We start from the raw sequence: 144,179 nt of genomic DNA on the forward strand, positions 1-144,179 counted from the left end.
TATAGTAATTGTGCAAGATATGCCCTGGAGTGAAAGGGTCACACTGACTCTACAGGCAGTGAACTCTGGCTAGGGAATGGTATTTAAAAGAGAGGGTGGAGGACTTTACCTTGGTAATCAGATGTGCTATTCCAGAGAGTAGGGACTCTGTCCAAGGACCCTGTTTTGCTCTGAGTTCCCTATATGAGATTCTGAAAATCTTATGTGGAGTGATTCTGCAGGACTCCAAGTGGTGGCAGTGCACACAGCTGACTTCACAAGGCCCCACCTGGCAGCAGCAGCACAGAGCAAATTTCATGGTGCTCTGACAGGCAGCACAGAACTGACTTCATAGTGAGGCCCAACCAGACCAGCAATGGCAGAACTGACATCACAGAAATGGATCAGGTTGCTGCACATAGGAGCAGGTGCTGTGGACTTCTCTGGACTGGAGTAGACAGTAGGAGGAGAGCCAACACCTGATGCCCTTGGCTACTCCTGAGTCAAATTGGACCTGTGAGTGGGTTTTAGGTGGGCACAGCAAGCCAGACAATTAATGTATTGGAACTGTGGGGTTGGCTAAATTCTTGACACACGGGTTGGGTTTTGTTCCTTTTATTGTATGTGTGTAAATATAGAAAGGGGGGTGGGGTTGTTTGGGGTTTCCCCGCCTTTTCCCTAAATAAAGGACACTTATGGTTCCATGTTCTGAGTGCTGGTGTGGGGGGAAGAGCTGTAGTAACCCACATCCTGGCATTGCACCTGCTGCAGTTGTGATGCAGCAGTACCGAATGTTGTCCTGGGGAGAGAGACAGACAGTGAGAGGGCAGCTCGAGCTGGGGAGGGGGCTCAGAATCCACCTGAAGCGGGCAGTTGGACAAAGCTGTTAGAGAAGGAGAAGACTGGAGATGATGAGCTAGCAGATGAACTGGAGCTGGGGTAGAAGGTGAGGAGATAAAATACAAGAAGAACAGGAGAATTAAAGTAGAGGACTGGAAAGTGAGGAGGAGGAAAAAATAAAAATAGGGAAGGAAAATAGAAGCAGGAAAAAAGTAGATCTGGGTATGTGAGCAGATGTATTAGAGAAAGGAAGTAGAGATAAATAAAATCTACAGACTTCCCAGAGAGAAAGTGTGTCAAAGGAAGAAAACTGAGAGGAAATCTAACTGATGAAGAAAGGAATTGATCAAAAAGCTGTGTTGGATGCAAACAGAGCCTGAAAATGGTAAACGAGAAGCCCACTCAGGGGACCTAAAGTACATGAACAGAGAGAGTGACTGAACATCGATTGATGGCATAAAGTTCAAAGGTGCCTAATGGACAAGGGAGGGCTCACTAGATGAAGAAACTCCTCTTGTGGATAAACTCGATGAAAAGAGGAACAGCTGCAGGAATGTCAAATCTAAGGAGTGCTTCACTCCAAAGAGAAGCAACGAACAAGACAGCAAGAGCAAAGCCAAGGAGAGGAAAAGTTTAGTCTTCTCCGAAGTGTCACTGCATTTTGTTAAGCAATCTCTTTTGTTCTTGTCAAAAACAAGGTTCAGTACTAACTGCACAATCTGTACTAGCTCACAAAGGTTAGTGAGTTACTAAGCTATAGTTTATGATGTTCTATATTATTTATGCTCCTTGTATAATTTGGGGTTTTTCCCCTTATAAAGTTCTAAAAATGTAAAAGTATCCCTTTTGTCTTGGTTTTCCTCAGCCTTTTCTCACAGTTAGCAAAGCCTATCCTAGCCAGGTCACCACAGAGTCACCTGCAAAAGTCACTAGAGAGGTTAAATTTTAACTTCCCAGAGCCAGAAGTCGAAGCTTGGCTCCATGTGTGGGCTCAAGCCATTGTGTTATTTATTTTAGCAAAAGAGCCCTAGACAAACTGACTCATTTCTTGTTGCTACTGTTGGTATCTGGCAGAAGGGTTGCACTATCATTAATAACAAGGGATGACATCCTAGTCCAACTGAAGACAATGGGAGTTTAGCTATTGATTTCAATACGGCCAGAACTTCATCCCAAGAACTCTATCATGGAGTCCACTCACTACTGGGGTGCCTCCTTGTGGCTGCTCTCTCTCACTCTCTGTGACTAAGGATGCTCTCCTGGCTTGTTCCTCTGGCCAGGTCACTGTGTGTTTTCCCCCTTCCAGGGTATCGATGTCTCTGCATCCCAGATGGCAGTCCTCCCTTCACTTCCCAAACCAGGCCACTTTTCCAGTGGCTGGTAGGGGAACCCAGGCCTGCCCTCTATTCTGGGTTCCAACTCAGGGACCCCCTAAATCAACAGTCAAGGTCTGAACCTTCTTAAACCTTGCTGCCTCTCTCTATGTCCTCTTCACCTAATCTTCCTTTCTACTGTCCAGAGAGTAACTACAGGCTCCCTCACTGCAGCCCCCTTCTACTACAAGCTTCCTGGCTTTATTCTAGCTCCACCAGTTCCTTCCCCAGTTGCGTTCTATCATTATTCATGGATTACTTCGGCTAACTAATTGCACCAGCTGTAGCCTATCTGGTTAATTGGCCTCTCCTCAACCTCATCAACTTCTTCTAGGCTGGTGGGGAGAGGGTGAGCTCCCCATTACAGAAGCAAAACCTGAAGTCCTTACTCAGATTTTGCTCTATTTTTACTTAGATCTGCTACAAACTGATGTGAGTGGGAGTTTTCCTGAGTAAGTAAAAACTCAGTCAGAACCTCAGGCATGACAGTAACAACCTTACAGCTTTCATAGTACTCTACTTCTTTTTAATGTGGTGCCATCTTTATTCAACCTGTTGTGTGTGTGGATGCTGCTTGATGGGAAAATGAGATGTCTGAGCAATTCTCTCTATCTAAGCACACAACTGAGCAAGTCAGAAATGGACAGGCAGCCCTAACTCCGATTTTCCCCCCTCCCTCGGCTAGATCATCAGAACTTGACATTATTGTAATAGTGTGCTGGGGGCAGAGAAGTGGTTGCATTTAATCATACAGCATACATGTAAACTACACGGGTGGCAGCTACTAAAGGCTTGTTAACATCTCTACATTTGGAGACAATCAAACAGCTTTTTGAATTGAACTGATGAAATGCCGACTCAGAGAAGCACGGCAACACAAAAGATGCATGGGTCTTTGGAAGTGCGCTGAAGACAACCATGGCTGCAAGTCAAGGAGACTGATAATGTGGAACATAGCAAGGGAATTATCATGTAGCTCAGATTATTGGAACAATGTGGTTCTTGTCTAGTAGAGGATTTTAAGGAGATGTGTCATTCAGAGACTTTAACTTCACATACAACTATGAAACAAAGGCTCCTCATAGACTCATAGACTCATAGACTCATAGGTCAGAAGGGACCAATCTGATCATCTAGTCTGACCTCCTGCACAAGGCAGGCCACAGAACCCCACCCATCCAATTTTATAACAACCCCTATCCCAGGACCGAGTTATTGAAATCCTCAAAAATGGTTTGAAGACCTCAAGCTGCAGGGAAACCACCAGCAAGCGACCCGTGCCCCATGCTGCAGGGGAAGGCGAAAAACCTCCAGGGCACCTGCCAATCCGCCCTGGAGGAAAATTCCTTCCCGACCCCAAATATGGCGATCAGCTAAACCCTGAGCATGTGGGCAAGAGTCACCAGCCAGCACCCAAGAAGGAATTCTCCGCAGCAACTCAGTACCCATCGCATCCAACATCTCCCCGCAGACCATTGAGCAGACCTGTCTGGTGGTAATTCAAGATCAATTGCCCAAATTAGTGATCCTATCATAACATCCTCTCCATATACTTATCAAGCTTTGTCTTAAAGCCAGGAAAGTCTTTTGCCCCTACTACTTCCCTCGGAAGGCTATTCCAGAACTTCACTCCCCTAATGGTCAGAAACCTTCGTCTAATTTCAAGTCTAAACTTCCTAATATCCAGTTTATACCCATTCGTCCTCGTGCCTACATTAGCACTAAACTTAAATAATTCCTCTCCCTCCCTAACGTTAACCCCCTTGATATATTTATATAGAGCGAGCATATCCCCCCTCAGCCTTCTTTTGGCCAGGCTAAACAAGCCAAGCTCTTTGAGTCTCCTTTCATAAGGCAGTTTTTCCATTCCTCGGATCATCCTCGTAGCCCGTCTCTGAACCTGTTCCAGTTTGAATTCATCCTTCTTGAACATGGGACACCAGAACTGCACACAGTATTCCAGATGGGGTCTCACCAACGCCTTATATAACGGTACTAACACCTCCTTGTCCTTGCAGGAAATACCCCGCCTGATGCATCCCAAAATCACATTTGCTTTTTTAACAGCCGTATCACATTGGCGACTCATAGTCATCCTGCTATCAACCAGTACCCCAAGGTCCTTCTCCTCCTCCGTCGCTTCCAACTGATGCGCCCCCAACGTATATCCAAAATTCTTATTATTAATTCCTAAATGCATGACCTTGCACTTTTCACTGTTGTATTTCATCCTATTTCTATTACTCCAGTTTACAAGGTGGTTCAGATCTTCCTGAATAGTATCCCTGTCCTTCTCCGTGTTAGCAATACCTCCCAGCTTCGTGTCATCCGCAAACTTTAGTAGCACATTCCCGCTCTTTGTGCCAAGGTCAGTAATAAAAAGGTTAAATAAGATCGGTCCCAAAACCGATCCTTGAGGGACTCCACTGGTGACCTCCTTCCAGCCCGACAGTTCACCTTTCAATACGACCCTCTGGAGTCTCCCCTTTAACCAGTTCCTTATCCACCTTACAACTTTCATATTCACTCCCATTTTTTCTAATTTAACTAACAGCTCCCCGTGCGGAACCGTGTCGAACGCCTTACTGAAATCTAGGTAAATTATATCTACCGCATTTCCTTTATCTAAGTAATCCGTCACCTTCTCAAAGAAGGAGATCAGATTGGTTTGGCACGATCTACCTTTAGTAAATCCGTGTTGCAATTCGTCACAATTACCATTGACCTCTATGTCCTTAACTACTTTCTCCCTTAAAATTTTTTCCAAGACCTTACATACTACAGACGTCAAGCTAACAGGCCTATAATTACCCGGATCGCTCTTATTCCCTTTCTTAAAAATAGGAACTACATTAGCAATCCTCCAGTCATACGGCACAACCCCCGAGTTTATCGATTGCTGAAAAATTATCGCTAACGGGCTCGCAATTTCACGCGCCAGTTCCTTTAATATCCTCGGATGGAGATTGTCCGGGCCCTCCGACTTCGTCCCATCGAGCTGTTCAAGTACGGCCTCTGCCTCAGTTGCCGTAATATCCACTTCCATATCCACATTCCCGTTTATCATCCCTTCATCATCGCAAGGTTCCTCACTAGTCTTATTAAAAACTGAGGCAAAGTACTTGTTTAGATGTTGGGCCATGCCTAGGTTATCCTTAACCTCCATTCCATCCTCAGTGTATAGCGGCCCCACTTCTTCTTTCTTTGTTTTCTTCTTATTTATGTGGCTGTAGAACCTTTTACTATTGGTTTTGATTCCCTTTGCAAGTTCCAGTTCAATGTGGCTTTTAGCCCTCCTCACTTTATCCCTACATGTTCTGACCTCAGCAAGGTAGCTTTCCTTACTGATCCTGCCTTCCTTCCACTCCCTGTAAGCTTTCTGCTTTTGTCTAATCCCCTCTCTGAGTTGTTTGCTCATCCAGTTTGGCCTACAACTCTTGCCCATGGTTTTTTCCCCTTTCTCGGGATGCAGGCTTCCGACAGTCTCCGCAGCTGTGACTTAAAGTAATTCCAGGCCTCCTCCACATTTAAATCCACTAATTCCTCCATCCAATCCACTTCCCTAACTAATTTCCTTAACTCTTTAAAATTAGCCCTCGAGAAGTCAAAAACCCTAATCCCAGATCTACATTTGTTTATCCTTCCATCTAGTTTGAACTGAATCAGCTCATGATCACTCGAACCAAGGTTGTCCCCTACCACCATTTCTTCTACGAGGTCCTCACTGCTCACCAACACCAAATCTAAAATGGCATCCCCTCTGGTAGGTGCTTCAACTACTTGATGAAGACATCCATCCGCTATCACATCCAGAAAAATCTGACCTCTATTATTCTTGCAAGAACTCGTCCTCCAGTCTATATCCGGGAAGTTGAAGTCCCCCATAATCACACATTTCCCCTTTGTGTTTACTTCATTAAAGACATTAAAGAGGTCTCTATCCATATCCCATTCCGATCCCGGCGGTCTGTAGCACACCCCAAGCACTATCTCAGGGGAAGCTCTAGTTGCTTTTTTACCCAGTGTGATTTTTGCCCAGACAGACTCTGTCTTGTCCATTCCATCGCTTCTTATTTCGCTACATTTAATTTCATCATTGATGTACAAGGCTACTCCACCACCTTTGCCTTTCTTCCTGTCTTTTCTAAACAGCACATAGCCTTCAATACCTGTGCTCCAGTCATGAGTACTATTCCACCAGGTTTCGGTAATCCCTATAATATCCGGCTTCACGTCCTGCACTAGTAACTCCAGTTCCTCCATCTTGTTACCTAGGCTCCTCGCATTAGTGTACAGACCTTTTAATTTTCGGCGTTTGGCGTCAGTGACATTCTTTCCCCCGTCGTGCGCAAACTTTCTACCACCAGCATCACCCGTTACTCTGGTTTCTACTCCACTATTCCTCCTTGGATCAAATCTTGGGGTCGCAAGGGTATCCCCGCTCACTTTGTTTACTTCCCTCTCCAGGTTATATTCTGGTGTGGAGATCTCCCGAACATCTCCCAACCATCTCCCCCAACTTCCTAGTTTAAAGCCCTCTTGATGAGGTCGGCGAGCCTCCATCCTAGAATTCTATTTCCCTCCTTGCTGAGATGAAGTCCATCCTGAGCGAACAGTCGTCTATCCGTAAATGCTTCCCAGTGACTGTACATCCCAAAGCCTTCCTTATAACACCACTCCCTGAGCCATCTGTTGATCGCCATAATCTTGTCACTCCTTCGTCGCCCCGCTTTAGGAACCGGCAGAATCCCACTGAAGATCACCTGAGCCTCGATGTCTTTCCTCCTTTCCTCTCTTTCCTCAGACGTTTCTCCGCATCTCACAAAATTTCCCTTCATCTTCCCCCTAGCATACAGCCTTATAGCCATAATTTGTTGCCACTATTTTCCAGAGGAGGAGGACTGGACAGGACTCCTATCAGAGCCAGCTGCATCAATCAAGGGATGCTTAAAAGTTCTGACAATGAGGCACCAATTGTCTCTTCAGTGATTACTTTACTTTTATACAATTGGCCAGTCTCAGACAAATCCCAAGCTGGAGTTTCTTTCCTAGTCCACCTAGAACTTACTTATCAAATACTGCAGTATTTGTAAAAACAGGATCTTTCCTTTCACATAAACCCAGGATCCTTTCCAAAATATTAACTAAAACTTTTTAAAATATATATCTTAAGGACTTTCATCACATTTTCAAAATTTTCAAGTAGAGAGAGGCCAAATCGAATCAACCTGTTTTCAAACACCCCCAAACTCTGGGATGGTCTATCTCCAGCCTTTTTTCCCCACAGCTTTTCCCTTGCTCTATAATGGCCCAAACAGGAATTCCAGACCCAAACACCTCCATGCTTTTAGGGAAGTTCATATCCAGGTTTTGCAGCTCTGTCCCATTAATACTTTTAAGCTGGCTTTCATTTTATTCACAGACACAAACAGAAATGAAGTAGAGGTCCCTCCCTCTGCCCCACAGCACATTGCTAGAGTCCTTGTTTTTTCCTCATCCTCCTCCAGAGCCTTGAACGAGAATCCATTTTTAGGATCAGGTACATTTATCCCCCATTATTTCCTGTGATTACAGGGGCCTCATCACTGATAGACCATGGTCCTTCCTTTAATATATTTCTATGGCTATCAGCTGAGCTCTGATCTCAAAAGAAACACTGTTACATAGGAAACAGCTTCTCTGCCTTTAGCAACTTTGCCCGGTGGGCAAAAAAGCAGAAATATCCCAACATGCCCACAGCCAAGGCAAGTATTCAGACTTTGCTACATCAATCTGAGGCATTATAATTCTATTCCCCTGCTACCTACAGCTGACTCCATTGCTAACGTTGGAGAAAGGGGGAGGAGTCTGTACTGTGACATAGTCTTTAATAGCTAATCAAAACACTGAGGGGAAAGAATGAGGAAGGAGAACAGTTTATTAATAGGAGGAGGTTTGTGGATGTGCCAGAATGATTTGCCCTATTTTTAAATTTTTTTAAACCCAAGAAGAATAAAGGTTTTTTAAATGTTCCCTGGGCCTGTCCATCTCTTTGGAAGATAATTTCCTTGTATAGTCCAGATGGAATGGATTTCATGTGCTATTAAATGTCTGTCCTCCCTTCTATCAAAGACATGGCTTCCCGATAAGTTTTCCCCATGAAAACTCCTGAGCAAGTGCTAGATCATAAGTCACTGACAATTCCATTAGGAAGATGAAGAAATGGAATATTGGCCCCCATCTGTTCCCCACTTCTTCTTTTCCCCTATAACAGGGATCGGCAACCTTTCAGAAGTGCTGTGCCAAGTCTTCATTTATTCACTCTAATTTAAAGTTTTGCATGCCAGTAATACATTATAATGTTTTTAGAAGGTCTCTTTCTATAAGTCTATAATATATAACTAAATTATTGTTGTATGTATAAGGTTTTTAAAATGTTTAAGAAACTTCCTTTAAAATTAAATTAAAATGCAGAGCCCCACAGACCAGTGGCCAAGACCTGGGCAGTGTGAGTGCCACTGAAAATCAGCCCACATGCTGCCTTCGGCACGTGTGCCATAGGTTGCCTACCCCTGCCCTACAAGAACAACGTGACAAATTACATCTCTGTAAGATATTCACAATTGCCATATGACAACAAGGGACCACAAAAGGCTGTCTTTCATTGTACTTTTACATCAAGCCATGCTGGTGGCTCAGACAAGTTTAGTAGTTCAAGACTAGCTATGTAGAGTATTTCTGCACCATTTCCCCCTTCTTAGTTGGAACCTCTGTGCCCTATATACTGCAAGATCTCACCATTTCCCTGCAATCTTTAGCTACTATTTATCATTAAGACTTGCACTACTGCCCTCAACCTTCTGTTGGATAGCCAGACTCACAGTAGTCCTGAGTTGTCATGTGATGATCACATGTTTCCTCTAGCAACAATGTGTTGAAGGCTAGCAACAGACCTTAGCCACAGAATTCAGTTCCAGGTTTGGTCCTTGTACCAGGGGGTGGTTACCCGCTGCAGCCCTGGCAGGGTAGAAGCCAGGCCTGAGAGAGGGCTGAGAGAAAAGCTGAGCTGATTGGGAGGCAGTCTCAGCCGGAGGACATGCCCAAAACAGACCCAGCTGGCCCTATAAAGGTCAGGACAGCCAGGAGTTCATAAACTTTCTCCGGTCTTGGAGGGACCAGGGCCTGGCTGTTGGTAGCAAAGGTACCGGGAGTGAAGCAGGGCTGGGGAAAGGCCAGCGGAGCAGGGGAGCTCCTGCTTGGTGACTCCCCAGGCTGCAGGGCCTGGTCCTAGGCCCACCTCTGAGGTACTGGGTGGTAGATGAAGACAGCGGGTCCTACCCCCTTGCCTATGATGACTGGCTTTTATACTGCAGTCTGCCTCAGGGAGCGTGGGCTCATTGCTGACTGGCAGTAGCCACCATCTGAGGCAAGGTGGGATTAGAGGGTTTGGGTCCCTGGGGAGGGGAGACCCTGAGAGTAAGGGGTTGCTGTCAGGGGGCAGTACCCCAGATAATGGGACACCAGAGTCTGGGAGGGACATGGGGGCCAAGCTGTGGCAGATCACCGGCCTGCCGAGGGCGCTCCAGGCTAGAAATCAAGTTAATTCTCTGGAAGACCAGCTGGAGGAGCCGAAGGGGTGAGTCTGCACACTTGCAGTCCTCTTTCCCCAACCTTCTAAAATTCAGGGTTGTTCAGATTTGGAATTCCAGTTAGGCCACTTATAGAGATAGGACTAAATTAGGAAACGATCCAAATTTAGAAACAGCAAATAAATAAATAACTAAAGGTGGAGTTTTGACAGCCCTGTTTCTATTTCAGATGGAGTGGAGGTGAGTTAAGAATTGAATGGCTTGTGGGAGTTTGTGTGACAACTACTGAATCATAATATTTAAATATAATCATTTTGGTTGTGATTTAAAGATGAACTGTTATACTGGGGAAGATGAGCAATTACTGAATGTTTTTCCCGTATGGTATTTTGTATGTCCTTTGTAAGTTTTCCCAGTTCCCCTTGGCATTATTACTATCCACTGAAAATATCTAGAACTTCTCTTTCTTCTTGACCCTGAGGTGAAGTTATAATCCTATACTGATAATCACTTTGTTGCTATAGAAATTATTATTGGTTGTGTGGTAGTACCGAGAGGCCCCAACCAAAAATTGGGCTAGGCACTGTACAAACACCTAGTAAGAGAAAGTCATAGTTACAACATCACCAGTTGAAGATTATACTTCAGTGCAAGACCAAGTAGCCTAAATTCACATAGGCACACAATGAAAGTAGTGAAAGAGGGGACTTCCTCGCTTCTAAGACTAAATACTTGCAGTCATTTTAAGCCCTGCTTTATGGAGAAGGAACTTAGGATTTGATACTTCTGACTAACCCTTTCAAGCAGGAGAACGGGATGGGAGAGAGAACTTAGGTTTAACTGCTTCAGTACTAGTACTCTCTACCCTGCACATATGTGCTGCCTACTGTATTCTATTGACTCTTAATTACAGACATAGGGAAGGTTCATCATGACATTACTAGAACAACCAGTAGCACTTGAAGTGTTTTTGTTCCACATACTTGGTCTGTTAATTACTAATTATTTTATGAAATATATACAACTCAATGAAAGGTAAATAGCTTCGTATTTAGATGAAATAAGGGTGGGATTTTCACCCACAGTGTCGGTCTAACTCTGCTGCCACTGGGATCAATAGTAAAGCTCCCATTGAGTTGAACTAGAGCAGAACTTACACTAACTCTGAGTTCTTCTGAAAATGCCAACCTGCTGTTCTACCCAACATGAAAGAGATCATAAAAGCTACGTCATTACAGTTTTTGGCACACCTTTTGATGGCCATAGTAGAGAGGTCATGAATAGATTCAACATGCAGAATGAGCTTTAAAAAATCTATTATTGTCAAAAAAGTTGGGTTTTGTTTTTTCTAATGAAAACCAACAAAATTCTAAAGAAAAGGGAAAAAATTTTCATGAAAATTTGTTTAGCCGATAGCCATTTTCCACTGAAAAAAAATGTTGATGGAGAATTTTGCACCCACTCTAGTATCTGTTTACACACACAGCAAAAGAGTAAACCCATAATATGTGATTTTAAAGTCTTCATATATTTACTTATAAGTCAGATTGCGGGGAGACAGGATAATTGTAAATATATAAAGGAATGGTATTAAGAGAACAAGGACTGATTATTCTAATTAGCCAGTGAGGATGGAACAAGATGTAATGAGCTTAAAAAGAAACTGTCAAATTGAATTTTTGAACCTGATAAATTTAAAAAAAATTCCAGTTTTGGACAATGCACCCTTTAAATAGCATGTCCTGATTATTTTTTTAAAATAAGTTGGTTAATAAGGATTTTTTCACCTCTCTGTGTAAATCTTTTAAGCAAGGGAGGAACTGACTGAGTAAATATCTATACCTAGGCTTATGCAGTGTTTGTAGCCAGGATATTAGACACACAAGGTGAATGAGAAGTTGGTCCAATCAAAAGATATTACCTCGCCCACTCTGTCTCTCTAATATACCTCGGCTTGGCAGAATTTGATTTCTTTGCTTATAATTTCAACAGATAACATCAATGTTTATTGTTAAGCTTATTTCTACCAATTTCTTTTCACAATTGCACCAAATTTTGTGTTTTAATCCATTTTTAATTTTTTATTTAAAGGTTCACAGTTTGGGAATTGTGGGGGAGGAAACAATTGTTTAATGACAATCCCTAAGACTCAAGCAGTATTTTGCTTATTTTGCCTATATAAATTTTGATTAACAATGGAAATACTTTTTCATCAGTGTGTGTACTGTGAAATCAATGTTTACTGATATTTGCCAATAAAAATCTGATCTTTCCAAGCCTAAATATACACAAAGTGTGGTAAAATACCCAAACTACTAAAAAAAAAAAAAGGGGGAGAAATTCTTTCTTCTTTTAATGTATGTTAGCTATAGCTAATCTTAGGTGTTATTTCTAACTATGTCATTTACAACATTTTTAGACAGAAATGGAATTTTTCAACTTGACAATGTCCCTTTAAGTCCTAGCAGTGAAAAATCCTGGACAACACTTACATGATGCACTTTATGTGCAATATCATTATGTGTGATCTAGAAATACAATTAGGCCATGGTTTCAAAGGTGACTGGTAATTTTGGATGCCTCCATTTTTGAGTGTTGTAAGGCTGGATGTGCCGTACTTCCTAAAATCAGGCTCCTTTAAGATGTCTCCGGTTAGGTGCCTATAAACTGTGGCACCCAAAGTCACTAGTCATTTTTGAAAAAGCTTGATCTTAGCTTTTAAATTTTTACAAACTGTTGCTGAGGTGACCAGTTGGAAAGTTAAGGAGAAAAATTCTGACTATATACTATAAAATTCTGACCAAAACAAGTTAGCTGATCATGATTAATGATTAATCTAACTGGGGAAAGAAGCGGTGATGATCAGCTCACACAATAGTAAACACGCTTTGTCCTGTCTTCCCTATATGCAAATCCTGTTTAATATTGTATTTGCTACCAGTTTTAAAACATAACTGTTTTCCAGAGCATGTCAACATTTTTTCACACACTTTTTTTTTCAAAAAATAATCTTTTTGTGGAAAATTTGTTTCTGAACATTCTGTTTTTTCACCAACATTTATATTTCACTAACATTTCACAAGACTTACAAAATTCCAATATTTTTTCCAGAATTTTTCATGGACAATACTTACCATTTTCCAACCAGTTCTATTTTCCTAGTCTAGACATGCCCCAAAGGACAGTACCTGAAATACTGTGTTCATTACCGGAAAGATATTGAAAAATTGGAGAGAGATAAGAGAAAAGCAACAGAATTTTTTTATACCAAGCTATCATGGTGAAAGAGAAAATAAAGATCAGATGATTAAGGGACTGGAGGAACTGACTTGTGGAAAAAGATTAAGAGCTAAATATGTCTAGCTTGTCTATGTGAAAATGAATTGGGGACAGCATAACAAATTATATATTTCTAGGTAAGGTGTAAACACCAACAAGGGAATGGAGTTGTTTAGGGCAGCACAACAGGTTGTTATGAGAACTAATGTGATATCTTAAATTGTCTATTTCTTAATGTTAAGTGCCAAGGATCATAATTCAAGATATTTAGACTGTATAAACTCGTATGGTACATGGTGCAAACCCAATTGTTCAAGATGTTTGAATTAGACTGGACAATAACCTTAAACTCTGATGATATGTTCACTGTTTCTTTAAATCTGTAGCAGGAAACTAGAGAAGGGGGTGTTGGGGAAGGTTTAAGATGGACATTCTACTATGAAACAGAATTAGACACAGAGACTTTTTAGAGAGAATACTGTTTTCCTTATTCTAATGTTCTTTGTTTATTATTATAAGAAAGTGACTTTCTGTGGTTCCTAACCATTGTCATAAGACATATATTGTAGGGAACAATCCTTTAGCATGGGGTGAACTAGATGATGTAATAAATCTTTTCCATCTCTAATTTTTATGAGAATGCAAACAAATATCCACACCTGGGAACATTAATCACACTTGAGAAGCAGCTTAAATCAGAGAAGGAAATAATGTATTGTGCATGCTCAGCACACAATTTTCTAATGCTTATCACAATGTAATTTCCAAACCAAATTTCTTCAAACAAGGCAGTGTATCATTCAACAGTATATGCACTCCAAGGATGAATTTTCAAAATAATGTTGGTTTGGGGATGAAAAGCATATGCAAAATGTCTTAACTATTGAAAAATCACTCCCCAACCACCTCCCCCGAGTGGATTACTCAAAAAGGCAGTTGAATTGATGTTTATCAAATTTTCCAAAACAAATTCACTTCTGAACTGAGACCAAGCATGCAAAAAGTCAGTCCCAAAGGTAATATATGTTTGAGGAAAGTTACAAATGACTGTGATTTAGAATGGAAGTGCAATCTCGACCTCAGCAGTGGCATCACAACCACAAGTCTGAATGAAGCAATGGGGCTATATAAGAGAGAATTCTCTTGATTTCAATTGAACAATGCCAATTGAACAATGCCAATCAGCGAATGTGTTCCAATAAAACAAAACAGGTCATCAGCCAAGAGAGAGAACAGGACTGGAGAGGAAGAGAGAACAAACAAATGGGGAAAGGAAAAATCACTTTCACCTTGCTTTTCAGTTACTGAACAAGACAATCTTCTCTCCCAGGTGCCATATTGTCCTCCCACAGGATGGGAGTGATTCCCATTGTCTTTAGTGTGAGTTCCCGATATACTGTGGTGGGTAGAACAGGACATCCAGAAGGTAAGAAAAGGACCAAATGGAGGTAAGAATCCACAAAACTTAAAACAAGAGGATTGAAAATGGAATGATACAGGACACTAAACTTACAGACTTTGCAGTTTGTCTAAACATCCTGGGCTAGATTCTTAGCTGAGGTAGATCTGTGTAGTTCTACTGACTTCAGTGGAGCTACACCAGTTTATGCCAGCTGCAGATCTGATCTTTTTCTATGGTTCTAAAAATGGCAGGAAGAAGATAGTCGAATGTTTTTGGAATGTACATGGGGCGGCGGAAATTAACTATGATGAAGAGAAATTGTTTGGAGGAAACCATGTTACCTTAATGATTCTCACACAGTGAGACACAGAGGTGAGAGAGACGCTTGATTGAGAGAAGAGTCTATCCTCTGCACACAGAAAAAAGTTTGAAGACCAATGTACTAAAATATTCAAAATTAGGGCTGGTCAAAAAAATTCCATCTAAACTCTTTTTTTAAAATGGGTAATTTGATTTATGATTTTTTTAGCAGGAAGTGTCTGTCTTTCTCTCTCTCACACACACGCACAAAAACAATACATCAGATGCCCCAAAACTGAAAAGCTTCAGACAAAACGCCAAATATTTTGATTTTTGAAGTCTCATCGTGGGGATTCATGTGAGTTAGTTTGGGTGCCTCATGTTCCCATTCCTCTCTGTGAGCCAGGTTTCCCTGTTAACTACATTTTTCTTAATGCACTGCAGTGGCTGAGGTGTGCGTTATATGGTGCATCATAGGAGAGGAAGTCCAGCCAGGGAGCCTAGCCCTTAAAGGAAATTGGGGGCCTCAGGCATCTGAACTATAACTCAAAGCACAAGTTAAAACATTGCCAGTCTCCCTTTCCTCAGGTGTGAGCAGCTGGCAGGCCAGGTTGATCTGCATTGACTTGACTTGTGGAGCAGGACCCAATAGCAGTGAGCACAGCTCTGATGCCACCTATCTTCTTACCATTCACACAGCTGATTGTTGGTACTGATAACAAGATTGATAAAGGCAACCGGATTCATCAGGGTCTCTACTCTAGCCATCTCATCTCTGATTTCATCCTGCAGGCCCTACCAGAACTGGATCAGCTGGGCTGTCTCATTTCACTCTGTATCTGATGTGAGACGGTGGAAGTGTGCTGCATAGGAGGTGGCTAGGCCTGACCCCTCCCAGAGCTTCTGCAAGGTGGCCTCAGTAGAGCAAACACATCTGGGGTCACCAACGATGGTTAGTACTACCTGCTGGAAAGTGTCCCCACTAAACAGCACCAGACCGCTGCCCTCCAGCAGCAGGAAGGCCCAGTCCAGTGCATCCCCACTCAGCCTGCTGACTACCTTAGCTTGGTTGGACAAGTATGTTTGAGGGTGAAACAAGAAGAAGAGTTCCCAAAACCTGGAAATTTGGAACGATCACCATTGAAGGGCTCCAGGAGGAGGATGACAGGTCCTGGCTCAGGGGTGATGTGGCCAGTAGGACCCAGAGCACTTTGTTTGCTGCTCAGAGTTGATGGACTTGCCCTGCAGTGCCTGATTCTCAGCATCCAGCTGTGTGATTTGCACCTGCATAGCTTGGTTGCCCATCTGGAGGTGGGTCACCTCTTCATGGAGTGCCAGTCCTCCTGCGAGTAGGGGGAGCTCTGCTTGGTCCATACCTGGCTGGAACCCACTCCATTGGTGCTGGAACTAGGAGTGCTGGGGGTGCTGCCACACCCCCTGGGTTGAAGTGATTTCCATCATATACATGGTTTACAGTTTGATTCAATGGCTTTCAGCACCCCTACTACAGAAACTGTTCCAGTGCCCCTGCCCCACTCAGAAGGTTTGGTGGTCCAAGTAAACTATCATAGTCCAGGATGTAGGTGGTCATGCCTAGTGGTCAGAGCAGGAGCCAGAAAACTGAGGTCTGCGACGGAGTTGGGAGTCAAGCCAAGGGTCTGAGCCAGAGTCAGGAATTGACCCAAGGATCAGAGTTGGAGTCAGTAGCCAGGGGTGGGACATAGAAGTAGGGAGCTGGAACAAGGCAGAAGGGCAGGAACAATGCAGGGCTCACAAGTCAGGCAAAAAGGCAGGGTCTGATGTAGTAGCCAGCCAGGGATTCATCTAGTTGCTCAGACAACTTCCTATGCCTCTTTCTGGCTTAAATAGCAAGTCTGATCCAATGGGAGAGGCTGGACATTGCCTCCAATTGGGAGTTTCATGGCCGGTGCCTATGGTGAGCTAGGGTTAACCAGCCTATACTCCCTAACGGTACCAGTGAGCTGCTGGGTGGTGGCTGCAGTCTGAGGATGGCCTGCAGACCTAGGTACAAGACCCACAGTCCCTCACAGAGTCCCAGGGAAGGAGAGTCAGGGTCCCACTACGGAAAACAATGTCCCTGTATGGCAAAGTCTGGTAATCATTGCTATAGTGGGATGGCTTATTAAAGTAAGATAATGCAATATTTTAATAGTTCAAGAAAAGCAAGCATTTCTGTGAATTCACCTTCATGGAAGTTATGAAAGGCTGGGCTGGCCATCCATCTGGGAGGGATAGTTTAGGAGTAATTAAATCATCTGTCATTATTTAGGGGGATTGACCAGCTAAGCAATTAGAAAGGTATTCTATTCCCAATTGTTCTATGAAGAACAACTATAGGCTAGAGACACAGTTTCACCTGCTTTTTCCATACTAAGGGTTATACCGGAGTTTAAGACTATTAAAAAGACCAAAATGTTCACAAAGCTTAAGGCAACAATTGCATTTCTCACCTGGATTCTGGAAGACAGTCTACCATATTAAGAAGCACAATTAATATGGCAATGGGGTTGCAATCAGATCTGAATGGGCAGACCCTGGCAGCTACACAGAGCTCATGCTCAAGGGCCCATCAGCGCAGATCTGGCTGCAGAATCAGGGCTTACTACAGTACCTCTAACTTAAAAGATTTAAAAGATGAGGAATCAAAAGGTGGAATGTTTATGCACACAAAATTGGGCCAGAAATCACTTGAAAACAGGCTCTGTCATGAAATCTAGCACTTCCTATTTCCAGCAAGACTAGAAATACCACCAGTCCAGCCTTTCTTACAGCATTTCACTCTTTTGCTGCTGGTAACAAATAGAACTAAGAAAAGTGTGAAATACAGTTTGTTTGTTTAAAAGTTCAATTATTTTTCAAATCTCAAGTCAAGTTTGGTTTGAATTATGGGCAACTTATGAATTGGTTCTTATTAGCCAAACTTACTCATTATCTTCAGGTATTTATAAATCTAGTTGAAATACCTTTTCGCAGGAGTAGTCCAAAGGATATAGGAGAATCTGTGTAGTTTTCTGAACCTAACATGAGGTATTTACCAAGACAAGAAAATGTTTATTGTGAAATCAGGAAAATTGAAAATGTTCTATAATCCTGGAAATAATCACTATACTGCTTAAAAAATAAATTGCCAATTTCCAGGATTACACAAAATGTGCATATTTAAACACAACTAGGGCAGCTTTTGCAAAGTTGTGCAGTTTTATTTTTCCACCAAAAGTGTGAAGCAAAAACATGAAGTTACTTTCCCCCTACTAGCCTATCACAACTCTTCATGTAACTCCTCCTTGGTCCACAGGTTACTGATATGGTTAAGTGTATGAGGATCCATTGTGTACACTTGGTTGCTGTGTAACAGCCACTAAAACCAAGCAGTAACATCTTGAATCATTCCTTTGAACGCTACTGTGTTAGGTCCTGATCCAGTTTCCACTGAAGCCACTGAAAAGATTCTTATTGACTTCAATGGGAGGTAGAACAGGCCCTTAAAGAGGAATTACAGCTATTTCTCTCTTTCTACATTAGAAGAATCTAAAGAGATACTTCCAGATTTTGGACCTTCAGCTCTGTAGTTTAATAAACAAAGCAAAATTTGGAATTGGGGCAATAGAAAAGTGCCTAAAAATGCAAACCATCTATTTCTTTTGGGATATGGTATGATAAAAAAATGTGGGGTCCCTCCACCCACTTATCAGTGGGAAGCACATTCATACAGCATGGATAGAAAGCTCACAAATAGGCTTTCTTCTCTCTTTATGAAATTGGTAATTAAGGCCAAACAGAGGAAAAAAACATCCTTTTGTTCTGTGTTTGCACAGCACCTAACACATAAACAGGGCTCCTATGCACTATGGTAATACAAATAAATAATATATTCTGGACTAGACCAAAGTAACCTTGAAAGGAATAATGTCCCCTCTTATCATGGGGATAAGAGGACGTAATAAATTATAAAACAAGCCAGAAAAGCTATTTCTAATCTCTAACACCTGGCTCATATAATCTCATTTAAGAACTGAAAATGGCATTTCAGCAGCATAGGGATGGAGTGGCAGATGTGTACACAGAGCGTGAGAAGAAAGAATGGAGGGAAAAGTGACAGCAAGTGAGATGAGATAGGGAAGAAAGAGAGGGGAAGGAAAAGCAAAGACAAGACAGAATGAGAGAGAAGGACTATGACCCATCACTGAATATATTAAACTAGTGGTACTGGTCCAACCAGGAAGTTCTTAATCAGGGAAGTAACCCACTGAAGACAGTGTTTGCATTTACCTAGGGCGTTTGTTCAGGTGAGGAGGAAAGTTTAGTTTTACTGGTCAGGACATGCCAGAAAGACTTGTTGACTCTCTTATTTCATCTAGGCCTTTTAAATCAGCCCTGAGTAATTAAAGGCCCTCCCAACATGGCAGCCACTGTTGGCAGTTTAAGGAAAAGCTGCTGGCTTCCTGCAGCAAGGAGCTATTCCACTGATCAGGCAGGAGGTCTGTCATAAACAGATAGCTAAGGGTTAATGTCTCTTTCACCTGAAGCACCTGACCAGAGGACCAATCAGAAAACCGGATTTTTTCAACTCTGGGTGGAGGGAAGTGTGTCTGAGTCTTTTGTCTGTCTGCCTGCTTTCTCTGAGCTTTGGAGAAGCAGTTTCTACTTTCTAGTCTTCTGTTTCTAAGTGTAAGGACAAAGAGATCAGATAGTAAGTTATATGGTTTCTTTTCTTTGGTATTTGCATGAATATAAGTGCTGGAGTGCTTTGATTTGTATTCTTTTTGAATAAGGCTGTTTATTCAATATTCTTTTAAGCAATTGACCCTGTATTGTATCATCTTAATACAGAGAGAACATTTGTATGTATTTTTCTTTCTTTTTATATAAAGCTTTCTTTTAAGACCTGTTGGAGTTTTTCTTTACTTCAGGGAAATTGAGTCTGTACTCACCAGGGAATTGGTGGGAGGAAGAAATCGGGGAGATCTGTGTGTTGGATTTGCTAGCCTGATTTTGCATTCCCTCTGGGGGAATAGGAAAGTACTTTTTTTTGTTTCCAGGACTGGAAACAGAGAGGGGGAGTCACTCTGTGTAGTTTCACAGAGCTTGTGTCTGTGTATCTCTCCAGGAGCACCTGGAGGGGGGAAGGGAAAAAGGATTATTTCCCTTTGTTGTGAGACTCAAGGGATTTGGGTCTTGGGGTCCCCAGGGAAGGTTTTTTCAGAGGGACCAGAGTGCCCCAAAACACTCTAATTTTTTGGGTGGTGGCAGCAAGTACCAGGTCCAAGCTGGTAACTAAGCTTGGAGGTTTTCATGCTAACCCCCATATTTTGGACGCTAAGGTCCAAATCTGGGACTAAGGTTATGATATGGTGTGCAGCGGTTAAGGGATAGACAGAATCCAGAAGCCAGTAGGAATATTATATTTTTCTCTTCTCTGCTAAGGGCTTTTTAGCAGAGAGAAACAGTTGGTTTTAAAAGGGAACCAGAGAGAATTTTTTTTTCTGCTCTCTCTGGCAGTTTGTGGCTTGCATGTTAAGCAAGAAGCCATTACCAGACTGTTAAGGGTCTTTTGTCATGCAATAGCCCTCCCATTAGGAGGCAAGTTCCAGCACTATATGCATGCAAATAAAGTGGTTTTTCAGGTTTACTTAACATTGAAGATTAGCTAAAGGCACTGTTGCTAGGCAGACTTCAGGAGGCAAGAGAACCTGCAGTTCAGAAGATAAACACCGGAGGGCACCCCAACACAAGAAAACAGGAACCATGACTTCTAAGGCAAAAATTGAGGCCGAAGAACAAATCAAAGAAGCTGAACACCGGCGAGAGATGGAAAAACACAAACAGGAACTGGAAATAAAACAAAAAGAGATGGAGATGAAAGAAAGAGAAGAACAAATCAAACAGGCAGCACACAAAAGAAAACTAGAGGAAGAAGAGTTCGCCCACCGAAGGAAACAAGAAGAAGAAGAGTTGGCCCACCGCCGAGAAATGGAAAAGCACCAAAAAGAAATGGAAAAACAACAAAAAGAGAATGAAGAGAAGGAAAAACAGAGAAAACATGAACTGGAGTTGGCAAAAGCTGGGCTGCATGTGCCAGCCAACCCTAACAACCCGGCACCCATTATTGCTCCACAGCACAGGAAATTTCCCACCTACAAGGCAGGTGATGACACCGAGGCCTTCTTGGAAAATTTTGAAAGAGCCTGTCTTGGGTACAGCATTCCCGAAGACCAGTACATGGTAGAATTGAGGTCACAGCTCAGTGGACCTTTAGCAGAGGTGGCAGCTGAAATGCCTAAGCAGCAAATGAATGACTATAAACTTTTTCAAACCAAGGCCAGATACAGAATGGGGATAACCCCAGATCATGCCCGTCGGCGTTTCAGAACCCAAAAGTGGAAACCAGAGGTGTCATTTCCCAAACACGCCTACTACATTGCAGAGGCAGATTGTCCCCCAGATCCTTGCCTCAGCTACTCTCCTCCTCTCCTGCTGGTGGGTATTTGAGTACAGAGAAGAGTACAGAGCAGCTGAAGCAGAGAGAAGAGTCATGTATCTACCAGCTGCCACCCAACCACCCATGCTAGCGTCAGAAAAAAAAAGGATAAGTGACTGGAGGGAACTGTACTCTCTCAGCCTTTAGGGCAAACCCATTCACTCTCCCAGTGGAGTCCAGTCATTACCCAAGTCCACCTGATCCCCAGCTGAGTCTGACTCCCCATAAAGGGCCAGCTGGCCTGTCATGCCGCCCCAAATAGCTTACAAGAAATAAGCCCCAAAAGTGTCAGGTGGTGAATGAGGCTTACTGTCAGCACACTGAAAATATCAGTAGGGTAGAGCTGGCCCCTGGCATGCCACAGTTTGAAGAGGGATACATACAGTAATGGTGGATTGTGCCACTTCTAGAGGGTTCCTGCCTAGGTTTCAATAAGCATCCGAATTCCTGGAGATGTAACTGACCCCTGTGAAGACCTAGTAGTTAAAATACCCACATTAAAAGTAATTGCAGATGTCCCAGATTGTGCACAAAGCCCTCTGGCAGATGAGGCCCCAGCAGGCAAAAATATCCCTCAAGATCATCCCTCAAAAAATATTTTCATAGGTTGGCAATAAAGCAAGAGAGAAGAAAATGAGTTAACATAGGAGACGGAGAATGAGATTTAACCAGCATGGAAATATACCAGCCCGGCAAAGGCCAGGCCACCTGATTCCCTCAGAGTGATCAGAGCATAAAAGATTCAAAAACACATGTTCATTTTCAGCCTTTTGTCTCCCCATCTTTGGCACATTCCCTTTCATCTTTGCTTGCCTCTATGTCTTCCTCACCAGAGAATGTGTGCACAGCTGCTTGGGAGAGGCCTCCTTCAGTTGGATGCCAGCTTTAGGAGTTGAAGGTAGGAGACTGGAGATTGCCTACATCTGCACATGGGTCACATCACAGGCTGCACTTGTGCTCCCTCCAAATAGCCAGTCAAAGCTCAGCTCCATTCTGCTGATCCTCTGAAAAATTAATGCAATGCTGGCTCACTGTAATTTTTAAGTGTCTTTCCAGGAACACCTGCCTCTTACAAGCTAACACATTGACCTGACAAGATGCAGGAAATCTCTGACTTGTCAATGATGGATTGGATAGGGTAGGCATGCTTAACTTTGAATTTGTTATCTTGTTGGTCAAGTGATCTTCATTTCCCCAATGAAGGGAAAATAAGAGTTTGCTGTTAATGGGGAAAAAACAGATGGGCACATTATAGGATATATATGGATATTAAACCTCTCCATAGCAACATTAATATGGCTATATTACAGGCAGATTAGGTAGTGAGGCATATAGTTAAGGTTGCCTAACATGTTATATTGCAAGCCCCTGTTTTCAACTGCTTGTATAATATTACCAAATATTAACAACTTGGGATAAACTTTTCCATGCAAGGTATCTGCCTCAGGCTGAAGTTTTTGACATTTCAGCAAAAAAAGGTTTAGCTGTTGTAGAGAACAAAATTAGGGGAAAACAGTTTAACTTTTTTTCTTTTAATTTCCACCTTTTCTTTAAAGAGCTCTAATACCATCATACTTGGAACAATGATTTGAAATTTGACAGAGGGATAGTTTTGAGTGAGAGAAATGCCTTTCCTGTCTCCAAGAATATCCACCTAAATTTGGTTGAGACACAAACTTCTGAAAATTGCCACCTGCACATGTCCAGTAGAACTTCCTAAGACCATAAGAATGGCCATACTGGGTCAGACCAGAGGTCCTCTAGCCCAGTATCCTCTCTTCCAACAGTGGCCAATGCCATGTGCTTCAGAGAGAATGAACAGAACAGGTAATCATCAAGTGATCCATCCCCTGTCACCCATTACCAGCTTCTGTCAGCTTTTGTTCTTAGAGGCTTGCTAAACATCTGTCCTTATTTCTTTTAATTTAAATTTGATTTTTTTATTTAAATTATATAGGGATTTTTTTAAAAAATAAACCTTTTTAAAATTAAACTATAAATTGACAACCATATTAAACTTAAATTTACTATAATCTATTAATATAAATTAAATAATAATATTAAACAGTCCATGTTTGCTGCCAAGTTTTAAAGAAAGTTAAACATGTGTACTGGAGAAGTCACTGGCTAAGGATCTGGAACCTGAGTTTGTTGAAGTACTAAACCAACTTTTTACAGCGGTAGCCTCTGCTGAAAGTGCAGAGAATATTTTCTTCGTTTCAGTTTATTCAGCTAGTTCAGTTCAATGACAAGTTTATGCAAAGTTAAAATCCAATTGGGAGATGAAAAAGCAGGACAGTATGTTTTCCTCTCCCATTCTATACATAAAAACTAGGTGTGAGAGGATGAGATCTACTAGTTCTAAAATCTTGAAGGACATGGTGATCAGTTCCAATCATTTACTACACCTAATACTTCCTTTGTTTAAACAAAGGATTATCAAAAATTGTTTAGCCTATAATACTAAACTAATTTATTAAAGTTTTTTCTTATGAATCCTGCGCATTTAAGATAGCATTTAAAAAATCAAAATGATTTTTGTTCATTTTTAATTGAGCTCAAATTTTCATCCAAATGCACAGCAAGATAGACATGTTCAAAATTAATTATCTCATAATAAGAAATACATTGTTTACTGTTTTCTAACATAATAAAAATGTAAAAATTAAGAATCTGAATAAATATTGATTAAGTTTTATAATTGCTTAAATAAATGTATATAGATGTAGTATATCCTTCTGGTTAGCAAAAAGAATTCCCAGGTTGGCAGAGTTCTGTGCCACTCACATTCACAGCCCCTGCACAGAAGGAAGGAAGTATGGCCAGAGTGTATTTGGGCACCAGCTCTTTCTGCCTGCTCGCAGTGTTATTTGGAGCTGTGCACAGACAGTCATAAATTAAAACAGACTTTGGGATGCTCTGAGGAGTTGAATCTGCTTGAGGCTGGCTCCAGAACTGAAAAATCACAAAGGCAGCATAAACAAGCATCATCCTCTATTTGGGACCTGTTCTAAGCATCATTTGGCCAAACCAGAGAACTGAGACCAGGATATGTAGTATAAAATCTACATGCTCATGCCAGGCACTTTGTCAAATAAATCATAAGAAATATATACTGGAATTGACTTTATTTATCTTGCTGTGTAACTGCTTAGCTAGGGTTAAAACTGCTCTCTTAAAAATACCATTTTTCTAATTTGCTTTTCTCTCTCAGAGTTGAGGGGAACTCTAAAGATCTTCCATTGATCTGTGCCTGATGGGAACCACTAACCAAAAATCTATGACTGAAGTGAGTGACCTTTGCCTATACCAACTGCCTATTGCAGAAGCCAACGGACAGAGAAATAGAGAGCGAGAGACAGCTACGACAGTAATGGGCTGTAATTGAGTTATCAGCCTTGCTCTAACTGCCTCAACGCAATTGCCTGTGAAAATTGTTCTGTTTTATGTTCTTTGTTACGTTCTGTCAAGCCCCATTTAAAATAATGAGGCCCCTTTGCTCACTTTTCCTCCACAGAGTTTGGAGCAGTCAAGAGAACTTTCAAAGGAAGAACGAAAACTGTCATGTGTGGAGAAGAGGGGGCTGTGCTAAATTACTGATGCCCAGGATCTTTAGAGCGGCTGTTAGTCAGACATGACCTTGACGGAGGACAAATCAAACAGATATTATCCCGCTCTCTCTGCCAATCAGCTTCAGCTCCCAGGAGGTGCAAATTCACGCTGGATGCCCAATAAAACTGCTATTCTCTAAGCAGCTGTTCCATCTCTTTCATCAAGTGAACTAAGTCACAATGCACATTGCAGTGGCAGGACAGATATATGGCTAATGTGTCTCAAAAGATCTCCTGTCAAAGTCATATTTGGATTGACCCTAGGCCATGTCCTGAGGGGTGCAGAGCACTTGCAACTTTTCCTGTTTCCAGTAGGCATTGGAGATGCTGAGGGTTCCCTTTGCGTGTGGGAAAGCTCCATCATCAAATCATTCATCTTAACATCGGGTATGTGCCATAACTCACACCATCTGCTGAAAATGCATAAAACCCCCCTCTTGTGTAATATCAGGCAGTAGAACCCATCACAGCAGGGACTAATAGGTACTTTGCCCTTATAGAGCACCTTCCATCACAGACTTTTAAAGACCTTTCATACATTCGGAACTGTCTCCCACAAACATCCTGTGGTAGGGGAGTTTTAGTAGCCTCATTTTCCAGAAAGGCAAACAGGCATAGTAGGGTTAAGTGACAGGCCTAAAGTCATGAAAGTAGTCTGGCAGAGGCAGAAATAAAACCCAGATCTCCTCATTCCTAGGTCTACGTGTTAACCACAAAACCATCTTTCCTCACATATATTAATACAGCCAGAAGCATTTGTTTGGGCATGAGTTAGGTGGTCTGGATCTCACTTCTGAGTCAGGAAGGGTAATATGCTCAAGGCTCAGAATAAAATTTAGGCAGCTACACAATAAATGCACTGTAGTGGGAGACCACTGAACCACTAGAGTGCTGGGATTTGGATGAAATGTTAAACTGAGTATTTTTCTTCTAGTCTGTTGTGAAGGTTAAAGGACCCATAGCAAATCCCATTCTTTCTACATCTGAATATCTGTTTTTTCTAACATCTGGAAGAAATCTAGTGCATTGTGGATTTTCCAGTGGTAGGGAGAGCTGATTGAAAAATCAAAAATAGTTTTGCATGAAGTAATGAACTTGTTTTTATTTCAAAGTATTTAAAACAAAACCAGATTTGATTTTTCAATTTTTTCACAATTTTGTTTTATTCAAAAACTCAAAATCAAACACATTATAAAAAGTTATCAAAAAATCTGTTCAGTGAAAATTGTTTTTTCAGTCAAATATTTTCTATCACATTTGATATTTTGAGTAAACATTCCCACATAAAATAATTGCAAAAGTCTAAAATTTCTCAGTAAAAAAGTAGATTTGGGGGCAAAGAGATTTTTTTTTTCCAAAAAAGGCATTTTTTGGATGAAAAAGACTGTTTAAAAAAATCAGCTAATTGTAGTGTTGAACTGAGCATTGAGGCAATCAGTGAGGGGCATCATTCATTTCCCTGCTGAATGTAGTCTTTCCATAGTTTCACAGATGGTGAGATGCTGTGGAAAACGACCATGCAATTTACAGTAAAGGCAATTACTCATCCCAGCAACCAGGTGGGGTGAGCTGTGAGGGAACCAGACTTTTTCAGAATCTGTAATGGCGTTGGAGCCTTTCCCCAACATGGCCCCTCAGGGGAGAGGGAGAGCTAGAGAATCCACACTGTATGACCACATAAATATATCTGAGTATTTATTGGATTTGAAGCCTGTGCTGGGATCCCGGATTCAAAGAGGCTGCAATTTGCCAAAGATTAAGATATTTTCTTCAAAATCTATTGCAACACACTCTGTAGCACAGAATAATTTACAAGCTCTTGGTTTCCTTGTATACTAAATATCTACTGGTGCCATACAGGGATGGCATGAGGATTAGGTGGCATTTATTTATATAAATGAACAGAGGCTTGATGTACCACGTACAGGATTGGCACAATATAATTTTTATTTTATAACTTCAATGCATCTCAGTTTATTTTTAAGCATTTTTTCTATTTCTATTGATTTAAATTTTCAAAGTTGTAAAAAAGTTATGAGTGCTAAGCACTTTTTAAAAATCAATTTAAATGTTCAGAATTGCAGAAAATTGTATGTGGGATGTGTGTGAGAGACAATAGGGGGTTCAGACAATAATTATTTAATGACCATATATATTGAGATCCAAAAAGTTAAAAGTTTATAATGATTAAAACACAAATTGTCAACATCACATGTCAAAATATATGAAGTAATTATCGTTAAATCAAACTCTCATAAGTTTTCAAGCAGCATTTTTCTGACTTTGCTTATCTGTAAATTTTGATTATCATTGATGGAAATATTTTTCGTTTGTTTGTGTCTGTGCAGTGAAATCAATGTTTTGCCTACATTCATCAATAAAATCTAATCCTTTCAAGTTTAATCAAACACTAGGTTTGTAAGTAGCCATGTAATCTCATTATCAAGTTTTGTCTTATTTTCCTGATATGTGTTTTGCTGGGGCTCAACACCATAATACTGAGAGAAAGGTAATTCAGAGCTCTCATTTCCTTTCTCCACCAGAGTTAGGAGGGTGGAGGATTCCCAGCTTTAGTGGGAATAAGCCAGACAGCAGATCCCAATATAAATGAATAGCCTCTTACTTAAATTTGGGAGATTAGGCCTTGTGGAACAGAGTGAGCTAGTACTTCAGAGCTATGGGTGGAGGAGGAGGCCACTTAAGGTTTGCCTCAGTTACTCTGGCTATATCTACACTGCAATCAAATTCCCACAGGCCAAGTCTCAAAGCCCAGGTCAACTGACTCAGGGCTTGTAGGGCTTGGGCTGCATAGCTAAAAATTGCAATGTTGACATTTGGGCTTGGGCTGAAACTTGGGATCCAAGGCCACCCCCCTCATGGGGTTTCAGAGTCCAGGTTCCAGCCCAAATATCTACACTGAATTTTTAGCCCTGCAGCCCAAGTTCTGCGAGCTCAAGTCAGCTGACCTGGGCCAGCTACAACTGTGCCATGTGTCGTTTATTGCATTATAGGCCTACCCTCTGAAGCTAGAATGAAGGAGAGAAGAGGCCTGGCTTTCTCTCATCTTATAACAGCTGCTGAGCATGATGGTAAAAAGGGGAGGAATCTAGGACCCTTAAACACAGATTCTCCTCACTCCCTGGAATGAATAAAGAAGACAGCAGACAAGAAGCAAGTGATTTGGCAGCAACCCTATGTAAGAGAATCAAGAGAAGGGTAAGAAGGGGCCCTGAAGGATTCATCACTCTGGTAACAGGTAACAATCTCCAACTGTAGTGCCATGTTTGCTTGGAACATATTAGTCAGCCATACGTTTTCTCTCCATGCCATGGAGATCTTCAGACTGGGTGAAGTCCCTGGAAAACAAGTGAGAAAAAACTAGAACCCTACCTGTGTGGAAACCTCTTTGTTTGTCTGCACTGGTAGCTCTATTCATTATTAAATGCGTCCTGTGTAAGAATGACTGCTATTCTACATATCATGAGTCCAACAAATTGTCATATTAGGGTGCAGGAGGGAAGAAAAATCCTGTGTTTTAGGAGTATAGTTTTTGGGTCTGTCATGGTATAACCCCTACTCTGAACCTTAGCGTCCAAAAGATGGGGTACCAGCATGAATCCCCCTAAGCTTAATTACCAGCTTAGATCTTGTAGTGCTGCCACCAACCAGGATTTGCAGTGCCTGGTACACTCTGGTCCCCCCAAAACCTTCCCAGAGGACCCCAAGACTCAGACCCCCTGGATCTTACACAAGGAAAGTAAACCCTTTCCCCCACTGTTGCCTCTCCCAGGCTTTCCCTCCCTGGGTTACCCTGGAAGATCACTGTGATTCAAACTCCTTGAATCTAAAAACAGAGAGGAGTGCACCTTGCCCCCTCCTCTTTCCCCCTCCCTTTTCTCTCCCTGTCTCCCACCAATTCCCTGGTGAGTACAGACTCAATTCCCTTGAGCCTCAACAAGGGGAAAAAATCAATCAGGTCTTAAAAAAGAAAAACTTTTAATAAAAAAAGGAAAAAAGGAAAAATTGTCTCTGTAATTTAGATGGTAAATGTTACAGGGTCTTTTAGCTTATATACACTAGAGAGAAGCCTTCCCCCCAGCACAAATACAAATTAAAGTCCTTCCAGCAAAATACACATTTGCAAATAAAGAAAACAATCAAAAAGACTAAACCACCTTTCTACTTGTACTCACTATTTGAACAGAAAATTAGAGAGCCTGTAGGTATGTCTGGTTACTCTCAGAATCCAGAGAGAACAACCGACAAACAAACAACACAAAACAAAGACTTCCCTCCACCGAGATTTGAAAGTATCTTGTCTTCTGATTGGTCCTCTGGTCAGGTCCAGGTTCACTGCTTGTAACCCTTTACAGGTAAAAGAGACATTAACCCTTAACTATCTGTTTATGACAGGGTATATGTTCACAATTGTTACACTTTGTTGCTTGAAATGGTTGTGGTGAAGTTAGCAAGCTGTGTTGTCATTTTAAAACTAAAAATTGTATCTCTTGGATGGCCTTTATCTCGCCACTTCTGTGATGGGCGGGGGTATCCTGATTCACAGTCCAACCGCAATACACTAGACTACCAGGAGCAGGACACAAACCATTATCCAGGGGAGGGTGAGGAAAAAGGTGCTTAGTGTCATTCTGGTCAGAAGGAGCAGCTCTCTTCAAGACTGTAAACATCCCTTCTCCCCTGCACTGAAGGCCCAGGACGTGAGAGGCTGAGTTCTCAGTGTTCTGCATGTTTGCCTCTTAAGCCATCTTCCCTTGTGTAAGCAGCAATTTACCCCATTCAGCAATTCCCTCAGGCAGCACAGAAAGAAATGCAGTTTATTATTTAGTCATAAGCATGGTTTTATGATCCCATAATTGGCAAGGAGATGAGCAATGTTTGATATTCCATATCCAACCACATGCCGAGCCGCAGAAAGAGAGACAGGGCTGAGTCTGCAAGAAGGCTTACGATAACTCATTGCTAACAATCCCCAGGGCAGCCACTTTCTCTCCAACCCTTCACATCTCTGTAGTCATTATTTTTCCCATCTTCATTTGTTCTGCAGACCTTCCTCTTCCATTTCAGAAAGACACCATTTCCACTTCTCCCTGTGTGTATCGCAGAGTCTGGTTGTATACTTTTACTGTCTCTCTCCCCTTCTGTGCATGACCCAGTTCTTCTGTGTACGGTGTACAAAAAGGAGGCAATGAGACCCCCAGTGCTTATTGTGTGGCATTAATTTGCCTTTTGCACAAATGTTATCCTTGCAGCTATTTATTATTGGCTATTTTCCTTACTAGACTTTTCAGAGTGCTGACATTGGGCTTCTTTTATTACACACACCAGTCTGTGAAATGTATACTTGCTGTCCTCCCGTAATAAAAAGGGAGGGATCTTATTATGCTGTTTGTCTTGTATATTTATTAGCAACCTGGAAGGTCTATTTGGCAGTGGTGCTGTTCATACAGTCCTGAAGTCATCAGCCTTGAGGCACAGAATAGCATTTACCTCACAATGACAAAGAGTTTTTACATTCCACATCTTGCTGACTAGGTTATTGCCTGTTGCTTGGTTGGTTTTTATTAAGACAATGTTTTGTGCTCTTATTTTTTATTTCTTTTATATAAATCATGGACAAAGGCAACATAGTTCTGTGCATTTAAGATGGTTGTTTCTCTTGCTGCTTGAGACTTTTTGTCCATACGAAAACACAAGAACTAGGGGTCACCAAATGAAATTAATAGGCAGCAGGCTTAAAACAAACAGGAAATATTTCTTCGCACAATGCACAGTCAATATGTGGAACTCTTTGCCAGGGGATGTTGTGAAGGCCAACAGTATAACAGGATTAAAAAAGAACTAGATAAAACCATGGAGGACAGGTCCATCAATGACTATTAGCCAAGATGGGAAGGGATGGTATCCCTAGCCTGTTTGCCAGAAGCTGGGAATGGGCAACATGGGATGGATCACTTGATGATTACCTGTTCTGTTCATTCCCTCTGAATCACCTGGCATTGGCCACTGTCGAAAGACAGAATGCTGGGTTAGATGGTCCTTTGGTCTGACCCAGTATGGCCATTCCTATATTCTTATATATAAAACATCCGTTAGCTCTGAATTAAGAGGATATTTTATGGAAGAGCTGGGCAGATGGAAGTTTGACGTTGCACTAGCCATCAAACACAATAAACTTGGATTCAAAGGAGGTTTAGGTCACAAGTAGAAATTAATCTGATGGCTTTAACTAAATCCCACCTGGACATTTGTCCACATCACAGAACAACCACACAGACCAACCTGACTGGGAGTATTGATAAGGCAGAGACCTAAAGCTGAACTACCAAAGACAGTGTCAAGTCACAATTGAAGTGCATTAGTAGAGGAAATAGGACAGCACCCTGGAGATTATATGGGTTTCTTTTAAAACTTCTCTGAGGTGATGGAGAAGGGATGATATAGTCTTTTTCTGTGGGATGTTTTACACATACGTGGAACAGTGAGAACACACATGGAGCTGTGCACTGCTCTGAAACATCCACAGACCATGACCATAAAATAGCTGCTCTTCTCCCAATCCTATTCTGCTGATATTCCTTTCTCCTTGTTCCAAACTCTGGTAAAATATACCAGTGTGACAGCTTAAATATCTAACATGAGCCCTAGCAAGCTCACCCTGCAATAAAATCTATATGACTCCTATGAACCAGGCATCAAGACATACGATGGAGCCTGTGGAATTCCCTGAGAAAGACACTTGCTAAATTTGTGAGAGTTTGCATAGAATCAAAGACATGTGAAGGGACAACATTTCTGTTCATATAATTCCCCGAGGAGAGAAAACACTGCAATTTTCTACATTTGGCACTGGAATAACCTTTGGGAGATTATGGACATAGAGAAATTAGAGATGGAATATACATATTAGGCCATCTAATCCCACCACTGCTAATGCTGGAATATTTTTCACAGTACATTTTCTAGTGCTTTGTCCAGTCTTAAATGACTTGAGCAATGAGACTTTCACCACCTTCTTTGGGAGACTATTCCACAACTGCATAGACCCCACAGTTAGGCAGTATTTTCAATCACTCTTCCTTATTCAGTTTTATCTTATTATGCCTACTAATATCCCCTGGGTATAAAGTATATAATGCATGTCATGTTAAGCATGTGCAGTATCTGGATGGTGACCTAGGAGACACAATCTAATGGTTAAACCTCCAAAGAACAAACAAATTTCCATTGGAGCCTCACAATAATTTTCCATCATACATGCACACATACACAAATGTGCATGCCCATTCCAGCTCAGCTGCCACACCATCCCTATTCTAGCATAGCCCCGCCATCCAAAGGTTACTGCAGCTGGCGGAGGGCATATCGTACCATGTGTTAGTCACATTGCAGAATGATTAACATAGCTGGGAACACTCGGCACAATGTCCTGGGGGATTTTAAGTGCCAGAGAGTCTAATACCTGCACATATATTTATCTTCCTTTTAATATTTCATCGAGTTAGAATTCATGAACTGGATCTAGTATAGAGAAGTTTTATGAATTATGCACCGGAATCAATGAGTTTTTACTTTTCCCATAATTTAGTATGTCTCAGAGCCACAGTAGGGATCAGTGTCCATCAAAAGCACTGTATATATTAGAGATCAAGTGGTACCAGAGAAGGCAGATGTACAAGATCTATGGCATTCTGTCTATTCATGGTGCAAAGAAAAATGCTGCTTAGCTGTATATTTAAATAACCCTTTTCATTCTGTTATATTTAAGTCTTACTTTGTGCGTGTGTCATTCTCATCTGAAACATTGGATTCTTGGGAACATTTCTATCATTGCTCTGTTGCTTATCGAGTATATTTGCCTAGACTTTACCTTTCACTTGACTATACAGCTACCACTGCCAGCTCCTCAGATGATGTTATCAGGAAGCGACTCCTGTGTCTTCCCTGAATCCAAACACTCCACTAGTAGCTTTCTCTATTTTCTACATAGTAAAAAAGTACTAAGAGTTACATCAGAATGTCAACTTCCAGCTGACCACCAGCACCTGGCATCTTCAGTACCAAGTACTTCATCTTTGCTAATACAAGCATATAGCACTGTGTGCATATGATGTATTCAGTCAAAAACAAAATCCCCTCAGAACTTCCACCTCTGAAGAGGGAAGAATAGAGAAAGAAGCACTCTTGACAGATGCTAGTCGTTGCTTATTGCACTACTAGAAAGCTCTTAGGTCCAGATCCACAAAGCTACTTGGGTACCTGAGTCTGCAATTTAGGCACCCAAGTCCAGCTTTGGCTCCACTGTGATCCACAGAACTTCCACTGAACTCTGTAGGTGTCTAAACTCAGTTAGTGTCTAAGCATCTGCCTCTTGGCATGCACACTGCTGCCTCTCCTAAACATCCAGATGCCTATCTCCCACTTGAGCCCCAGAGCGATTTGCACATTGAGAGAAGATAGGTGTTCGGCTGCCCAAAGGCTAGCCTAAACTACAAAATTAAGTCAACCTACGTTATGTCAATGACAGCCACCACAGTAATTACATCACTTTTGCACATCCAAACTAAGTTCCTTGTGTCGGCAGTGCGCGCCCTCATCAGGAACACTTGCACCGATTTAACTGTCATTGTGGGGCATTGTGGGATGGCTTCTAAAAGGCAGTAACGTTGATGTAAGCAATGCAGTGTCTACACTGATGCTACATCAACCTAACTACATCGACCTAAGTGCTATGCCTCTTATGGAGGTGACATTATTAAATCTGTGTAGTGGGAGAATTACATTGATGGGAGCTACATTTTAATATAGATGCTTACAGAGTTAGGTTGATGTAAGCTGCCTTACGTCGACCTTACTCTGTAGTGTAGACCAGGCCTCAGTCATGTATGGGACCTTATGAAGTAGGCATGCTCAGAGGCTGCCTACCAGGTCAGATCCCATTCAAAATCTGCATGTCAGGGAAGGTGGTAGCAATAACCACCTCAACTTTTAGCCCAGTGGTTACTACTTACCTAGGATGTGGGAGACCCAGGTTCAATTCCCCACTCTGCCAGAGGAGAAAGGAGAGTGCTCTAATCATTGGGCTCCAGGATAGTCTGATGTGGGGCTCTATCTCCATCTTTCCTGTGGCCTCCTTTGAGAACCAGATGGATTACTGAGCTAAGAGGTGTTGCCAGCTGAAATCCACAGAAGGTCATGCCAGTACAGCTCTCATAAAAGGAAAAAAAAACCCTCCTTGGGGAGTTTCATTCTCCCAGTGTTGCACTGGGAACTCGGATGTCCCCCTTCCCCCGAGGTACGGCAATCAGAATCCAAGGCAAACAAAGTCCTGGGCTCTCTCTGAGGATTTCTCTCCTCCATATGTTCTCAGTGGGGATTCACATACTCCACAGAGGTCCTGCAGTCATAATCCAAACAACCAAGCAGGTATAGTTCTTCCTGGTTCTGGGAGAGAGTGCCAACAACTCCAACTCCCTCTGCAGTCTCCCCTGAGATAAAAGAGACAGCTCCTTATAGCCTTGCCACCATGCTCTACAAATTCCAGCCCCCATGAACTTCCCAGAATTCTTTCTGGCTGAAAGAACTGGGCACTTTTCACCTGATCACAGATGAAGGTTCTAACAGCAACAGAGGTCCAGTCTGTCTGCAGCTTAAGTGCTAATGAGTTTTATATGGATTGGTCTCTCACATGATCAAAGTCAAGCCACCTCTGTGAAATAACTACTATTGAGAGGACAAAGTGTCTTTTCAGTTCAGTCCAACAGCAATACAATTGTATTGAACCTCACCTTTAGGAGATGATACGGTAAACAGATATGGCATATCATTTAGATAGGAGTTATTTGGGGGAAGTTCTGTGGCCTGTGTTATACACTTGGTCAGATGCGATGACAACAGTGGTCCCTTTAGCCATTGGAAACTATATCTGAATCTATGTACTGTGCTGCCACATTTGGCCTGCAACACACACAGTAAAGAACACCCCGTAGAAGAGTACATTAAGTTCTTGGTGACACAGTAAATTCCTTTACTAGCCTTTAGAATAAATCCAGAGTTGCAGTCTGATGCAGATCAAAAGTGAAGCGAGTATGGTGGGCCTCATTTCAGTCTCAAGAAAGCATTTTGTACAGGTAATTATGTTGCTTATGGGGCAGTGCTTATGCTAGTAGGATGATGTGGTGTTAGTTGTATGGGGCTAGTTAGTTGGGACTGGATGTGCTAATACCAGTATTAATAATCAACGTGTATCCAGTGTGAACTGGATGATTATAGAAGCCTGAACATACGTAGTCTGGATTGAGTGTGTGTCTTCTCTCCAAGCAACTTGCTCCTTAAGTGTTTAATAAACATTACACCTTTGTTCACATCACAACCACCATCACAAAGGGCCTGATCCAAATGCCAACTGAAATCGGAGAGAATCTTTCTACTAATTTCACGGGCTTTGGCTCAGGCCCCAAATGTCGCACAATTCTGCATGGCTTATCTCTTCTCACAAGAGGCACAGGACTGGAAGAGCAAGGAGTGCTGCAGGCCAGGGTTGAGCTGAAACAGCAGTTCTGTGTGAATGGGTATCTAACACTGGAATAAGAAGTAGCAATGTTGAGCAAGTTTGGGGTATATTAACCATGGCAGTGACAGAGCACATTTGTGAGTATCATGAACAGTGGCAGGTTAAGCCTGCTCCACTACAACTGGAACTTAATTTGATGTAAAGATGTTTGCCTGCTCAGACTAGAGTACTGCTTGATTGCTATAACAGATAACATATATTACCATCTCTTAATCACCGTGGGCTAGATTATGTCATCATCTCATTCAGTGAGCGGAGGGGCAAGGCCTACCCTGACACTCTTCAGCTCAGTAAGATCTCCTGGGCCTGGTATGTACATTCTAGTTCACCAAAAAGGGTCTTGTGAGGTCTCAAATAATTTCATAATGGCCATCCATATGTAACCTTTCTGCCAGGCCGAATTGATAGCAGCAAGGGCCGGGTTCAATACGTAGGGGTCCCTTCCCTACAACGTAATGCAAAACCAGCTTGAGCCCCCACCCAGTGACCTGGGAAAATCTTACACACACCCCTGGGCGCCTTGAAGAGGCAATACTTCCCCTCTTGCAAGCACAGAGTCTCGGTGTAGCAGAAAAAGTTTAATTACATGAGATAAACAACAAGCATTAAATTGGAAGAACACCTCAACTAGAGTTCATAGACCAAACCGTGAGCAAAGACCCACCCCAGAAAATTGGGCCGTACCCTTTTCCCTGGGTTCTTGAGTCCAGCAATCCCCAAATCACCCCAGGACTCCAAAGTCCATTACCCCAAATGTCCCTAAAGTCCAATAACCCAAAGATCACCCACAGTCCCAAAAGTCCCACAATCCAAAAATCTCTGTCCCGGGTCAGTGCAGCCCCAGAGTTCGAGAGTCTATCTGCAGAGGTCCCCCGCCCCCCAGCCTGGGTAGAAAGGGGCACCTTACATGGTCCGAGGCCAACTGCCCTGCCTCTCCATGGGGTTCTGCTTCCGCCTTCTCCATTAATTTCTCTGCTCTACCAGCCACTCCACTCTGCTCCCCCAGCTGTCCTCACAAACTGCTTCGCTCCACTCTGCTCTGCCAGCTGATCTGCTCCACCAGCCGTCCCGTGATCCGCTCCAGCCATCCCCGCAAACTGCTCGGCTCCGCTCGCTCTGTGGGCCGCTTCACCTGTCCCACAGCTGCTCCACTCTGCCAGCTGCTCTGCTCCACTAGCTGTCCCATGATCTGTTCTAGCCGTCCTCACAAACTGCTCAGCTCCACTCATTCTGTGGCTCCACAAACTGCTCCACTCTGCTCTGCCAGCTGCTCTGCAGTACAGTTTCAGGCTCCCCCACTAGTTAGCACAGTACTCAATGCTCTCAGCTCAGCAATTCCAGCTCTTCAGTAATTTCAGCTCTTAGTGATTTCAGCTCACAGTAGGGGAGCCCCAGTGCTAGTGCACCATTAGCTCATAGTGAGTTCAGCTTTGATTCTTAAGGGAATCAAAAATCAACTCTGATATTCCACAGCAGAGAGAGGAGTAGATGGAGCTGAGGCTTCTGACTCACACAAGACACCTACACCACCAGATACAAATACCTATCCCAACCTCTCTCAATTCACTGGGTTTTGGAACCCATGTCCCTTGTCTAGCAAGTGCTATTTAGTTGATAGTGAAACCCCTTATCATAAAACAGTTTCATAATTCCTTATTTACTTAATCAGGGTGACAACACTTTATTCCTCCTGCCCCAATAACAAAGAAATTGGGGATCCCACAGCTGTGAAAGTAACCGTTTTAGGCTGCTGTAGGCTATGCTAGGCGGAGTGGGTATGCCTATGCAAACACGATCAGCCTCTGAAATTCTTCTCCACACTCGCCAAAATTCACCACCAGATGTCAGGGTAGAGCTCATCCTGACTCTGCTTACACATATACTTGTGAAATGCATGTATGGATGTTGTGTAGGGAGTTATTCAGTGTATATGCATATTATGTTGTTAAGGTCTGTGACTAGGGACTGGTCACCAGCAGAGACAAAAACAGGTTTCCTGTCAGACAAGAAATGTTTAATCCATCTAACTATTCAATGTAAATTAAGTATTGTGTGGTTCATGCTGAATCCCATCTCATCAGTCTGAGCCAAACACCAATGAAGGATTCTGAAAACTTCAAAGAGAAAATTAACAGGAAGAAGGATATGGAGTGTGGGGGAGGGGGATCCATATCTTGAGTTGCACATCAAAGGTTTGATCTAGTATATTTGAGGATCAAAGGAGACTTTCTATCATCCCTCACCTAGGAAGTAAATGGACAGCACATTTGCTTCATGACAGAGGAGTGTTAACTAGGCTTGGTTGAAAACACTGCAGAAAACTTTGGGTGAGATAAGCTTCTAAAGACAGGATGGTAATTTGTTAGTTAAGTTTAGTCTCTAGAGAGCATATTATGACTTTGTGTTATATTTAACATTTGTTTCCAATCTCCTCACTCGCTATCACTTGAATCTTTATTCTTTGGTAGTAAGCTTATTCTTGTTTTCACTATAAATATATCTAAGTGCTGTGCAAGGTATTAAGCAAGGCGCTGGTCCTGAGTTGAATCTTACAAACTGGCATGTATTGTTCCTTTGGGAACAGTGGGCCTGGTAATTCTGTGGATATCCAGTGGACTCAGGGGTTGGTGTGTGCCTGTTACTGCCTGTTCAGAGAAGGAAAGGTCTGAAGAGGCCTGGAAGGCAGCGCTTGTGTTGCCAGAGGTGAATGATTTCAGGGATCTGATCCACAGCAAGCACAGACAAGACTTCCTCACTCTAAGGAGAAATGGTGGTGAAGTGCCTCACAATCCTGCGTACCCTGGGGACGGTCACATTGCATCAGAAACACAATGTTCCAGGGTTATTCATGAGGCAACAAAATTCATGCACCACCCTTTGCTCAGATCTGTGCCTAAAGGATCTAGCCACTAACGTGCCCAGAAGAAAGATCCCTCTGCCCAAAGATGTTTTTTTTTTAAACTGGTAGGTCAGCCTCTCAAGATTGGTTGGCAGAGAAAGAGAGATGCACACTCTTCTCAGATGTGAGCCTTGAAGGGCCTGAGGACACAACTGATAAAGGAAAATAATGTTTACCCAAGTAACTAGACGAGTTCAGGACTCTAAGTGCCATTGACAAAAATAACAGAGATAAGAGAGGCCAATATTCAAGGGCTAGACCCGTGAGTGATAAATGCAGACTTCTGACTCAGGATACAAAGTTATTATAACCGCCAAGATGACAGATAACACTGTTCTTAAGAGCTAAGTGGATGATTGTGAGAACAAGTTTCATGTAAGAAACCAAAGGGGACTCAGCATCCCTAGGGGAAAACAGTTGAAGAAGCTTACCCTGAAGAACTGTTTCAGGGACTCAACTAAGTAGCCTGTGCTAACTGATCTTTCCCCTAGAAACTCCTTTCCAAGGAAACCACCTCTTCATCCAGCGTCTGTGGAGTCCTGGTGGTCTTGAAAATAGTCCTTAGTGGAGACAGTATCCAAAAAGCTAGCTTAGTGTTAGAGACTAACACACTACCAAGGAACAACGGCAAGGTATCAGTCCAGAACATACAGCTTCCTTTTTGTAAAGGAGGGAAGGATATGCATCAGACAAGCAACAACTACTCAGAAAAGGTCAGAATCTGCTTAGAATGAGTCAGGTTGGATACATATTTATTAGAGTTGGTGGGAGGGGGAGGGGGAAGTAAGAGTTTAAGAAAATTTCCAGAAATGTAGACAAAATGTCAACCATTTGTATAGCTGATTAAAAAAAATTGAAACATTTCTAGGAATGTTTTTGTCACAAATTTTCATGTAGGTTTTTTTGGTTAAAATTATAGTTAAAAAAAAATTTCAGCCAGCTCTGTTCTTCATATTCCAATGGCCAGCAAAGGAAAAAGCTTTTATAAAGGTAGGGATAAAATGAAGTAGATGATCAATGGCTAGAGGAATAGACAAAGAATGACTAAGTTGCTATTTTCCCCTCCTGACTGCATTATTAATGCAGCTGAGGGGCACTGGGTAAAAAAAGAGTAGAAAATACTGTCAAACATCTTAAAAGGTATTTATATGGATCATGAAAAGTTATTTGACTTCTGGGGAGTGTGTAATAGTTCATGGATGCCTTGGGTAGTTTTGCTGTTTGATTTAGGACAGTAGCACATTTACATTGATATTTGTATTACAGCACTCCCTAAAGACTCCAGCTGAGACCCCATTGGACTGGGCACTGTTTGTACACAGAGTAATTGACAGTTCTGCCCTGAAAAGCAGAGCTATAACTAGGCATTTTAGCACCCAGGGTGAGCAAGCATATTGCGCCCCACAGTTTGGAAACCATCACCTCCAGCCAGGAGCTGGCAGATCGGAAGCTGGGGGAAGCTCCACAACATGCTCAGACCCCTGGCTCTTCGCGATAGGGGAGCTTGGGCATTGTCTGGCAGCCCTCCCTGCCCTGCTCCCCAAGCCAGGCTGCCTCTGCACAGCCAGGCGCTCCCCAGGCAGTGTGGGTGGCACAGCTACAAACTGCACCCTGACATACTCTTGCCTCTCCCCTGAAGGAACCTGGTGCCAGCCAGTGATGCCCTCTGGAGCTAGACACTCCCCACATAGCCCAGCTGCAAGCAGCAGAGCCAGGAGCACCAGGGCAATAGCAAGCAAGCACCAAAGGGAGCATCTCATGGCAGCCAGGCTGCATGGTCTTTAATAAAATAGAGAGTAGCACAGGGTGCTACGGGACAGGACGGGATAGCACAGGAGGGCACTGTCAGAGCTATGGGTGGAAGGAACCTTGGACAGTAATAGCAGGAGTTTCTGCAGGCCAGATCTGAGGTATATTAGCAGAGCTATGGGAGAGAAAGGGTTTTCAGGACTAGAACAGGCAGTAAACTTCAGGTCAAGCCAGAAATGCATTGCTAGAACTGTGTAGAGCAACCATGCGCACACGGTGTCTGACCCTACTAATGGCTCAGCTTTTTCAGAAGTGTTTGGTATTCGGGATAGAGCATTGAGATGCGTAATACAATATCCATAGAAGCACAGTTGTTCATCTTATTCACTCATTGAAAACTCTGGACATCCATTTTAAATTTTAGAATCATTCTGCTCTAAAAGAAATTGATTCAGGAGGCTATCATTGAAAGGTAAAAATTCTTCCCTATGAATACTGCAGGTACTTCTTGATCAGCAGAATATTTTATAAGGATATGATGTAAAAAATTGTGCTAGTAAAACAATACTGTCTGCCAGACCAGCGGGATTTTTTAGAACAGATTCATCTGTGAGACTCCAGCAGCACGTCCATCTTCTTGCTGAATGAAGAGGTATCACACAGAGGAAACTTTTATAAAGTGAGTCCAGGGTTCATGCAACTGGGGAACCCACATCAGTACTTATGCCCTCTGTTCAAGCTTCTCATACACTGATGCATTAGTGCAAATCAGATGTGAGTTGCACTACCTCCTGCTACTCCAGCACTGGACGTCTCCCGATAAGAGAAGCTCAATTTTACCAAACTCCTGACTACTGTTCAGGGTGCCTGTGTACGGCTTCATGAGCCATGGCATTAAGGGGTAAGCTGAGTCCCCAAGGATAACTATAGGTATTTCAACATCCCCCAACAGTTATTTTCTGGTCTGGAAAATAAGTCCCTTTCTCCAGCTATTCAAACAGACCAGAGTCCTGAAGATGCGAGCATCATGTACTTTTCCCGGCCATCCCACATTGATGTTGGTGAAATGTCCCTTGTGATCCACCAGTGCTTGCAGCACCACTGAAAAGTACCCCTTTCGGTTCATGTACAGGCTGCCTTGGTGGTCTGGTCCCAAGATAGGGATATACGTTCCATCTATCATCCCACCACAGTTAGGGAATTCCGTTGCAGCAAAGCCATCCACTATGACCTGCACATTTCCCAGAGTCACTATCTTTGATAGCAGCAGCTCAGTGATCTTGTTGACTACTTGGATCACAGCAGTCCCCACAGTAGATTTGCCCACTCCAAATTGATGCCTGACTGACCAGTAGCTGTCTGGCATTGCAAGCTTCCAGAGGGCTATATCACCACTCGCTTGTGAACGGTGAGGGCTCCTCTCATCTTGGTATTCAGGGCAAGGGAAAGCAAGTCACAAAGTTCCATGAAAGTGCCCTTATGCAAGCAAAAGTTTTGCAGCCACTGAGAATCATTCCAGACCTGCAATACTGTGGTCCCACCAATCTGTGCTTGTTTCCCAGGCCTAGAATCAGCGTTCCATGGCACGAACCTGCCCCATTACTACCCTGATGTCCATATTTCCAGGGCCTGTACTTTGAGATAAGTCTGTGTCCATGTCCTCATCACTCTCATCACCATGCTGCTGTCACCTCCTCGCCTGCTTTTGCAGGTTCTGGTGCTGCATATACTGCAGGATAATGCGTGGGGTGTTTACAGTGCTCATAATTGCCATGGTGATCTGAGTGGGCTCCATGCTTGCCATGGTATGACATCTGCACGAAAAAAAGGCGTGAAACGATTGTCTGCCGTTGCTGTCACGGAAGGAGGGGCAACTCATGACATGGCTTAGAGGGTTGGCTTACCAGGAATTAAAATCAACAAAGGGAGCGGGTTTGCATCAAGGAAAAACACACACAACTGTCACACCGAATTTATGAAATTGGTTGTCAAAGTCTCTGTGGTGCGCAGCGCACCTTGCTATGCTCTTCTAATCACGAACAGCCTAGTCAGCAAACAAGACCAGCAAGATTTTAAACATCCAAATGCACATTCTACCACCATTCTGCACTTGCTCAGCCTTTAGTTGAACTGCTCCTTACTACTGTCCAGGTTCATGAGCCATGGAAGCAAGGGGTAGGCTGGGATAGGTGCAACCACATGGTGCTGCTGGCTGGGAGAGCAGGCTGAGGCAAAAGCCTCCAGCTCACATGATATTTCAGGCAGGCCTGAAATATAGGGATAGCTACCACAGTGCAACACTCCAGAAGTCAATGCTAGCGTTCGTACTGTGGATGCACAGCGCCAACTTAATGCACTTAGTGAGGACACACAAAATCGACTGTATCAAATCGGTTTCTAAAAAAATCGACTTCTATTAAATCAACCTAATTTCGTAGTGTAGACATACCCTCAGAAGCCTGAGCAGACCATCACAAAACCAAAATAAACAGCAGAAATTGGGATAGATGCCCAATGCACCTGAGGGTGCAGGAGGATAGAGAAAGAAGAAGATGGGCAAAATCTACTGTTCACCAACATAAAGCCCAATTAAATGGGCTCTATGCAAGTGGAGTGAGGAGACATTGGAGCAGTTAAATCCATACACTGTCCCACTCTGGACCAGTGAGTGAGCCTCCTGCATTGGCCCCACTCCTCTCCCACATATCTGCTAGTCAAGCTTCTAGGCTGGAATACCCCCTGGAGCCAGCTGGGAGTGGTCCATAGTATCCTCATAAATATGAATTTTGTGGTCCCTCTCCTGACATGCCTCCAGCCAACCCCCTTCTGGTGTGGCATTCCTCACTAGTCCCCAGCCTCTCTCATACCAGCTAGGGGTAAGCAGGCATCCCAGCAGAGCTGGCTACCCATGGCTCCCCTGTGCCATGCCTGAGGCCTGGTCCACACTACAGTGTTAAATCGATTTAAACAGCATTAAATCGATTTAACGCTGTACCCGTCCACACTACAAGGCACTTAAAATCGATTTTAAGGGGTCTTAAAATCGATTTCTGTACTCCTGCTCAACGACAGGAGTAACCCTAAAATCGATATTACTATATCGATTCAGGGTTAGTGTGGACGGAAATCGAAGTTATTGGTCCCATTCTTTTACTGAGCTACCCAGAGTGCACCACTCCGGAAATCAATGGTAGCCTGGGACCATGGACGCACACCACCGAAGTAATGTGCCCTAGTGTGGACGCGTAAAATCGATTTTATAAAACCTGTTTTATAAAATCGATTTTATTAATTTCGATTTTACTCTGTAGTGTGGACGTGGCCTTAGTGCTATGACAGCCCTCTGCAGCAGGCCTGAATATCACCCCTAGTGCTTGCTACTGGGAGTTGTCCCATTGTCTCCAGTGACGTCACAGGTGGTGTTAAGCATTAAATTCAGTAGGGACTGTAGGATCAGTCCTTAGTTTACAGCAGGGGTGGGCAAACTTTTTGGGCCAAGGACCACATCTGGGTGGGGAAATTGTATGCATGGCCAGGGCAGGGGGTTGGGGTGCAGGAGGGAATGTGGGGTGTGTGAGGGCGTGCAGTGTGCAGGACGGGGCTCAGGACAAGGGATTGGGGCAGAGGAGGGATGCAGGGTTTATGAGAGAGCTCAGGGAAGGGGCTTGGTGTGCAGGAGGGGCTCAGGGCAGGGGTGCAAGACTACATTGAACAAGTGGTGGACTGAAACCCACCACCTCATTTTACAAAGGTCAAACAAGCAGCATTGAATTGGTATGGAAAGCTTCTATATGTCATTCCCAATCCCTAGAGTCTTCCACTGCCTGTCACAAGCACTCACAATGATGATTAGTAGTAGCCGCCATTTATATTAAAGTAGCACCTAACGATGCTAATTGAGATCAGGGCCATGTTGCACTACATGCTGTACACACATGTAGGAAGAGACCACTCCTGCCCTGAAAAGAGCTAACGAACTACACAGATAAGACAGACCAAGGGTGGGAGAAAGAGTAACGACCTGTCCAAAGTCATGTAGGGAGACTGTAGCAGTCAGGAACTGAATCCAGACTTCCTGAGTCCCAGTCCAGGGCCTTAACCACCAGACCTACCTTCCTTTCATAGTGAGCTACATGGGATCAAAGAAGCATCCACAGGGACATTCACAGAGCTTCACACCTTAGTATATAAGGAACCTAGAAAACCACTGTCCAAAGGACACGGGGGAGGAGGGATGAGGAGGGAGTGTCTGCAAAATATAAGAACTGAATTAAGACAAAAATCAGCGCACAACAGCAATTATCCCTTTCTCGCCTGTGAAATCTCTTTCCTCTCCCCTGCCTCTTCCTTTCCTCATTTCATGCCACTTGTGGCAAGATTTATTTTCAAGCAAAAACACTGAATTATGACAACACTGTTGTGGCCTCTCAGACCCTATATATCATGGAACCTGAGCTACTTCACTCCCCAGAAAGCTCTTTACCCAGAACATATTACTACCAGGATTTTTGCAAACACTTCAGCCGCTCCATAGGGATTTATTTACACCATCACAGTACATCAGGCAGCTCATTGTTATGGATGAGTTTTCTGTGTGCATGGAGTGCCTCTCTTTGTACAGTCTCTGCGTCCGTTCACACAGGTGCACATCTTCTGAGCCTGACTATGGGGGAAATGACAATCGCTTTTAACCTTAGTAAGTGGCATTTTCAGATGTTGGGGTAGGAAGAATTTCCTCACTGAGGGCCACAAAGGAAGGAATTTAGCCCTAAATCTCAAAGAACTGGGGACTCTCTCTCTTGAGTACCTAAATGACTCTGTAATGGTGCATACTCACCATTACTGGCACCCCATTGTGCCTGGAGAAAGTATTACAGAAATTTGCCTCTTGCACCCCCTTTGAGCATTTTTTGGCCCTGTGATGGCCTATCTCTCTTGGGGTCTTCCATGGCCTGGCCCTCTGGCTAGGTCACATAAAATTCAGCCCTCTTCCAGATAACAAGAGGCCTAACTGAAAGTCTAAAACAAATATTCAAACTAATTAATTCTCCTGCCCCTCAGGCTCCACTGAAGTCCTCTGATTCCTGACTCCTTCAAAGCTTCTTTTATCTTTATTCCTCCTCAGTAGGATTCTCCCACTGCCTCCCTTCCCCAGTGATTCTGGCAGCTTCCTTTAGGGATCTTGCTGCTCCTTGTACGCCCTGTCTCAGGGCTCCCTCACAGAAGCCTGCATGGCTCCCTGTGGGTCTCTTATTCCTTGTTCTCCTTCCAGAACACCAGTCCCAGGACTGTTGCCTTGAACACCTGGCAACTGGTTTCAGGGGCCCACCACAGGAGTTAACTCTACTCCTGTAGGTCAGCTCCTCACACACAGTTAGCCCCAAACTGCAGCTCTTTCCCCCATAGTCAGTCAGCATGCATGACATGCATAATGCAGCCTCAGCTTTATTTAAATAGTACTGCCTGATTCCCTGCAGCTGGGGTCAGTCATCACAATTAAATCTCCATAGCAGGTTCAGCCATGATTGCTAATTAGTCCCATGTTGCTAGTTCACCAGTGATGCACAGGAATAGCTGCTAAGTCACCGGCAGTGCTGAGCCCAACTTTCCTCAGAGGGCCTGACAGGCCAGCCCATGCCAGGCCCCATTACCATAGTATCTGAGTGCCTCACAGTGGTTAATGTATTATCCTCACAGCACATCTGTGTGATAGGAAAGCATTATTATTCTCATTTTACTGATGAGGATCTGAGGAACAGAAAGACTAAGGGCTTGTCTACACTACCATTTAAGTACCTGTTACTTACATCGCTCAGGGGTGTGAAAAAACCACACCCCCCCAAGTGACACAAGTGACATCAACTTGAGCTCTGTCCACACCAGCACTAAGTCAGCAGGAAACGCTTTCCCACCAACATAGCATCCATCTCTCACTGAGGTGGAGTAATTATGCTTACAGGAAAGCGCTCTCCCATCAGCGTAGTGCTTCTTCACCAGAGATGCTACAGCGGTGCAGCTGCATCGATGCAGCTGTGCTGATGTAACGCGGTACTGTACTCTAGCCCTAAGTCTCACTGAAAGCAGAGGGAGCTAGGTGCTGAGGTACCTTTGAGGAGCTAGGCCTAAGTGACTTGCCCAAAGTCTCATGGGACATCTGTGGCAGAGCAGGCAATTGAACCCAGGTTTCTTGAGTCCCTGGCTAGTATCCTAACCACTGCATTGCAACTATCAAATCACATGATACGATGTCTTAAGAGCTATTTTTTCTTTTCTTTTTTATTTTTTTTTAAGAGTAGAAGGTGGCAAGGGATAGCTCAGGGACTGGCAATAAACTACAGGGCCTTTCACCTCTAAGTCATTGGTTCAGTTCCAACCCCATATAGCGATGACTGAAAGTCAATACCATCTGTAGGTGATCAGTGGTTTATGTGGAAATGGGTTGATGGTCTCAGCCCAGTTTTTAATGGACAGATGGCCACATCACAAACATGCACCGTCAGAACTAGCACCATTGTCAGAACCTCAGCAGAGAGGCCAAAGACTATATAAGACTATTTCGATCCTATACTTCTGTCTCATTCTTAGAGCTGGTCCAGTGAATGAGACATTGATAGGGAGCTGTGAGTAGAGGATTCTTGCACTGTTTCTGCTCTCTTGTTCCATGGTGAGCTCAGCAGAAGATCAGCCTAGATCATAATTATACTGAGACATTCACCCGTCCTTAACTCCTTAATGGCCAGCTTTTCAAATGAGCTGAGCTCCAAGAGTACTGAGAATTTTGAAAATCTGGGCATTTATTGTGGGGCCTAAGTGATAAATGAGATTCTTTTGAAAATCTGTCCCTAGAGCTATCCTTTTGTAGTCACTGGCACACCTGTTTCTGATACTCAGGGGAGAAAATGCCTGTCTGACCGAATGATATGTTGATCTATCTGTCAAATGCCCAGCAGTGAGACATGGAGAAACAGATGGAAATAAAGGTTCAAAATAATAATGACAACCCCAAAAGATATTAATAAATGCAACCCAACCCTGAAAAGATTAATTGAAAAATCAACCAACAGCAAAGCAATGACATACCAATGAATAAAGCAGCGTGAGAAAGATGCCGGTTGGCTGGCTGGTTTGTTTTGCCTTACTGTCTCCCATAGCAGTGGATATGACATGCACATTAGCCCCAAATGAATTCGTAATGATCAAGAAAGTCATTACATAATATGCCAAATGAATTATTAATGACAGAACACAGAGAGAAAAGCATCCCCTGAGCTAGCACTGTGGGCGAGGGGCTTAGCGCTCCGCACTACCATATGGGCATGTCAGGTTCAATTACAGGTCCCAGGCTCTTGCTCCCCAGAGGGCTGGAGAAAGGCTGAATCAATATTACCTGCTTAGTTCCTGCAAGGAAAGGAACTCCTCTGAGCAGCAGCCTTTCTGGCTGATGGAGGGGCAGCATTAAAAGGCTTTGATTAGCATTTGTTTCTTCTGGGCTGGACTGATGCTTCTTGTATCCCCTTTTGGGACATGTAAAATAGAGAACAATGCAGGTGGTGGGGGCTCATAGAGGGAGGTGGTGGGGAGAAAAAGTGCTTTCCAGTGGCTTATCTGGTGAGGACGTTCCTGCTGGAGCATTTCAGCTGCTTCCAACACAGAGGGGCATGATACAGGTATGGAGAGTTGCTTGTGGACTTTGTGGAACTCCCCCTCCCTCAGGCATGTTTGATCTCACAGATCTGTGTCAGTGTGGGGTCAGTTACTTCATTAATATCTAAACTCCTGATTCTGTAAGGGTCCATGCATAGGCCTAGACTTCACTCAGGGTGGAGGCAAATGACGCTTTATGTTTTCTTTCCCCTGTTCCATTAGAAAAATAAATCCAGGGTAAAACTCAATAAATCTGTAGGGTTTTAGGGCCAGGAAGTTCAATGAGTAACAGAGGCAGTTGGTGTTTTCAGTTGCTTTGTGATTTGTTTTTTTCCACTTCCTCTTGATAACATTATTATAGCCCTGGGAGCTGACTATGACTCAAGTGGACTGGGACGATGCTATAGAGGGAAAACAATGGTTAAAGATCACGGGGACATGAAGGAATGCTCATAAAGAGGGGGTAGAGTGTGAGAGGCTATGGATGGACAGTAACGTGTGCCTGACTAGGAACAGTACAGTGGAGGCAGTACATAGTGAAAATAACCTAGGCATGACCAGGAACAGTGCTGGCATTTGTGCATGGGGAAGGGAATGATCTGTGTATTGAGGTGGGGGAGGAGAGCACAGTGGAGCCTATGCATCGCAAGAGTGATGTGGATGTGACATGGATCAATGCAGGGGTCAATGCATGTGGAAGGGGAATGAACTGGATTGTGGGGGGGGAGAGTGAGAGGAGGGGAGAGCCCTATGGCTGGTCAAGTACTGTGCCCATAGGTGGGGATGGGGTGAGGATGGGGGGGGGAGGAATTGAGGCCTTTGCAGGGGGATGCAAGGAGAACATAAGAACGGCCGTACCAGGTCAGACCAAAGGTCCATCTAGCCCAGTATCTGTCTACCAACAGTGGCCAATGCCAGGTGCCCCAGAGGGAGTAAAGCTAACAGGCAATGATCAAGTGATCTCTCTCCTGCCATCTATCTCCATCCTCTGATGAACAGAGGCTACGGACACCATTCTTTACCCTTCCTGGCTAATAGCCATTTATGGACTTAGCCACCATGAATTTATCCAGTTCCCTTTTAAACATTGTTATAGTCCCAGCCTTCACAACCTCCTCAGGTAAGGAGTTCCACAAGTTGACTGTGTATTGAGTGAAGAAGAACTTCCTTTTATTTGTTTTAAACTTGCTATTTATTAATTTCATTTGGTGATCCCTAGTTCTTGTATTATGGGAATAAGTAAATAACTTTTCCTTATCCACTTTCTCCACATCACTCAAGATTTTATATACCTCTATCATATCCCCCCTTAGTCTCCTCTTTTCCAAGCTGAAGAGGCCTAGCCTCTTTAATCTTTCTTCGTATGGGAACCTCTCCAAACCCCTAATAATTTTAGTTACCCTTTTCTGAACCTTTTCTAGTGCTAGAATATCTTTTTTGAGGTGAGGATACCACATCTGTACACAGTATTCGAGATCTGGGCGTACCATGGATTTATATAAGGGCAATAATATATTCTCAGTCTTATTCTCTATCCCCTTTTTAATGATTCCTAACATCCTGTTTACTTTTTTGACCGCCTCTGCACACTGCGTGGACATCTTCAGAGAACTATCCACGATGACGCCAAGATCTTTTTCCTGACTCATTATAGCTAAATTAGCCCCCATCATATTGTATGTATAGTTGGGGTTATTTTTTCCAATGTGTGTTACTTTACGTTTATACACATTAAATTTCATTTGCCATTTTGTTGCCCAATCACTTAGTTATGTGAGATCTTTTTGAAGTTCTTCACAATCTGCTTTGGTCTTAACTATCTTGAGTAGTTTAGAATCATCTGCAAACTTTGCCACCTCACTGTTTACCCCTTTCTCCAGATCATTTATGAATAAATTGAATAGAATTGGTCCTAGGACCTTGACGCAAGAATGTCTGTGCAATATCCTCAATGAAGGGAGTTACATAATTCATGTGAACTGAAGAGGACGGCAGTTGTATTGCCTGTTAGCTAAACACAAACAGATTTCGTAAAAAGAGTTTTTGTAGAGGTTTGAAGGCTCCAATGCTAACTGCAGCTAGATTGCGAACCAGGCTCCATTCCAGCACAGTTAAAACTCAGCAAAGGGGGTTTTCAGTAACTGGTGTGTAATTTGCACAGAACAGTAGCCTCATTGACTTCAAAGCTGTGTCTGTAGCTGCCACACACAATGTGCATTAGGAATCATGTCTCCTCACCCTGTCAGCACGGGAAATGCAATCCGTTTGCACTGCAGCCTGGTGAAGTGTAAAGGTGGTGGTTGGCACCTGAGTGGGGTATTTTTTATGGGTTGGCACAGCCTACAACCAAGCTAAACTCCTTGTATGAACTACCACTGCTCAGTCCTTTTTTTATATCTATCTGTAGCTAGGCTTGATAGGTTAGAGCCCAGGTGTATGTACACTATACTCCTTAACCCTTTCCTGTCTGATGCTACACCCCTACACAGCTGACAGGGAAAACTGGGCTGGGGCTGGCCAGGTTGATCGGAGGCCCAAATGCCCAACCATTCAGGCATTATATATTTTCAGAGAACTCATATGCAAGGCCTTTATGGTGGCCGGTCACACACCTAGATGTTCCTGGCTTCCTAAGCACTAGAGCAGGGCTCCAGTTGTGAGCAGTCAACATGAGGGCTGTAGAGTATTGGCTGACTCAGGCCATCTCTACAGAGCTTTGCCTATCCAGGTCTTGAGCTCCAATCCAGCACCACAGCCACAATTGCATGGTATCACACATCACTAATGAGTTGTGGGGAGGGGGGGGGGCGTATCAGCTCACTTCCTAATAGACTACAGTCCAGTTAAGAAAAACCACCACAGCAGCTGGCACTAATTGGCCCCTGTGGCCCATGGAGGGGACAAGGAATGAAGGGGGCAGGGAGACTGATTTCCCTCTTGCCTCCAGAGGTGGTCTTTGAAGGGAAGGGCTGATTCTCACAGGTTAGGGTCAATGTGTGGGATGAGCTTACACTGCCTCTCCCCTGTTTTTATTTAACTACAAGGAGATATGCAGGTCTTCACTTAAAACCTAACGCATTGATGTCAGAAATGGCATCAAGAGAAATAAAGATAAAGTGCTTCCTAGCACTAAACTTAAGAAACTAGACTTGATTCAAGGTGAAGTCCCCTTTCCATATTTCCAATAACATTGTGGACCAAACTCTCAGGCCAGGATCTGCTCCCGCAGTTCAACCATTGTTTCTTTTGTCTTCTTAGGTGAAACTGAGAGAGATGGACAAGGAGTGAGAACTTGGAGCATGTTAGCCCCTCATTTTTATAGTTCGGTCACCCTTTGAAATGCATTTTCCTGAGAGTTATGCCTAGACATAGGTCATGCCCACTGTGAGGACACAGGCAAGAAGTCTGGTGGTGAAAGAAGTTCCATGCTCTTGTTTGCTAAGATGCAGGTCTGTTTGTTCCTGCTCCCTCTTTCTTGCCAAAAAGTAGCCACTTGATAGGTGATGGCCCGTCAATTCTGATGGCACGTGACATGGGGCATCAGCTCATCCTTTGTCTTTCTGAAACTGCTTGACCCCCCTCCTCAGACTTATCTGGTAAAGTCATGATTTCAGTGTATGTTCTTAACTTTACATATAATACTGCTGCATACAAGTCACCCATGATATTATTGACCAGCAAGTTATTAGTTTTCAGATGAGACCTCTCAAGGCATATTTTGTACAAATATTATTACAATGGTTTATAGGGCGTGAACACAGGGCTGCATTCTGTCACAACTCCTCTGTGACAGAGTGCTGAGGCCTGACTGGTTGGTCAGCACTCTGATCATTGTAGCCACAATTATTTTCCCCGTGGGGGCTGATTAATTAATTGCTCAATCAGCAAGAGAGGCTGGGGGAGGTAAGGAACCAATTAGGCCTCCCCTGGCTATCCTGATAAAAGCCGGGAAGGAAGTGTTACAGTGGAGGGAGGGGGACCATGAGTGTGACTGGCCGGAGGGAAAGAGCACCCAAGGTGGGGAGAGCACCTTTCCTCCTAGGGCTGTGGTAAAGCAGGACTGGTAAATGCAAGGATTAAAAATGAAGATGTTGCTGTACAGGTGTTGGTGGAAGGGTTTAGAATAAAATACAGACCGAACACTAAAAGAAAGTGGGTCTGAGCAGTTTAGGGGGCATCAGAGAGTGGGGACAGGGTATTGCCCTGTCACACCCTATCCAACTTGACTCTCATTGTGGAAGTCTTTAAAAGCTTACCTTAGTGCTAGACTTGTGTGGCTTGAGCCCATGGAGCCGTAGGGCACATGTAAGTCCTCTATGGGAATACCCCCAGTGCAGGAGGCCCCTAGGCTAGGCACAGAGCCAGCTCTACCATCTCTACACAACCTAGGAGCTGGAGGAGTTCACAGCAGGGTGATGGCAAGCCCAAGGCAGGGAGGAAATGGATGGGGGTGGTGTGACAAGGGTGGACCTGTGCTCTTGCAATGATTCATAGGGGCACAGAAGCCCCTCAATAAAAATAAGGTGCGAAACACTTCCCCTCCATCTCTGTCCACTTTGGGCCAGCTGCTCAGAGGTATTTAGGTGCCTATCTCCCATTGATTTCAATGGGCACCTGAATGCCTTTGAGGTTCTGGGCCTGTGTCTTCAAGGCCCCTTGAAGTCCTGTTGCCTTTTCTTCTGTTTCCTTGCTGGGACAGGAGGAGTTAAACAAATTGTGCAGAGCACATGGAGAAGTCCCAGATTACCGGACGAAGCCAGGCTACATACTCCAGTGCAGTATAAAAGAGGGAAAGATACTGCCAGTCAGTGGAAGAGGCCATAGACCGTCTCTCTGCTGCCTTACTTCTGGAGCTGCTTAGGTATTGATATTTATTTCCTCTCTTTGTTTATGTCTTTTCCTTTATAAAAAAATTTTTTTTTAAAAAAGGAAGGCCGCCCTTGAGCTCCATTCAATTGGAAGTTAGGGGACTCAGGAGGCAAATTAGCAATAACACATTAAAATAGAAATGATGATAACATCTAGTTAAAACTGTGAAATTGCTCCTCCGGCTCTGGTGGGAAGAGCCGGTGTATGGGAGCTTAGGAGGCTGTAGAGGAGCAAAGATTAGTATTTAGAATACAAGTAAACAGCAGCAGAAATAAATATTCGAGAGGCGCTTAACTGCACCAGTGTAGATAAATAAATTAGGAGCTAGAGTTCAGGAGGCCACAGGAGGGGCTGGATTTGAAATGGCTGCGGTCTCCTTTTCCAATGGCAGGAAAACAGAAATGAAGCTGTTCAAAAGTGGGGAAGCCTCATAAATCTAGCCAGGGTATTTCACTCCATTGTGAATTCCAATTAAGGCTCCTTTCTATCATTTCACTTGTCAAGCCTGTGCAGCATTCCATTGATCTGGGCTTCTGGTGTTGAGAAATGATGGCCTGGCCTTTCCTGGTTCCAGCCAGCTGCCACTGTGAGGGCACCTCATTACTGTACTCTCCTTCTCAGCGCTCCATGACGGCTGTGTTGCCTAGTACGCATTTATGAAAGCCACAGATCATGAAAAATGATTGTACTGGGCTAGCTTTGTGCTGGGCTAACTTCGTTTTTCCTTTTAAGATCTATTTGACTCTTATTTTCTTTCTCATTTACTTTAGCACACACTGAGTTGCCATCACATCATCATCTCTGCCCCATTGGTGATTATCAACATTCTTATTAAACTCTATGCTTTACCTGTCTAATGCATACTTTCACTCCTTGCACTTACATGGCTAGCAAGAGAGATTCTGCTGCCCCTTGATTCTAGAAAGTCCTGGATCCCCTTCCAACCCCCTATGCTTCACAAGCTCTCTCCCACCCATTCCTCTCTATTTTCACCTACTTCTGTCTCTTGCCTCTCCCATACCTACCAAAATTCAACTCCTCTTTTCCATTTTCATCCTCACAATTAGAGAGAAACTCTGAAACTCACCTTGCTTTGCTAGTGAGAGTCTCTCCCCGCTGCCTGAGCTTGGGTCTTCCACTGATTCTAATAATAGTCAAACATGCTCATACTCAGCACCTTCCATCTTGAAGCCCAGGACACATTCAGCACTACTGAAATGGGCAGCAACTCACCAGCACACCACACAACAGTGGAGTAAGGGGAACACTTTGGCTAGGAATGCCAGGGTAAACCCCTGCCTTTATGGTAAGAGCCATAGGACTTTAAATAGGGGGCCTGATTCTGACACCAGTGTAAATCAGGAGTAACTCCAGTGAAGTCCACAGAGTGACACTGGTGTGATGAAAGGAGAATCTGCCCATTTTTAAGGATTCATTTGAAAGATTCTGATGTGTTACATTCACTGAGCTCAGTCTACCTACCTTGGAAAGAGGAAGGGCTGATTGTGACTTTTTGTGCTTTCAACATGTAAAACCAGTGAGTATGGTACGCTAACAATGCAGTATTGCCAACTCCAGCCATTCAAAATTGTGACTCAGTGTCCCGAAACTATGATTGGCTTAAAAATCATGCTACCTAAAAACAATTTGGGGAGTACATTTTCTTTGGCAGATTGTACTGTTGCAGCAGTGGAGCGCCAACAGGGAGGGGCCCCTTACAAATCACACTATGGACTCATCCTGAGCAGGAAACCTACAGTTCACCTAATTACCAGAGAGAAACAGACTAGGGGCCAACCTAGGAATTTCTCTGTTTCACCTTCAAGTGTAACAACTTAAGCCACTACACCTAGGACATTTGCAACCTTTCCTTTTCTGCCAGCCCTAGTAAGTTGGGTTATGGGTTACATCCCAGCCTTGCCCCTGCTTCAGCTGTCCTTAGACAACATGCAGATAATTTTTGGACTGATTCTGCCACCTTGTCATGAGGCAGTACCTGACTTCAAGAGCATTCCTGTTCATTTTAATGGGGCTAATCATGAAGTCAGGTATTATTCAATATAAAAAAAGGATACACTGCATACCCTTAGCCTTCAGTCATGAAAATGGACCCATGTGGCTGTTATGTTATGTTAAAAAAATAGTCACACCTCAAACTAATAGTTATAACGGTTCTAAAACCTGTGTGTAGACTAGGCTTCACACTGTAACAAATAAAATAGCTTTTACTTACAATTTTTAAAACACATCTCACTTCTTTCTCCATTTAATATAATTACCCACGCATGCCCATAAAGTTAATAGAGTTTCATGTAATCTGAATCTTCCAAATCATTCTCAACTGTGCCAGGGTTAAAAGGGCCAACCATTTTACTAAGCCATCAAATTCCAACCTGTTTTGAAGTAATTAGAATTAGACAGGGGGAAACCTGGGGATTTTAGAGATCTTTAAATTTAAAGAGTCACTACATTATCAGTAAACAATTAAAAATAAATAAAAATCCAAGCAACAGCTATTCCCCAGTATTAATGGGAGGAATTTTGTGAGCTGCTGCTACAGAGAGAACCAAATAGACGCTAGAGGGAGCTCCAATTAACAAGCAAACTTTTCCCCGGCATTGTACTGACATCACTGAGGACATCTCAGTCACATATAGCAAGAAATAACCAAAACAAGGGCTACATTCTGCTCTCAGCTCTACAGGTGCAAATTCAGTGTAATGCCATTGTCATCACTGGGTTCATTGCAGATTTACATCAGTGAGAGAGCTGAATTTGGCCCTCTGAGCCATTTAATTTAATGGCTATTAGCAACACAGGTGAGGATGTTTAAATCAGGGTTTTACCAAATAGGAAAATATAACTCTTATACCTCCAGACATAAAGCCCATTGCGTTCCTAGGGATCTGTCATTATCACACCCTTGTGGGTTTCACTTCTGGTTGCACATGGGATGAGTTTCCTTTCCAGTGTACCACTGGCCCAAAATGTTCTGTTAAAGTAACTCCATTGAAGTGAATAGAGTTACACCAATAGAGAATTTGGTCCATTATATCCATGGCTAGGAGCATAGCAGTAACAAAAAGGTGACGTCCAGGTCCTATCAGAAACCTATGTGTTTAGCTTTCCCAAGGAATAATAAGATTGTAGTATGATGAGTGGAATTGAAGAAGAATTAGCAGGAGAGAAACTAGAGAAATAGGAGCTCAGTGATTCAAGCTGGAACACGGGCTGCTTGCACTCAAACTCTGGAGCCTTGTCATGTACCATTGGTCACTCAGCAGGCCTAATAAAGGTCACTTTCCTACAACTGTGCCTGCCTGCTATATCGCTTACTGATATGCATCTAATACTATCAATGATGCATTTTCTAAGGCACCCATCCCATACTAACTGGGTGCAATTTACGAAGTCACATCTCCACAAATAGCTCTTCCCTCATTGGGTTCAATGACACCTCTTACTTAGAGTCAGACTAAGTGGGGATAACCCTGTTATTAAAGCTGCTTGGGAATTCTCCATTGGAACGTTGCAAGTTGCTGAAATCTAAACATTCCACTGAGACCATTTGCTCTCAATGACATTGCTGTGGAAAACATGTGGGTTTCAAAATCTGCCTTGTTGCCACAGGAAACTGGTCTGTTTTCTTGCTAGCTTGCCCATCTGGCTCCTCGGTAGCTTGTGCTCCCAGGCTTCTGGCTCCCGGAGCTAACTGAAAGCCAAGAGCCTGGCAGCCCTGAGAGTCTCCAGTCCCAGGCTCTTAAGCTCTTGGCTTTGCAAAGTGTTGTAGGACACTTGAGATGGATGAACAGAATACATTCAGTTAACATAACTTCCCAACACTTTCTATTAATACTATACACATAACACCCATTAACATAGTATATACTATGCCTAATGTGTGTATTAGCTAACAGCACAGCTCTACCTATTATGATACAATGTAACCAAACAATTGAAAAACACTAACTCCCCAATTCTCCATTTAGGGGCAGACTAAGATGTCGATGTTTTCAGGAACATAAAATTCTCACAATTTTATATATAAATAAATAAAACCACCAACGTACAAACACATCCACCAGAAAAGGCAGCAACTCCTTTCAGACCCTTTGTTTTCCCCAAAACTATCATTCCTTGTACTCTGCCATAACATTATTCCAAATTCCGTTTATCAGTGAACAATACTATTTGGTGAAGTTGCACAAATTGAGAAAGGAACCATGGGCTCTCTATTCAGGTGCAGGTCTATATACACCTCTACCCCAATATAACGCGACCCGATATAACATGAATTTGGATATAAGGCAGTAAAGCAGTGCTCGAGGGAGGCAGGCTGCACACTCTGGTGAATCAAAGCAAGTTCGATATAACACAGTTTCATCTATAATGCAGTAAGATTTTTTGGCTCCTGAGGACAGCGTTATATCAAGGTAGTGATTAAGATATGGGTATCTATTACTGTCACCCTGCTGTTAATATAAATGTTCTATTAATATAGCTTAATCATGGCTCCTCTATACAAGTTCAGTTAACAATAGCAACAGTTTCAGTGTGTCCAGAGAATGTTTTACATCAATTACTGAAAAGCTACCTTTGTATGTAAAGCAGGAGGATCGATATGTGCAACCCAAATAGAGCCTAGAGATTTGTTTTGCTTGAAAGATATTAGGTTATCAACTGTATTATGCAAAAGTGTGTTTGGTAATGAGAATACCATTAGCCAGTCTCTAATATATCCAGCAAAGATGTCATTTTGCATTACTCCATTCAAAACAATGTGAATATAGAACTCCAATAAAAAGACATCTGAAACAAAAACCACTCTATTATTTTTATAATTCAGCCCATTGTGCTAACCATGAGAAAACTGCTTCCACAGATTACTAAAGAATTCTAGCCTGGTCAGAATTGCTTCTTACATGAAGCTGATCTCACCAAATCCCCTCAGAGGCAGCAGCCACGAATACCAATCATTTAGCAACAGCCCAAGTTACATCTCTCACAATGAATATTTCAATAATACAAAGACTGAGACATAGTGAAGTGTTTGAGGAGACTGGGTTTTAACACAGGGCTGAAGGTAAAAGTCTATATGGAATTAACGTGCTAATCAGACTCAACACAATTGAAATATTAGAGGTGTGGGGATAGGAAAAAAACTCAGAAATATCCTTCATACATTTGGCCTATGAACAGTGTTCCATTTGCTTTCACATCCTGAAAAAGAAAATTTCTCTACCTTCAGATTTCACAGCATGCTTCTCTGGAACAGCTTTTCATTCCATTTCTTTATTCATTTTGGTTTATCTAAGGGTTTTTCTATAGTACCCACCATAGTATTTAAGGAAAGTACTTAAGTACATTATTAAGTCCTATTGACTTCAGTATGATTTGAGCACATGCTTAAAATGTTAGACCTATGCTTCAGCACTTGCCCTGAAGCTAGGCCTAAACATGCAGTATTTTTGCCTCTTCAGATATCCTCTGCTAAAGAAAAAAATATATTGTACATTTAGGCCCAGGTTCAGGAAAGGTGCTTAAGCATATGCCTAACTTTAAGCACATGCTTAGGTCTTCCTGAAATCAATAGGACTTGAGAATCCACTATCCTGGAAGCCAACGCCGAAAACAATCCCAGTCACAGTCCGAGTGGGAAGTGTAGTGACTCCATTACTTGGCAAAGCCCACTCAGAGAATTTGGCAGACACAAACCAAAGTTTTGGCCATGTCCCCTGGTGTCACCCTGAGACTCTTGATGCATGCCATGGTACATGCCAATCCTGAACCTTCATCCGAGATCCAATGAGAACTGTGTGAGCTTCCTTTGCAGTGGTTCTAAACCTGTGGCCAAATCAGCATGCAGCTGTGGCCCATGTGACATTCTCAGGGCTGTAACTAGAGTAGGGTGGGAGGGACACCTGCCCCAGGCAGAGTTGGTGCACAAATGGAGTTGTGCAGGATCAGGCCCAGCATCACGGCCCCCCCGCACTACCCTGGGCATGATCGGGCCCAGTGGCGTCAGCCCCCTACCCTCCAGCAGGATTGGATCCAGCAGCGTCGGCAGGAGGCCAGAGTGATCATCACCCACCCACCCTGCAGAATTGTGGGTCCAGTGACCCCAGCTGGAACATGCTCTCCGGCAGTAGGACCACAGCCACTGATGGTCAGGGCAGGCTGTAGAGCTCAGCTACGGGCAGCCAAGGTAGGAGACCAGCGAGCATGGGGAGGGGGTGCAGGGGGCTAGGGCCACAGGGAGGGGAGTGCAGCTGGTGGATGGGGGAAACTCTAGATGGGGGGGACTGGTGGCTGGAGGCAATCCCTGGATGCGAGCTAGACACTAGGGCACAGTCCCTGGATGGAAGACTGGTGCTGGGGGAGGGGGCAGTCCCTTGGTAGGTGCCAGAGTGCTGGAGTGGGCAGTCCCTGGGTTGATGACTGGATGCTGGAGGGGACAGTCCCTTGGGGGAACTGTGCTGCCCTGGACAGGACACCCCGTTTCTGCAGGGCAGGCACATGTGCCAGCCCAGTGGTGAAGGCTCTAGATACAGGGGGGATAGTCCCAGGGGGGTGCAGTGATGGAGGGGCAGTCTGGGAGGGACTGGGAGGGGTGCCCCACACTAGGCCAGGCTTCCAAACCTTGCAGGCAGGCTCCTCAGCTGCACTCTCCAGGTGCTCAACCCAGCTGCAGCAGCAGCACACAAGTGAAGGTGGCAATACACCATCCCATGCCACCCTTACAACAAATTAATTTCTATTCGTTAATGTATTGACTTAATTTGCTAAAATAAAATTCTCTTGGTAGACATTTACCTGTGTTGAAATGAAAGGTACTATCTCAAGCTGAATTGTATTGCTGTCATATAATAAATACTAAATCTTATTTTTTCTGTAGATGTACAGGTAGTGTATATATTGTGTGATTGTGGCCCACACTGATAAACAAGTTGAGAACCACTTATCCATTGTGTTGGAACAAGCACTACAACTGCCATCTCCCTGTATGGCTGGCTGGCTCCCACAAGAGTGATTGATGCCCTCATCTCCTCCCCACCTGATAAACTTCATTCCCTTTGCCATCTCATACTCATCAGTCTTTCCTTCCTTTAACATTTAACAGTAGCAATTAGGCTACTGGAGGCTTTTGTACTTGGACAATGTACTAAAAACTTGGACAATGTTATTAAAAATATTAAAACTTCCTCGTGCTTGTTACTATCCATGCATAACAGAGTTTGGCCCTCAAATTGGGAGTCCTCTACATTGGCACCGACATTAACCTGCTGAATTTCAGTCTCTGGCTGCTGGCAAGAATGCTTTGTTCAGATGGGCCTATTTCTTCCCCCCCTTGTCGTGGGGTAGGTACACCCCATTCCAGGGTGTAGGGTCACGAGTGGTCAAAAAGAAGGGAAAAGGCTGTACCACAGACAGTTAGTTTTTATGCTGATGCACCTTAATATAAACATGGTCGTATGGCCTAGTGGCCAGCATCAATAAGGTCACCCTTCCACCCAGGGCAGCATGGTCTAATGGTCAGAGTCAATAAAGTCTTCCACTCTGTGGAATTGAGTGGTCTATTAGCCTGTTGGGGAAGTGGGGCACCACTCAGGGGTGTGTGGCACCCAGGGTAGGGGGACTCAGGCCCTTTCTTCTCCTCCAAGTCCCAGCCCAGGGCTCTGGCAGTGGTGGGTGTGCTCACCCTGGGTCAGTGGGGATCCTCCCAAAACACAGTGACTGGTTCCCCGGTTCACTCACCAGAGAAGAGTCTAAGTCCCCTGGGTTGCTTCCTATCCTTTCTCCCTCTGCAAGGCTCCATATTTCCCCCAGGTCTCTGGGGTCCTCAGGTGGCATAGCTCCTGCTGGCATGGTCTCTTCTCCAGGCTCATGAGTCTGTCTGGAACTCTGTGTGCTCTGGCTCTGTAGTCGGCACTTGTAGCAGCTCCCTGAAGAGAGCCAAGAGTCTGCATCCTCCCCCTTCAGCAGCCTGCCTGAAGCGAGTTGGGCTGCTTCCTTTTATACTCTGCCTCCAGGCTGAGCATGCCCAGCAGAGTTGGATGAGTGGGGCTTCCTCAGCCTGCAAAGCACAGCTAACCCTTTCGGGGCTAGTGCAAGGTTGGTACACCCCGTCACATCCCTTAATGTGTATGGGCTTTGTCTTCATAAACCATAGGAGTAAAATGTGTCCAGAGCTCCAGAAAGGGTTTAAATGACACATTCATGAAATCTTGCTTGCTAGTCTTCATGTACTGCACAAAGGAAGGATGACTCTGTTGCAGGTTATTACGGTGGGTACCAGCTCCCCTCTCCATAGCAGAGCTACCTATGGGCTAACCAGAATTATTCACATTCACCTTCATTCAGCTGCTGACAGCAAGGAAGCAGGTAGACATGTCTGCAGGCTGCGGTTCTCTCACCTATAAACTAGGGAGCTGAGCTAAAGCACCTCTTTTTTCTCTCCATTTCCTCTAACAGCTACTTATGTTTATAGGTCTCCTTGCTTTTCTGCACTAAATCTAGTTCCCTTGAAACGTAAACCTGCCCTCTTGTAGCCCAGCAAATACTTCTGATGATGTTTGCATTTAGTGCCTAGGTATGGGAATGAATGGGGTAAACAGTAGGAGAAAAATCCTCTGCAGGCGTATGTTGGAATAGTCTGAAGAAGAAAATGAAAACTTCATGCATGTTGCCTTATAAGCTGAAAAACCCTGTAGCCCTCTCTATCATTTTTTAAATTCATATATTAATAAATAGATTTTAAATTGCATACACATTATGTAATTTATAAATCTAAATCACTGTATTCAGCATGGGATCTGGGTAACATAATACACAAGACACTCATATCCTATAAATACTAATTTCATGTGTTAAACCAGGTAGCGGCTAAGTATTTATATGGAGCTACATTTTGCCAAGAGAAGTAGATCTGGCCATGTTGTGAAAAACGTCACTGTTTCAAATTTTGTTCCACATAAGAATGAAACCAAGATCTTTTGAAACGTTTCATGAAAACAGGAGAGCAAAAGAGCTTTCCCGGAATAGCCAGTAGCCCAGTGGTTAGGGTACTCTCCTTGGATGGGGAAGAGCCAGGATCAAGTCCCTACTTACTCATAGGTTTCCCAAATCACAGGTGTGCAACCTCACCAATTGGCAACACTGGGGTGGGTGTCTCTCTGTCTCTAGAACAGTGGTTTTCAAACTGCATGTCGTGACCCAGTATTGGGTTGTGGAATGTAAGGCACTGGGTTGCAGCGGCTCTGGTCGGCACCGCTGACCAGGCCATTAAAAGTCCCGTCGGCAGTGCTGCCTGGCTAAGTCAGGCTAGTCCCTACTTGTTCTGACATTGTGCTGCGCCCTGGAAGCAGCCAGAAGCAGGTCCAGCTCCTAGGTGGAGTGGCCCCAGGGCTCCACGCTCTGCTCCTGCCCCAAGCACCGGCTCCGCACTCCCATCATCTAGGAAACAGCCAATGGGAGCTGGGAGGAAGGTGCCCGCGCGCGAGAGCCGTGTGGAGCCACTTGCACACCTCCACCTAGAAGCTGGGCCTGCTTCTGGCAACTTCCAGGACGCAGCATGGTCTGCGGTGGCAGGACAGGCAGGAAGTCTGCCTTAGTACCCCCACTGTGCCACTGACTGGGAGCCACCCAAGGCAAGCCTGCACCCCAAACCCATGATCCAATCCCCTGCCACATCCCTGAGCCCCTCCAAACCCAGAGCCTCCTCCTGCACCCCAAACCCTTCATCCTTGTCCCCACCCCAGAGCCTGCACCCTCACCCCAGAGCCCTGACCCCTCCCATACCCCCACCACCTGCCCCAGCCCTGAGCCCCCCCAAACCCAGAGCCCCCTCCTGCACCCCAAACCCCACATCCCTGGCCCAACCCCATAGCTTTCACCCCCAGCCCTGACCACCTCCCACATCCCAATCTCCTGCCCCAGCCCTGAGCCCCCCAAACCCTGAACCCCTCATTCCAGTCCCCCCACCCCACAACCCTCACCCTTGCACTCCAACCCTCTGCCCCAGCCCTGAGCCCCACCCACACCCCAAACCTCTCATCCCCAGCTCCGTTGGGTCGCAGGCATCAGCAATTTTCTTCTACTCAGTCACCAGAAAAAAATGTTTGAAAACCACTACTCTAGAAGTTCCAGCCTAGACCTGAGAAAACTTTCCAATGAAAGTCTCATCAAAATCATTACGTTTCTGCCAAAAGTTTTTGTTTCATCGAAAAATTCCAGACCAGTTCTACTTGGAAGCCTTTATATAGCAGTTTCCATTAATGTCAGTGCAAGCCTGCACATGCATTCATGGGCTTGAGTTGGCATTAGGTAAGTACTGCATCATCACATGGTAAATTACTTCTGTCTTCTAAGGCATAGTGCAAATTGCAGGTAAATTATTAATAATACTTGGATCTTGCTTTCAAAGCATTTTACTAATATTAATTAATTCTTACATGCCTCTGAGATAGGTGGCTGCGTTACTACCTATGGTCTTTACAAAAGGGGAAATGAAGATAAAGAAGTGATGTAACTTGCCTAAGGCTGTGGATTGAGTCTCAAAGGCAAAGGCAGACATGTAGAATTCAAGAGCACTCACTTCCTATGGTGCTGAGCAGCACTAGGCCGCTAGACCTAAGCAGAAGCTTCTTTTTACTAGATTTATTATAACTACACAGCACTGGATCACCTCCTCCCACAATAAAACCCATGAGAGGGGGTTCTGGGGAAGGAAATCTCCCCAAGAATCCCTTCATGCCCACGAATCTGGATGATCCCCAGCGATTAGCAGGGACCTGGATCATCCACACGGAAGCCCTCTGCCTCTGGATCGGCCCTGGTCTCCCACACCGTCCACCACAGTGCAGCTCCATTGGAACTGTGCTACTAAGGACTCCCCTTGGCTGTAGTATTTTCTTTGGCCCATGTTGGGCTGAGGACAGCCTCCATGGAAAATATAACTGAGGCTCAGACTGGGTAATTTCCACAGGGCTGGAAGGGAAATGTTACGCCACCCACTAGTTCACCCATTCCTGCCCCTAGCCTGTCCAGTCTCCACCCTTCCTCCAGTGTGGCTGCCAGATCTCTAAAGCACTCACAGTGATCTGCAAAAGTTTGTGATTACTATATAACTATCCAGTTAATTTGCTAATTAGTTAATGTTTCAGACTGGCTGCAGACTCAGGGGATTGGTCCTGCTTTGAGCAGGGGGTTGGACTAGATGACCTCCTGAGGTCCCTTCCAACCCTGATAGCTTATGATTAGATTACTATGATTAGATCACTGCATTGGGTTCACAGAATGAAGGTGCTTTTTGCAAACTCAATGGTTAAATGTATAGGAATGTAATGAGCCAGTTTTTCCTATTAGATCAAACACTGAATAGTAGATATCAGCATTCAGGCTCCAATTCCTGGATTTGAGGCAGCAGAGAGAAAAAGCTGCTCTCCTCCCTACAGGAGAAACAATCAAATTTACTTCTGCTTGTGGAAAGGCTGGCAACCAGAAGCCAGCATAGAAAGTCAACGTCCCGTGAGGGGGACAAGGAAATGTATATCTTTCGAGTTGTGAGTTTGGTTTTTTGCTTAAGAGAACTACTCCAGTCCACCCTGATTCTCACTTTGTAAATACTGTAAAAATAAACTAAAGCAAAAGAACTAAAATCTTCTGGAGAAAGACTGATTAACTCCAGGCCCCCACCACCAGAAGAAGAAATGCTGAGACAGCAAATAAATTGCCTTGCCACAATAATACATGCACACACATGCTAAAACTTAAATTCAACCACCAACTCACTCTCTTCTACCCTTGGTTCACAAAGGGATCCACAGGTACAACCAGACACCATACAGCCCTTACTTTTGTAAATAATGCCATTGAGATCAGCTGGACTGCTCAGCCAAATAAGACCTACAGGACTAGGTCCCTGGTGGGCCAGTGAAGGTTGTTCTAAATGCAGGCAAAGTACAAAGTTGCAAAATGGCTGTGGGACCTGCTCTGAAAGCCCCCACACACACCCACCCATACCACCCTATTACCATTGTCCATTGCAACAGCACAGGGAAATATATTGCACCATCTGTCCAGGTCCCTTATAGGCTTAGTCCTTTCCTGGACATAACGGATGTCAGGGCTTCCAGTTCCTCTGAATATGAAACAGCTTTTGTTAACAGCTGTTACATAAAAAAGGGCTTAAACATTTAAGCAACATAGCCAGGGTATTAGGATGTGGCTTCCTCTTCAAGCCAAGCTAGTTCTCATCCCAGTGTACCCCATTAAAGGCTAGGACTTGAGGGCAGGGAAGTCAGTGGAAGTTAGGCACCTAAATACTTTCCAGATTCGGTGCCTGTGTGCTCCTAGTTCATGTGCCTCAATCTCTTACTTCTTTTTGCAGTGCAGTACAAGCCCACATGCTGGGTAGCAAATGAAGATTATACTGATTCACATCTCAGCAATTTATCTTCCGCTAGTTTGTTTGAGACTGAGGGACAAAATCGCTGTCTGGCTTTTCATACATCTGGTGTTATTAAATTGGAGGTGATTCTGAGGGGTGGCTATACTGATTCAGAAAGATTTTTACATAGCCTCAGTTTCAATTCAGAATGAGAGCTCTCTTTCTCTTCCATCCCTTCTGTGAGAACCAGACTAATCAGGGGGGAGCTGATCAGGCTTTTAGGTTGACCTGTTGATATCCAGCTAGGTCCTCAGAGAGTCTGGACCCACATAGCTTATTGAAAGGAATGTGACTTAGTATCAGTTTTGTAAGTTTTAGTATACCTATCATACAAACAAAAATAACATCAAGAAAACAACATAAAAGCTAAGATTCTAGCAATAGTACTAAACGATGAACAAAGCAATACAACACAGATGGTGGACAAAGGCACCTGGAAGACAAGGGAATTAGCAACCTGAGTTCACCAGTGGAGGGAAGCAGGGAGGTCAGGTTGTGATTTGGTCTTTGGTTCTTTTGTTTCCTTAATTTACAGGTACTCTACAAGGAGGAACCCACCCTGGGAGGAAAAGGTTAGCTCTTCCTCTGCCTGCACCTGTAGGGGCCCCCACCAGACAGGCACCCTGATCCTTGTGGCTTCAACCCAGGCCCTACTCTTGACTTGCCAGGAATGTGGCCTGCATATCCCTGCCAATGAAAGCCAAGTAGGGGGAATCACCAGGTGTAGAGGTGTCTGTCAGTGGATTCCCTCCGGAAGCAGGTAAAAGAGATGCAGGAGGCGGTGACTCATCTGTGTAGCAACTGGGAACTTGAGGACGTCATTGACCAGATTCACATGGAGACATATGGGATGGAGGATGCTAGCTGACTACAGATAATTACAGCAGCACCAGAGAAGGAAGGATAACTGGCTGCTCAGTGAGGAGGCAACTAGCTAACTGGGCACCTCAGACAGTACACAGTGCTCTACTCTCCACTCAGGCCACCTGTCCATTGAAGTGAAGAATTGATATGCTGTACGAGTGAGAAGCAGATGCCAGTAGCTGAGGAGGGGGAGCCATTTGCCCCCAAGGCCCGCTACACCCAAGAGGAGGAGTCAGAGTGAGGGTTGTCAGGGACTCCTTTCTGAGGGAAATGGAGGCTTCCATCTGCCAACCTGACATGATGTCCTGGGAGGTGTGCTCCCTGCCTGGAGTCTGTGTCTGAGACATTACAGCAAGGTTGCTGAGGTTCATCTGTCCCTCTGATCACTACCCTGTACTGGTCTTCCATGTGGGCACTAATGATAATGCCAGGTCTGACCTTGAGCAGATGAGCAGTGACTAAAGTGCTCGGGGAGCTAAGGCAAAAGGGGTCAGGGTACAGGTTGTGTTCCTGTCCATCCTTCCAATTGAAGGTAAGGACCCAGGCAGGGACGTGCACCTCCTGGAGATGAATGCATGGTTGTACTGACAGTGTTAGCAAGAGGGCTTCATCTTCCTCAGCCATGGAGTGCTGTTCTGGGATGGTCTTCTGAGAAGAGATGGAGGCCACCTGACCAAGAAAGGGAAGAGCATCTTCACTCACCGATTTGCCAATCTAGTGTCAAAAGCTTTATGCTAGGTTCAATGGCGGCAGCTGTCAAAAGCCCGCTGATACATATACAAAAGTGAAATTAATAGAGGGTTAGAACTTGGGAAAATTACAGTAGGGTCATAGGACCAACAAGAGGGAAGTCAGTGAGGGAATCTGCTCAGCACCTTTGATGTCTATGTACAAATGCAATGAGTACAGGGAATAAACAGGAAGAACTGGAAGTATTGGAACGTAAGCTAAATTATTACTTAACTGGCATCACAGAGACTTGGTGGGACAAGTTTCATGCCTGGAATATTAGTATACAAGGGTATATTTTGTTCAAGAAAGACAGGAAGGGTAAAAAGGGAGGAGGTGTTACGTTATACATCAAGAATATATGCATGTGTTCTGCAGTCCAGAAGAAGGTGGGAGGCAGACCAATTGAGAGTCTCTGAGTAAAAAATAAGAGTGATATCATGGTAGGAGTCTACTAGAGACTACCAAATCAGAAAGAGGTTTTGGACGAGGCATTTCTAGAACAAATAACAGAAACATCCAAGTATCAGGGAGGTAGCCATGTTAGTCTGTATCCATGAAAACAACGAGGAGTCTGTTGGCACCTTAAAGCCTAACAGATTTATTTGGGCATAAGGTTTTGTGGGTAAAAAACCCACTTCTTCAGATGCATACATCTGAAGAAGTGGGTTTTTTACCCGTGAAATCTTGTGCCCAAATAAATCTGTTAGGCTTTAAGGTGCCAACGAACTCCTCATTGTTTTTTTCAGAAATACCCAAAACGCAAGACCTGATAGTAATGGGAGACTAACTATCCATACATCTTTTGGAAAAGTAATACAGCAAAACACAAAGTTCTTGGAATGTAGTGGGTCATTTTTTTTTGTTTCAGAAAGTGGAGGAAGTAACTAGGAGGACAGCCATTTTAGACTTGAACCTGACCAACAGGAAGGAATTGCAAATCTGAAGGTGGAAGACAATTTGGGTGAAAGTGATCGTGAAATGATAGATTTCATGATTCCAAGGAAAGGAGGGAGGGAGAACAGCAGCAGCAGGTAGGGTGACCAGACAGCAAGTGAAAAATCAGGACAAGGTAGGGTGTAATATAAGAAAAAGACCCCAAAATAGGGACTGTCCCTATAAAATCAGGACATCTGGGCATCCAAGCAGCAGATCAATGGACTTAAAAAAAATAAATTTTAACAAATGCATAGAATTGGTAGGCAAGGTCTAACAGGAAAAAGATCTAAGGAAAAAGGAGTTCAGGAGACCTAGCAGATTCTCAAGGAGACAATATTCAAGGCACAACTGCAAAGTATCCTAAGAGATCTGGATGACCTTGTAAACTGGAGTAATAGTCATAGGATGAAATTTAATAGTGAAAAGTGCAAGGTCATGCTTTTAGGGATTAATAACAAGAATTTTGTATATAAACTGGGGAGCATCAGTTGGAAGTAACAGAGGAGGAGAAGGACCTCGGAGTATTGGTTGATCACAAGATGACTATGAGCTGCCAATGTGATATGGCTGAGAAGAAAGCTAATGTAGTCTTGGGATGCACCAGGCTAGGTATTTCCAGTAGAGATAAGGAGGTGTTAGCACTGTTATACAAGGCACTGGTGAGACCTCCTCTGTAATACTGTGTGCAGTTCTGGTCTCCCATGTTTAAGAAGGATGAATTCAAACTGGAACAGGTTCAGAGAAAGGCTACAAGGATGAGCTGAGGAATAGAAAACCTGTCATATGAAAGGAGACTCCAAGAGGTTGTCTTGTTTAGCCTAACCAAAAGAAGGCTGAGGGGAGATATGATTGCTCTTTATAAATATATCAGAGGAATAAGTACCAGGGAGGGAGAGGAATTATTTAAGCTCAGTATCAATGTGGATACGAGAACAAATGGATATAAACTGGCTATTAGGAAGTTTAGACTTGAAATTAGATGAAAGTTTCTAACCATCAGAGGAGTGAAGTTCTGGAACAGCCTTCCAGGAGGAGTAGTGGGGGCAAAAGACATATCTGGCTTCAAGACTAAGCTTGATAAGTTTATGGAGGGGATGGTATAATGGGATAGCCCAATTTTGGCAATTAATTGGTCTTTGACTACTAGCTGTAAATATGTCCAATGGCTTGTGATGGGATGTTAGATGGGGTGGGATCTGAGTTACTACAGAGAATTCTTTCCTGGGTGCTGGCTAGTGAGTCTTGCCCACATGCTCAGGGTTTAGCTGATCGCCATATTTGGGGTCAGGAAGGAATTTTCCTCCAGGGCAGATTGGCAGAAGCCCTGGGGGATTTTGCAGTGTGGGGCATGGATCACTTGCTGGAAGGTTCTCTGCACCTTGAGGTCTTTAAACCATGATTTGAGGACTTCAGTGTCTCAGACACAGGTTGGATACAAGTGTGGGTGGGTGTGACCTGCATTGTGCAGGAGGTCAGACTAGATGATAATAATGGTCCCTTCTCACCTTAAAGTCTATGATTCTATGAAAGCTAGGAAGAATAGTAATAGGCCAATATGGCTCTATCAGGAGCTATTTAATGCAGCTATGGAAAAAGCTAATATTCTGGGATGTATTTACAGGAAGAGGACATATGTAAGGCAAGAGAGGTCACTCCGCTTGGCACTGGAATACTAAGTCCAATTCTGGGCACTACACTTTAGGAAAGATGTGGACAAATTGCAGAGCAATAAAAAAGGTTTAGAAAACTTGATCTATGAAGAAAGGTTCCAAAGACATCTGATAACAGTCTTCAAATTTGTTAAGGGATGTTATAAAAAGGATGGTGATCAATAGTTCTCCACCTCCACTGAAGGGAAGACAAGAAGTAATGGACTTAATCTGCCGCAAGTGAGATTTAGGTTAAATAACAGGAAAAACTTTCCAACTACGTGGGTAGTTAAACTCTGGAGCAAACTTCTAAAAGATGTTGTGGACTCCCTCTCACTGGAGGTTTTTAAGAACAGGTTGAACAAACACATGTCAGGGATCATCTGGGTCTACTTGGTCATGCCACAGTACAGGGGACTGGACTTGATTACTTCTCAAAGTCTCTTCTAGCCCTACTTTTTTGTGATTCTATGATCTAATCAAAATCAAGTCAACAAATTAGCATCAATATTGTATTGGAATGAATGAATTAGTTAAATCATCATATTAACACAACAAATAATTAATCCTTGTAATTCCTAAAGTATCTAAGAGCGTGACTGTCCATTTGGGTATAAACCCCAACTAATGTGTTTTATCCAAGTCAGTCTGATTTGTAACTTGAAGCTGGTTAAATATTTTGAAACCAAAACCAAATTACTATTATTTCTGAACCACAACTCAGAGTCAATTATAAAGCTTCCTTCTTAGATTTCAATTCTTGTGTAGTGGCTACCAAACCTTTCCTCCCCTCGCCCAATAGCAATATTATGACATAGGCATTGAAATCCTAAGCAGAAGTTTGACAACTCTGTGTAGCAGTTTACAGCTGACAGCTTTACATTTCTTAGGATCTGAAACACAGAACACACTTTAATGAGTATGTTTATGAGAAATATTCAGGGCTGTTTAAATCTGGAAATCTTCCTTTCCTGGAACCTTCCCCATGAGGACTCTACTGCTATATCTACACTGCAGCTAGGAGATATGATTCCTATCAAGTTAGCATGCTAAAAATAGCAGTGTGGGCTTTGTAACACAGGCAACGGCTTGGGCTAGCCACTCAAGCTTGGAGTCAGGTGGCTAACCTGAGTCACTGCCTTTGCTGCAATATCCATGCTACTATTTTTAGTGCTCTAGCTCATTGGTTCCCAAACTGGGGTTTGCGAACCCCTGGAGGTTCATGAAATGTTACAGGGGGTTCTCGGGGAAAAATTCCCTAATGGTGGACAGAGCTGTCCCTAGGGACCCTGGGCAGCACGAGGCCAGCAGCATGGAGCCCCTAGACTTCCAAGAGCTAAGCAGATCAAAGCAAGCATATCTATCACATTGAGGAGATTTAAACTTCAAGACTCCTTATAAGAAATGGAAAGAGACGTGGATATTTTTTCTGTTTTTAAAATTAAATAGGCAGCTAGTGCTGTTTTTAAAATTAAATAGGCAGCTAGTGCTGTTTTTAAAATTATTATGAAGAACAACTTTAAGCTTTGTTGTAACATGCGTTGTTTGCCTGGACTGCTCAAGACCTGAATGCTTGTATTGAAGGAATTCTTTGAGTTGGCTTTTAAAATACCTTTATGCTGTTTCATATCTGATACTCCTTGATGAAACATAGGAGCCTTGTCTTATAAAAGGCTTATTCAAAGTGATACAAGCTATGAAAGTGAGATCTTGGAAGAGTGTTGCCATTTTCATAATGTAATAAAAATACTGTGATGATAAATAATAATAAACAATAAATAGTGTGTAATAAGCATGTCATAAAAACAAATTTTATATTTCCAAGATCACTGCTTTTTACAGTTTATTCTCAAGTAAAGGAGAAAATCCCTGGAAATATTCATTTTTAGGAGGGGGTTCACAAGACATGTCATTTTAGTGAAAGGGGTTCATAGGTTGTTAAAGTTTGGGAACCACTGCTCTAGCTGAAGCAGGGCTTGTGCAAGTCTGTCTACCTCCCAACTGCTATGTAAGAGGGAGTAAACAGAACATTAATGAAATGTTCAGATGATACTAAAGTGAGTTGCACACACCACCAGCAAGGACAAGGAAATGCTATAAGTGCACCATGGTAAAGTAAGAAGGTCCTATCTGAGCAGCAGCAGCAGAGGGCTATGGAAATATTTTTTTCAAGTGCTCAACACCCATAACTAAGCTCTCATGCAGGTATAAAGGGTCAGGTAATTGAGCAGGTATTTAAGCAAGACTTGGTGCTGAAGATCCAATCTGGAAAGTCATGTCATGCTTTAAAAAGAGCTTCCTGAGCACCAAGAGGGGGTAAAATGCTTCCAAGGAATAGAGTTTAATGAGGGGGCGGGAAGGAGCCCCAGTATTCACCTACCTACCTAAATCTTGAAAGGCAAGTTTTCTTGGGTACAGGGTTTTTGTTTGTTTGTTGTTGGATCAGGTGCCCCACTCCTAGCTGAGGGAAAGAGAAAATTATAGAGAGAAAAGTACTTAGAAAATGTAGCTAATACATAGGGCAGGGGAGGTGACGGGGAAGTCACCTGAAATATAAATAGGAATAGGAAATAAATATAAATAGGAATTGGAAAGGAAAAATAGAGGAAGCAGTAAAGTTGGCAATAGGGAACAGCACATCAGATGGGCATTTGCAATATGAGATACTTTTTAAAAAAATGTTGGCATACACAGAGGCCTCAAATCAGTGAGACGATAGAGTCCCTCCATGTGATTATGGTGTACCCACATCTGGAACAGTGAATTCACTTTTTAAGACCTCATTACCAGCAAGGTATTAACTAACTGGTGAGAGTTCAGAGAAGAAAATTAATTAGGGGCTTGGAGAGACTGACTGGACTAGGAAAGAGCTCAGTGTTTACAATTTGACCAAGAAATGACTAAATCTACAAAATCTTGTAAGGTGTAGAAAGCAAGAAGGGAGAGTTATGATTCATAATCATAATTTGGTTTAATAGGGAACAACATATTGAAACTCTGACCTTACATTTCTGTCCTGATAGCTAAAACACAGCTTGCCCATGCTCCAGTCACGTCCTGTCTCAATTACTGAAACTTCTTATCCAACCTTCTTGATTCCCATCTCTCTCCGCTCCAGTTTATTCAAAATGCAGCTGCTAAGATTATCCTCTGCATCTGTTAAGCTGACTGAGGCTTGGTCTACACTATGTGTTTAAACCGATTTTAGCAGCATTAAACTGATTTAATGCTGTACCCATCCACACTACAAGGCCCTTTATATCAATATAAAGGGCTCTTTAAATCGGTTTCTGTACTCCTCCCTGACGAGCGGAGTAGCGCTAAAATCGGTATTACCATATCAGATTAGGGTTAGTGTGGCCGCAAATCGACGATATTGGCCTCCAGGCGGTATCCCACAGTGCACCACTGTGACTGCTCTGGACAGCAATCTCAACTCTGATGCAGTGGCCAGGTAAACAGGGAATGCCCCGTGACATTTTGATTTTCATTTCCTGTTTGCCCAGCGTGGAGCTCTGATCAGCACAGGTGGCCATGCGGTCCCAAATCCAAAAAGAGCTCCAGCATGGACCGTATGGGAGATACTGAATCTGATCGCTGTATGGGGAAACAAATCTGTTCTATCAAAGCTCCATTACAGAAGAAGAAATGCCAACGCGTTTGAAAAAAAAATCTACAGGCTACACAGTGCTGCATGACAAGCGTAACAGGAAGCCAGAGACTCAAACAGACGCTCATGGAGGGAGGGAGGGGGTACTGAGGACTCCAGCTATCCCACAGTCCCCAGCAGTCTCCAAAAAGTATTTGCATTCTCGGCTGAGTTCCCAATGCCTGTAGGTTTAAACACATTATCCGGTGTGGTTCAGGGAATAGCTCATCAATTTACTCCCCCTCCACATGAAAGAAAAGGGAAAGAAATCATTTCTTGACTTCTTTCAATGTCACCCTACGTCTACTGAATGCTGCTGGTAGACACGATGCTGCAGCAGTGAAGAGCAGTATCCACTCCTCTCCCCTCCCCGGTGGCAGATGGTGCAGTAGGACTGGTAACTGTCCTTCTTATCAACCCGTGAGTGCTCCTGGCTGGCTTCAGGTGAGGCTGGCCGGGGGTGCCTGGGTGAAAATAGGAATGATTCTCGGTCATTCCCAGTAGATGGTACAGAACGACTGGTAACCGTCCTCATCATAGCAACTGGGGGCTGAGCTCCATCAGCCCCCTCCCTTTCCTGTGTAAAGAAAAGATTCTGTCCTGCCTGGACTATCATAGCAGTGCCATGCTAGGCTCCTCTCCCCCGCACCACTTAATATCCTGCCTGGACTGTCATAGCACTGGGAGGCTGCCTCCTCCTCATTTTATGTCACTAACAAGTCACTGTTTCTTATTCCTGCATTCTTTATAACTTCATGACACAAATGGGGTGGACACTGCCACGGTAGCCCAGGAAGGTTGGGGGAGGAGGGAAGCAACGAGTGGGGTTGTTGCAGGGTCACCCCCCGTGAATGGCATGTAACTCATCATTTCTGCGGGATCTGACACAGATCAGCTGTGCTCTCTGTTACACCGCTTCTCTAGTACACTTGCCACATATTCTAGGCAGGACTGACTCTATTTTTAGAAACCATAAAGGAGGGATTGACTCGGGGAGTCATTCCCAGTTTTGCCTTTGCGCCCCCGGACGATCTCAGCCAGGGGCACCCATGATAGCAGTAGACAGTATAGAAGGACAGATAACCATCATCTCATTGCTAAATTACACTGGCAGCAGATGGTACAGAATGACTGATAACCATCTCTGCTATCATGCAAAAGCAAATGAATGCTGCTGTGTGGCGCTGGAGTATTGCCTCTGTCCGCGTCATCCAGTACACATATGGTGACTGTAAAAAAAAACACTGAACGGGCTCCATGGTTGCCATGCTATGGTGTCTGCCAGGGCAATCCAGGGAAAAAGGGAGCAAAATGATTGTCTGACGTTGGTTTCCCGGAGGAAGGAATGACTGACGACATTTACCCAGAACCACCCGCGACAATGATTTTTGCCCCATCAGCCACTGGGCTCTCAACCCAGAATTCTAAGGGGCAGGGGAGACTGCGGGAACTATGGGATAGCTACAGAATAGCTACCCACAGTGCAATGCTCCAGAAATTGACGCTAGCCTCAGACCATGGATGCACACCACCGAATTAATGTGCTTAGTGTGGCCGCGTGCACTCAACTTTATACAATCTGTTTTATAAAACCGGTTTATGTAAAATCGGAATTATCCCGTAGTGTAGACGTACCCTGCTGTTCCAGTTCCGGGCCTGGGACTGGAGGTGCTGTGGCTGTTTCAGTGGTTGGCATGGAATCCGGGTCCACTACCTCTGTCTGGGTCTCTGGTAACACAGACGGGGCCTCTGTGGACGGCTCAGGAACAGGAATGGGTCTGGAAGCTTGCCTGGTTTGGCTACGTGTAACCATTCCCACTCTCTTGGCCCGCCTCACCTGGTTGGCCAAGTCTTCCCCCAGTAGCATGGGGATAGGATAATTGTCATAGACTGCAAAAGTCCACATTCCTGACCAGCCTTTGTACTGGACAGGCAGTTGAGCTGTAGGCAAGTCTACAGCTTGTGACATGAAGGGGTAAATTGTAATTTTGGCCTTTGGGTTGATGAATTTGGGGTCAACGAAGGATTGGTGGATAGCTGACACTTGTGCCCCCGTGTCTCTCCACGCAGTAACCTTCTTTCCGCCCACTCTCAAATTTTCCCTTCGCTCCAAGGGTATTTGAGAGGCATCCGGGCCTGGGGATCTTTGGGGTGATGGTGGTGTAATGAATTGCACTCGCATGGTGTTCTTGGGACACTTGGCCTTGATATGTCCCAGTTCATTACACTTAAAGCATCTTCCATCTGATGGGTCACTGGGCCGAGGTGAGTTACTGGAGACTGGTGAGGTTGAAGGGTAGGGTATCTGTGGCTTTACTTGGGTGGTATGTGGGGTCTTTGGCTGTCCTCGGTTGTAGGGTTTATGGTCTGTGTGCCCCCTGGGGTAATCGTTCCCCTTGACAGTAGCTTTCTTGCTTTCTGCCAGTTCCATCCATTTGGCTCCAATCTCCCCCGCCTCAGCGATATCTTTGGGATTTCCATCTTGTATGTACCGTGTGATGTCTTCAGGAACACCATCCAAGAACTGCTCCATTTGTATGAGGAGGTTCAGTTCTTCCAAGGTTTGAATGTTGTTTCCTGTTATCCAGGCCTCATAGTTTTTTGCAATGTAGTAGGCGTGTTTGGGAAATGACACCTCGGGTTTCCACTTTTGGGTTCTGAAGCGCCGACGGGCATGATCTGGGGTTATCCCCATTCTGTATCTGGCCTTGGTTTGAAAAAGTTTATAGTCATTCATTTGCTGCTTAGGCATTTCAACTGCCACCTCTGCTAAAGGTCCACTGAGCTGTGACCTCAATTCTACCATGTACTGGTCTTCGGGGATGTTGTACCCAAGACAGGCTCTTTCAAAATTTTCCAAGAAGGCCTCGGTGTCATCACCTGCCTTGTAGGTGGGAAATTTCCTGTGCTGTGGAGCAATAATTGGCGCCGGGTTGTTAGGGTTGGCTGGCACATGCAGCCCAGCTTTTGCCAACTCCAGTTCATGTTTTCTCTGTTTTTCCTTCTCTTCATTCTCTTTTTGTTGTTTTTCCATTTCTTTTTGGTGTTTTTCCATTTCTTTTTGGTGTTTTTCCATTTCTTTTTGGTGTTTTTCCATTTCTCGGTGGTGGGCCGCCTCCTCTTCTTCTTGCTTCCTTCTGTGGGCCAACTCTTCTTCTGCTTGTTTCCTTCGGTAGGCTACCTCTTCTTCTTCTAGTTTTCTTTTGTGTGCTGCCTCTTGGGCTGCCTGTTCTCTTTGGAAGGCTGCCAGTTTCATGCTTTCTTCCTTTTCTTTCATCTCCATCTGTCGCCTGTGTTCAGCTTCTTTGATTTGTTCTTCGGCCTCAATTTTTGCCTTAGAAGTCATGGTTCCTGTTTTCTTGTGTTGGGGTGCCCTCCAGTGTTTATCTTCTGAACTGCAGGTTCTGTTGCCTCCTGAAGTCTGCCTAGCAACAGTGCTTTTTTCCTTTTCTCTCTCTAGCTAATGTTCAATGAAAGGAAACCAGAAAAACCACTTTATTTGCATGCATATAAGTGCTGGTACTTGCCTCCTAATGGGAGGGCTATTGCATGACAAAAGACCCTTAACAGTCTGGTAATGGCTTCTTGCTTAACATGCAAGCCACAAACTGCCAGAGAGAGCAGAAAAAAAAATTCTCTCTGGTTCCCTTTTAAAACCAACTGCTTCTCTCTCTGCTAAAAAGCCCTTAGCAGAGAAAAGAAAAATATAATATTCCTACTGGCTTCTGGATTCTGTCTATATCCCACCAGCTGCACACCATATCATAACCTTAGTCCCACATTTGGACCTTAGCGTCCAAAACATGGAGGTTAGCATGAAAACCTCCAAGCTTAGTTACCGGCTTGGACCTGGTACCTGCTGCCACCACCCAAAAAATTAGAGTGTTTTGGGGCACTCTGGTCCCCCTGAAAAACCTTCCCTGGGACCCCAAGACCCAAATCCCTTGAGTCTCACAACAAAGGGAAATAATCCTTTTTCCCTTCCCCCCTCCAGGTGCTCCTGGAGAGATACACAGACACAAGCTCTGTGAAACTACACAGAGAGACTCCCCCTCTCTGTTCCCAATCCTGGAAACAAAAAGTACTTTCCTATTCCCCCAGAGGGAATGCAAAATCAGGCTAGCAATCCAACACACAGATCTCCCCGATTTCTTCCTCCCACCAATTCCCTGGTGAGTACAGACTCAATTTCCCTGAAGTAAAGAAAAACTTCAACCGGTCTTAAAAGAAAGCTTTATATAAAAAGAAAGAAAAATACATACAAATGTGCTCTCTGTATTAAGATGATACAATACAGGGTCAATTGCTTAAAAGAATATTGAATAAACAGCCTTATTCAAAAAGAATACAAATCAAAGCACTCCAGCACTTATATTCATGCAAATACCAAAGAAAAGAAACCATAGAACTTACTATCTGATCTCTTTGTCCTTACACTTAGAAACAGAAAATTAGAAAGTAGAACTACTTCTCCAAAGCTCAGAGAAAGCAGGCAGACTGACAAAAGACCTCAGACACACAATTCCCTCCACCCAAAGTTGAAAAAATCCGGTTTCCTGATTGGTCCTCTGGTCAGGTGCTTCAGGTGAAAGAGACATTAACCCTTAGCTATCTGTTTATGACAGACGTACCCTGAGTTGCTCTCCTCTTTGAATCCTTGGCTCCCCTTTGCCTACTAGATCAGAGTTCAATTTGTCCTTACCTTTAAAAGCCCTGGAAGATTCAGACCTGTCTTTGTCTTGGATCTTGGTTCCAAGTGTCACCTCCGTCTGCTTTCTTCTGCCAACAATTCCGGCCTCACCACTCCTTTGTCTCTTGTCTGTCTTTGATTCCCATGCTTCCCTCCAGGATACATGGAATTACCTCCTAAAACTAGTACATCAGGCTACTGCCCCCATCTAATTCAAGTGTCTCCAGACTTTCCTACTGTATGAGGCACACAAAGGAGGTTACAGTGGCGAAATGCCCTCTTGACCGAAACATTTTGAGAGAGACTGTCCTATGTGAACATCTTCTGATGAGTTTTATTAGAGTTTACAGATGGGGAACTCCTCAAGCAGGGCTGTCTTTATTTGTGTCATCTACAGAGCCAAGCTCATCAACAGCACTCAATATAATGGGCTAAAATATGGCCCAAACTATGGTGCTCTGTGCCGCAACATCAGCTGGGTTCCATAAAGTTACCTCAGGGGGGCAAATGAAGATTCTCCCAACGTAGGGAATCTCGAGGTGCTGCGAAGCTGGCACAGCTAGCCTATGCCCCGGTAGCACACTTTCCTCCCAACCCCCTACTGTAGGGAACATGCTGAGGGTCTGAGTTATATGGGTCTTTTGGGAGTTTTCCCCTCTAGTTCAGCACCCTCAAAGGAGCGAAACTTAGCCACAGTTATGGGTTCACTTTGGCACATGCAGTTTGCACAGCAGCGGCCTTTTTCCCCCCTCTCTCTGACTATGGTAGCTCATGGTTATTCAGAACTGGGCCAGGGGCAGAGAATTCCTTCTTGACTTGATGGCTGGGGGATCTCAGTGTCTTCCTATTAACTGTAATGTTCCCTTTGTTTTTTCCTGGGTTGTATCATGGATCATTACTCGCATTTGGCTTTGTGTGAATACCTGGCTCTGGAGGAGCCCCAACCTGCATGAGGTATATTTGAAATTGTAGTACAGGTCACAAGCATATTACAGGTATTCGATATATACAGATACATAGATTCATAACCATAGTCTCTACATATTTATAAAGACCATCAAGTTCAGAACCTTATTACAAGCTTTCATAAAAGACCTTACTCAATCTATTTTTGTACACAATAACATTGTATACAACCAGTTGATTCAATTGCTTACTCTTTCAGACCTCTGTTCTTCCCTTGGGAGATTGTCCCACTGATTGTCTCAGGATCAAGAAAAGGAAAGAGAATAGCCACAGAACACTGAGCTTTGTCCATCGGTAGATTCTGCAACACTCCCTTTTGTCTCCCAGCCCACCCTTAGTTCCTGTGCCTAGCACAGCATGACTGGATTCAAGGATTGGCATCACTACTTTGCAACTATTCTGGAGGGAAAAAACTTCACTGTTTGAATGTAGCCTTTTTGAGGATATGTCTGTATTGTTCACAGATACAGTCCCCCGTTATGAAGCCTACCACGTAGACCTGAAGAATAGACTGTTTACATCCCAGAGTTTTTAGTACGTTTTTAGGGTAATTGGGAGTTTATGACACCTTTCAGCAGAGGACAAAAATGGTATCAGCAGGTGTAGCTGCCTTCCAGCTCTAAACGGAATCCATGAGCACACTCCTTTCTGGGGGTTTGGCTTTACTGGTGTTAAGACCATTAACAACCATCTTGAAGGGTCTGTAGCTGTTGTTGGAGAGCTGCAGACCGGGCAGTTGTTTCTGATGTTCTGGCATGTGTTTTACAACCACTTTCATTTCTCCCCTTTATCCAAGGGAAGCTTTTATCCCACACCTTGTTCAAACAGGTGTAGTTGCCACTTCATTCCAAATTGCATATAGTTGCAATTTCCTCCCTTTCTAGAGTTAGATTTATTATTAAAATAACAGTAAACTATGCATACATCTAAGCTGTTCCTATGGTTTTTCCACATGACTTTCCTCCCACTCAGGTCTTAGTCCCCTCTACCAAGATTGAGACCAACTCCTCTGACATGCTGTTTGGAACTGAAAAGATCCACCTGCTACTATTACTCAGCAGTAATTATACTGCACTTTCCTTCAGGCTTCAAGCATTTGTCATCAGGATGACTCAACAAAAGAGCCCAAAGCCCTTCATAAGGATGCAGGAATCTACAGCCCTCTGGTAGATGGTAATAACTACCTTCCGAATAAACCCTGGAGTGAGGTGAGCATGGTTTGTAATGAACAAATTGTTTGCCAAGTTTCACCTCTTTTCTGTTCTTGAATTGTCCATGAACAGATCATGTTTCCCACATGTTCCTATATTATTTTAAAGTTATTCACTGAATAATGTCTGTGAATAATGATTAGTCTGTAGCTTGCTCTTAAACAGTCCATTGCAACTATTCAGAGTTAGAGCTGGGTTTGTTACATGGATCCCAAATCACAACCCAGGACTGTTTGCAGGGCCGCCCAGAGGATTCAGGGGGCCTGGGGCAAAGTGGGGGAGCTGCGGCGCTTGTACTCACCCAGCGGCGGTCCAGGGCTTCAGTGGCATTTCAGCAGCGGGGGGGCTCTTCAGTCGCTCTGTGTCTTCAGCAGCACTGAAGGGCCCCTCGCTGCCGAAATGCCACCAAAGACACAGAGTAACTGAAGGGCCCTCCGCCACCAAAATGCAGCCGGGCCAGGGCTCGCAGGGCCCCTGTGGGGCCCAGGACTTGGGGCAAATTTCCCCACTTGCCCCCCCTCTGGGCAGCCCTGACTGCTTGCCTCCCACTAGGACCAAACGGCTCATCTCCCATGAATACCAGTCTCTGCTGTGTTGATGGTGCCTGTCCCAGTGGCCATGCTGGTCAGACCTCCTCTCCTGCGGTTGAGCCACTCTCTCAGTTTGGCTGCAAACATGTTCTATGCAGCTTCCCTAGAGATCAGGCTCCAATTAGGTTCAGGCTTCATTTAGGCTTCCTCCTCCTCCTCCTCTTCTCAAGGTCAGCAACAGCAGCAGTCTGTGGTCTGACCTAAGCCATATGCCTCCTTTCTCCAGCCACACCCCATGCCAGCCAATTGGCCCAGAGCTAACCAATCCCCTATCCTCACTTGGTCAGGGATGAGCTTCCACTCTGGAGTGTCACTCTTCTCCTCCAATAAGAGGCAGGCTGGCAATGGGAAGTCTGAAGTGGGATTTCCTCCAATTTCTGGATCTAGCTCCCTTCTCTGCCCTCCCCCTAACTGGTCAGGGTCTGTGGGGTTAGGGCCTTGTGCTTGTGGAGTGAGGACCTCACAGCAATTTTGATTGGTCACATGATATTATTTCTGTTCCGTGGTCGGATGAGAATAATTCCTAGAATTAGGTTCCCAGTGTGAATACTTATGAAGGAGAATTCAAAATGCCCTTCGCACACATACTCTGCAATATTCCCTTCAGATCCACAATTGTGGGGGACATTTCTACCAGGAAACTAATTTGTTTGCTCTAAGATTTGTGGAAAACAAAAATATAAAATGGATCCAATACTGTCACAGAAAATTTATCAGAGAGACAAGATGAGTGAGGTATTGTCTTTTATTGGACTAACATCTGTTGGTGAGATACAGAAGTTGGTCCAATAAAAGATATTACCTCATTTACCTTGTTTCTCTAATATCCTGGGATCAACATGGCTACAACATGGCTATGTCAAATTTACAGACTTTTTTTATTTAGGTAATATTTACCCAATCTGGGGAGGAAGGAGGGTTTTATAAAGACACTGACCATAGAGTAAAGACACCCAAGTTCAATTCTCGATTCTGACATATCCTTCTTGTATGACCCTCAGCTGGTCTTTCTGTGCCCCATTTCCATGCCTGTAAAATGAGGGATAAAAGCACTGACCTACCTCACAGTGGTGTTGAGAGGATAGATACATTAATGATTAGGAGGTGAGCAAAGCTAGCAAAAAGTTGGAACTGAAATCATAAGAAAACACCAATCATAATTCACTCAGCCATGCACATAAAGGGACAGTTCCTATTCTACAGAAATATGCTTAATTTTCCCTTCATATTTTGGTACTCAGCGGCTCAGCTTTGAACAGCATTTTGGTGCACAAAATTTGAGTGAAAGATTAGACTTCTTTTATCAGAACAAAAAATCAGGCAGGTCCTGGAAGCAGCAGCATGTCCCCCCTCTGGCTTCTATGTGGAGGTGTGGCCAAGAGGCTCTGCACACTTTCCTGTCCTCAGGCACCGCCCCCGCAACTCCCATGGGCCGCAGTTCCTGGACAATGGGAGTTGCAGACCTGGCACTTGCGGCTGGGACAGCATGCAGAGCCCCCTGGCTGCCCCTTTGAGTAGGAATCGGAGTGGGGACATGCTGCTGCTTCCGGGAGCTGTGCAGAGCCATGGCAGGCAGGGAGCCTGCCTTAGCCTCGCTGCGCCACTAACAGGACTTTAAACAGCCCAGTCAGTTGTGCTGAATGGAGCTGCCAGGGTCCCTTTTTGACTTTGCGTTCTGCTAAAAAACTGGACACCTGGCAACCCAATAGCCAGGCCTTTAGAAGCAAGTGGCAGTATCTGTGACTATTCCTGCAAAAAGCCCCTTGGAGCTCTTCCTATCCCTTCTTCCTGTGGCACAAGCCCAGCCCACAGCAGAACAGAGCAAACCAGCATGGGTAGATTGGATAGATTCAGCTGAAGAGCTGAGATGTTTCTGCCTATGTCACTCAGTGTAAGCAAGGTAAGACTAGACACAGAAAAATATTGAGAGGCATAGAAAATCCTCTGCAGTGCAGACCTATAGAGATTTGGACAGTAGAGGTGGGGCAAGAAGGGCTGTGGATAACACACAAAGATCATCTGCATTTGTCTTAGTGGTGATGAAAATGGACTGTGATAATCAAAGGCCAGAGCCTGTGTCCTTATTCTATATTTTAACCAGAATACAGCCGTGCCCTGGGAAGTGCTCTGTATAGCGTTTTCCCCAGAGATATATCTAGCTTGTTCTCCTTGGCAGCAGAGCGTCTCGAGTTGCTGATTTTCTTGTCAGGTGAAACTGCGTGAGATTGATTGTAAGGCTGGTTAGGTTCCTCCCTCTTCCCCCACCTTGGAAATACTTGTCCGCCAGAGGCAGGCCCCTTCCTGCATACTGGACAGCTCCTGATTGACGGGCTTGGCAGAAGGTGTAATTTGCAACATGTAGGAAGGCTGACACGGATAACCAAGCAGTTTGATTTTTAGCTTTGCAGCTTTGTTAAAGGCATATTGTTCTGGATTTCCCATTGTTTCAGCTATGTGGCTAGGGAAGAAGAGTTGGGGGGTTCCACAGCATGTACTGAGGACGAGCAGAATGAATGCCATTAGCCAACAGGTTAAGAGGTATTAGATCTATATGGATAAGGAAAGCAGACATATAAATAGTAAATCCCTTTTCAAATGAGACTTTAGAATGACAAGGGCATGTATACTTATGCCAATCCACAGCCAATGCTTTCCCCTTTGGCTGCTATCTGTATGGCTCAGTTTGTAGTGCTTACCTCTGGACTAGAAGGTTACAAGTTCAGATTGAACCCAGTGCCAAGAGAGGCAGAATTATTCAGTATGTAGAGCACATGACTGAGATTTCAGGGTTCTAGTCCCAGTCTGCCACTGACTTGCTTTAACTTTGCGCAAATCACTTGATCCCAACTCACCCATCTGTAAAATAACTCATCACCTACAATCATTAATGTGTAATTACTGGAATATTGTGTCCAGTTCTGGGGTCCACACTTCCACAAGGATATTGAAAAATTGGAAATGGTTCAAAGAAGAGTTCCCAGAATGACTTATAAAGCCTGCTCAAACACAGAACATCACATTATTGAAACACCTGTGAGGCGATGCGTGACTATATTTAGTGCTGGAGCCCTGGATGCTCCATCTGAGTTATCCACCATGTGAGTAGCAACTATGTCTGTCATTTAGTGGTAACCCTCTCCACTCAGTCTGGAGTAACCCCTTGTTGTCTGCTCCCTTTGTTCTTTCATTTTCTCTTTTTCACTGTTTCTGTGATGCTAATAAAACCTGTTACTTTTCATGATTGACTGAAACCAACTTGCATCTGCCCTATGCCACTCTAGCTCTCTTGAATCCTATTTCCTTTGATCTAGAATGGAATATCTCTCTCCCTCTCTCCCTCTCTGCACCATCTAGCAGTTTTTAAAAATATTTTGACAACAGGGAACCTTTAGGCTGAAGTGCGTGCGTGTGTGTGTGTGTGTGTGTGTGTGGTGTTCTGAGAGTGTGCGTGTGTGTGTGTGTGCACGTGCACACAGGTGTGTTTTTCAACCAAGTTACACCACATTCCTCTTTCAAAGTACTGATCAGGACTGTGCATCCGGCCATTCAACTTCTCCTTTCCAAGAGGACTGGAACATTTATATTGCTTGTTCTTACACTGGAGAAAGAAAGAAACAGATGGATAGATACCATTTTAACTAAACAAGTTTTCTGGGTTGCATTTTGGCGATGGTGCGGTTTTGGATTCATATGAGGCAGCAAAAAGGATTCTTGGTAAGTCAAAACCTTGATGAATAAACACCATTATTTCTAACTAACAATGATGCCTAAACCCTTATGTAATGCCATGCCCACTCACTGTGGTGCTCTGTCCCCCTCTGGTGGTGCTTGGCCAACTAGAGATTGATGAGCCTGTCACAGCCATGGCTAACTGAGACAGATCTTTTAGGCAGTAGAGCAGGGATTGGCAACCTTTGGCAAGCAGCCCATCAGGGAAATCCGCTGGTGGGCCACGACGGTTTGTTTACCTGCAGCATCTGCAGGTTCAGCTGATCGCAGCTCCCGCTGGCTGTGGTTTGCCATTCCAGGCCAATGGGGGCTACGTGAAGTGGTGGGCAGCACATCCCTCAGCCCATGCTGCTTCCCACAGTCCCCATTGGCCTGGAATGGTGAACTGCGGCCAGCAGGAGCTGTGATCGGCCAAACCTGTGGACGCCGCAGGTAAACAAACCGTCGTGGCCCACCAGTGGATTTCCCTGATGGGCTGCGTGCCAAAGGTTGCCGATCCCTGCAGTAGAGGTTTGTGCTTGAAGATCCAGAAGTCCTATGTTCAGTCCCTGCTGCCAACAGCCCAAACAGGGGAACCGACATTACACTGATGTCACATCTCTTCTTGCTCTTCTCCTTCCAAACTACAGTCAATGACGATCTTGAAACTCTTGAACAGGGCCAGATATTAATCCATGGACACTCCGGGTGCGGATCCCCTCTCTCTTTTTCTGTACAGAGGGTGTGTTGCCTCCATAAAGATGGATCTCCACAGAGTTCAGAAGGTGGGATGGAGGGAGCAGGAGAGGTGCTGCTTTCTGCAGTACCATCCCCTTCAGAGCTCAGCGGCTTCCATATAGAAATCTAGGTGGGAGTTGTGTTACTTCCTTCTGAACCCTTTCTGCAGGGACTGCTGATCACACTGGGGGACCCAGCGAATGGCAGTGCAGCTTCTGCAGGAGCTATCAGGGCAAGCCTCCTTGTAGGACTCCACAGAGCCTGATATCCATGGGACTTGGAGGGGGAACCACCATCATCTATGCTGCCCAAACTCCTCCCTCCAGAAGGAATGGTTTAAAGGAAACTCTGGGGTTCACCTTGGAGAGTTCTGCCCTCAGTTACCACACACTTGGCCTTCTGCCATAAATGTTCCTCCAGGAGAAACCAAACTAGGTCCTTGAATGTAAACCCACCCATCCACCTGCTTCTAATCAGCTTTGTTTCCCTTCTCAGGATCAAAGATTTGTCAGGTCCTGACACAAAATCAGTTTCTTGATTGTCTTTCTTGGTGTATTTTTTTAACTTGGCCCTGTCATATATCACCAGTCAATCTCAGGATCACTGGAGTGCAGTGAGAAGGGAAACCACATGCACCTGTTGTTAGCATGCTCACAGAGAGCTCTGCAGTTCTTGTCCACTTCTCCTTGGATAGAAGAATGGTTGCCACAGCATTAAGACTTGAGGGTGAATAAATTTAAACTTGAGAGCAGTTGGGTGAAGGGGTTACTGGGTCCAGCAGTGGATTCTCTCTCTCTCTCTATCTCTCTCTCCCTCCTACCTAAGCAACCAAGAAAGTACCCATAAAATAGCTCTGGATGATTATTACAAAATTTTTAAATCATAATTGTCTCGGTATTCAAACTACACTCATCACCAACTGGTAGGAATGTCCCAGTCCCTAATGGAGGGCTGGAATATTTATATAGGCACAGCAGTCAGAGGTGTGACTGCAGTACATGTAGACATACCTGAATTAGCTTTGATCTAACTAACTCAGATAATAGTAACAGTGACTCCCTGGCAGCATAGACAGCGACATGAGCTGGCCACCCCAATATGTACCCAAAGACTTGCATGCAGGCAGTGAGCCCAAGCCACCATCCATTCTGTTATTTAAAACATGTTTAAAATGTTTAAAACAACCCAAAAATAGGAAGAAAAAAAACATGGTCGGGAAGTGGATAGGCAGATAAAAAGACCAATGGAATGGAGATGAAAACTGATAGAGAAAGAAAGAAGAGAAGAGAATGAAGTGGTGGAGGATCAGTAGGGTGAGGTGAAGAATGAAGGAATGGTGCAAAACACCATACACATATATTATCTCTGTGCCAGGCTCTGAATGTTTATACCGTTACCATTACACTGATTTCCATTCAAGAAAGAAATCAAGCTGCAGAGTTTAATAGAAATGGAGTCCTGCTGTTTCCATGGAAATCTCCCCTCTCCGCTGAATTAGTGGAGGGTGCACCATGCTTATGCATAAAAGAAAAACAAATAAGGCTGCAGCAAAGGGAGGAGGTTACCTTTTCTATTCTGACTAAAACAAAGTTCTGTTTGCTTCCTTCATGTTCTTTCTCCTCCTCCCCTTCTCACAGGAAGGAGCCCTTCTGCCCAACATACAGCACTATTCAGTTGGCCCGTGACATGGACTGTTTCACCTACTTCAGGAATATAAAGCATGTATAAACCATGGCTAGAGGCAAATAGTCTAATCCTGAATAGCAAATCTTATGTTCCTTTGATGTATTCAGTCTTTCAACTCAGTTTTCAAGTTTGCATCTCTTCGGTAACTGGACTCATCCTTTAGCTCTGAGCAATCTACTCAGCTAATTTAGGATAATCACTTTGATTCCAAAGTTTCAGCTAGACAAGGACATATTAGTCTGCCCCGGAAACCTTCATCCCCTTCAGATGTCAGCAGTCACCATGACCAACTGATTGCCACCTTAGAGTCTAGTTCCCTCCTTCACTGTGGTGTAGCCTATTGGCAGAACCGGGCAAACTAAAGCTGTCAGACCCATGTCTAAGCTTCCATTGGGCAACCACTCAAAGAAGAACTTCCATTTTGCTTTTGTTGTTTGAATCAGCACCAGCTGCCTAGTCTGACACAAAGACACGGTGTCCACAAAGTTCTAGCAGCTCAGACAGTAGCAATTTATTACTATGTAAGTATTTGAAATGTTGACATAAATAGCTGTATAGCCCATGGTGAGGGTCTTTGTCCCCCTCTAGTGGCTAGATGACTGATAGATATTTATGAGGCTGCAGCTGTTTCCAACCCAATGAATCTGGTCCTTGAGGTCAAATAGTAAAGTCTCATTCTTAGAACCAGAGCCCTGGGTTCAATCCTTGAAGATGGCCCCCAGTGTGGCGGAGGAGAGGGCAGATGTCATGGCTTATGAATTATTAAATGTTATTACTTCCCGCACCCTGTGGCTGGTGCTAACTCTGGGATGGTTTCACAGTCTAAAACTGAATTACTCCCTAATCACATGAGATGTAAACCTCCTATTGTATTAACTAAAGCATGCAGAAAAAATATAATTTATAAAATCAGTTGTTTTTTCTTAACCCTTTTCTTAAATGATGAAACATTAATTAGCATACAACAAAACATTGTCATCTTACTCACTAAGGTCTTAATTTTGTCAAGTCAGTTTCCCTAACCAGAAAGAGACTACCAAAAAATGTAGATGAAAGATAAAATGCAGCAGAAGGGGGGAAATAATAGGTATGCTTTTTTATGGTCTGGTGGTGGGTGATCACCTGATCACACCCATAGACCTTAAATGCATTACAATTTTATTCTGTGATGGGGTATGCTAACCCCACCCTAGACAACCAGATGTTAAGGAGCTGCTCTGGGCTCACTCAGCTCCACCTCGCCACACATTCAAAGCATGTACAGGCTGGAGGAGGAGCTTAAAAGGGTAGCAGAACCAGGGCAGACCAGAGAAGAGAACAGACCTTCAGCCCTCAGCTCCTGAGGGAAGGGCTGATCGAAGGCAGGAGCTTCTCAGACAACCACAGCCTGAAGCACCCTCCTTGAGGGAAGGGAGGGCCAGATCCTGTTGCACCCTGTGAGGGAGTCATTCCACTCCATCTCTTATTAATTCAGTTAATTGGCATTAATTCCCCTTGATTTTTGTTCACAGACTACTCTGGAAGGGGAGAGACTTTGAAGTGACCTGGCTGGAAGGCCAAGTCACAGGAAGAGGCAGGCCACTGCAGAGGCAGAGCAGCCACTGGTGACAGATCAGTGGAGAGAGAGCTGCTCTGCCACACTTGGCCAGAAAGAACCATCAACCATGAGTCAACTCCTTCATAACTCTTATCAGTAGGAAGCTGCTGATGCCATTATCACAAGGAATGAGTGAGCCCATTAGGCCTAGCTGGAAAACAGGAAATTTGTGTTATGACAAACTTCAAAGTGTCAACATTTTTTTTCATTCCACTTCAGAACAATAATTAGACCTTTTGAAATTTTTCATCAAGAGAGTGAGAAAGAGAACCATACAAAAATAGCCAAGGTCACTCAGTTGGAGGAGTATCTTGAACCTGAGTCTCTTATGTACCAAGAAAATACCTGTAATCACTGGGCTATTGGCTAGTTCTAAGGTAGAGATCTCTTGTTTTCACCAGAAATTCCATCCTGGATCTGAGACTTTCCCCACAATTTTTTTGTAGAAACTGATATGGTTCTGAAAAAACTTTCAGTTTTGACGAAACTATCTTTTTGCAGTGCAAAACCATTTTGTTAATAAATTCCCCACTGGCTCTAGTAGCCATTTCTGAGACAAATTTAAATGCAGCTTTTATGAACATCTCCAGAAAACTTTCCCTACTCTTCAGGGACATTTTAAAAACTGAAAGGTACTGCAATTTTCCCCTTTGTTCTCAAGAAAGTCGAGTTGCTTGAACTTCTTGATGTCTCTGGCAAATTTTCAGAGACGCAAGGAAAGGAAGGTGGGGAATTAGGGCCAAATGAAAGTTTAATAAATTCCCAAGGGAGATGGGGGGAAATGTTAATGCAATTACTGCTGAAAAAATTTTGAGAGAGAGAAATTAGTACATAATCTTGGAATCTTTAATTATTGGCATGTTAATTACACAAAGTTATCCTCTTCTAATGAAAGGAAGAACAAATATGAGAAGTGTTGTTCCATTTAATCCAGAAAATGAGTATTGGAGGCCAAAAATTCTGATTTTACCCTTGTGTAAATCTGGAAGAACTCCAATCAGTAGAGTTACCCTTGATTTGCACCAGAGTAACTGACAACAGATAGCAAAATCACGATGCCGTAACAGAGCCTCAGAAGTAATGTCTGATGCATCTCCCTGGGGAAGCAGATGTGAGCACAGAGGCAGGAGAAGTTGATTCCCTTCTCCCCTGCCAGAAGTAAAGAAGAATGCTGACTAATGTACAATTTAACTAGTGCCTTTTCCTTGTTTGTTTCATTGTCTCCTTTCTGCACTGGAGCAGGAGAGGGCTTTGTTTCCTTGTCACACTGTACAGATATTGTTACCCTTCTGCTAATTGGAAACCAGAGGTAATTATGGGGATGAGGGCATTTCAGTGGGTTTTTTTAGTAAAGTGTACAAAACATGCTAGTGTACACTTCACTCAGACACAAATTAGGCTGCTAATTAGGCTGCTGTTCAACCAGACAGGTCTGGTTACACTTAACCTGCTTACAAAGGCACAGAAATTAGAACTGGCTGCAGAAATAGTGTAGTTCACCTTTAGAAATGACGTCTATGCAGTGAACAGCAAGTTGCCCTATCCTCTTAGGATGGAGGCCTTAGACCTCTCCTCCTATGATGGTTTCTCTTCTGCCCTTTGGAGACCACAAGCACACATATTCTCCTTCAGGGAATCTCCTTGGCTTTTCTCATATGGGAGATCCTGTGCTTGTTTTTTTTTTTTTTTTCAGCCTGCAGTGGTTCTTCAGCACCATCCTTCTCTGAATAAGTCTTCATCCCCTTTTCTATCTTCACTATTGCACTAGGTCTTCTGGTGGTGCTTTCAACTGAGCTGAATTAATTTTAATAGCAGATCAGCAGTTTGGACTCTCATCTAGAGCCAGTGAATAACAGATTTTTAGGGTCATTGGCAATTTTGAAAAGTAAAAAACTGTTCTGTTGAAGGAAATATTTTTCGTTTCTATTTTGACAGTTTAATGTTTTTGAATTTTGAAACAAAAGTAAAGGAATTTTAAAATTAGAAGTAGTTTCAAATCAAAATGTTTCATTTGGAAAATGCTGAAATGAAAACTTTTGATTATTTTTAAATGGGGCGGTCCTAAATGAACAGCTCTGCAAAAACCAAACTGAAAGTGTGAAATGGTTCAATGACAATTACTCTGCATTTTTACCAAAAAAATGTTTTGATCAAAAAATTTTATGCAGTCTGCTCTCAAACCTTTCCTCCAAATTTCTGGAACATCCTGATTTTATTGGATAAAAATTCATGAGGACAGGACTTGATACAGCCCCTGAAATCCAGTACCTGCTTGATAATTCTTGGACATTCCTTGCCGCTACCATTTCAGATTCTCCATTTGGGAGTTCTGGCTTCTGTTCATGTGCAATGCCTTCTTTTCTGCTGAAGGAAGCAGCAAGTTCCAAGTATGCTACAGTTTTGGCCATTCCTCTATGGAAAATAGGCCATTCCTAAATATGAATGTATAGCTGCAGTGATGCAGAGGCATTTGTTTGAGAGTCTTCAGTTAGCACACCCTGTCAGTCCCTGGCAGAACTCTGCAAACAGCTGCTGACTCCTGCTGACACAGTGGGGCCAGCTGACACCACCCTGGATACAAAGATAGATGGAAGTGGCTCACTGGGCAGAAAAAAGTAAGATCAAGGACAGCGGTCCTACAGGAGTAACCCTAAGAACAGCCAAACCTAGCAAGGTGGCTTGGATCTGGATTTAGACTGTTATTCATAGTTTATCTTGTTAACACAATAAACCCCTGGAAGGAGGTGAGTTGGATCTTGCGTGGTATATGCAGACTTTCTTTAGAGCAGGGTAAGGACCTCATTTCACTGAGCAATGCGGTATCCTAACTGGCCTCTTACCTGAACTGTTCAAATACAAACCCCAGACAACAAAACCGGGACAGTGCTCCGTTGCTCCAGAGAGCTTCTTGGGCAGATATAGACCCCACTCTTTTTAGATTAGACAGCTTGGGATTCATACAAAGCCTTAGCATGAGGTGACTGTATTCCTGGAACAGGTTCATTCCCTACGGGTTCATTCAACCTTTGATAAGTGTTTGTGACTACCTCTGACACTAACAGGAAGTAATGCATGCCTGGAGGACAGCACTCGACCCCCTCCCTCTTAGTGAGATACAGGAGAGTGAGCGTAGAGAAAATGGAATATCAAGCCTTTGAACAATGCCTAATTATCGTTTGGCTCGGTTAACTGCTCCATCAGTCAGTGTGTGGCGCTTCAGTGTTTGGCATAGGGAGGTTTTGTTTTTCTTGATTACAGCTCATTTTAAAAAACTATGAGAACGGGGAAAAAACCACCAGTGAAATGTAGATGGGACTGCTGAACTGAATCCAATGCTATATTAATAAGAATGAAATATATCCTGCAAATCTTTACATGGGTGGATAAGCACTGCTTATGCAAGCAGTACTGCTGACTTCAACTAAATTACCTGCACGAGTAAGGACTGCTTCTGTGAGTAAAAGCTTCCAGGGTCAGATTCCCAGGCTGGTAAATGGATTAATGTTCCCCACATTCCCATAAAGTGTGGGTCGCTGTCTCCTTAGAGCAATGGTTCTCAACCAGGGGTATGCAGAGGTCTTCCACCATGTATTTAACTCATCTAGATCAGTGTTTCTCAAACTGGGGATTGTGACCCCCTCAGGGGGGTCACAGGATGGGTTTGTGGGGGGTCCCAAGTGGCTGGCATTAGGGGTAGCAAGCAGGGCAATTGCCATGGGCCCCATGCCACAGGAGGCCTCGGGAAGCTAAGTTACATACTTCAGCTCTGGGCAGCAAGGCTCGGGTTCAGTCCCACTACCTGGGGCTCCGGCTTCAGAGAAGTGAAAAACAGGCTCAAGTATCACACTGAAATACAAGTACAATATTTATAGTCCAATCGATTTATTTTATAATGATATGGTAAAAATGAGAACGTGAGCCATTTTTCAGTAACAGTGGCTGTGACACTTTTGTACTTTTATGTCTGATTTTGTAAGCAAGTAGATTTTAAGTGAGGTGAAACTTGGGGGTACATAAGACAAATCAGACTCTCCAGACAGTAGTCTGGAAAGGTTGAGAGCCATTGGACTAGGGGGCTGGTCTACATAGGAGGCTAATGAGCACAGTAGCAACTACTCAGAAAGGAGACGCTTATGCTGAGAGGTCCCAGGTTCAGTCCCCACTAGAGACCCAGCCAGGGGGATGGAAGCTAAGATTTACAAAGAAAAATGAACAAAACCAGACTTGACAATACAAGGCCCCCACCCCACACACAGAGCAGCAATGTTATGATTATCTGCTCCTCTAGGACATGACTGAGTTCTTGTGATAGCTAGGTTGTGTGTTCTGCCCACAGCCACCTTTCCAAAGAGATTCTGTTTTAGGGGCAATGCCTGGGTGCCAGAACTAAAGAGGTGGTAGAAGAATAAAAGGGGACTCTGCAGATGTGTCTCTTATATTATCAGGAAAAATAAATAAATGCCTCCTCTCTGCCCCCTGTCCTGCTCCCTTGCAAGAGTTGGCAAGTGACCAAAGCTTTGCTAACCTGCCCATCAATTTAAACAACTCATGCACCTTGTAACAAGAGAGAAGGTTGAAGGTGGCAGCTTAAAATAGATTTTGTTTGCCCTTCAGTCATCTGTGTGGGCACTGCTCACTTGTCTGTGCCTGCTCCTCCTGGGGCCTGTCATAAACAGATAGCTAAGGGTTAATGTTCTTTTACCTGTAAAGGGTTAACACAGGGAACCAAACACCTGACCAGAGGACCAATCAGGAAACAAGACTTTTTCAGATCTGGGTGGAGGGAAGTTTTGGGTGTGAGTTCTTTGTTCTTTGTCTTGGGTCTGACCCTCTCGGCTCTGAGAGTGATTTTTCTATCTCCTGGCTTTCTAAGATTCTGTTTCCAAGTTGTAAGTACAAGGATAGTAAGACAATAGGTTTATATTGTTTTCTTTTGTATTTGCATATGTGTAGTTGCTGGAATGTTTTAAATTGTATTCTTTTTGAATAAGGCTGTTTATTCATTTTTTTCCTTTAAGCAATTGACCCTGTATATTGTCACCTTGATACAGAGATCCTTTTATGTCCTTTTTTCATTCTTTTTATATAAAGCTTTCTTTTTAAGATCTGTTGGAGTTTTTCTTTAGTGGGGACTCCAGGGAATTGAGTCTGCAGCTCACTAGGGAATTGGTGGGAGGAAGAAGTCAGAGGGAAAATCTCTTTGTGTTAGATTTACTAAGCCTGACTTTGCATACCCTCTGGGTGAGTGGGGAAGAGAGATTAGATTTCTCGGTACTTCTGTTTCCAGGACTGGAAGCAGGGAATCTCCTAGGGTTGTCCAGGGAGGGGAGCCTGGGAGGAAGTAACAAGGAAACAAGGGGAGGGGGTTATTTCCCTTTGTTGTAAGACTCAAGGCATCTGAGTCTGGGGATCCCCCAGGGAAGGTTTTGGGGAGACCACAGTGAGATAGGCACTGTATGAGTCCTAGCTGGTGGCAGCGATACCAGGTCCAAGCTGGTAACTAAGCTTGGAGGTTTTCATGCTAACACCCATATTTTGGACGCTAAGGTTCAGATCTGGGAAAAGACGGTTACTCACCTTTGTAACTGTTGTTCTTCGAGATGTGTTGCTCACATCCATTCCAGTTAGGTGTGCGCGCCGCGCGTGCACGCTCGTCGGAAACTTTTTACCCTTGCAACTCCAGTGGGCCAGCAGGTCGCCCCCTAGAGTGGCGCCGCCATGGCACCCAATATATACCCCTGCCGGCCCACCCGTTCCTCAGTTCCTTCTTGCCGGCTACTCCGACAGTGGGGAAGGAGGGCGGGTGTGGAATGGATGTGAGCAACACATCTCGAAGAACAACAGTTACAAAGGTGAGTAACCGTCTTTTCTTCTTCGAGTGATTGCTCACATCCATTCCAGTTAGGTGAATCCCAAGCCATACCTAGGCGGTGAGGTCGGAGTGAGAAGTCGCGGCATGGAGCACTGCAGATCCGAAGGCCGCGTCCTCTCTGGACTGCTGGACCAGGGCGTAGTGGGAAGCAAAGGTGTGGACAGATGACCAGGTCGCTGCCCGACAGATTTCCTGGATGGGCACACGGGCGAGGAAAGCCAGCGACGACGCCTGCGCCCTGGTAGAATGCGCAGTCACACGGCCCGTAGGAACGTGGGCCAGCTCATAGCAGGTCCTGATACAGGATGTTACCCACGAGGATAACCTCTGCGAGGAAATGGGAAGCCTCTTCATGCGGTCCGCTACTGCCACGAAAAGCTGGGGGGATTTGCGGAACGGTTTGGTCCTCTCCACATAGAACGCGAGAGCCCTACGGACATCAAGCGAGTGGAGTTGTTGCTCCCTGCGTGAAGAATGAGGTTTCGGGAAAAAAACCGGGAGGAATATCTCTTGGTTGACGTGGAAGGCTGAGACCACCTTGGGGGAAAGGCAGGGTGCGGCCTCAGCTGCACCTTATCTTTAAGGAAGACTGTATACGAGGGATCTACCGTGAGAGCCCGGAGTTCCGACACCCGTCTAGCTGAGGTAATAGCTACTAAAAAGGCAGTCTTCCAAGAAAGATAGAGTAGGGAGCAAGTAGCTAACGGCTCGAAGTGGGGCCCCATGAGCCGAGACAACACCAGGTTAAGATCCCAGGTCGGGGCAGGGGGTCGGACGTTAGGGTATAGACGTTCCAGCCCCTTCAGGAATCTAGTCACCATCGGGTGAGAGAAAACGGAGCGGCCATCCTCACCCGGGTGAAAGGTGGAGATAGCCGCCAGGTGGACCCGCAGGGACGAGATCGCCAAGCCCTGTTGTTTGAGGGACCAAATATAGTCCAAAATATTGGCCACCGAAATTTCCATCGGGAGGAGACCTTTCTCCATGCACCAACAGGAGAAACGCTTCCACTTTGCCGAGTATGTCGCTCTAGTGGAAGGCTTCCTGCTGCCCAAGAATACCTCACGTACCGGGGTGGAGCAGCGCAACTCAGAACTGGTCAGCCACGCAGGAGCCACGCTCCTAGGTGCAGCGACTGGAGGTCCGGGTGACAGAGAGTTCCGTTGTCCTGGGTGATCAGGTCCGGGTGAAGGGGCAGGGGAACTGGGTCGGCTATGGCCAGGTCCAGCAACATGGGGTACCAATGCTGTCTGGGCCACACCGGGGCTACCATGATCACGCGGGCCCTGTCCCTGCGCACCTTCAGAAGGACCCTGTGGACCAGCGGGAACGGGGGGAACGCGTAGAACAAGTGGGTCGTCCACGGAATAAGGAAGGCGTCCGCTATAGACCCGGGTTCCCGGCCCTGAAAGGAGCAGAACGCCTGGCATTTCCTGTTCCCCCTGGACGCGAAGAGGTCAACGCGGGGACAACCCCACCTCTGGAAGATCGAGAGGGCGACGTCCGGGCGAAGGGACCACTCGTGCGAGAGGAAGGATCTGCTCAGGCAGTCAGCAAGCGTGTTCCGTACTCCGGGGAGGAAGGAAGCCGTGAGGTGAATGGAGTGGGCTATACAAAAGTCCCAGAGTCGCATCGCCTCGTGACATAGGGGAGAGGATCTGGTGCCGCCCTGCTTGTTGATATAGTACATGGTCGTCGTGTTGTCGGTAAATACCGCGACACAACGACCCCGAAGCTGGTGACAGAACGTTTGACAAGCAAGGCGGACCGCTCTCAACTCCCGCATGTTGATGTGTAGCTTCACCTCCTGTGGGGACCACAGGCCCTGTGTTCTCAGGGTTCCCAGGTGGGCCCCCCAGCTGAGATCTGAGGCATCCATCGTTAGGGACACCGAGGGCTGGGGCGGGTGGAATGGGAGCCCCGCACACACTACGGACTGGTCTAGCCACCAGCTGAGAGAATCCAACACCCTCTGGGGGATTGTGATCAGCATGTCTAGTGGTTGCCTTGCCGGCCGGTAATGTGCGATGAGCCACGACTGGAGGGGCCTCATGCGGAGCCGTGCGTACCCGGCCACAAATGTGCAGGCTGCCATATGGCCTAACAGGGTTAGACATGTCCGTATCGATGTCAAGGGGGCTGTCAGCAAGCGCTGAACGATCGCCGACAACGCCTGGAACCTTGGCAACGGCAGAAGGGCCCTGGCCACGGTGGAGTCCAGGACGGCCCCGATGAACTCCACCCTCTGCGAGGGGAGCAGGGTGGACTTGTCCACGTTGATCATGAGGCCCAAGGTAGCAAACAGGCCGGTGATCCTGCAGATGTGGCTGCAGACCTGCAGCTCCGACGTGCCCCGAATTAACCAATCGTCGAGGTAAGGGAACACGTGAATGCGACTGCGCCGAAGATGTGCCACAACGACGGCCATGCATTTTGTGAATACCCTCGGAGCTGTAGAAAGGCCAAATGGGAGGACTGCAAATTGGTAGTGAAGGCGGCCCACCACGAATCGAAGGAAACGTCTGTGGTGTGGCCATATGGCAATATGAAAATAAGCGTCCTGCATGTCGAGGGCGGCATACCAGTCTCCCGGATCCAGGGATGGGATAATGGTCCCCAGGGATACCATGCGGAACTTCAACTTCACTAGGTATTTGTTGAGCTCTTGCAGGTCGAGGATAGGCCTGAGGCCTCCCTTGGCCTTGGGGATCAGAAAGTAGTGGGAATAAAACCCCTTGCCTCTCTCGTTTTCCGGAACCGCCTCTGTCATAAACAGATAGCTAAGGGTTAATGTCTCTTTCACCTGAAGCACCTGACCAGAGGACCAATCAGGAAACCGGATTTTTTTCAACTTTGGGTGGAGGGAATTGAGTGTCTCAGTCTTTGTTTTCTGCCTGCCTGCTTTCTCTGAGCTTTGGAGAAGTAGTTTCTTTTTTTCTAGTCTTCTGTTTCCAAGTGTAAGGACAAAGAGATCAGATAGTAAGTTATATGGTTTCTTTTCTTTGGTATTTGCATAAATATAAGTGCTGGAGTGCTTTGATTTGTATTCTTTTGGAATAAGGCTGTTTATTCAATATTCTTTTAAGCAATTGACCCTGTGTTGTATCATCTTAATACAGAGAGAACATTTGTACTTATTTTTTTTTTCTTTTTATATAAAGCTTTCTTTTAAGACCTGTTGGAGTTTTTCTTTACTTCAGGGAAATTGAGTCTGTACTCACCAGGGAATTGGTGGGAGGAAGGAATCGGGGAGATCTGTGTGTTGGATTGCTAGCCTGACTTTGCATTCCCTCTGGGGGAATAGGAAAGTACTTTTTGCTTCCAGGACTGGAAACAGAGAGGGAGATTCACTCTGTTTGGATTCACAGAGCTTGTGTCTGTGTATCTCTCCAGGAGCACCTGGAGGGGGGAAGGGAAAAAGGACTATTTCCCTTTGTTGTGAGACTCAAGGGATTTGGGTCTTGGGGTCCCCAGGGAAGGTTTTTCAGGGGGACCAGAGTGCCCCAAAACACTCTAATTTTTTGGGTGGTGGCAGCAGGTACCAGGTCCAAGCAGGTAACTAAGCTTGGAGGATTTCATGCTAACCCCCATATTTTGGACGCTAAGGTCCAAATCTGGGACTAAGGTTATTACATGAGTGGCAGCTGGTGGGAGATAGACAGAATCCAGAAGCCAGTAGAAATATTATATTTTTCTTTTCTCTGCTAAGGGCTTTTTAGCAGAGAGAAACAGTTGGTTTTAAAAGGGAACCAGAGAGAATTTTTTTTTCTGCTCTCTCTGGCAGTTTGTGGCTTGCATGTTAAGGGTCTTTTGTCATGCAATAGCCCTCCCATTAGGAGGCAAGTACCAGCACTTATAGGCATGCAAATAAAGTGGTTTTTCTGGTTTCCTTTCATTGAACATTAGCTAGAGAGAGAAAAGGAAAATTAGCTAAAGGCACTGTTGCTAGGCAGACTTCAGGAGGCAACAGAGAACCTGCAGTTCAGAAGATAAACACCGGAGGGCACCCCAACACAAGAAAACAGGAACCATGACTTCTAAGGCAAAAATTGAGGCCGAAGAACAAATCAAAGAAGCTGAACACAGGCGACAACTGGAAATAAAACAAAAAGAGATGGAGATGAAAGAAAGAGAAGAACAGATCAAAGAGGCAGCCTACCAAAGAGAACAGGCAGCCTACCAAAGAGAACAGGCAGCCAAAGAGGCAGCCAAGGAGGCAGCACACAAAAGAAAACTAGAAGAAGAAGAGGTGGCCAACCGAAGGAAACAAGCAGAAGAAGAGTTGGCCCACCGCCGAGAAATGGAAAAGCACCAAAAAGAAATGGAAAAACAACAAAAAGAGAATGAAGAGAAGGAAAAACAGAGAAAACATGAACTGGAGTTGGCAAAAGCTGGGCTGCATGTGCCAGCCAACCCTAACAACCCGGCGCCAATTATTGCTCCACAGCACAGGAAATTTCCCACCTACAAGGCAGGTGATGACACCGAGGCCTTCTTGGAAAATTTTGAAAGAGCCTGTCTTGGGTACAGCATTCCCGAAGACCAGTACATGGTAGAATTGAGGTCACAGCTCAGTGGACCTTTAGCAGAGGTGGCAGCTGAAATGCCTAAGCACCAAATGAATGACTATAAACTTTTTCAAACCAAGGCCAGATACAGGATGGGGATAACCCCAGATCATGCCCGTCGGCGCTTCAGAACCCAAAAGTGGAAACCCGAGGTGTCATTTCCCAAACACGCCTACTACATTGCAAAAAACTATGAGGCCTGGCTAACAGGAAACAACATTCAAACCTTGGAAGAACTAAACCTCCTCATACAAATGGAGCAGTTCTTGGATGGTGTTCCTGAAGACATCACACGGTACATACAAGATGGAAACCCCAAGAATATCACTGAGGCGGGGGAGATTGGAGCCAAATGGATGGAACTGGCAGAAAGCAAGAAAGCTACTGTCAAGGGGAACGATTACCCCAGGGGGCACACAGACCATAAACCCTACAACCGAGGACAGCCAAAGACCCCACATACCACCCAAGTAAAGCCACAGATACCCTACCCTTCAACCTCACCAGTCTCCAGTAACTCACCTCGGCCCAGTGACCCATCAGATGGAAGATGCTTTAAGTGTAATGAACTGGGACATATCAAGGCCAAGTGTCCCAAGAACACCATGCGAGTGCAATTCATTACACCACCATCACACCAAAGATCCCCAGGCCCGGATGCCTCTCAAATACCCTTGGAGCGAAGGGAAAATTTGAGAGTGGGCGGAAAGAAGGTTACTGCGTGGAGAGACACGGGGGCACAAGTGTCAGCTATCCACCAATCCTTCGTTGACCCCAAATTCATCAACCCAAAGGCCAAAGTTACAATTTACCCCTTCATGTCACAAGCTGTAGACTTGCCTACAGCTCAACTGCCTGTCCAGTACAAGGGCTGGTCAGGAATGTGGACTTTTGCAGTCTATGACAATTATCCTATCCCCATGCTACTGGGGGAAGACTTGGCCAACCAGGTGAGGCGGGCCAAGAGAGTGGGAATGGTTACACGTAGCCAAACCAGGCAAGCTTCCAGACCCATTCCTGTTCCTGAGCCGTCCACAGAGGCCCCGTCTGTGTTACCAGAGACCCAGACAGAGGTAGTGGACCCGGATTCCATGCCTACCACTGAAACAGCCACAGCATCTCCAGTCCCAGGCCCGGAACTGGAACAGCAACCAGCACCAGCAAGTGCAACCCCATCTTCAAACTCAACGACAGAGGGCGCCAGCGAGCCAAAACTGGCAGAAGCAACAGACAGCCATACCCAAAAGGCTCAGCCAGAGCCTGAAATACCCTCAGGTGCACCAGCGGAGAGCGGTTCGCCAGCAACGGAAACAACCCCATCACCTACATCGCTTCCAGAGGGACCAAGCCCAAGTCCACAGTCTGAGGAAGAACTGGTGACCCCAGCCTCAAGGGAACAGTTCCAGACTGAGCAGGAAGCGGATGACAGCCTTCAGAAAGCTTGGGCGGCGGCACGGAGCACCCCACCGCCTCTCAGCTCTTCTAATCGATCCCGGTTTGTTATAGACCAAGGACTTTTATACAAGGAAATTCTTTCTGGTGGACACCGGGAAGAATGGCAGCCGCAAAAACAGTTGGTGGTTCCAACTAAGTACCGGGGGAAGCTCTTAAGCTTAGCCCATGATCATCCCAGTGGCCATGCTGGGGTGAACAGAACCAAAGACCGGTTGGGGAAGTCCTTCCACTGGGAGGGGATGGGCAAGGACGTTGCCAAGTATGTCCGGTCTTGTGAGGTATGCCAAAGAGTGGGTAAGCCTCAAGACCAGGTCAAGGCCCCTCTCCAGCCACTCCCCATAATTGAGGTCCCATTTCAGCGAGTAGCTGTGGATATTCTGGGCCCTTTCCCAAAAAAGACGCCCAGAGGAAAGCAGTACGTACTGACTTTAGTGGACTTTGCTACCCGATGGCCAGAAGCAGTCGCTCTAGGCAACACCAGGGCTAACACTGTGTGCCTGGCCCTAACAGACATCTTTGCCAGGGTAGGTTGGCCCTCTGACATCCTTACAGATTCAGGGTCTAATTTCCTGGCAGGGACCATGGAAAAACTGTGGGAAACTCATGGGGTGAATCACTTGGTTGCCACCCCGTACCACCATCAAACCAATGGCCTGGTGGAAAGGTTCAATGGAACTTTGGGGGCCATGATACGAAAATTCATCAACGAATTCTCCAATAATTGGGACCTAGTGTTGCAGCAGTTGCTGTTTGCCTACAGGGCTGTACCACATCCCAGTTTAGGGTTTTCACCATTTGAACTTGTGTATGGTCACGAGGTTAAGGGGCCATTACAGTTGGTGAAGCAGCAATGGGAGGGGTTTACGCCTTCTCCAGGAACTAACATTCTGGACTTTGTAAGCAACCTACAAAGCACCCTCCGACACTCTTTAGCCCTTGCTAGAGAGAATCTAAAGGATGCTCAGGAAGAGCAAAAGGCCTGGTATGACAGACATGCCAGAGATCGGTCCTTCAAGGTAGGAGACCAGGTTATGGTCTTGAAGGCGCAACAGGCCCATAAGATGGAAGCATCATGGGAAGGGCCCTTCACGGTCCAAGAGCGCCTGGGAGCTGTAAACTACCTCATAGCATTTCCCAATTCCTCACTAAAGCCTAAAGTGTACCATGTTAATTCTCTCAAGCCTTTCTATTCCAGAGACTTACAGGTTTGTCAGTTTACAGTCCAGGGAGATGATGCTGAGTGGCCTGACGGTGTCTACTACGACGGGAAAAAAGACGGTGGCGTGGAAGAGGTGAACCTCTCAACCACCCTGGAACGTCTGCAGCGGCAACAAATCAAGGAGCTGTGCACTAGCTTCGCCCCATTGTTCTCAGCCACCCCAGGACGGACTGAACGGGCATACCACTCCATTAATACAGGTAATGCTCACCCAATCAGAACCCCACCTTACCGAGTGTCTCCTCATGCCCAAGCTGCTATAGAACGGGAGATCCAGAACATGCTACAGATGGGTGTAATCCGCCCATCTACCAGTGCATGGGCATCTCCAGTGGTTCTGGTACCCAAACCAGATGGGGAAATACGCTTTTGCGTGGACTACCGTAAGCTAAATGCTGTAACTCGTCCGGACAACTATCCAATGCCACGTACCGATGAGCTATTGGAAAAGTTGGGACGTGCCCATTTCATCTCTACAATAGACTTAACCAAGGGGTACTGGCAAGTACCACTAGATGAACCTGCCAAGGAGAGGTCAGCATTCGTCACCCATGCGGGGGTGTATGAATTCAATGTCCTTCCTTTCGGCCTTCGAAATGCACCCGCCACCTTCCAGAGGCTGGTAGATGGTCTACTAGCTGGACTGGGAGAATTTGCAGTTGCCTACCTCGATGATGTGGCCATTTTTTCAGACTCCTGGCCCGAACACCTACTACACCTGGAAAAGGTCTTTGAGCGCATCAGGCAGGCCGGACTAACTGTTAAGGCCAAAAAGTGTCAAATAGGCCAAAACAGAGTGACTTACCTGGGGCACCAGGTGGGTCAAGGAACCATAAACCCCCTACAGGCCAAGGTGGATGCTATCCAAAAGTGGCCTGTCCCAAAGTCAAAGAAGCAGGTCCAATCCTTCTTAGGCTTGGCCGAATACTACAGGCGATTTGTACCACACTACAGCCAAATCGCTGCCCCATTGACCGACCTGACCAAAAAGACCCAGCCAAATGCCGTTAAGTGGACTGATGAGTGTCAAAAGGCCTTTACCCAACTTAAGGCAACGCTCATGTCTGACCCTGTGCTCAGGGCCCCGGACTTTGACAAGCCATTCCTAGTAACAACAGATGCATCTGAGCGTGGTATAGGAGCAGTGCTCATGCAGAAAGCAACAGATCACAACTTCCATCCTGTCGTGTTTCTCAGCAAGAAACTGTCTGAGAGGGAAAGTCACTGGTCAGTCAGTGAAAAGGAATGCTATGCCATTGTGTACGCCCTGGAAAAGCTACGCCCATATGTTTGGGGACGGCGGTTCCAACTACAAACTGACCATGCTGCACTAAAGTGGCTTCATACTGCCAAGGGGAACAACAAGAAACTTCTTCGTTGGAGTTTAGCTCTCCAAGATTTTGATTTTGAAATTCAACACATCACAGGAGCTTCTAACAAAGTAGCTGATGCACTCTCCCGTGAGAGTTTCCCAGAATTCAGTAGTTAAAAAGTGTTCTTAAAATGTAGAAGTCTGTTAGTTATATACTTAGGAGTATATGTAAAGGTGTATGTGTTGTATTAATCTGTTTATTTTCAAGTTCTAGAAGGAAATCGCCGCCAGTGAGCTTCCCCACTGTCTGCAATTTGGGGGGCGTGTCATAAACAGATAGCTAAGGGTTAATGTCTCTTTCACCTGAAGCACCTGACCAGAGGACCAATCAGGAAACCGGATTTTTTCAACTTTGGGTGGAGGGAATTGAGTGTCTCAGTCTTTGTTTTCTGCCTGCCTGGTTTCTCTGAGCTTTGGAGAAGTAGTTTCTTTTTTTCTAGTCTTCTGTTTCCAAGTGTAAGGACAAAGAGATCAGATAGTAAGTTATATGGTTTCTTTTCTTTGGTATTTGCATAAATATAAGTGCTGGAGTGCTTTGATTTGTATTCTTTTGGAATAAGGCTGTTTATTCAATATTCTTTTAAGCAATTGACCCTGTGTTGTATCATCTTAATACAGAGAGAACATTTGTACTTATTTTTTTTTTCTTTTTATATAAAGCTTTCTTTTAAGACCTGTTGGAGTTTTTCTTTACTTCAGGGAAATTGAGTCTGTACTCACCAGGGAATTGGTGGGAGGAAGGAATCGGGGAGATCTGTGTGTTGGATTGCTAGCCTGACTTTGCATTCCCTCTGGGGGAATAGGAAAGTACTTTTTGCTTCCAGGACTGGAAACAGAGAGGGAGATTCACTCTGTTTGGATTCACAGAGCTTGTGTCTGTGTATCTCTCCAGGAGCACCTGGAAGGGGGGAAGGGAAAAAGGACTATTTCCCTTTGTTGTGAGACTCAAGGGATTTGGGTCTTGGGGTCCCCAGGGAAGGTTTTTCAGGGGGACCAGAGTGCCCCAAAACACTCTAATTTTTTGGGTGGTGGCAGCAGGTACCAGGTCCAAGCAGGTAACTAAGCTTGGAGGATTTCATGCTAACCCCCATATTTTGGACGCTAAGGTCCAAATCTGGGACTAAGGTTATTACAGCCTCTATAGCTCCTTTGTTGAGGAGCATCTGTACCTCCTGTCGAAGGAATTGCTCGTGAGAGGGGTCCCTGAAGAGGGACGAGGAAGGGGGGCGGGAGGGAGGAAATGATACAAACTGCAGACGGTATCCCGTCTGCACCGTGCGTAAGACCCAGCGGTCGGATGTTATTTGGGTCCACGCCTGGAGGAAAAATGAAAGGCGGTTGGAAAACGGGGGGGAAGGATCCGTGGGGGAAACTGGTACTGCGCCCTCGGGCGCACCTTCAAAAAGAAGGTTTGGGTCCAGGCGGGGCTTTGGAGGAGCTCTGATTCTGCCCCCCTTGGTTCCCCGACTGTCTGCGCCTTCCATTCCTGCCGCGGCGCCTATTAAGGTCCTGCTGCTGGTGGAACTGGGGGTATGGCCGACACTGCTGCTGTTGCTGCGGCCGGAAGGGTCTGCGTTGCGTCCCAGGCGTGTGCATCCCAAGGGAGCGCATAATGACCCGATTGTCCTTAAGACTTTTCAGTCTGGGGTCTGTCTTCTCCGAGAACAGACCCTGGCCTTCGAACGGGAGGTCCTGGATGGTGTATTGGAGCTCCGGTGGAAGGCCAGAAACCTGAAGCCAGGAGATGCGGTGCATCGTTACCCCCGAGGCGAGGGTACGGGCAGCCGAGTCTGCAGCGTCCAAGGAGGCCTGCAACGAGGTTCGTGCAACCTTCTTGCCCTCGTCAAGAATCGCCGCAAATTCTTGACGTGCCTCTTGTGGCAGCAGCTCTTTGAACTTGTCCGCTGCCACCCAAGAGTTAAATGCGTAGCGGCTAAGAAGGGCTTGTTGATTGGAAACCCTGAGCTGAAGGGCCCCAGCCGAATAGACCTTGCAGCCGAGGAGGTCCATACGCCTGGCCTCCTTGGATTTGGGGGCTGGGGCTTCCTGTCCGTGACGCTCCCTCTCGTTCACCGACTGCACCACCAGGGAACATGGTGTCGGGTGAATATGGAGGTACTCATAGCCCTTGGAGGGGGCCATGTACTTCCTTTCGACGCCCCTTGCAGTAGGGGGGATGGAGGCCGGTGATTGCCAGATTGTATTGGCGTTGGCCTGGATCGTCCTAATGAAGGGTAGGGCGACCCTGGTGGGAGCATCGGAGGAGAGGATGCTGACGACGGGGTCCTCGATCTCAGAGACCTCCTCAGCTTGCAGGCTCAGATTCTGTGCTACGCGCCTGAGGAGGTCCTGATGTGCCCTGAGATCTAGCGGAGGAGGGCTATTGGAGGAAGTGCCAGCCACCGCTTCATCAGGAGAAGAGGATGAGGAGACCCCTGGCAAGAAAGTGTCCAGCGGGGGGTCCGCCTCAGCCCTCGCCTCTGGCTCAGGAGGGAGACCAGGGTCTTGTTGCTTCGATCCGTCCTCCCCGTCCGGGGAGGGAGGGGGGCGAGACAACGACGCCTCCGGCGCCCTGTGCTCTGCCGTTGCAGGCCTAGGAGGAAGCTGTTGGGGGCCCTGGGCTTGATGGTACGCCCAGGGTGTCCAGAACCCCCACTGCTGCGGACCCTGGTCCTGTTGCAGAGGGTCTTGGAAAAGAGCCACTTGTCTGTCGGTGCCCAGCGCGTATACGCTGTCCGCCTGCGATGACACCGACGGCTGTCTGGAAGGCCATGGAGGGGCCGACCGCGGCTGGTAAGAGTCTCCGCGGTCCGGCACCGAAGATGTTCTCGGTGCCGGGGACCGGTACCGGGAGTCATACCGGTGCCGGGATCGGGACCGGGTTCTGTCTCGGTGCCGGGATCTGGACCGGTACCGGCCGCTGCCTCGGTGCCGGGATCGGGACCGGGACCTGCCACCGATGCGGTGTTGGGAGGTCGACCGGGACCGGGACCTGCCACCAGCTCGGTGCCGGAAGGTCGACCGGTGCACTGATCGACGGCGGGACTGGCTCCTAGAGTCCCGGTGCCGGTATCGGCGGCTGGAACCAGACCGTGACCGTCTGGAGGCCGATCGGTGCCGCGAGTACGACCGGTACCGCCGAGGGGAGCGGTGCCGAGACTGCGAGCGGCGGCGGGATCTTGAGCGACCGTGGTGTCGGGACCTCGACCGCGAGCGTGAGTCCCGAGACGGCGCCGTCATCATGGGTTTGCCCCTGGACGCCACCCGCACCGGAGGGACCGGGGGTGGAGGCTGAGTTGACTCAGTCAGGGCAATGAGGTCCCGTGCCGAGGCGAAGGTCTCTGGAGTCGATGGGACCAATAGCTCAACCCCAGATCTTATGGGGGAGCTCGGCTGGACCGGACTCGACGGACCCACCGGGCCCGGAGTCGATGGTGCCGGTAGCGCCGTGGCAGATGTCGATGCCGGGCGCTCCACTCGAGTCTGCCTGGATGGAGTTGCAGACTTCGAGGGTCTTGCTTCTGCACCTGGTGCCGGGGAAGGTCGGTGCCAGGGAGTCTTTCCGGTGCCGGTGCGATCCGGTGCCGGTGTAGAGATGACGGTCTGTGAAGCTGCCGGGTCGAGTGCCGCTTCCATTAGGAGAGTCCTAAGTCTCTGGTCTCTCTCCTTCTTTGTTCTGGGCTTAAAAGCCTTGCAAATGCGGCACTTGTCTGACCTGTGCGATTCCCCCAGGCACTTTAGACACGCGTCGTGAGGGTCGCTGGTCGGCATAGGCTTCTTACAGGCCGCACATTGCTTAAAGCCCGGCGAACCAGGCATGAGCCCGGTGCCGGGTGCCGGGAAGGGCTACGGCCCAAACCGGCTAACAACTATCTACAATATTATTTACACTATTAACTATATAACTAACTACACTTAACTACTAACTATTAACCGTAGAACAAGGAGAGCTAGGGACGTGGAGGACAGCTATGCCGCGCTCCACAGTTCCAACGACCGACACGGCGGTAAGAAGGAACTGAGGAGCGGGTGGGCCGGCAGGGGTATATATCGGGTGCCATGGCAGTGCCACTCTAGGGGGCGACCTGTCGGCTCACTGGAGTTGCTAGGGTAAAAAGTTTCCGACGAGCGTGCACGCGCGGCGCGCACACCTAACTGGAATGGATGTGAGCAATCACTCGAAGAAGAAGAAATGTTATGACAGGGCCTCAGAATTGTTTTCAGATCTGGGCTGCTCTGTCCTAGCTTGTTGTCCAACCTTTCCATTGCTGCAGCAGTCAAAGATTGCTATTGTCGCAGCTGTGCTAACGGAGAGTCTTTGGTGCACATGTCGGGGATTTTATCCAGCAGGGCAGAGGTGAGCAAGGTGGCCATCTAAGTGGCTCCAATTACATTTCAAAGTCCCTTACAATGGCCTGGGAGGAAAAGCAAAAATTCACACCTTTGGAGGGGTGATTATCTGAGTCTGTCTGGCCACAATCTCAGGGAGATACTGTCAATGATGCACTAATATAGACTGTTAAGGCAGAAGAGCAGGAAAGCGATGAGTTTACAATAAAAATTGCAGCCGAGACAGTGAGAGGCCCCTAAGGCCAGGTCTATACTACACAAACCTATATTGGTATAACTACGTCACTCAGGGGGTGTGAAAACTCTACATGCCTGAGCGACGTAGTAATGCTGACTTAAGCACCTGTGTAGACAGTGTTGTGTTGACAGGACAGCTTCTCCCATTGCCATAGCTACTGCCTCTCAGAGGGGTGAATTAGCTACGCCAACAGGAGAAGCTTTCCCGTCAGCATAGGAGCGTCTTCACTTAACTGCTACAGTGGCTCAGATGCCCTAATTTCATGTGTTCTACCTGGCACAGGTTTGTATATTTGGACTTCCAAAGAGATGGCCAAAAACAGAAAAGTTGACAGTGAGCCCTGTGAGGGGGTGGATCTCTGTGTGTCATGGCAGGGGGCTGGTTTAATGAGCACTGGATCCCACCAACAATACTGTATTATAAAGTTGCTATGTGCTCCGCAACACGGTTCTTCAATTCCCTCTTCAGGAAGACATCAATGCCTTCTTGTCTTCAAGGCATCACATTTGTGGGGAGATGGTCCCCCCTTGAGAATTCCTTTTTTCTTCCCTTCCTCACCCTGCCCTTTTTCTCACACAAACACTCCCCTGTGGCTGAGGAGGCCTGCATGCCTCAAGACCTTGCACAGGCAGTCTCTAGCAACCTGGCCATGCGCGCCCTTTCCCCTTGGGACTGAGCATGTTGTTCCACACTGCTTTCAGGCCCCACCAGCCAGTGGAGCTAGTTCCTGAGCCCAGCCTCTTAAACCCTCCTGTGTTAATTGTCTGTGTCCCCCCCTCCACACACACACATTCTCTTAACACAGTAAGTTCTTTTATGCTGCAGGGATGTAGCGATGGAGGAGGTGGGCCTCCAGGAAAAGGATCCCCTCATGACAAGGCAAGCCAGATAGCAAAAACTGAGAGTCAGGTGTCAGGGTCAGATTATCAGGAGAAGGTATTACAGGGAAAATAGTCCTAAACAGGGAGATCCCAACTGCATGGACCACTTCTTGTTCCTGAGCTGGGTTTCTATAGAAGTTGTGAACCAATCCAAGCCCCTAGCATTCTGCCAGTTGGAGTCCTTTGTCAGGGTTCAGTTTCAGTTCTAGCAACTGTTAGCAGGGCACTGGGTAGCAGGTTGGAATTTACTAGCGCCTTATCACCCTGTGACCATGGTGCAAGGACACACACACACACATTGCCATCCCTGGTAGCAAAGAACTCCTAATCTAGACCAGTGGTTCTCAATCTGTGATCTATGGACACCTGGGGGTCTTCAGACTATGTCTAAGGGGTCCATAAAAGGCTTAGACTGATAACTGACTGAACAGAATTCAGCTATATAGACAGACAATAGGTTTCTAAAGGGGTCCACACCTCCATTCAAAGTTTTTTAGGGATTTGCCCATGAAAAAAGGTTGAGAACCATTGATCTAGAGAAGACAGTCAAAGGATGGGTGCTATAGCACCTAGATAGAATGCTCAGAATTATGATTGGCAAATGTTATTTCTATCAGTTTTTATATTGTTGATGTACAGATTTTGTTTGTGGTACTTGTATGGTTTCTGCTGAAACTTCCAACTGGGAGATGTGGTTCTTTTAGTGTAGACCAGAGGTTCTCAAACTGTGGGCCGCAGACTGCCAGTGGTCCGCGAGCTCCGTTCAAGTGGTCCACGGATAGTTCCCTCTATGGTGTGCACCTGGGTGGCTGCACATGAGAGAATGAAGGGCCACCCACCTAGTTAGTGGAGCTGTGCAGGTGTGGCTCCACTAATTAGGTGCCTGGACCCTGGAGAAGATGCACATGTAAGGTGAGGTGGTGGCCTTGGGGGGAATAGGGAGTAGGTGGGAGGGGGCAGTGGGGTGAGAAGAGATGGAATTTGGGACATGCAGGGCTGCAGTGGCCAGAGAAGGAGGCAACTTTCCCCAGCTCCAAGGCTGTGGCTGTCAGGGAGAAATGGCCCTACTTCCCAGCTTCAGCTCTGTGGCTGCTGTGGCGGGGGAGAGAACCCCCTTTTTCCCAGCCCTCACTCAGGGGCTGCTGCGGCAGGGGAAAGAGGACACATCCATCACATTAAAAAGGTAAGGCTACTGATATTAAAATATGAGCTGTGTGCTTTTATTTGTAGAACAAAAAAGTTAATTATTATTAAGGGTTTTTTTTATATATATATTGCACTTTTATGCAAAGCGCTTTACAATAGTTAGCTAATGGTACAAACAACATTTGGAAAGATAATTAAATGGTCCGCCGAGACCCTCAGCAATTTTCAAATGTTCCGTGGAAAAAAAAGTATGAGAACCACTGGTGTAGACATCTGCCTATTATGCAATTGACTGAGGCCCACCAGCTCATTCCATACAGATTTGGATTCACTTCAGTGGCCTCGATGTAAAAATGCTCCATAAGTCACAATTAGTCTCCATTTCTTGAGCCATCCACTGCCCACTTCACAAATGTATGTATTCATTCATTAATGATTGATAAGAACTGTAGCACAGTACCAGTTAAACAGTTTTGTGATAAGCTGGGTTATATGCTGGAAACAGAACTCCCCCTGCCCACCATTAGGCACTGTGAGTGAGAGATATCTATCTGTCTAATAGCAGCTAGTGGAATTCCACTTCCCTCCTAGAGAAATGTCACCTTTGAAATTCAGAAGAGGTTCTTTTATTTTGCTTTTATGGCAGTAGAGAAGCTTTCCACTCCTTTCCTCTCTGCTGCTATTGCTCAGTAGAGATTTCAGCCTCTTACCCTTTTCCCCCCTTCCCACAGGGGAGGGCAACGCCAGCTGGGTCCGTCTGTGTGAACACAGGCTAGGTCTTGCTACTGATGGCAGAGCTCTCTGTGCACCAGTCTGGGGCTGGCAGGAGTCAGCTTGCATTGTTTCCAGCCCATCTCTTCCCAGCAGGGCTCTCTGAGGAGAGAGGATTGCCAGAGGAACTGGGGAATTTATGGGAGAGAGTGTAGTTATTAAAGTAGATGACAGATCAAGTCTTTTCTTTTAAAGTGTTGTCCCCTGAAGGGTTTTTGTCCTCAAGACTAAATAGTTTAAATTTTAAGGGACCTTTTCCTTTCTTTACTTCAGTTCTCATTTGCTGTTTGTGTGTGCACTGAGAGGGACAGGGGCAGGGGGGTCTTATGTTTTTCTAAATTATGTAAATTTAACGCTCATAAAAGGTCCTCACATCTGTTCTAGCCAGTGCTATAGCACAGGCAGCTCCTGCACAAACTTCCTCCACACACACCCCTGCCACTGCACCTCTGTCTTTCTGTCCTGCATCACTCTCTGCTCTCTCCATGCTAGAGGGCTACACAGTTGTGCCTTGGTCCTGATCTGCAGCACCCTGCACTATTCCAGTGATTAGCTGCCCTACTAAAGGCAGAGAATAGCTGAGGTAGTAGTAATTACGCTGAGTCAAAACAGTTGCGAAGTTATCAGGGGCATTTTACCAATCATTTGATCAGCAACAAATGCAGATATACTAGTATCCAGTCTTCTACTGCAAAAATCCCTTTTCTGGTCTCTGGGAGTGCAGCCCTTCTGGTGTTAGGCCTGATGCTTTAACCTGTCCCTCTCCTAGACCAGGCCCTGGGTTACACTATCCTGTGTATCAACTGTGCTTATCCAGCAGGTCCAATGAGATTCAGCAGCTGGTTTTCTTCCTCCAGGGTCTGTGACCAATGGTGAATACAGTGACCAAGCTGCCTTCTTAAACCAAAGTATTGTTTTAGCAGTAGGAGGAAAGCATTCAGAGAAAGAAAAGGATTTCAAACAACAAGCAGTCTATGTGTCTATCTTAACTAAAGGCTTATCATCCCCTGATGGTAATCTGGGCAGGCCTAACTTCTTCAGATACCACCATCAGGGTGTCTTGTGTCTCAGCCTGATTACCCCAAACAACTCCCTCTTTCTTGCACACCCGTTTTAAACCCAGCAATAGTTATTTTGATCTCTTATTTTCCCCAGGTTTTTTCCTGTCCTAGCATTGTCTCTTAACAAACCCCAAGTGTTTGCTGATAAGTGGTTTATCTTGAGTCAGTTTTTCTTTTCCTGCTTGTTTTTCCCAACTGTTCCAGCAAAGAAACAAGCAGCAGGGCTTGGACAAGTGGGAAGAAGCAGAAAGAAAGAAGATGGTGGTATTGTATCTTCAGCAGTGAGGGAAGGTTGAAGGAGAGAAGGCTTTGGAAGGGAAATAAAGAGCTTGGTTTTATTATGTTGAGCTTGATCTGAAGGCGAGTTACACAGGATGGTATTACAGAGCAACTGTCAGATACATGGGACTGGATGGAGGGAACAGGTCAGATCTGGAGACGAAAATCCATGTGCCATGCACATGGAGATGGTAAGGAGTCTGTGCTAACTCAGAGGAGGTCACCAAGGATAATGTGAGGAAGGAGGGGATTAAGGACAGAGCCCTACTGAACATCAGCACAGAGGGAGAGAGGAGGTACTCAGGTACCATGACGATAGGCATAGTATAAAAACCTAGACAGACAGAACAGGAGCAGGAGCTGCCCAAGAAGGTGTTAGAGTAATTGGAGAGGGAGAAGAACCAAGAAGACTAAGTTCACAGAAGCTGAAGGCGGACAGTGTTGCAAGTAGACCAGTGTGACCTACGGTACTGGAGGCTGCAGACAGATCAAGTAGAATGAGGAAAGAATAGAGATCCCGAAACTGGGCCAGGGACCTTGATAAAAGTGGATTTGCTGGAGTGGAGAAGGCAGAAGCCAGACTGGAAAGGAATCAGAGGAGAGGAAGTCAATTGAGCAGTTGTGTAGAGGTGTAAAGGAGTTAAGAAGGGAAGAGTAGAAAGGAGATGGGATGCTGGCTGGAGAGCGGGTGGGCTTAAGAGTAGTTTTGAAGATGGGGTCATTCTAAAGCATGCTAATATGCTGAGGAGAAGAAGCCAGGAGAAAGGGAGAGGGAGGGATTGTAGCAGAGGCAAAATAAGTCTGTAGTTGGAAGGGAATGGGGTTACGGAGACAGGTGAACAGGCTGAAGGTAGAGAGTGAGCATTATCAGAATCAGATGCTGGGGTAAAGGACAAAAGAGCATTCAGGGATGGGAGGGGCAAAGAAGAGACAGTGGAAGAAGCTTATGCCAGAACCAATCACTCCTTGAAGGACAGGGAGCGCCTATGAAATATGCATATAAGGTTGCTGTGTGTCAGAGGGAATATTTTTCCAGAACCTTGAAGGAAATTGGACAAATATATTTTAAACAGATTCTGTTTCTGGTCACCTGTGTTTTAGAAATCTGAGCAAGGTGTGTTAGATAATGTCAGACAGAAACAGTGAATGGATTAATTATTTTCCTGCAGGGAAAAGACTCAACTCCCTGAACGTGTCCATCAAAAAGGGACAAGAGAGAATCAGCAGTCCTGTGCCAGTGGCTGTGGAGTTTAGGAATGAAACCCCTCCTGTTGTTTTAGATCACATCAGTCAGTATTTGAGAGAAGGATGGTCTTGAGTTTAAAGAATCAGAATGGGTGTCAAGAAATCTGGGTTTTATTCTGGCTATGCCACAGACTCCTTGTGTGACCTTGGAAAAGTCACATAATTTCTTTGTGACTTAGCTTCCTCATCTGTAAGATGGGACTAATGATCCCTACCTGCCTCAGGAAGGTGTTCTGAAGCTAAGCTACTTAATATTTGTGAAGCACCTTGATATTCTTTGATGGAAGGTGGTATATTAATTATCAATTAATCTCAGTCCTTCATGGTGAGATAAAACTGAAAGAACATAGGGAATTTGCAGGCAAAAATTAGGGACATTTAAGTCTAGCCAGGATCTTCCAAAACAAAATTACTGCATCCTGGGATGCAAACATAGTATTTGCCACTTTGTACTCCTTTCTTTTGTCTCAAGAGGAAAAGAAACTGTGAGGGAGCCTGGAGAATGCCTTTTCCTGCTCCCTTCTCCACCCCACAAGACAAGTGAACATACAGTAGCCTACCTTAAAACATGTAGTTTCTCTATAGGGGGAGATGCAACAGATTGGGCTGAAACATGAGAGCTCTATGAAGTAAGGTAACCAGGTGTCCTGATTTTATAGGGACAGTCCTGATATTTGGGGCTTTTTCTTATATAGGAGCCTATTACCCCCCAACACATACACTTTCTGTTCCGATTTCTCACATTTGCTATCTGGTCACTCTACTATGAAGCAATCAGAGATCTTCTGCCCAGACCCAGGAGGTGGAGGGTGTAACAGTAGCCACTAGAGACTGTAGAAACTGACCCCAGTCATATGACATGAACCAGATCATGTGACTGAAGCCAGGCACTAAAGTCCTGTTTCCTCACTAGCATTCCTAGGATATAGGGTATCCAGTTTTTGACCAGAAATTCCAGTCGAAAAGGAAACCTGACAGTGTCTGCTCAGATCTACTGACTGGACACCCGAAGTCCTGCTACTGTGGATGGGGGAGCCAGGGAGGCGCCAGGTCATCCTCACGCCAGCCCCTACTCAGCAAAGGCCACTTCCTGCCTGCGTTGGGTGGCTGCAGCTCCCAGCCCCAGCTCTGCAGGCGAGTCCCTCCTGACCTAGGCAGAGTTGGGGAGAGGGGAAAAGCATCAAGCGATGGGGAGAAGAGTGGAGGGAATGAGGCAGGGCCTTGGGAAAAGAGGTGGGACCTCAGGGGTGATAGAGGCAGGCAGGGCCAGCATTAGTGAAAATGGCACCCTGGGTGAACTTGTATTTTGGTGACCCCCTCCACCATCACTCCTGGCCTCCACGAGCTCCCTGGGCTTCCTCTGCCCTCATTACCTCTGGACCCTGCTGCCTCCCCAAGTGTTTAATTTGTATTGAAAGAGATGTCAGAGCTCAGACCCAGCACAAATTAGGCACTGGCAGGGCGGCCTGATACTGGCAGGTAGGGTGACCAGGTGTCCAGTTTTTGATTGGAAACACCTGGTCAAAAAATGACCCTGGCAGCTCCAGTCAGCACCACCAATGGGCACATTAAAAGTCCAGTCGGTCATGCTGCCCAGCTAAGGAAGGCTAGTCCATACCTGTTCTGACACCGCGCTGCACCTTGGAAGTGGCCAGCAGGTCTGGCTCCTAGGCAGGGGAGCTTCGTGAGCTGCTCCATCCCCGAGCACCAGCTCCAGGCTCCCATTGGCCAGGAACTGGCCAATGGGAGATGGGAAGGAGGTTCCTGTGGGTGAGAGCCACGTGGATCCACTTGTGCACCTCCACCTAGGAGCCGGACCTGCTGCTGGCCGCTTCCCATGGCATAGCATGGTCTGCAGTGCCAGGACAGGCAGGAAGTCTGCCTTAGTACCCTCACTGCACCACTGACCAGGAGCCACCCAAGGTAAGCCTGCACCTCAACCCCCTGCCCCACTCCAGAGTCCCCTCCCAACGAGCCCCACCCTAGAGCCAGCACTCCCAGCCCATTGCCTCACCCTCTCCCACACTCCAACCCCTGTCTCAACCCGCAGCACTCTCCTCCACTCCAAATCACTCAGCTCTACCCCCCAGCTTGGAGCCCCTCCTACACCCCAAACCCCGCATTGCTGGCCCCATCCCAGAGCCCATATCCCTTCCCACACCCCAACAGCCTGCCTCAACCCTCAGCCCCCTCCCACATTCCAAATCCCTTGGCCCCACCCTCCAACCTGGGGCCCCCCTGCACCCCAACTCCCTGCCCCAGCCCAGAGCCCTCTCCTTCACCCTGAACCCCTCATTTCTGGCCCCACCCTGGAGTTCACATCCCTAGTTAGAGCCCTCACCCCCAGTTAGAGCCCTCACCCCCTCCCACATCCCAAACCCCTGCCCCAGCCCAGTGAAACTGTGTGAGGGTGGGGAAGAGAAAGCCACGGAGGGAAATGTAGTGAGTGAGGGGGCAGGGCCTTGAGGAAGGGGCTAGGGAGTGGGCAGGGCCTCATGGAAGGGGTGGAGCTAGGGTATTTGGTTTTGTGCAATTAGAAAGTTCGCAACTCTACTGGCAGGTGCTGATTGGGTGCCCAGCTTTGAAGGCAATGCCACTTCCAGCAGCAGCACACAAGTCAGGGTGGCATGGTATATGGTGTATTGCCACCCTGACTTCTGCACTGCTGTTGTGGCTTGTGGTGCCAGATGCTCGGCATGGGGCTAGAGGTGGGCTTTGCCCTGTCACATGGGGGCTGCACTTTGCCAGAGCTCACAGCCCTCCTGCAGCCCTCTGGCAATTTCTGGCTCACCAGGGCACCATTTCAGATTTTGGGAGGAAACTTTAACCATGATTCCAGGGACTACTTAGGCACCTGAAAACTCTAGGGTTTTTGCAGATAATAATTTAGGAATTTGCTGACAGTAGCCCTGTAAAGAAAAAAAAAATATGTACAAACTCCAATTAAAGCCGTGTTTAAAATTGATATGTAAATTTAAAACAATCAGGAGATAATACAAGAAGATATTCCCAATCCCAAACATTGAGGTATCAATTCTGGAGTTTTAACAGATACACCTCTACCTCGATATAGTGCGACCCGATATAACAGGAATTCGGATATAATGCAGTAAAGCAGCACTCGGTAGTGGAGGGGCTGCACACTCCAGTGGATCAAAGCAAGTTCGATATAAGGCAGTTTCACCTATAATGCAGTAAGATTTGGCTCCCGAGGACAGGGTTATATCGAGGTAGAGGTGTATTAGAAACACGTTTGATACTTTGTAACTATATTTAGTAGAGATAATTAAAATCTGCTTACTTTCTCTAGCAGACACACTCTGTGTTACTGCCATTATCTACTCTATTTTAGTCAATTGTTTTTCAATAAAAACATAATTTTAACATATGTGATTAAGGGTTTTTTTCTCTTTTATTCAGAAAGGGAGTTTATTTTTCTAATTATATTGGCATTTAAGTTTACTGATCACAATCATGTATGTGACTCACTAACATTTGACTCCATCATTGCTATTAATACCATAGTTGGAACTGCATTTATTTTCATGCAAGTTATTTTACAGATATAACTAAAAATATAATTTGAAAATAAGCAGCCTTTATCTGCCCAGTGTCTAAAGTTATGTGTTTAGCGAATGTTTTTTAAACTGGCACTGCTAAGATTAGTACAAGCTAAAGTTACATTCTAAAAGGATACTATTATTTGATTGTACCACTTTAAATAATGAATGACAAAGCACAATATGATAATAAAAGTAATAATGATAATTACTTCAGCCAGAACAGGTTAGGTATTTCAGAACTCATTACTCAAAGAACTAAATTTAAGCATAGGAGAGAAATAAAATTATGAAATGCATACACCAGTCAAAAAACTAAAATAACAGCACTTTGAAAGAATACAATGACAGAGAATATATGTGCATTGCAGGAAGTACCAACAAGTAACAACAACAACAGAAAAAAGACCTAGAGGTTACAGTGGACGAGAAGCTGGATACGAGTCAACAGTGTGCCCTTGTTGCCAAGAAGGCTACCAGCATTTTGGGCTGTATAAGTAAGGGCACTGCCAGCAGATCGAGGGATGTGATCATTCCCCTTTATTTGACATTGATGAGGCCTCATCTGGAGTACTGTGTCCAGTTTTGGGCCCCACACTACAAGAAGGATGTGGAAAAAATGGAAAGAGTCCAGCAGAGGGCAACAAAAATGATTAGGGGGCTAGAGCACATGACTTATGAGGAGAAACTGAAAGAACTGGGATTGTTTGCGGAAGAGAAGAAAGAGGGGGGAATTGATAGCTGCTTTCAACTACCTGAAAGGAGGTTCCAAAGAGGATGGATCTAGACTGTTCTCAGTGGTAGCAGATGACAGAACAAGGAGTAATGGTCTCAAGTTGCAGTGAGGGAGGTTTAGGTTGGATATTAAGAAAAAGTTTTTCACTAGGAGGATGGTGAAGCACTGGAATGGGTTACCTAGGGAGGTGGTGGAATCTCCTTCCTTAGAGGTTTTTAAGGTCAGGTTTGACAAAGCCCTGGCTGGGATGATTTAGTTGGAGATTGGTCCTGCTTTGAGCAAGGGGTTGGACTAGATGACCTCCTGAGGTCCCTTCCAACCCTGATACTCTATGATTCTATGAAAAATAATATAAGTATGTGTTGAGGGGTGAGTGTGAAAGAGACAGAATGTGTGAGCTGGGGGAGTATGTGAGAGACCGCGCACTGCCTCTTTAAGAGAGCGGCACGCACAAATCTGAAGGAAAGCACCTTCAGACACAGCAACAGCTCTGTCTCACTCTTAGTGAGCCCGTCCCCCCACCGCACCCCGCTCTGTGAAGATGGGGTACATGGGGGGAGTCAGGGGACACCCTGACATCAGCACCCCTCCTATCCCCTCACCCCCCATACATAAAATAGGAAGCTGCCATGAGCAGCTGGTCAGGGGTGGCTCCAAAGCAGAGGGCAGGAGCCACAGGGCTGCAGACACCAGCAGAACAGCAGGGGGAGGGGCACCCCTGCTCCGGAGGTGCCTCATTTAAAACAGCGCCCTGGGCTTTTGCCCAGTGTGCCCATGCCTAAGGTCGCCCTGGGGGCATGGGTGATTCCGGCATTCCTGCTGGAGTATCTGGTTTTTAAATATAACAAAGTTGGCAACCCTACTGGGAGACATTGTCATAAACAGATAGCTAAGGGTTAATGTCTCTTTCACCTGAAGCACCTGACCAGAGGACCAATCAGGAAACCGGATTTTTTCAACTCTGGGTGGAGGGAGTTTTGTGTCCGAGTCTTTTGTCTGTCTGCCTGCTTTCTCTGAGCTTTGGAGAAGCAGTTTCTACTTTCTAGTCTTCTGTTTCTAAGTGTAAGGACAAAGAGATCAGATAGTAAGTTATATGGTTTCTTTTCTTTGGTATTTGCATGAATATAAGTGCTGGAGTGCTTTGATTTGTATTCTTTTTGAATAAGGCTGTTTATTCAATATTCTTTTAAGCAATTGACCCTGTATTGTATCATCTTAATACAGAGAGCCCATTTGTATGTATTTTTCTTTCTTTTTATATAAAGCTTTCTTTTAAGACCTGTTGGAGTTTTTCTTTACTTCAGGGAAATTGAGTCTGTACTCACCAGGGAATTGGTGGGAGGAAGAAATCAAGGGGAGATCTGTGTGTTGGATTGCTAGCCTGATTTTGCATTCCCTCTGGGGGAATAGAAAAGTACTTTTGTTTCCAGGACTGGGAACAAAGAGGGGGGAAGGGAAAAAGGATTATTTCCCTTTGTTGTGAGACTCAAGGGATTTGGGTCTTGGGGTCCCCAGGGAAGGTTTTTCAGGGGGACCAGAGTGCCCCAAAACACTCTAATTTTTTGGGTGGTGGCAGCAAGTACCAGGTCCAAGCTGGTAACTAAGCTTGGAGGTTTTCATGCTAACCCCCATATTTTGGACGCTAAGGTCCAAATCTGGGACTAAGGTTATGATATGGTGTAGCAGTGGTGGGATATAGACAGAATCCAGAAGCCAGTAGGAATATTATATTTTTCTTTTCTCTGCTAAGGGCTTTTTAGCAGAGAGAGAAACAGTTGGTTTTAAAAGGGAACCAGAGAGAATTTTTTTTTCTGCTCTCTCTGGCAGTTTGTGGCTTGCATGTTAAGCAAGAAGCCATTACCAGACTGTTAAGGGTCTTTTGTCATGCAATAGCCCTCCCATTAGGAGGCAAGTTCCAGCACTATATGCATGCAAATAAAGTGGTTTTTCAGGTTTACTTAACATTGAAGATTAGCTAAAGGCACTGTTGCTTGGCAGGCTTCAGGAGGCAACAGAACCTGCAGTTCAGAAGATAAACACCGGAGGGCACCCCAACACAAGAAAACAGGAACCATGACTTCTAAGGCAAAAATTGAGGCCGAAGAACAAATCAAAGAAGCTGAACACAGGCGAGAGATGGAAAAACACAAACAGGAACTGGAAATAAAACAAAAAGAGATGGAGCTGAAAGAAAAGGAAGAAAGCATCAAACTGGCAGCCTACCAAAGAGAACAGGCAGCCAAAGAGGCAGCACACAAAAGAAAACTAGAAGAAGAAGAGGTGGCCCACCGAAGGAAACAAGCAGAAGAAGAGTTGGCCCACAGAAGGAAGCACGAAGAAGAAGAGGCGGCCCACCGCCGAGACATGGAAAAACAACAAAAAGAAAATGAAGAGAAGGAAAAACAGAGAAAACATGAACTGGACTTGGCAAAAGCTGGGCTGCATGTGCCAGCCAACCCTAACAACCCGGCGCCAATTATTGCTCCACAGCACAGGAAATTTCCCACCTACAAGGCAGGTGATGACACCGAGGCCTTCTTGGAAAATTTTGAAAGAGCCTGTCTTGGGTACAGCATTCCCGAAGACCAGTACATGGTAGAATTGAGGTCACAGCTCAGTGGACCTTTAGCAGAGGTGGCAGCTGAAATGCCTAAGCAGCAAATGAATGACTATAAACTTTTTCAAACCACATTATTACAGAAGGGTTAGTACTGAGACTGGAGTACAATGTGCCTTATGGGCTAACCGGCACAGCACTGGTCTACAGCATGCCAGGTTCTGGCTGGCAGTACGCTCCCTTTATCTTCAGGCTGACACTGAATTGAATCCAAGGGAAATTGGGACCTTTTCTACTACACCATCATGTCAGAAAAGTACTAAGTCATTATTGTCATGGTCAACTTTGAGCTGTACGGTCTGTCTAAGGGACCCCAGTGCTTAAAGACCAAACCAGCCTTAGCTCACGATTCTCTCCTCTATGTAGGGCTAATTCTGGCCTCTAACGTGGATACAGCCAGGCTGAACTCAGGAGGTTTGCGAGTGCAGTGGAAACCTGACAGCCGTGCAGCCTTGCATTCAATTGGAGATTAACATTTTAAATTCCCCTCGACTACCACCTTTCTGGGAACAAAGAGACCAGAAATATTCAGATCTACAGTGCTCTCCTTGATGTGCAGTGAAATAAAAGGAAGAATGAAAAGTCCTCTGCAGGGGTGCATGCTTGAGCGCGTGTGTGTGTGTGTGTGTGTGTGTGTTTTGTTCCTACATTAATGCCTATTGTGGGAATGGATAAAATAGAATTAATGATGGCTATGACGAGCCAGCACTTTGTTTAAATCCGATCTCCAATCTAATCTCCTATTGACTGAGAAACATCACATAGGATCGTCTTGGAGGAATTAACACAAATCTTTTTAAAACTCTTCAGTGACATTCCCCCCACCCCATTTCATCTCCCTGGGCCAGTTGATGATCTATTTGTAGCAGAGGGCTTGGTCAGGGAGCATCATGGGTAATCAATTAAGATGCAAACTTTTACCATTTGAGATGCATTATGCTGGTCCCATTGACAGATCTTTAAACACAAACTAGATCTATCGCATTGTAAATGAATACAAAAGAGGAAGATTAAAGAGGCAGAGATGCACAGTCTCAACACAATTCAACAAAAAATAAAAGCAAGCAGGAAGCAATGAAAAAAGAAGCCAACTCATTTGTAGCTAAACTTTATTCGTAGGCCTGCAATTCTTCCCAAGGACTTGGTTGAGAGATAGGAGTTTGTGCTAGCATGAGCTAGACTCAGGCCATGGCTACGCTTACAGTTTTGCAGCGCTGGTAGTTACAGCTGTGTTCGTACAGCTGTGTAGGGCCAGCGCTGCAGTGTGGCCACACTGACAGCTACCAGCGCTGCAGTGTGGCCACATTTGCAGCACTTGCAGCGCTGTTGGGAGTGGTGCATTGTGGGCAGCTATCTCACAGAGCACCTCGTCCCATTTTGGCGCTGTGGCTTGTGGGAAGGGGAAGGAAGTGTGCCGGTCTTTCCGCTTCCTGTTCCAACGCCCCGTGGTGCTTTGCTACACATTCCGAGCAGTTTGGCGGCATTGTGAGTCTGCTGCGCGATTTCTGAGATTTCTGTTACAAATGGAGCCTGAGCTGCTGAGGACCTTGCTGATGAATGTTGCCAGCACATCACGCATGGCAGTTGAGCTATTCCTTCAGCTGCAAAGTGGCAGTGAGGAGTCAGACGATGATATTGAAACGCCTGACGCTCAAGACACTCAATTGCTTGTGGCAGTAACAGACGTGCTTAGCACCGTGGAACGGCACCTTTGGGCTCGGGAAACCAGCACTCAGTGGTGGGATCACATCGTCCTGCAAGCATGGGATGATGAGCAGTGGCTGCAGAACTTCCGGATGAGAAAAGCCACTTTCATGGGACTGTGTGCTGAGCTCGTCCCTACCCTGCAGCGCAGGGACACGAGATTGAGAGCTGCACTGCCAGTGGAGAAGCGGATGGCTATTGCAACTGGAAGCTGGCAACTCCAGACAGCTACCGATAGGTGGCGAACCAGTTTGGAGTGGGAAAGTCCACCGTTGGAATGGTGCTGATGCAAGTTTGCACAGCCATTAATCGCACCCTGCTAAGAAGAACTGTGACTCTGGTTAACGTGCAGGACATTGTGGATGGCTTTGCACAAATGGGTTTCCCGAACTGTGGAGGGGCAATAGATGGGACGCATATTCCTATTCTGTCCCCACCCCACCTGGCATCAGAGTACGTTAATCGCAAGGGGTATTTCTCCGTGGTTCTGCAAGCGCTTGTGGATCACCGTGGGCATTTCACTGACATTTACTCAGGATGGCCTGGAAAGGTGCATGATGCACGCATCTTTCGGAACAGTGGCCTGTTCAGGAAGCTGAGGGCCGGGACTTTTTTCCCAGACTGCAAGATCACAGTAGCGGACGTCGAAATGCCCACTGTGATCCTTGGAGACCCTGCTTACCCCTTAATGCCTTGGCTCATGAAACCATATACAGGGAAGCTTGACAGGAGCAAGGACCAGTTCAACTACAGGCTGAGCCGATGCAGAATGACTGTGGAGTGTGCTTTTGGCCGTTTGAAAGGCCGCTGGAGGTGTCTTTATGGGAAGCTAGATTTGGTGGAAAGCAGCATCTCCGTTATTATATCCGCGTGCTGTACCCTCCATAATATTTGTGAAGGGAAGGGTGAAAGATTCAGTGGGGAATGGACCTCAGAGTTTCGACGCCTAGAGGATGAATTTGCACAGCCAGAGAGCAGGGCTACTAGAGAGGCCCAGGAAAGGGCTTCAAGGATTAGGGATGCCTTAAGGGAGCAATTTGATGCTGAGAGCCAACAGTAATGTTTGGTGCCTTTTCTGTGCTCCTTTCTACCTTGGGGTACAATATTTACCACTTCCTGCAATAATAAAACATATTGTAAAAGCCATAAAATCCTTTATTCAAAGTACAGTACATAAAAGGCCAGGGGGGTTAGGGTGTTGGACTGTACATTAAGAGGTTTGAATATGTCCTGTTTGAATTACTGTTCAATGTCTGCTGCACTTCAGGATTACTATGCTGCAGAGTAATGGGGGTGGAGTGCACAGGGTAAGAATTGTAGTTATCAGGGCTGGTAGGTGATAGTACAGGTGTTGGGGGCAGCTGGGGGTAATAAGAAACTGGCTGCTGGAGAAAGGTGGTTTGTGCAAATACTGGGGAACAAGAAAGAGAGCTTTGGGAGGGATGTGGGTTACCACGGTACAGATCTGCCTGCATGGCTACGAGAGACTCGAAAGAGTCAGTTTGGCGAGCCAGGAGGCTTATCATCTGCTTTGAGGTTTTTTTGGTAGCCAATTCCTTTCTCTTGCTTTCTGTTTGCCTCCACTCATACATTTTCTCTCTCCATTCCTGCGTCTTCCTACTTTCTCTGTTGTAGTGAATCATAACTGCTTTGATCAACTCCTCTTTTGATTTTCGTGGATTTCTTCTCAAGTTCTGCAACCGATGTGAGGCCGGTGATCCGGCTGCATTAGTCAAGGTCACTAAAAAAAACATAGATAGAAACATGTAATACACAGAGGCTACATTGTTTATTATCACACAGTGAAGGAGTTTGTAGACTTTTTGTAGCATCATTCCCACATACCTAACATAACACAGAGAGGCCAGGGAAGCGAAGGCATGGGGAGCAATGGGATGAATGTTTCTGCCCTGACTTCACCTGGGAGGGGGAACTGACTGATGGCTCACTGGGGTTTATCTGCACTGGGTACAGGAGGTAGCTGGTGGCCTGCACAGGGGACAGTAGGGAACATGAAGGTGGCGAGCTGCTGGTGGCGGGGGGGTGGTCCGCAGAACTGCCAGCCTGCTGGTGAGTGGGGGAGAACGCACCGCGGGGCTGGCTGCCTGCTGGAAAGGCCGGGGGGGGGGGAGACCGGAGCGCACCGTGGGGCTGGCTGCCTGCTGGAAAGGGGGGGGGGGGGAGACCGGAGCGCACTGCGGGGCTGGCTGCCTGCTGGAAAGGGGGGGGGGGGACCAGAGCATACCACGGGGCTGGCTGCCTGCTGGAAAAGGGGGGGAGACCGGAGCACACCACGGGGCTGGCTGCCTGCTGGAAAGCGGGGGGTGGGGAGACCGGAACGCACCACGGGGCTAGGGGGGGACCACGAACCTGGCGCCCTGCACTCAAGTATCCCTAAATTCTCAACAGGGTTTCCTACTGCCAGATATATCACTGCTGCGTGTTACCTGGGAAGAGAGGGAGGGTCTTCTACAGCAATGTGGATTCCACTCTGGCCCCTATGCAGCTTGCCTGTGTGCAGCCATGGTCCCCCCACCCCTCGCTGCACAGTGGATCAGATGAGTTAGCCTGACCGGGACAAGGACCATGGTGGCTCTCCCTATAAACTTGAGCAAGCACATTGCCCACGCTCTGGCTGCAACTTTTCAAGAGATTACAGAGGCAGATTACAGAGACGTGATAGAGCAAATCAATGGGCTATTCCACGTTTAGGCATGCATGCAGGCAGCCCTAACCCAAAGCCTCCTCTCCCAAAACATAAAAATCTGCTTACCCCGAGCACGCTCCTCAGCTTCTTCCTCACCAGCAACTTCCAGCTGCTGCGACTGGCTAGCCTCCTCCTGGCTTGAGAAGAGCTCCTGGCTGCATGTCTCCTGGGACTCCGGGGTGTCTCCTTCCACCACAGTAGCCTGACTCTCGGCTTCCTCTACACCCTCCCCCACTTCTCCCTGCTCTGAACTCTCCATCGTGCTCCTAGGATTGGCAGTGGGGTCACACCCAAGTATGGCCTCCAGCTCCTTGTAAAAACGGCAGGTTGTGGGGGCAGCTCCTGAGCAGCGATTTCCCTCATAGGCTTTGCAATATGCACTGCGCAGCTCCTTAATTTTTACCCTGCACTGCAACGCGTCCCGTTCATGGCCCCTTCTCAGCAAGGACTGTGATATCTGCCCATAGGTATCATAATTTCTCCGGCTGGAGCGCAGCTGTGCTTGCACAGCTTCCTCACCCCAAACACTGATGAGGTCCTGCAGCTCGGAACTGTTCCATGCTGGGGCTCGTCTGGGGCGTGGAGGCATGGTCGCTGATTGATTGATTGATTGATTGCACTCCACACCTGGCTGAGCAAACAGGAAGGGGATTTTTAAAATTCCCGGGGCATTTAAAGGTGGGGTCAGCTGAGCCCAGGGCAGTGGAGTGTGCATGATTACCAGAGAGGCTTATAAGGTATGCTGGGATACCTCCTTATACCCCGGAGGTCAATAAAAGCGCTGGTGGGCATCCACACTTGCTGACCAGCGCTGGATCACCAGCGCTGGAATCCCTACACCCGAGGCTCCACCGGGTGTACAGCCAGCACTGCAACCAGGGAGTTGCAGCGCTGGCTGTGCTTTGCAAGTGTGGCCACATCCTAAGTTGCAGCGCTGTAACCCCCTCACCAGCGCTGCAACTCTCTAGTGTAGCCATGGCCTGAGTCAAGGGATAACCACTAAAGTACTGCCCTCTAGGGGTGAACTGCACATCCATTCTCCATATGCCAATGCACCTCACATTCCATTCCACTGCACTCACTCCATTCTTCTAGGAGATGGGATGACCTCCATCTGAACTCAGCTCACACAGGCTTTGAAGCAGGTATCAAACCCATTTGCAGAGGTGAAAATAAAGCATTGATAGCAATAGGTGCAGTTCTAGTAATTCATGGAATTTCTCCAGTAATGGCAATTCCCTCCCCGCCCCCCCCCCCCCCCGCATCTCCTTGCTTTTGTTCTCGGTACCTCTTTTCTCTCCTGCTGGGCAGAGGTGAGACCCACCTAGCACTCTGGCAAAAGGCTACAGGCCTGAGGGAAGAGAATAATACAGGAGGAAATTTTTAAATGATTCATATCCTTTTCTTTACCCTCTCTGACATTGGCTTTAACTTCAGTTTTAAGAGTTCTGTATTTTTTATGGCAGTAAGTTGGAGGAACAAAAGTTTTGGTTGAAAAATAAATGAATTTGGCTCTGAAATATGTGTTGTAGCTCAGCTGAGGCGCAGTCAGAGGTATGTACCAAACCACTGCTGCTCAGTAAGTGAGAGACCATCTATCAGATTCAAGGTTTCCACATGGCTGTATGGCATAATACCTATCAGAGTGCTGGGCCAGCCTCCAGGGCATTCCCAAATTCAGGAACAGGGAATCAAGTGTCACCTTCTAGGGCATAAGTGAATGCACAGCATGGGACTCAAGGGCCAGACCCTAAAGCATTTCCAAGCTGAGGGAGTGACAATCAGTTCTGCAGCTGCATCTTCACAGCAGTGAGAGGTGTGATTGCAGCCTGGCTTGGCATACCCATACTAGCTTTAATCTAACTAGCTCACTAAAAATTGCAGTGAACACATGGTGGCGTAGGCTGTACAAGCCCACTTGGAACCCTGGATACATACTCCCATTACTAGCCCACGCTGAAGACTCTTCTGTGCTATTTTTAACCATGCGAGTTAAATTAAAGCTAGCTCAGGTATGTGTACACAAGCTGCAAATAACACCTCTCATTGCAGTGTAGATCTACCTTCAGTCTCCCTCATGGCACTGCAGTGGGCTGACCTCAATGGTACCCCCTCCCTGCCCTTTCGGGAACAGCTGAAGATCTATTCCTATATCTGTGTACATAAAGTTGGCATCTGCTAAAATACGTCTGTCATGTCTCACTTCCTTAGCTCTCACTATAAAAAGCACAAGTAACAATGGCTCATCTGCTGAGAAACTGCACGAATTATACAACTGCCAGAAACATACATGGCCTCATTCCTTAAACTGAAATTGTCATGTAAGCCCCACCAGTGGGATCCTCCATGTGCCACAGTCTAGAGCAGTCGAGGCACCAGAGGGAAAGGAGATCACTGGATTCAGTCACTTTCCATCTGTCTGCACACAGAGAGCTGGTTAAGGAGAATTTCCAGCAGAGACAAGAGACAGACACACATACGGGGGAATAAGAACATGCTTTGGATTCTTTAGCTGTTGTAGTTTGATTTGAGTTTAATTTTAATAGTGGGATTAATTAGATGCTTATGAAACAAGCGGACTGTCAGCGCTGACAAGACCCTGTCAGAAGGCAGGGACATACTGTTCAAGCTTTCCTTCCGCTGCCAACGCCCCTCACTCCTGATCCGTGGCACTCGCTGCCATTCCACCCTTGGGCAGTCATGCAGCTTTGCTGTTACACTTCGATCCTGCTCTGCAGCGCCCCCTGCTATTCCAGGCCTGAGGGCCTACAGAGGTCAGCCAAGGAGCCTCAAAACTGTCATTCTAATCTTAGCTCCCCATGCAGTTCTGCTAAATACACCTCTATACCAATACGCAGCAATCCTGATTTTTATAGTTCACAATAAACACTTTTCGAAAGCTTCTAAAGGCTTTTAAAGGCAGACTCAACACATCACCTGGAGTGACCCATTACCTGAAGCATTAAGGAGTCCAACACATGCAGAGTAACATAACAACAAGTGTTCCGCTTAATTGCTCTCCAGCTTGGACAGTAGGGCAGATAAAGGCCTTGGCTACACTGGCGCTTTACAGCGCTGCAACTTTCTCGCTCAAGGGTGTGAAAAAACACACCCCCTGAGCACAGCAAGTTACAGCGCTGCAAAGCGCCAGTGTAAACAGTGCCCCTGCGCTGGGAGCACAGCTCCCAGCGCTGTAAGCTAATCCCCACTGCGAGGTGGAGAACATCCAGCGCTGGGAGAGCTGGGAGAGCGACCACACTCGCACTTCAAAGCGCTTTGGAGTTTGAGTGTAGTCAAGCCCACTCTCATCACCACTGCCATGTAGTGAGTTCTTGGGACAGACCCTCCAAAAAGAACACTGAGTAAAATCAACTAGACTTGGCAGCTTTCAGCTGTGAAATTATTTTCATTTTCCCCTTCATGTGATAAGTAAATATTTCTACACTATGTTTCGGAGGATTTTTTTTTTAAACCAAAACATTTTTATTGAGTTCTTAGCCATTTCCCATGCAAATCTTTTGCACAAAGCACTAACTGCTTCATCAAACAGCTACAGCTTAAACATTTGGGAGAAGATTTAAGTAGTTTGCAAGCCTCCAAACTAAACAAAATGATCAAAACAGGCCTGAAATATTGTTCTGCATCTAATCCACTTAGGAAAGCTCAATAGTCATTACAAAGAATGGTGGATTCATGCAGCCTCCAGGCGTTTGAACAATGTATAAACTGATGCATATAATATAATGGCAAATACTTTAACTAGATTCCAGTCCAAACATTAGCTCTTATTCCTCGCAACTACCATCTTGCATCCACTTCCATGGTAGTACAGTGTGACTACCTTCACTCATAGTCACTAGTACCATACTCCATGTGTGGTTCCATGGAAGTTACAGAGGCTGCTTATGGACTAAGGTTCAAACAAATATTTCAATTTTTAATAAAATATTCAAAAATCATTTTTTCCATATTTTTGGAATCTTTTGAAATTTTAGGAAAATGCCCACTTTTCCATATTCTTTTAATCCTTCCCCTCCATTTGCTCCCTCCTCCCATTTATTCAGTGGAAAAAAGAGAAAATGAGTAAAAAAACAAAAAAGAGCCCCAGAGAAAGTGACTTGCATGCCTAAATTTTCCAACAATAGCAAAACAATTTTTTTCAAAAATACTGACAAAAAATTGTTCAGACTTTCTTAAAGATAAAACATGTTGTCAGACAGTTTTTTTATTTAAAGGTCATTTTAGATTAAATCCTATTTTTCAACAACAAAACCCTACCATCAATAAAATTTCAAACAACTCTATTAAATGCATTCTTACATTCTTTGCTTAATGGAAGACTTGGATGTGAATTCAGTGGGAGATTGTCAATTTAGGAGCACAATTCCACTGATTTTCCCTTAAGGACTTTTGAAAATTCTGCCTACCATCCACTTGTTCTCTGCAACAATACTGGTTGAATTGTGGGGATCAGTGAGTGAGTTCTGTTAAAATGGGAGCAATTCTCGGGCTTCCAGCCAGGATATAGGAGGACCCCTGCAACGTTGAAAGAAACATCCCCAGGAAAACACAAAAGCAAAACATTGCAAAATAAAACTGCATTAAAGTCAAATGACAACCCTGAAATACATCAGAACTCTATCCTGCTGGCACACAACAACATCCAGCGTGAAGAGCTCTGTTTTCTATGTCAGAACGTTCTGAGCTAGAGAGTTCAGTTTCCACCTGCAGCTAGGCTCATTTCCATTTCAAAAACAAGTCCCACTTTTTTGGGGGGGATGTTTTGTTTTAAAGGATGCCATCTTTCTCCTCTCAAACCCTCCAATCACCACCAAAAACTGGAGAGATGAGAAATCATTGTAGGGTACAATTTTGTACCAGTTTGAGTCCAAATATGTAGACTGATAGTTGCACAGGCACATGAATGCATGATACATAAAGCTGGACACACACATACACATGCATAGATGCTAGTGATGTATCCATTTAGTTTCCTTCCTCTTTATATATGTGTCTCCTGTTAGTCATCTGTCACATCCTGATGAAAGCAGGTGTGTTAGAAGTATTTCAATGCTACTGAGGCTTGTTTGTGTTACATTAAGACATCTGCTGGTTTAAAAAATGATGTTCCTTGCTGGTTTAGACCTATCATTCCCCTCAGTATGCAGGACTTTTCTCCGTTTTTGAGACCTGGCTGGCTATGTAGCTTAGTGACTGATCTTAAGAAACTATCCTAAAAATTCAAAATGTTAGTGAAATTGAATTTGCGTTTAAAAAAAAAACAAAAGAAAAAGTAGGCCATTGGTTTCACAGAGGCTGGGAATAATGCCAGCCACACATAACAAATTCACACACACACACATGTATGTATTCCACTGAGATGTTCAGTCACTCAACTGTCTTGATATGTCTGTTTCTAACTTAATTTTGAACAGAAAGTGCTTTAAATCTAACAGCTTCTACTCCAGATTGTGCTGCTGTGACTGGGTAATTACTTTTCCTTCAAAAATGTTAAGAGCACTTTGTAATGCAGAGAATAATGGATGGTCTGCAGCAAGACACAAAGAAATAAATCCACAAAAAGCTCCTACCACCCCAGGGCCGGTGCAAGGATGTTTCGCACCCTAGGCGAAACTTCCACCTTGCGCCCCTCCCGTGCCCCACCCTGAGGCGCCCCCGTTGTGGCAGCTCCTCACCCTCCACCCTCTGCCCTGAGCACACCCCCCACCCCAGCTCACCCCTCCTCCGCGCACAAGCACGCTGTCGCTGCTTCACTTCTCCTGCCTCCCAGGCTTGCAGCGCCAATCAATTTAGGCGCTGCAAGCCTGGGGAAGAGGCAGAGCAGGGGTGAGCTGGGGCGGGGAATTCCCCTGCATGCCGCCTCCACCCTTACTTGCTGCAGACGGCCCTCCTCACGCTCCCCTGCTCCCACACTCCCCTGCCTAAATGCCAGCGGCGACCGAAGATCCAGCCACCATGGTCACTGCCGAAGAAAATGGCGCCTCCCAAATCTCAGCATACTAGGCTAATGCCTAGGTGACCTAAATGGTTGCACTGGCCCTGTCCCACCCTTCCTTCCTCTTTCTTGCCATGTCACCTGCCAATCCTTGTTCTGTGTCTTCCTCTTTCTTGCTCCTGTCTTCCTCTACATGTCTGAAAAAGAACCTTAGGGCTTGGCTACACTTGCAGTTGTGCAGCCCTGGGAATTACAGCTGTCTTCATACAGCTGTGCAGGGAAAGCGCTGCAGTGTGTCCACACTGACAGCTACCAGCGCTGCAGTGTGGCCACATTCGCAGCATTTGCAGTGCTGTTGGGAGTGGTGCATTGTGGGCATCTATCCACAGAGCACCTCACCCCATTTTGGCGCCGTGGGTTGTGGGAAGGGGACGGAAGGGTGCAGGTCATTCCATTTCCTGTCCCAACGCCCCATGGTGCATCGCTTCACATCCCAGCAGTCACTGTTTTTCCATCCACGTTTGGCGCCATTGTGAGTCTCCCAACGGTTTCTGTGCAGCGCAATTTCTGTGGGAAATGGAGCCCGAGCTGCTGAGGACTTTGCTGATGAGTGTCGCCAGCACATCACAGTTGGCAGTTGAGCTTCAGCTCCAAAGTGACAGTGAGGAGTCCGACGATGATATCGATTTGCCTGATACGTATGACACTAAAGTGCTTTTGGCATTAACGGAAATGCTGAGCACCATGGAACGCCGCTTTTGGGCTTGGGAAACAAGCACTGAGTGGTGGGATCACATCGTCATGGAAGTCTGGGATGACGAGCAGTGGCTGCAGAACTTTCAGATGAGAAAAGCCACTTTCATGGGACTGTGTGAGGAGCTCGCCCCTACCCTGCAGCACAAGGACACGAGATTGAGAGCTGCCCTGTCAGCGGAGAAGCACGTGGCTATTGCAATCTGGAAGCTGGCAGCTCCAGACAGCTACCGATCGGTCGCGAACCAATTTGGAGTGGGAAAGTCGACCGTTAGAATCATGTTGATGCAAGTTTGCAGGGCCATTAATCGCATCCTGCTAAGAAGAACTGTGACTCTGGGGAACGTGCAGGACATTGTGGATGGCTTTGCACAAATGGGTTCCCTAACTGTGGAAGGGCGATAGATGGGACACATATTCATATTCTGGCACCACCCAACCTAGCATCCGAGTACATTAATTGGAAGGGGTATTTCTCTATGGTTCTCCAGGTGCTTGTGGATCACTGTGGGCGTTTCATTGATATTTACACAGGCTGGCCTGGAAAGGTGCATGATGCACGCATCTTTCGGAACAGTGGCCTGTTCAGGAAGCTGCAGGCAGGGATTTTTTTCCCAGACCGGACGATCACAGTAGGGGACGTCAAAATGCCCATTGTGATCTTTGGAGACCCCACTTAACCGTTAATGCCTTGGCTCATGAAACCATATACAGGGAAGCTTGACAGGAGCAAGGACCGATTCAACTACAAGCTGAGCCGGTGCAGAATGACTATGGAGTGTGCTTTTGGCCGTTTAAAAGGTCTCTGGTGTTCTGTTTATGAGAAGCTAGACTTGGGAGAAAGCAGCATCCCTGCGGTCATATCCGCGTGCTGTACCCTCAATAATATTTGTGAAGGGAAGGTTGAAACATTCAGTCAGGAATGGACCTCTGAGGTTCAACGCCTGGAGGCTGAATTTGCACAGCTAGAGAGCAGGGCTACTAGAGAGGCCCAGCACAGGGCTACAAGGATTAGAGATGCCTTGATGGAGCAAATAGAGGCTGAAAGCCAGCAGTAATGTTTGGTGCCTTGCACAGGAGTGAAGTGCAGTGGTTACAATGATTTGCAGTGTCTTTTTTTTTTCCTGAGCTATGGTATCTTACACTTTCTGCAATAAAGAAAACTGTTTTGAAAGCCACGAATTCATTTATTGAAAAGAAAATAACTAAAAGGGCAGGGAGGTTGGGTGATGAACTGTACAGTCAGAGGTTTGAATATGTCCTGTCTGGAGTGCTGTGCAATGACTGCTGCACTTCAGGATGAAAATGCTGCATGGTGATGGGGGTTGAGTGCAGAGGGTAAGGGTCGTAGTTCTCAGGGCTGGCAGGTGAACGTACAGGTGTTGCAGGCAGCTGCTGGTGGTAATAACCTGGATGCTGGAGAAGGGGGTTTTGAGCTGACATTGGGGCACAAAGGAAAGAGCTTTGGGACTGGGGGCGGGGGCCCCAAGGTAGTGCTCTGCCTGCATGGCTATGAGTGACTGGTACAGTCCATTTGGCGCACCAGGATGCTTATCAGCTGCTTCTTGCTTTTCTTCTTAGCTACTGCCTTTCTCTGCTTTCTCTTTCCCTCCAGCACTGCATTTTTTCCCTCCAGTCCTGGAGTTTTTCACTCTCTCTGGCAGACTGATTCATAACTGCTTTCACCATATCTTCTTTGTTTTTTTGTGGCTTCTTTCTCAGGTTTTGTAGCCTTTCAGCAGTCTCTGATCCAGCCAGTGGGATATTCAAGGACATTGTTATTATAAAGACAAAAATTGAAACATTTAACAGAGAGGCAGCATTGTGTATAATCACAGTGAAGGAGTTTACAGTCTCTCTTTAGCATACTTTCCACATACCAACCAGAGCACAGAGAACACACAGCAGTGAAGAAATGATGAGTAAGGAGGAATGAGTGCAGGAGTTAATTAATCCTGGAAGATATCTCGCTGCTGTGGGTCACCTGGTAAGGGGGACTGATTGGGTCAGGGCTGTACTGGGGTTTCATTGCGTTGGGGAAAGCAAACTGCTGCAGGAGGACCTACACTGAACACTATCCCAACATTTTCCACAGGAGTTAATCCTGGAAGATATCTCGCTGCTGCAGGTCACCTGGGAAGAGCGGGAGGGTCTTCTACAGCAATGCAGATTCCACCCTGGCCCCTATGCAGCTTGCCTGTGTGCAGCAATGGTCTCCCCACTCCTCGCAGCATAGTGGCGCGGATGCGTTAGCCTGACTGGGACAAGGACCACAGTGGCTCTCCCTATAAACTTGCTCAAGTGCATTGCCCACGTGTCATAAACAGATAGCTAAGGGTTAATGTCTCTTTCACCTGAAGCACCTGACCAGAGGACCAATCAGGAAACCGGATTTTTTCAACTTTGGGTGGAGGGAATTGAGTGTCTAAATCTTTTGTGAGTCTGCCTGCTTTCTCTGAGCTTTGGAGAAGTACTTTCTACTTTCTAGTCTTCTGTTTCTAAGTGTAAGGACAAAGAGATCAGATAGTAAGTTCTATGGTTTCTTTTCTTTGGTATTTGCATGAATATAAGTGCTGGAGTGCTTTGATTTGTATTCTTTTTGAATAAGGCTGTTTATTCAATATTCTTTTAAGCAATTGACCCTGTATTGTATCATCTTAATACAGAGAGACATTTGGATGTATTTTTCTTTCTTTTTATATAAAGCTTTCTTTTAAGACCTGTTGGAGTTTTTCTTTACTTCAGGGAAATTAAGTCTGTACTCACCAGGGAATTGGTGGGAGGAAGAAATCAAGGGGAGATCTGTGTGTTGGATTGCTAGCCTAATTTTGCATTCCCTCTGGGGGAATAGGAAAGTACTTTTTGTTTTCAGGATTGGGAACAGAGAGGGGGAGTCTCTCTGTGTAGTTTCACAGAGCTTGTGTCTGTGTATCTCTCCAGGAGCACCTGGAGGGGGGAAGGGAAAAAGGATTATTTCCCTTTGTTGTGAGACTCAAGGGATTTGGGTCTTGGGGTCCCCAGGGAAGGTTTTTCAGAGGGACCAGAGTGCCCCAAAACACTCTAATTTTTTGGGTGGTGGCAGCAGGTACCAGGTCCAGGCTGGTGGCTAAGCTTGGAGGTTTTCATGCTAACCCCCATATTTTGGACGCTAAGGTCCAGATCTGGGAATAAAGTTATGACATGAGTGGCAGCAGGTGGGATATAGACAGAATCCAGAAGCCAGTAGGAATATTATATTTTTCTTTTCTCTGCTAAGGGCTTTTTAGCAGAGAGAAACAGTTGGTTTTAAAAGGGAACCAGAGAGAATTTTTTTTTCTGCTCTCTCTGGCAGTTTGTGGCTTGCATGTTAAGCGAGAAGCCATTAAGAGACTGTTGAGGGTCTTTTGTCATGCAATAGCCCTCCCATTAGGAGGCAAGTACCAGCACTTATATGCATGCAAATAAAGTGGTTTTTCTGGTTTACTTCATTGAACATTAGCTAGAGAGAGAAAAGGAAAAAGCACTGTTGCTAGGCAGACTTCAGGAGGCAACAGAACCTGCAGTTCAGAAGATAAACACCGGAGGGCACCCCAACACAAGAAAACAGGAACCATGACTTCTAAGGCAAAAATCGACGCCGAAGAACAAATCAAAGAAGCTGAACACAGGCGACAACTGGAAATAAAACAAAAAGAGATGGAGATGAAAGAAAAGGAAGAAAGCATGAAACTGGCAGCCTTCCAAAGAGAACAGGCAGCCCAAGAGGCAGCACACAAAAGAAAACTAGAAGAAGAAGAGGTGGCCTACCGAAGGAAACAGGCAGAAGAAGAGTTGGCCCACAGAAGGAAGCAAGAAGAAGAAGAGGCGGCCCACCGCCGAGACATGGAAAAACACCAAAAAGAAATGGAAAAACAACAAAAAGAAATGGAAAAAACAACATGAAGAGAAGGAAAAACAGAGAAAACATGAACTGGAGTTGGCAAAAGCTGGGCTGCATGTGCCAGCCAACCCTAACAACCCGGCGCCAAATATTGCTCCACAGCACAGGAAATTTCCCACCTACAAGGCAGGTGATGACACCGAGGCCTTCTTGGAAAATTTTGAAAGAGCCTGTCTTGGATACAGCATTCCCGAAGACCAGTACATGGTAGAATTAAGGTCACAGCTCAGTGGACCTTTAGCAGAGGTGGCAGCTGAAATGCCTAAGCAGCAAATGAATGACTATAAACTTTTTCAAACCAAGGCCAGATACAGAATGGGGATAACCCCAGATCATGCCCGTCGGCGCTTCAGAACCCAAAAGTGGAAACCAGAGGTGTCATTTCCCAAACACGCCTACTACATTGCAAAAAACTATGAGGCCTGGATAACAGGAAACAACATTCAAACCTTGGAAGAACTAAACCTCCTCATACAAATGGAGCAGTTCTTGGATGGTGTTCCTGAAAACATCACACGGTACATACAAGATGGAAATCCCAAAGATATCGCTGAGGCGGGGGAGATTGAAGCCAAATGGATGGAACTGGCAGAAAGCAAGAAAGCTACTGTCAAGGGGAACGATTACCCCAGGGGGCACACAGACCATAAACCCTACAACCGAGGACAGCCAAAGACCCCACATACCACCCAAGTAAAGCCACAGATACCCTACCCTTCAACCTCACCAGTCTCCAGTAACTCACCTCGGCCCAGTGACCCATCAGATGGAAGATGCTTTAAGTGTAATGAACTGGGACATATCAAGGCCAAGTGTCCCAAGAACACCATGCGAGTGCAATTCATTACACCACCATCACCCCAAAGATCCCCAGGCCCGGATGCCTCTCAAATACCCTTGGAGCGAAGGGAAAATTTGAGAGTGGGCGGAAAGAAGGTTACTGCGTGGAGAGACACGGGGGCACAAGTGTCAGCTATCCACCAATCCTTCGTTGACCCCAAATTCATCAACCCAAAGGCCAAAGTTACAATTTACCCCTTCATGTCACAAGCTGTAGATTTGCCTACAGCTCAACTGCCTGTCCAGTACAAAGGCTGGTCAGGAATGTGGACTTTTGCAGTCTATGACAATTATCCTATCCCCATGCTACTGGGGGAAGACTTGGGCAACCAGGTGAGGCGGGCCAAGAGAGTGGAAATGGTTACACGTAGCCAAACCAGGCAAGCTTCCAGACCCATTCCTGTTCCTGAACCGTCCACAGAGGCCCCGTCTGTGTTACCAGAGACCCAGACAGAGGTAGTGGACCCGGATTCCATGCCAACCACTGAAACAGCCACAGCACCTCCAGTCCCAGGCCCGGAACTGGAACAGCAACCAGCACCAGCAAGTGCAACCACATCTTCAAACTCAACGCCAGAGGGCGCCAGCGAGCCAGAACTGGCAGAAGCAAAAGACAGCCATACCCAAAAGGCTCAGCCAGAGCCTGAAATACCCTCAGGTGCACCAGCGGAGAGCGGTTCACCAGCAACGGAAACAACCCCATCACCTACATCGCTTCCGAAGGGACCAAGCCCAAGTCCACAGTCTGAGGAAGAACTGGTGACCCCAGCCTCAAGGAAACAGTTCCAGGCTGAGCAGGAAGCGGATGACAGCCTTCAGAAAGCTTGGGCGGCGGCACGGAGCACCCCACCGCCTCTCAGCTCTTCTAATCGATCCCGGTTTGTTATAAACCAAGGACTTTTATACAAGGAAATTCTTTCTGGTGGACACCGGGAAGAATGGCAGCCGCAAAAACAGTTGGTGGTTCCAACTAAGTACCGGGGGAAGCTCTTAAGCTTAGCCCATGATCATCCCAGTGGCCATGCTGGGGTGAACAGAACCAAGGACCGGTTGGGGAAGTCCTTCCACTGGGAGGGGATGGGCAAGGATGTTGCCAATTATGTCCGGTCTTGTGAGGTATGTCAAAGAGTGGGAAAGCCTCAAGACCAGGTCAAGGCCCCTCTCCAGCCACTCCCCATAATTGAGGTCCCATTTCAGCGAGTAGCTGTGGATATTCTGGGCCCTTTCCCAAAAAAGACGCCCAGAGGAAAGCAGTACGTACTGACTTTAATGGACTTTGCTACCCGATGGCCGGAAGCAGTAGCTCTAGGTAACACCCGGGCTAACACTGTGTGCCTGGCCCTAACAGACATCTTTGCTAGGGTAGGTTGGCCCTCCGACAGCCTTACAGATTCAGGGTCTAATTTCCTGGCAGGGACCATGGAAAAACTGTGGGAAACTCATGGGGTGAATCACTTGGTTGCCACCCCGTACCACCATCAAACCAATGGCCTGGTGGAAAGGTTCAATGGAACTTTGGGGGCCATGATACGAAAATTCATCAACGAATTCTCCAATAATTGGGACCTAGTGTTGCAGCAGTTGCTGTTTGCCTACAGGGCTGTACCACATCCCAGTTTAGGGTTTTCACCATTTGAACTTGTGTATGGTCACGAGGTTAAGGGGCCATTACAGTTGGTGAAGCAGCAATGGGAGGGGTTTACGCCTTCTCCAGGAACTAACATTCTGGACTTTGTAAGCAACCTACAAAGCACCCTCCGACACTCTTTAGCCCTTGCTAGAGAGAACCTAAAGGATGCTCAAGAAGAGCAAAAGGCCTGGTATGACAGACATGCCAGAGATCGGTCCTTCAAGGTAGGAGACCAGGTTATGGTCTTGAAGGCGCAACAGGCCCATAAGATGGAAGCATCATGGGAAGGGCCATTCACGGTCCAAGAGCGCCTGGGAGCTGTAAACTACCTCATAGCATTTCCCAATTCCTCACTAAAGCCTAAAGTGTACCATGTTAATTCTCTCAAGCCTTTCTATTCCAGAGACTTACAGGTTTGTCAGTTTACAGTCCAGGGAGATGATGCTGAGTGGCCTGACGGTGTCTACTACGACGGGAAAAAAGACGGTGGCGTGGAAGAGGTGAACCTCTCAACCACCCTGGAACGTCTGCAGCGGCAACAAATCAAGGAGCTGTGCACTAGCTTCGCCCCATTGTTCTCAGCCACCCCAGGACGGACTGAACGGGCATACCACTCCATTGATACAGGTAATGCTAACCCAATCAGAACCCCACCCTACCGAGTGTCTCCTCATGCCCAAGCTGCTATAGAACGGGAGATCCAGAACATGCTACAGATGGGTATAATCCGCCCATCTACCAGTGCATGGGCATCTCCAGTGGTTCTGGTACCCAAACCAGATGGGGAAATACGCTTTTGCGTGGACTACCGTAAGCTAAATGCGGTAACTCGTCCGGACAACTATCCAATGCCCCGCACCGATGAGCTATTGGAAAAGTTGGGACGTGCCCAGTTCATCTCTACAATAGACTTAACCAAGGGGTACTGGCAAGTACCGCTAGATGAACCTGCCAAGGAGAGGTCAGCATTCGTCACCCATGCGGGGGTGTATGAATTCAATGTCCTTCCTTTCGGCCTTCGAAATGCACCCGCCACCTTCCAGAGGCTGGTAGATGGTCTACTAGCTGGACTGGGAGAATTTGCAGTTGCCTACCTCGATGATGTGGCCATTTTTTCAGACTCCTGGCCCGAACACCTACTACACCTGGAAAAGGTCTTTGAGCGCATCAGGCAGGCAGAACTAACTGTTAAGGCCAAAAAGTGTCAAATAGGCCAAAACAGAGTGACTTACCTGGGGCACCAGGTGGGTCGAGGAACCATAAACCCCCTACAGGCCAAGGTGGATGCTATCCAAAAGTGGCCTGTCCCACGGTCCAAGAAGCAGGTCCAATCCTTCTTAGGCTTGGCCGGATACTACAGGCGATTTGTACCACACTACAGCCAAATCGCTGCCCCACTGACCGACCTGACCAAAAAGACCCAGCCAAATGCAGTTAAGTGGACTGATGAGTGTCAAACGGCCTTTACCCAACTTAAGGCAACGCTCATGTCTGACCCTGTGCTCAGGGCCCCGGACTTTGACAAGCCATTCCTTGTAACCACGGATGCATCTGAGCGTGGTATAGGAGCAGTGCTCATGCAGGAAGCAACAGATCACAACTTCCATCCTGTCGTGTTTCTCAGCAAGAAACTGTCTGAGAGGGAAAGTCACTGGTCAGTCAGTGAAAAGGAATGCTATGCCATTGTGTACGCCCTGGAAAAGCTACGCCCATATGTTTGGGGACGGCGGTTCCAACTACAAACTGACCATGCTGCACTAAAGTGGCTTCATACTGCCAAGGGAAACAACAAGAAACTTCTTCGTTGGAGTTTAGCTCTCCAAGATTTTGATTTTGAAATTCAACACATCACAGGAGCTTCTAACAAAGTAGCTGATGCACTCTCCCGTGAGAGTTTCCCAGAATTCAGTAGTTAAAAAGTGTTCTTAAAATGTCGAAGTCTGTTTGTTATATACTTAGGAGTATATGTAAAGGTGTATGTGTTGTATTAATCTGTTTATTTTCAAGTTCTAGAAGGAAATCGCCGCAAGTGAGCTGCCCCACTGTCTGCAATTTGGGGGGCGTGTCATAAACAGATAGCTAAGGGTTAATGTCTCTTTCACCTGAAGCACCTGACCAGAGGACCAATCAGGAAACCGGATTTTTTCAACTTTGGGTGGAGGGAATTGAGTGTCTAAATCTTTTGTGAGTCTGCCTGCTTTCTCTGAGCTTTGGAGAAGTACTTTCTACTTTCTAGTCTTCTGTTTCTAAGTGTAAGGACAAAGAGATCAGATAGTAAGTTCTATGGTTTCTTTTCTTTGGTATTTGCATGAATATAAGTGCTGGAGTGCTTTGATTTGTATTCTTTTTGAATAAGGCTGTTTATTCAATATTCTTTTAAGCAATTGACCCTGTATTGTATCATCTTAATACAGAGAGACATTTGGATGTATTTTTCTTTCTTTTTATATAAAGCTTTCTTTTAAGACCTGTTGGAGTTTTTCTTTACTTCAGGGAAATTAAGTCTGTACTCACCAGGGAATTGGTGGGAGGAAGAAATCAAGGGGAGATCTGTGTGTTGGATTGCTAGCCTAATTTTGCATTCCCTCTGGGGGAATAGGAAAGTACTTTTTGTTTTCAGGATTGGGAACAGAGAGGGGGAGTCTCTCTGTGTAGTTTCACAGAGCTTGTGTCTGTGTATCTCTCCAGGAGCACCTGGAGGGGGGAAGGGAAAAAGGATTATTTCCCTTTGTTGTGAGACTCAAGGGATTTGGGTCTTGGGGTCCCCAGGGAAGGTTTTTCAGAGGGACCAGAGTGCCCCAAAACACTCTAATTTTTTGGGTGGTGGCAGCAGGTACCAGGTCCAGGCTGGTGGCTAAGCTTGGAGGTTTTCATGCTAACCCCCATATTTTGGACGCTAAGGTCCAGATCTGGGAATAAAGTTATGACACCACGCTCTGGCAGAAACTTTTGAAGAGATTACTGAGGCCGATTACCGCGACGTGATAGACCACATCAATGGGCTGTTCCACATCTAGGCATGCATGCATGCAGCCCTAACCCTCCCTCCTCTCCCGAAACATTTTCATCCTGAAAATAAAAGCTGCTTACCGGGAACCAGCTCCTCTTTCACCAAGTTCCAGCTGCTGCGACTGGCTACCTTCCTCCTGACTTGAGAAGAGCTCCTGGCTGCATGCCTCCTGGGACTCCGGGGTGTCCCCCCCACGCCAGTACCCTCACTCTCGGTTTCCTCCCCCCGTCCACCTCCCCCTCCTCTCCTCGCTCTGAACTGTCCATCGTGGTCTTCGGCTTGGCAGTGGGGTCACCCCCAAGTATGGCATCCAGCTCCTTGTAAAAACGGCAGGTCGTGGGGGCAGCACCTGAGCGGTGGTTTCCCTCGCAGGCTTTGCAATAGGCAGTCCGCAGCTCCTTTACTTTAACCCTGCACTGCAGCGTGTCCTGGTCATGGCCCCTTTGCAGCATGGCCCTTGATATCTGCCCATAGGTATCATAATTCCTATTGCTGGAGAGCAGCTGGGACTGCACAGCTTCCTCCCCCCAAACACTGATGAGGTCCAGCAACTCGCCATTGCTCCATGCTGGGGCTCGTTTGGCGCGTGGAGGCATGGTCACCTGGAAAGATTCACTGATTGATTGCACTCCACACCTGGCTGAGCAAACAGGAAGGGGATTTTTAAAATTCCCGGGGCATTTAAAGGGCAGGTCACCTGAGGCCAGGGCAGTAGAGTGCGAACTGATGAGCAGAGTGGCTGAATAGGCATTCTGGGATATCTCCTAATACCCTGGAGGCCAATTACAGCACTTTTGGTGGCCACACTTAAGGAACAGTGCTGCATCACCAACGCTGCAATCCTTATACCCGAGGCAGAGCAGGAGTACAACCAGTGCTGCAGCCAGGGAAATGCAGCACTGTATGTGCCTTCCAAGTACAGTGAGTAAGTTGCAGCGCTGGTGGTGGGTTTACAGCGCTGCAACTCTCCAGTGTAGCCAAACCCTCAGTCTAGATTGAACTTCAACCATCCCAGCTGCCAACCAGTTCAAGGATAGCACTAGTAGATGACAACTGATGCCCTGACAAGACTAGAAAAGCCACACTCAAAAAGTTGTTAGTTAAAATATCAAGGCTTGTTGACATAAAAAGAAATGGGAAACATTAATAATAGAGCATTGAGTTGCTAAATGCAAACTCTAAATAAAGATAAAATCCAACAATTCCTCTCTCTTGCTGAGAGTCAAGCATCAGTAAAAATGTTTTGAACACTAGGGTAAATGCTTGAGCAGGTCATTTTCAAACCTAGGCTCCTGCTAGCATCCACCATGAACCAACTAACCCATTTGTAAATACAACCTTTTTTCTAGCCTAGACATGGCCTCAGAGTCATGGGAGAACTGCTGAAGCAGCTTGCTGAGTCTACTGAAGAAGACTGCTGACTAGAAAAAACATCCAGCCTGAATTAAATCTTCCAACACAGACTTCTGTTTACTGGGGGTGAGGGCGTCTATCAATAGACTGAAGCTCAGCAAAGAGCAAAGAGCAGAGAGAAACTGCTGAACTTCAGTTCATCTGCAAATTTGACACCACTAGCTCAGGATTAAACAAAGACTGTGATTGGCTAGCCAACTACAAAAGCAATTTCGCCTCCCTTGGTTTTCACACCTGAACTGCTAGAAGGGGGCCTCATCCTCCCTGATTGAATTAATCTTGTTATCTCTAGACTGATTCTTGCCTGCATATTTATACCTGCCTCTGGAAATTTCCACTACATGCATCCGATGAAGTGGGTATTCACCCATGAAAGCTCATGCTCCAATACGTCTGTTAGTCTATAAGGTGCTGCAGGACTCTTTGCTGCTTTTACAGATCCAGACTAACATGGCTACCCCTCTGATACAGTTCTATATATGTAACTCACAGGTCAATGGGAGTGATGCATCTCCCTCCTTGCCTGATCCACAGACGATGTGTCTGAAACAGCCCGCAGCTATAGAGCCTCCTCCTTTAGCTCAAGATGTAGAGACTCTGGTGTCGAGCTGTGGAGATTTGTGGGTCACTTTCTGGTGTGTTGGTCATGATGGCTGCTGTCACATAACTGGTGATTTGCCCTGATTTCAGGCAACAGTGGGCAGCCAGTGGTAGAACTGCACTGCTGCAATCCATGTAGGTGAGATAAGCAGCTGTGACATGCAAGGGTTTAGCTTCCCCCCAGAGTCAAGCAGAGGCAGGATCTGCTGGCACCAGTAGTGACTATCTATGTCGGGAGTCTCCACTGGTGGCTGTCCCCTTCCCGGCCCCCCACGCCTATAATTGTCATAACACTCAACTTTCAAACTTGCCAGTGTGGGAGACCTGCCACCAAAATGGGGGATGTGTATTTTGTTGTATGTCGGTCCATAACTGGCGGAGTATAAATAGTCTAACTGTAAAACCTTTTTGAAAGAACGTTTTCTCACTGTGTTAATTAAATCAATCAGGTTCTTCTTAATGGAAAACTGGACAAACTAATTCTGTATCATGCAACTGCAAGGGTACCTGTAGTGTCTAGCAATTGGATAATATCCCTTTAAATAGTTTGGGAGCCATCTAGTGGATTCCCTGCCCTTTATGACACAAGCCATCAGAACTCTACCAGAGAAGCAGTGCGCACAGGTAACTAGACCTTGTATATTTGTACATAGTTAATAAACACAGTTGTTAGGAATTCAGCTGTGCCCATGTGGTTTCCTCATATTCTTAATGTTGTATAGACATCAAAAACACAGCCATTAGCTATAAGCATGGGATCCTAATCCAGGAATAGAATAGACTAGAAGAGTAAGAAAAGTGAGACTAAAACTGCAGCCTGCAGCACTGGGACTGTGGGAAGCCTACTCCTGTAGATAGAAGAAGTGTTAAAAATGCCCGACTGACTGTGTGAGGAAAATTGACTTGTTTGATAGCTCAGTCGAGGACTGGGCAACTCATATCAAGCAACTGGAACAGTATGCAGTAGCTAATGATATCAGCAATGAGAAAAAGATGGCAGATTTACTGAGCGTAATGGGTGCAAAAACCTATAACTTGCTGCACAGCCAAATAACTATTAAATCAGCAGACAAAACATTTGCTGAAATAGTGGAAATTCTAGAATAATCACCGCTCCCCAAAACCACTGGTGACTGCAGAATGTCTCCACTTTTATAGAGAAACTTGAGAAGAAAAAGAAACAATACTGAATATGCGGCTGGATTAAGAACATTAACAGAGCTTTGCCAATTTAGAGACAGTTTACATGATTCAGTAAAGGAGTGGTTAGTGTGTGGTATGCAGAATGAAGCAACCCAAAAATGGTTATTGACAGGCTCATTTGACCCTAAAATGTGCACTAGCAATTAGTGCTCCAATGAAGATCACTATGACAGATCCAAAGAGTTGTAACAGCATCATGAAATCTGTGCAACAAATGCACTGGCGGGGAAGGAGTCAAAGCAGACAGCACAATTTGGCAAACACTCAAAGACTGTGTGATTGCATTGTGGGAAACAGTCTCTCAATGCAAATGATTGTAGGTTCTGAGACAAACCCTGTAGAAACTGTAATAAATTAGGACACACATATAAAATGTGCAGGTCAGTCCAAAAAGCAAAACCATCACTTTCTAAGGCCAATACCAGCAGATTTTCAGATTCATCAACTTCCAGATGACAACATCGACTCCTCTGAGAATGCTGTAGCATCTTTGCAACTGTTTAATTAATAAGAAATAAACAAAGTACTACTTGGATTCCTTTACAAGTGGCAGAAGTGAGACGTAAAATGGAGCTTGAGAGGGTCTGCTGTTTCTTTAATTTCATAGCAGGATTATCAGAGAGCACTTAAAAAGTGAATTTGCAGAAAATCTCAGTGCTTCTAAAAAACATATACAGGGAAAACTTGCTCCTATGGGGATTTTTACAGTAAAGCCAATAGCATATGTAAACAGCATATGTTAAATCTCTAAGTTGTGAAGTGAGTGGGTCATGCATTACTTGATAGAGAATGGCTGAGCAAGATCTGAAACAAAAGACCACACAGAAAAGAACTTTTGCCCCAAATATCAGGTTTTTCAAAGTTCTTCCAAAAGCTTGCAACAAAACCATGAATTGGTCATCCAGGCAACTGCTGAAGCAGTGAAATTGTAAGATTTGCCATCAACCAGTCCACAAAGCATTCAGACTGTTAAGTGTCCAAAAAGTGTGTTTAGATAGTGTTATTGC

General features: G+C 45.6%; 1 protein-coding gene across 1 annotated transcript; it reads right to left on the minus strand.

Annotated features, from left to right (window-relative positions):
• Positions 1-122,233: 122,233 nt before the first annotated feature.
• LOC127036404 (uncharacterized) lies at positions 122,234-124,145 on the minus strand. The gene is made up of 2 exons (XM_050927288.1): positions 123,915-124,145; positions 122,234-122,882 (listed from the first exon to the last, which is right to left on the minus strand). The coding sequence occupies exons 1-2, from the start codon at positions 124,105-124,107 to the stop codon at positions 122,332-122,334; spliced, it is 744 nt and encodes a 247-aa protein (XP_050783245.1). The 5' UTR covers positions 124,108-124,145; the 3' UTR covers positions 122,234-122,331.
• Between the last annotated feature and the right edge of the window lie 20,034 nt (positions 124,146-144,179).

Source organism: Gopherus flavomarginatus, chromosome 1, assembly GCF_025201925.1.
Source record: "Gopherus flavomarginatus isolate rGopFla2 chromosome 1, rGopFla2.mat.asm, whole genome shotgun sequence".
Lineage (NCBI taxonomy): Eukaryota > Metazoa > Chordata > Testudines > Testudinidae > Gopherus > Gopherus flavomarginatus.

Coding starts and splice junctions, on each gene's coding strand:
- LOC127036404 (XM_050927288.1), bottom strand. CDS start 124,107: ATGGAGAGTTCAGAGCAGGGAGAAGTGGGGGAGGGTGTAGAGGAAGCC. Junction 122,883..123,914: donor AGCTGAGGAGCGTGCTCGGG/GTAAGCAGATTT, acceptor TGTTTTTTTTAG/TGACCTTGACTAATGCAGCC.